Source organism: Gorilla gorilla, chromosome 16 (genome assembly GCF_029281585.2).
Source record: "Gorilla gorilla gorilla isolate KB3781 chromosome 16, NHGRI_mGorGor1-v2.1_pri, whole genome shotgun sequence".
In the NCBI taxonomy this organism is placed as follows: Eukaryota; Metazoa; Chordata; class Mammalia; order Primates; family Hominidae; genus Gorilla; species Gorilla gorilla.
Genome location: NC_073240.2, coordinates 81,243,351 through 81,359,557, shown reverse-complemented (window position 1 = coordinate 81,359,557; position 116,207 = coordinate 81,243,351). Strand labels below are relative to the sequence as shown.

The following is a 116,207-nucleotide window of genomic DNA, read 5'->3' as shown; positions in this document are numbered from 1 at the left end:
CATTTCAGAGCTCAGTTCAGAACTTGGTAAGAGTTCAACAATATTTTTGTTTAAAAAGAAATGGGGGCCAGGCACGGTGACTCACACCTGTAATCTCAGCACTTTGGGAGGCTGAGGCAGGTGGATCCCTTGAAGTCTGGAGTTCAAGACAAGCCTGGCCAATATAGTGAAACCCCGTCTCTACTAAAAATACAAAAATTAGCTGGGCGTGGTGGTGTGCACCTGTAATCCCATTTACTCAGAGAGCTGAGGCAGGAGAACTGCTTGAACCCAGAAGACAGAGATTGCAGTGAACCAAGATTGTGCCACTGCACTCCAGCCTGGGCGATAGAGTAAGACTCTGTCTCAACAACAAGAACAACAAAAACTACAACAACAAATGGGAATGAACATTAATTGGTTTTGATTATGTCATTTCATAGCAAATGAGGCTGGGGTGAGGCTGAACATCATGTTCTCAGTAATAGCATGTGCTGTGGTTTGCTCTAAAACTCATGTTCAAACTTAATCCTCAATGCAACAGTGTTGAGAGGCTGGGCCTTTAAGAGCTAATTCGATCATGAGGGCTCTGCCCTCACCAATGAATTAATCCATTTATGGATTAATAAATTAATGGGTTAATGGATTAATGGGTTATCATGGGAGGGGAACTGGTGGCTTTATAAGGAGAGGAAGAGAGACCTGAGCTAGCGTGCTCAGCCCTCTTGCCATGTGATACCCTGCACTGCCTTAGGATTCCACAGAGTCCCCACCAGCAAGAAGGCCCTCACCAGGGCCAGGCGCAGTGGCTCACTCCTGTAATCTCAGCACTTTGGGAGGCCGAGATGGGTGGATCATGAGGTCAGGAATTCAAGACCAGCCTGGCCAATATGGTGAAACCCTGTCTCTCTAAAAAAATATGTATATATACAAAAATTAGCCAGGCATGGTGGTGTGCACCTGTAGTCCCAGCTGCTCGGGAGGCTGAGGCAGGACAATCGCTTGAACCCAGGAGGTGGAGGTTGCAGTGAGACAAGATCGCGCCACTGCACCCCAGCCTGGGTGACAGAGTGGGACTCTGCCTCAAAAAAAAAAAAAAAAAAAAAAAAAGAAGGCCCTCACCAGATGCACCTCCTCAACCTTGGACTTCCTGACTTCCATAGCAGTACAAAAATACATTTCTTTCCTTTACAAATTACCCATTTCAGGTATTTCGTTATAAACAACAGAAAATAGACTAATGCAGCATGGGAGAGTGTAATGGCTGTTTAATGGTTGTTGTCCATCTGTGAAGAACTTTAGATACATAATTTTTAATCTTCATGATGACCCTCTGAAGTAGATATTTTCCGTATTTTACTGTTGAAGAAACAGGCTTAAAACCAGTAAGAAACGTGCCCAGTGTCACAGAGTTGGGGGCATCTGACCTCCCAGCAATCCTCACTGGGTCTCAGTCACTGGGCGTCCTCCTCCTACACCACTTCCTCCTGATCCCATGGGGCCACTCAGACCCTATGCTTCCTTCCCCATCCCTTTCACAGGCTGAAACTCTGCATGAAGGCCAACTGGGTGAAACTGGTTTCCCCACTGATGGTGAGGACCTTTGGTGGCCAGGTGGCCATCCCCATACTCCCTCTTTTTCACCTTCCACACTTTTACATGTGTCCTCCCAGTTGTATTGTCCCCAACTTAAACTGCTTGCCACTATTTTGGATCTGGACACGTTTTGCATAGTGTGCAAAGTTGCTCACAGGGAAACGTTGCTTGGTAACATCCCACAGACATGAAAATACAACAAATCCTTTATTTATAATTGGGAGCTCTGTGTGGTTATTTCTGCTTGAAGATGCTATTAGGATCCCATCACCAGGACAGGGCAACGCCAAATCGTTTTTCTACAGTTTGGGTTTTTGTAGATTCATCTGCCTTATGACTAGAGGCAGCATTTTCAAGACAGCTGACTGAGCCTAGGACTATGATTTATTGCCTTAAAAGCTAAGCCTGACCGGCTCATGTGAGATCCAAACCCATGACCCATGATTCCTTACACTGTTTTAAAGTAGGAAGTAGATGACTAGGCTATTTGAGCAACAGAAGAATGTATATATAGAGTTTAGTATTATAAACTCTTGCAACATAATTATTTTGACACAATCTCATTTCCATTGACCTTGCTTCCTATTTCACTGAGAACTTCTACATCCTGTCTCTGCCATATCTGCCTCCCCTGCTGCATCTAGACAGGTTAAATTTCCCTCCCTGCTATTATGGTGAATCAGTTATTCTAAGGCCAACCCCTACATTTGTGTGTTAGACCTTGTTTCTTATTTCCTCTGCAGGAGGAAACTATTCTGTATCATACAATTTCCTGTCTCTAATGGACCAGTCCTATTAGCACCTGAACTTGCTATAGTTTCTCCTATGGTAAAAGCAAACAAACAAAAAACCAAACACACAGTCTCTCAGTGACTACCCTATTTTTCGCTTCCCTTCATAGAAAAAATCCTCAAAAGAGCTGTCTATGATATGCTGTCTCCAATTCCTCTCCTCTCATTGTCTCTTGAACATGTATCAGTCAGACTCTCATCCCCACTACTAAGTTCAGGGATGAATTCTCAGCCCTCAACTTCCTTGATGTGACATTTGACACAGTGAATGACTTTCTACATATTTTAATTTGACTTCTGGGACACTGCTCTGTGCTGGTTCTCCTCCCATGTCGCTGATTACTCTGTTTCCCTTGATGAATCTTCCTCATCTCCCCAAGCTAAACTCTGTAACTCTAAATATTGGAGTGCCCTGGCTAGTTTTTGGCTTGCTTCTCTTCCTTACTTGCCTTCATGTGCTAGATATCTCTTTCAGTAGCATGGCTTTTAGGATCCACCATGTACTGATGACTCCCAAAATCATATCTCCAGCCAAGACCTCCCCCTTCAACTCCAGACTCAAATATCCAGTTGCTGACCTGATGTCTCTCTACTTGGATGTTTAACAAGCACTTCAGATTTACTGTCTAAATCTGAATATCTGAACCTCTAACCCCTGAATCCTTCACCATCTTAGTTAATGGCATTTTCATCTTTTTACCCACTTAGGGTGGAAATCTTCTGGACTCATTGACTCTTTTCTTTCTTTCACTATACACGTTCAATCCATCAGGCAAAACTGTGTGGTTCTTTCATCAAAATACATACAGGGCCAGGCATGGTGGGTCACACCTTTAATCCCAGCACTTTGGGAGGCCGAGGCAGGCGGATCACGATGTCAAGAGACCGAGATCATCCTGACCAACATGGTGAAACCCCATCTCTACTAAAAATACAAAAATTAGCTGGGTGTGGTGGCGCGTACCTGTAATCCCAGCTACTTGGGAGGCTGAGGCAGGAGAATCGCTTGAACCCGGGAGGTGGAGGTTGCAGTGAGCCAAGATCATGCCACTGCACTCCTGCCTGGGCAACAGAGTGAGACTCCATCTCAAAAAAAAAGTATATAAATTATATATATTATATATAAATTAACATATAAATTATATAATTTATATAAAAATTAATATATATAATTTCATATATATAAATTACTTATTAAACTACTGCTATCCTGACTCGAGCCACTTGAAGTCCCTTGTATAGATTTTGCAGTGACCTCCTAGCTGGTCGTCTGGCTTATTTCCTTGCTCCTCTACAATTTGTTCCCAACCTGCAGTCAGAAGAGTCCTTCAAAATGTAAGATCACTTGTGTTCCCTCTCCATTCACAACTCAGTGGTTTCCGCTGCACACAGAGAAATAGTCCAAGTTCTTAAAATGGGCTCCAAGGCCTTTCACAATTTACTTCCCTGTGAACAGCTTGACTTCATCTTTCCCTTGCTCAAGAAGCTTCCCTACAGTGTCAGCCACACTCCCTCTTCCCAATATCTGAAACCTCTTATGTTACTGAGTCTTTTTTTAGGATCTTGATCTCTGCCTTGGTAACATGGCTCCTGAGGCTTAAACAAAATTGGTGAAATGTCCACAGAGCTCTCTGGGGACTCAGAACCATAATGAACTTCACACCTAGTGTGGCATGTACAAGTGCTGGTGCTTTGAAAGTACAATCCTTGACGGAAATGCAGAGTATGAATACTACATTGTTGTTAACTCTCAACGATTTTGGAGCAAATGAGGAAAACTTTTCCCTCAAGGGAATCAAAGCTTTACCTAACTGGACAAGGGTGTTTTATTTTTAAAGGGTTCTGTCCAGGGTGCAGAATCATCAGAGTAGATATGAATACACAGGAAATCGATGCCTCCGGAATTCCGCGGGGGCACCTGACCCACAGCATTCTTCCTCCACAGTGCTGGGGTCGCCTCCGTCAGTAAGTCCTCAGGCAGCTCTGCCTGCCTCTTCAGCGTCCTTTTGCTTTCACCCTTGTTGATATCCAATCAGCTTCTCAACCAGAAACTTGGTTCCTGGCAGTCATTCTCAAACCTTCTTCCATTTCTTTTATTCAACTAAAAATGGACAAATGCTGCCAATTTTACTTGTTAAGTATCTCTTAATCTACCCACTTTTCTCATTCTTAACTTTTATGCCAACCACTGATAGAACCTTTTTTTTTTTTTTTTTTTTTTTTGAGGCGCTTTTGAGTCCCGCTCTGTCGCTCAGGCTGGAGTGCAGTGGCGCGATCTCAGCTCACTGTAGCCTCCGCTTCCCGGGTTCAAGCAATTCTCCTGCCTCAGCCTCCGGAGCAGCTGGGACTACAGACGCGCACTACCACACCTGGCTAATTTTTTTTTATATTTTTAGTAGAGACGGGGTTTCACCATGTTGGTCAAGCTGGTCTTGATCTCCTGACCTCGTGATCCACCTGCCTCGGCCTCCCAAAGTGCTGGGATTATAGGTGTGAGCCACCGCGCCCGGCCCCTTCCCTCCCCCAACCCCTCACCCCCACCCCCCGCCTTTTTTTTTGAGACAGAGTTTCGCTCTTGTTGCCAAGGCTGGAGTGCAATGGCATGATCTCGGCTCACCGCAACCTCCGCCTCCCGGGTTCAAGCGATTCTCCTGCCTCAGCCTCCCGAGTAGCTGGGATTACAGGCATGCGCCACCATGCCTGGCTAATTTTGTATTTTTAGTAGAGACGGGTTTTCTCCATGTTGGTCAGGCTGGTCTCGAATTCCTGACCTCAGGTGATCTGCCCGCCTCGGCCTCCCAAAGTGCTGGAGTGTGAGCCACCTCGCCCGGCCACAACCTTTTTTTTTTTTTGAGACGGAGTCGTCGCCCAGGCTGGAGTGCAGTGGCGCGATCTGGGCTCACTGCAAGCTCCGCCTCTCGGGTTTGGCCATTCTCCTGCCTCAGCCTCCCAAGTTGCTGGGACTACAGGCGCCTGCCACCACGCCCAGCTAATTTTTTTTGTATTTTTAGTACAGATGGGGTTTCACCATGTTAGCCAGGATGGTCTGGATCTCCTGACCTCGTGATCCACCCGCCTTGGCCTCCCAAAGTGCTGAGATTACAGGCGTGAGCCACTGCGACCGGCCCAGGCCACAACCTTTTTACTCATGTATCCATATCTACACCTGTCTCCATTTGGTACATTTGATACAGCCAGCGTATTAATCTTAAAAAGGAAATCTAATGTCACAATACTGCTTAAAAATCATTCAATTAATTCCAGCACTTTGGGAGGCCAAGGCAGGAGGATCACAGTTCAGGAGATTGAAACCATCCTGGGCAACATGGTGAAACCCCGTCTCTACTAAAAATACAAAAATTATCTGGGCCAGGTGATCAAGGTTAAGGTGATAAGTTGTGATGATAGCACACCTTGATATCATGTGATGAAAAGGCATTTAATCTTTGTGGTATTGTTTCCCCAAAACCCATAATCCCAGGAAAACATCAAACGTAAATTTGGGGACATTGTACAAAATACCTAACCAGTATTTCTCAAAACTGTCAAGGTCATCAAAAACAAAAAGTCTGAGGAAATTTTCACATTTAAGAGGAGCCTATAGGCCAGGCACGGTGGCTTACACCTGTAATCCCAGCACTTGAGGAGGCCAAGGTGGGCAGATCACAAGGTCAGGAGTTCAAGACTAGCCTGGCCAACATGGTGAAACCCTGTCTCTATTAAAAATACAAAAATTAGCCAGCGTGGTGGTACATGCCTGTAATCCCAGCTACTAGGAAGGCTTAGGCAGGAGAATCGCTTGAACCTGGGAGGTGGAGGTTGCATTGAGCCCAGATAGTGCCATTGCACTCCATTCTAGGCGACAGAGTGAGACTCCAACTAAAAAAAAAAAAAAAAAAGAGGAGCCTATAGAGACACAGTGTGGTACCCTGGACTGGATCCTAGAACAGAAAATAGATATCACTGATATCACTGGAAAAACCAGGAAAAAAAGTTTGGAGTCTATTTAATAGTAATATATCAGTGTTTCTTAGTTTTGTCAAATGTGCCATGGTAATGTAAGATCTTAACTTTGGGGGAACTGGATAAAGGATATGTGGGAACTGTTAGTATTATCTCTGCAACTTTTAGGTGAATTTCCAATTATTCCAAAATGTTCATTGAAAAACAAACAGATGGCTGGGCACGGTGGCTCACACCTGTAATCCCAGCACTTTGGGAGGTGGGGGCAGGCAGATCACGAGGTCAGGAGATAGAGACCATCCTGGCTAACTGGGTGGAACCTTGTCTCTACTAAAAAAAAAAAAAAATACCAAAAATTAGTGGGGCGTGGTGGCAGGCACCTGTAGTCCCAGCTACTTGGGAGGCTGAGGCAGGAGAATCGCTTGAACCCAGGAGGCAGAGGTTGCAGTGAGCCAAGATTGTGCCACTGCACTCCAGCCTGGGTGACAGAGTGAGACTCCATCTCAAAACAAAACAAACACAAACAAACAAACAGACACTGGCTGGATGAGGTGGCTCATGCCTGTAATTGCAGCACTTGGGGAGGCCGAGGCGGGTGGATCACCTGAGGTCAGGAGTTCGAGACCAGCCTGGCCAACATGGCAAAACCCTGTCACTACTAACAATACAAAAAATTAGTCAGGCATGGTGGCGGGAACCTGTAATCTCAGCTATTTGGGAGGCTGAGGCAGAAGAATTGCCTGAACCCGGAAGGCAAAGGTTGCAGTGAGCTGAGATCATGCCATTGCACTCCAGCCTGGGTGACAGAGCGAGACTCCGTCTCAAAAAAAAAAAAACAAAAAAAACAGACAAACAAAATACAAGCTCATGTCATCTGGACCCAGGTTCTTCAGCTTCATCTCGTGCCTCTCTCCTCTTGGCTGTTGGTTGATTAGCCATTGTGGCCACCTTTCAGTTCCTCTAAAATATCATGCCATGTTTCCCTTTAGAACCTTTGTATATACAGTTGTTTCTTCACGAAAAATTTTCCAGTTTTTCTCTCTTCCCTGTTCTCACTCTCTCACCTAAAGAATGCATACTTAGCCTTGTGATTTCAGCTGAAAAGTCATTTCCTTGGAGTGGGGGTGGGGGTGATGGTGGAACGGGGGAAGGAGGGGTCGCCAGCAACCTCCTGATCTATCTAAATGGAGAGAATGCTCTGTGCAGGCTGGCTGTATTATCGTTTGCGTGATAATTTTATTTCTTCCTGCAAATTGGCACTTGGTTTATACATTGATTAGTGGTAGTACTTCCCAAACACAACCAGTGAGACCGCATGGCACTTGGTTATTGGGTTTTCCCTGGTGACACTGTGGCTTTTCTTTTAAATTTCTACAATGACTACCTACCACCCTGAGCTGAGGGAGTCAGCCCCTTCTGAAAACTAGCTTGCCATACCACCCTTAAAGTGTGCTGCAGCGCTTCAGCTATAGCTCCATCAGCAAAGAGTACAATGGGGTTTCTTCTCTTGACCTGGACTTCCAACAGCAGCTGGGGATTTTATTAGCTTAATAAGTTGCTCTTCCCACCTCGTCGCATGACACAGCCTTCCCTCACTGACTCAGCAACTATCTGCCGAGCATCCGTTCCACACCAGGCCTGGTGCTGAGCAGTGAAGATACAGGTGACTATAGAACATGGGACGGTCTCATACTTCACAGGATGAACAAGAACAGAGCTACAGAGCTAATAAAACAGTGCTGTGACAGAGGAGGAGGTGCATTTTAGTGTCAGTTTTGGAGATCGTGGGTTAGAATCTGATAACCTTTATGTAGTACGTACGTGAGCTAGGGCAAGACACAGGATTTCCAAACCTGTTTCCTCTTCTATAAAAATACTGTAATAATATGTACTTTGTGGTTCATTTTGAGGAACATAAGAAATTTAACTTGGCACCTGGTATTTAGTAAACTCAAAAATGGTACCTATTATCACTGGCCTTATTGTAGTCCAGATGCCCGTTCTCCTCTCATCCTTCAGTGTTGTTTTTTTTTTTTTTTTTAGACGGAGTCTCGCTCTGTTGCCCAGGCTGGAGTGCAGTGGCATGATCTCGGCTCACTGCAAGCTCCGCCTCCCGGGTTCACGCCATTCTTCTGCCTCAGCCTCCCAAGTAGCTGGGACTACAGGCGCCCACCACCATGCCTGGCTAATTTTTTGTGTTTTTAGTAGAGACGGGGTTTCACCATGTTAGCCAGGATGGTCTCGATCTCCTGACCTCGTGATCCGCCCGCGGCGGCCTCCCAAAGTGCTGGGATTACAGGTGTGAGCCACCATGCCTGGCCTCATCCTCCAGTTTTTAAATTTTTCCCATACTAATCAGCCTTATGTTTACCCACAAGAATCCACTCACACGACTGTGCAATAAGGACCACTGAATATTTTGTCAGGGAGAGAGGTGAGAGGCCACATAAAATATAACTGAAAAAAAATTCCTCTTAGACATTTTTATTCTTCAAAGTTTCTCTTCCTGGCTGTGTTGTTTCTAGGGACTTTCCCCTTCTCTCCTCTCCCTCCAATGCAGGAGAAACTAGCCTTCTTATCCCCACAATCTTTTCTTTGTATTTGAGTGATTTCCCTCTACTCTTCCCTTTGGGAAGCAACTTTAAGTCCTGTAGTCATCTTATGTACAGTAGTTGAGGGATCATGTTTTTATCATTTTGGCTTCTAGCTCTCTACCCCAAGTGTCTTCCAGAAGTACTTCTTAAAAAAGAAGTCATACACATGGTACTTTCCTAGGAGGAGTTCTAGTGAATAAAACGCCTGTCACTCAGACTGGAGTGCAGTGGTGCTCACTGCAGCCTCAACCTCCTGGGTTCAAGTGGTCCTCCTGCTTCAGCCTCCCAAGTAGCTGGGATCACAGGTGTATGCCACCACAACTGGCTAATGTTAAATTTTTTTTTGTAGATATGGAGATCTTGCTTTGTTGTCCAGGCAAGTCGTGAACTCTTTAGCTCAAGTGATCCTCCCCTCTCAGCCTGCAAAAGCTTTGGGATTACTGGCATGAGACACTGTGCCCAGCTACATGTTTTTTGACTTAACACATAGGGTCAACCAAAATTTCCATGTTTTTCACAAGATGGTCTCTCCTATCACATGCTTTCACAATGTTTATTTAACAGTTAAAAATTTTTTTGAACTTTTATTTTGCACTAATTTTAGTTTTACAGAAAAGTTGCAAAAACAGTACACTTCATCTAGCTGCCACCAACATTAACATCTTATATAGTTGTAGTATGACTATCCAAACAAGGAAATTAACATTGATACAGTATGATTAACCAATCTACAAATCTTACTGGTATTCCCCAGTTTTCTCACTAATGTCCTTTTCCGGTCCAAAATCTAAAACAGATCATGCAGTTTAGTTGTCATGTCTCCTTAAAGCTATGACAATTCCTCAGTCTTTGTCTTTCATGACTTTGGGACTTCTGAAGATTACTAGTCTGGCATTTTATAGAATGTCCCTCAATTTGGGTTTGATGGTTTCTCATGATTAGATTGAGGTTATACATTTCTGGCAGGAATATAACAGAAAGCTGTGTCCTTTCCAGTGCATCATACTGGGGGGAACATATGTCATCTTATTAGTAATGCTAACATTGACTACTCAGTTAAGGTGGTGTCTGCTAGGTTTCTCCACTATTAAGTTTCTTGTGGGGATATATTTTTAAGATTATGGTGTTTTTGTGATTATGATGTTTCTCATCATTCTTCCACCCACTAAGTTTAGCATCCATCAACAGTTTTCATCTGCAACAATTATAACTGCAATGTTTGCTTAATGGTGATTTTCCATTTCCATTATTCCTTCCACATTTATTAACTGGGATTATGTGATAAGGAAGCATATCTCTTCTCTCCTAGTTATTTATTCATATCAGTGTGCACTATGGATATTTATTTTATGGGTTATGATGTAAGATTATCATTATTTTGTTGCTCAGATTGTCCAAGCATTAGCCATTGGGAACCCTGATTCAGCTCCTGGCTCCCTCTTGTCATGCTCCCTTCCTTTCAGAGCATGTCCTTGCTTTGCGGCTCCACAAGATACTCCAGTCTCGGCTCTGATTTTCACTGCCCCAACTCTAGAATCAGCCATTTCTCCAAGAAGCTCTTTTTTTTTTTTTAAATTGGAAAATGATATTAAGAAACCAAGATCTTGATGTTAGATTTCATTGCTACTGGTGTGTTATTGCTTCCAGGTCCTCTCACCAACAGAGCCAGTTAATAAAATATAGAAAAAAATGTAAACAAAGATATTTCTGTATATTTTGTATCTTTTTTTGTTTTTGTTTTGTTTTTTTTTACACAATATTTATTGAGTGCCTCCTCTCCCGAGTCCTTGCAGTCTCTAGGTCACTTTTTCTGCTTGTAGATTTTGTACGCAAGCCCCAGAAAGATGGCTGGGAGCAGGGGTGCTGCGTACTGTTCAGTGAGACCCATAGTGTGGCTGTAACCGTCTTCCTCATACTGCAAGAACACGGCCGGCAGATCCAGCTCCTCATACAGTGCCTTCACCTGGACTACCTTCTTGGCCTTCTTCTGTCCGTAATTTTCCTTCAGGATCTGGTACTGTTCCAGAGTGGATCGTTGCAGACACTGAACCACCAGCCAGCTGCATTTGTTGTCCTGGATGTCAGTGCCAACTTTGCGGGTCACAATGGGGTCCCCAAAGAGGTCAAGGTAACCATCTTGAATTTGAAAAAACTCTCGATCTCCAGTAGGATCTTCTAAGCATTGGCGTGCTGCTTCTCACCATCAATTCCTACCATGTACATGGCTGCAGCTACAGGAAGGTAGAAAAAGTAGAAAGCTGTCTTGTACTTGACAATAGATTTGTACCTCTTTTCAGTGAATCTGCCAAAATCCACATTGTCCTAGGGGGCTGTGATGAGGTCCAGGGTCTGCCCAATCTCAGGCTGATAGGAAATCTGCAGGAAGAGCTCGATCAGGTTCAGGTAATAGGGCTGTGCTTGGCAATAGAGCTTCAGCAGGTAGTAGATACATGCTTCCAGAAGGATAGCATAATTGATGGCATCCTACCCCATGCCCATCTTCTGATAACAGCAGATCTGTCCCCAGCAGGTGAGGGATGAATCCATGATGTCATCTGTCACCAGGAAGAAAGCTTGCAGCAGTTCCATACACCAGCCCACAGTCAGGGTCCTCTGGAGACTATCAGCATCCTGTTTCCTTGTCTCCACCAGCTGCTAGCACCATCAAACCCCGGTGATACTTGCCTCCAATGGCATTGTACTCCAGGACCTCCTTGAGCCGGGCAATAGCATCTCCTGTCTCTGAGTGCCCCATCTCATCCTCAGTCAGCACCCCAACGATCTGGGAGAAGTGCTGAAAGAAATCCTGCTTTTCTTGGGCATAAACATCTGATTTCTGGTCCCCATTCATTCTGAGGGAGGAGCAAAGGGCTCTGTTCCTGGATGCGGGTTCCTGCCATATCTATCTGTGTGTGTACACGAAAAACCATGTGTTCATACCTCGGATTGACACCTCTGATTCTAATCCAAAACAACAGGGGTCATTCTAGCCTTCCCCCTTTTCTTATTTGTAACTTGTTTTTCCAACAGGGAGAATCCTGATTGTCACTGGTCACAACAACTTTACTTATTTGTTCAATGATATACAGATACAGATAAGGTAGGTTCACAGTTGCTAATTTATACCCCTGTGAAAAACAAATGTACTAACCAGAGGACAATATTTGTATGAAGTTGTTTCTGTCTTTAGTCTTATGACACAGTCAAAATAAAAGTTTACTACATTACTTAAGTATTTTCTTCTCCACCCACTTTGTGGTGGTGATGTTAGTTATTTATAACACAGTTTTTTTTTTTCTGCTTGCATTCTATTTTGGCTTGCCTCCACACCCTGGTTGACTGGATGTATGTGTGTATGTGAAACATTACTGTGGTTCTGAGTCAGAACTATATACAAAGCTACAATCAGAGAAATGCTACTCTCTCCTCATCACTGCTACTCCGTTCCCATCCTCCCATTGTTTCCACCCAGCTCTCACCCTTTCCCTGTAGGTACCCAAAGTTTGTTTTCGGTTTATGTTTACTGCATTCCCCCTACAATGTATATTTTCTTTTATCTCTTTTATTTTAGGAAGATATAATTCACATAACATTAAACTCCCTTTTAAAATGTTCAATTCAGTGGTTTTTAGTATAGTCAAGACTTGTGCAACTATCACCACACTCTAACTTTAGAACATTTTCATCAACTCAAAAAGAAATCCTGTACCCCAGTTCCACCAGTTGCCCCAGGCAACCACTAATCTACCTTCTGTTTCTATGGGTTTGCCTGCTCTGGACATTTCATATAAACAGGATCATACAATACGTGGCCTTTTGTGTCTGATTTCTTTCACTTAGTATTCCTTTTTTTTTTGTTTTAAGACAAGGTCTTGCTCTGTCACCCATGCTGGAGTGCAGTGGCATAATCATGGCTCATTGCAGACTGCCTGGGCTCAAGCAATTCTCCTACCTCAGCTTCTCGAGTAACTGGGACGACAAGTGCGTGCCACCATGCTTGGCTAATATTTAAAAAATTATGATTTGTAGAGATGAGGTTTCGCTATGTTGCCTAGGCTGGTCTCAAACTCAAGGGCTCAAGTGATCCCCCCACCTCGGTCTCTGAAAGTGTTGGGATTACAGGCATGAGCCAGGCAGTATATCATTTTCAAAGTCCATCTGTGTCACAGTATATACGAGTACTTCATTCCTTTTTATAACTAATATTCTGAGGTATGAAAATTCTACATTTTGTTTAGACATTCATCAGTTGGTAGAAACTTGACAGAAATTTCCACTTTTTCATTATTGTGAATAGTGCTGCTATGAACACTCATAAGCAAGTTTTATGTGAACATGTTTTCTTAAGTATATATGTAGGAGTGAAATTACTGTGCCATATGACAACTCTGTATTTAACTTTTTGAGGAACTGCAAAACTGTTTTCCAAAGTGTCTGCAGCATTTTACATTCCCATGGGTATGAGTTTCAATTTCTCCACATCCTTGCTAATACTTGTTATTTCCTTTTTTTTTAAATTACAACCATGCTAGTGGGTGTGAAGTGGTATCTATTTGTGGTTTTGAAGTGCATTTCTCTAATGACTAATGATGTTGAACATCTTTCCATGTACTTAAAGGCTATTTATATATCTTGTCTGAAGAAATGTCTAGTCAAGTCCTTTGCCTATTTTAAAATTGGATTATCTGTCTTTTTATTGCTGAGTTGTAAGAGTTCTTTTTATATTCTGGATACAAATGCCTTATCAGATACATAATTTGCAAATATTTTCTCCTATTCTATAGGTCGTCTTTTCACTTTCTTGATGGTGTCCTTTGATGCACAAATATTTAAGTTTGATGAAGTCCAATTTACCTATTTTTTTCTTGTTACTTGTGTTTTTGGGGCCATAACTAAGAATCCACTTATGAACTTGATGATGTAAGTGATGAATAATTTATGCCTATTTTTCTTCTAAGTGTTTATTGTTTTAGCTCTTACATTCAGGACTTTGATCTTTTTTGAGTTAAATTTTGAATATGATGTTAGGCAGGGGTCCAACTACCTTCTTGTGCATGTGGACATTCAGTTGTCCCAGGACTGACAACTAGTGTTTTAGTTCTCCTTCTCCCTCTCATGTTTTTTGACTTATTACAAATTATTAAGGGCCTAATTAATCATAGATAAAGATGAGCATATTTCCCCAGCCATGCTTATTATCTTCCTAGTAATTATTCAAGGCATCCAAAAATTGAATGTGATAAGTTAAGCCTTGGTCCTAGCCCACAAGGTGGACAGAATGATGCCCTGGTGACAGAGCTGTTCTAATTCAAGGATGGAGGGAGTGGTAAAAGGTAAGAGGCCATCAGTTCAGCCTCACTGGCTGGCTCCTTATCCTGTAGCTTTCAATCCTAACCTCTAATGGGTAAAGCCCAAAGGTCAGCTCTTCTCTCCTATTCTGGCTTAAATTCAGTATTAATCAGCTGCTAACGAATTGTTGAGCTTCTATGGGTAGCTCAGGTTGATGCTGCACTCTTTCTAGTAATCTACCCAGGAGTCCAGTTGAACTGTACTTGTCTTTTGGAGACAAGTCTCGCTCTGTCGCCCATGCTAGAGTGCATTGGCGCGATCTCGGCTCACTGCAACCTCCGCCTCCTGGGTTCAAGCAATTCTTCTGCCTCAGCCTCCTGAGTAGCTGGGGTTACAGGTGTGCGCCACCACGCCCACCTAATTTTTGTATTTTTAGTAGAGACGGGGTTTCACCATGTTGGTCAGGCTGGTCTCAAATTCCTGACCTCTTGATCCACCTGCCTTGGCCTCCCAAAGTGCTGGGATTACAAGCGTGAGCCACTGCGCCCAGCGGAACTGTGCTTGTCTTTTAACTATTTTGCTTTGTCAACGATCTTGCTTTAACACCTCGGAATTGATCTAACAGGCGGATGTGGGGTAGGGTTGGAAAAAAGCACCCTTTCTTCTCATTATATAAGAAATTACATTATAGAAATTTGAGAAAAATAAAATGAAGAAAAAAAAATCACCTATATCACAATCCTCTGATATATTTTTTTCCAGTTTTTACTATGCTTTTATAAAATAAACTTGACATTATAATAGATATTTACTTTTATACTGTTTTTTCTCTTTCTTTCTTTCTTTCTCTTTCTTTCTTTCTTTCTTTCTTTCTTTCTTTCTTTCTTTCTTTCTTTCTTTCTTTCTTTCTTTCTTTCTTTCTTTCTTTTCTTGTGTCACCAAGGCTGGAGTGCAGTGGTGTGATCATAGCTCACTATAACCTCTTTGAACTTCTGGGCTCAGGGGGTTCTCCTGCCTCAGCCTCCTGAGTAGCTGGTACTATAGGTATGAGCCACCATGCCTGGATAATATTTTGAATATTTTTTGTAGAGACAGAGGCTCGCTATGTTGCCCAGGCTGGTCTCGAACTCCTGGCCTCAAGTGATCCTCCACCTCAACCTTGTTCTTTTCTTTTTTTTTTTTTGTTTTTTTGAGACGGAGTCGTGCTCTGTCACCCAGGCTGGGTGCAGTGGTGTGATCTCGGCTCACTGCAACCTCTGCCTCCTGGGTTCAAGCGATTCTCCTGCCTCAGCCTCCTGAGTAGCTGGGACTACAGGTGCGTGCCACCATGCTCGGCTAATTTTTTGTATTTTAGTAGAGATGGGGTTTCACCATGTTAGCCAGGATGGTCTCGATCTCCTGACCTCGTGATCCACCTGCCTTGGCCTCCCAAAGTGTTGGGATTACAGGCGTGAGCCACCTTGCCTGGCCGTTTTTTTCTTAACATTATAATATAACCATTCTTTCATTTAAAAATTCTTTTAAAACATTAATGAAAAGAGAGATGTGTCTAATTTCACAAGGTACAAATTTTTTACATGGAGATTGTTTTTAGTTTTTTACTATTATAAATATTTCCAAAATAAACATTTATGTACGTAAATATTTTTTCCAGATAATTACTTTTTTAGGTTAAATTACCAGATCTAGAATTATCTGACCTAAATCTATGAATATAGTTAAGCTCTTGGAGAATACTGCCATATTGTTTTTCAAAAAGCTTACTGTAGACCAGGCACGTGGCTCATGCCTGTAATCCCAGAACTTTGGGAGGCCAAGGAGGCGGACAACTTGAGGTCAGGAGTTCAAGACCAGCCTGGCCAACGTGGTGAAACCCTGTCTCTACTAAAAATACAAATAATTAGCCAGGCATCGTGGCGGGCACCTGTAGTCCTAACTACTCAGGGGGCTGAGGCAGGAGAATCGCTTGAACCTGGGAGGCGGAGGTTGCAGTGAGTCAAGGTGGTGCCATTGCACCATCTAGCATGGGTGACAGAGTGAGACTCTGTCTCAGCAACAACAACAACAAAAACCAAAGAGCTTGCTGTAATTTACACTTTCATTGACTGTCGTATGAGAGTGAGTGCCCTTTTTACCCCAAAACATTGTACCTTAAGACAGGGTAAGAAGCAATATGATGAAAAGGAGGAGGTAAATGGAAAAGAGAGATCAGGCGGTAAATGGAAAGGGGAGATCAGGCCATCACTTGAGAGAGAGTATTCATTTCTGAGTTCCCTCCTTCTCCATGAGTATGTGATGGGGCTATTTTGCCATTCTGATTTTCTTGGGGGCTTTTAGCCTTGCCTTATCATGCGTCTAGGGAAACAGAAGATCTTCAATCATAAGATGCTTTGGTGCTGCTGGCATTCAAACTTATCATTTGACAGGGAGGTGAAGGAAATTAAATCGCACAGTCTGGACACTTTGGAACATCCTCCCTCCCTCTGTCTTTTCTTCTCACCCTTCATATCTGATTGACAAATCCTGCCACTCTGCCTCCTCTCTGTCACCACCTCTCCATACCTATCACATTCTCTAGTTCAGGCTGTCATCATCCTTCACTTGAATAGAATGAACAAATTACCTATGTTCTATTTATCGAACAGTACGCGTACAGTAGTGAAAATCATTAACTAGGGCTAAATTTTTATTTTAAAATGCAGTTAGATTTGTTACTAGTTGGATGCATCTAAATTATCGAACTAAAATATCATGCCAAATTTGTCGTTTGCTTACAACTTTATCATGGGTTTTTGCTGATAAAACTTACTTGAGGTCTATAGCTATGTCTCTATATTGTATCTACATCTCCATATGAAACAGAGCATTTCAGCTCTTTCATACTCCATCATTGTGAATGAAATTAAATAGGAAATTTCAAGCTGGTAGGGAAGAAACCGATGGCAATGCTTGAGGAGGAGAGGGATCAAATGAAATGCTGAATTGTGAGGGAAATCCACCTTAATGTGATTCATGTCAAATTCAGAAATTTTAATATTTGTAGTAAACTCTCATGTCCACACTCTTCAGAGAAGGTCTGAGAGTTGAATATTGCTTAGAAGGCAAGGAAAATTGAGAGTAGAGAAATGCTGTGTTTCACCTCTGTTGCATGCACTTAAGAGGAAGAATTTATAAATGGCAGACTTGGGTTACTTTGCTATTCTATTTTAGCTCCTATTTTTTGTCATTTTTCTTGATGTTTTCTTCTCTTTTATTGTAGTATCTTTTTTTTTTTACACATGGTAACTATGGACAGCAGAATTTCTTACAAACTTATTTCCTGAAAGTAAAATGAGAGGAAGAATTTATAAATGGCAGGCTTGGGTTATTTTGCTATTCTATTTTAGCTCCTATTTTTTGTCATTTTTCTTGATGTTTTCTTCTCTTTTATTGTAGTATCTTTTTTTTTATACATGGTAACTATGGACAGCAGAATTTCTTACAAACTTATTTCCTGAAAGTAAAATGATATCCATTTTGGAGAATACTTGGAAATATCTTGTTAATTTGAAGATGTACATACTATGTAACCCAGAAATTGTATCTGTAGGCGTATACCCTAGTGAAACTCTTGCACATATGCACAAGGAGACATGTACAAGTATGTACTTGCCACATTGTTGGTTATGTCTTCTATTAATAGAAGAATGAACAAATTACCTATGGTCTATTTATTGAACAGTATACCATACAGCAGTGAAAATAATGAACTAGGGCTACATGTATCAACATGGTGAATCTTGAAAACATAATGCTGAGGGAAAAAGAAGATGGCATAAGAATACTGATAGTATAACAGCATTTGAAATAGTGTGGCATAGTCATGCAGATGTTCTGGTGTCAGGCTCACTTGGTTCAAGCCTGCTTCCGTTCTTTCCTAACAGTAAGACCTTGGCAATTCTCCAACCTTGATTGGCCTTCATTTTCTTATCTGTAAAGTGGGGATAATATTTTCCACATCTTATGGTTATTGTGAAAATTACAATGTTAGTACTAAAGTATTAAGAGGAATACATAGCAGGATTATATTTATGCAGTGCATATTCCATTTAAAATCATGCAAAACAATACTGTATTTGTATAAGAATGTGTATATGTTGGTAAAAGTACATACAGATAAATGAGTGAGAATGATAAACACAAATTTATGATAGTAGTTATCTCCTGGAGGAAGGGATATTTCTTGAGCTGTAGTGGGTACATGATTGTTTGTTGTTATACTTCTTATGCCTTTGTGTGTGACTGAACTATTTCATGATAAAATTTAAATCAAATGAATGAAATTTATTCTTAAAACTATAAATACAGTGTAACTAAATTTCTGAGAAATTGGAAACACGAGGAAAAACTCCAAATTATACCGTCTTACCTCACAATTTTTAAAAAATTAAGTAATTTCTCCAACAACTGAGTGAGATTGGTGAATGAGAATGTTATTTTTGTAGTTTTTTTTTGTTTTTTTGGAAAGAGTCTCACTCAGGCTGGAGTGCAGTGGTGTGATGTTGGCTCAGTGCAACCTCCGCCTCGCGGGTTCGAGTGATTCTCCTGCCTCAATCTCCTGAGCAGCTGGGATTACAGGCATGTGCCATTATGCCAGGCTAAGTTTTGTATTTTTAGTAGAAACAGGGTTTCTCCATGTTGGCCAGGCTGGTCTCGAACCCCTGACCTCAGGTGGTCCACCCACCTCAGCCTTCCAAAGTGGGATTACAGGCATGAGCCACTGTGCCTGGCCAGCAGCATTCTTCGTAATAGCCAAAACATGGACTCAAGCCAAATGGCCACCAACAGGAGAAGGGATAAACACAATGTGGTATATCCACACAATGGAATACAATTCAGCAATAAAAGAGGAATGAAATGCTGATATATACTACCACTTCAGTGAAATCCAAAATCATTATGCCCAGCAAAAAGAGCCAGACACAAAAGGCCACATATTGTATGACTCTATTTGTATGAAATGTCTAGAAAAGGCAAATCTGTAGTAGTACATTAGTGGTTGGCTGGGGCTGGGAAAGGAACAAGGAGTAACTGCAGATGAGCATGAAGGACCTGGGGGGGTGATGGAAATATTCTACAACTCAGTGGTTGTGATGATTGCAGAACTTTGTATAATTACTCAAACGAACTGCATTGTATACTTAAAAGGGTGAATATTGGCTGGGTGCGGTGGCTCACGCCTGCAGTCCCAGCCCTTTGGGAGGCCAAAGGGGTGGATCACAAGGTCAGGAGTTTGAGACCAGCCTGGCCAATATGGTGAAACACCATCTCTACTGAAAATACAAAAATTAGCCAGGTGTGGTGGCAGGCGCCTGTAGTCTCAGCTATCTGGGAGGCTGAGGCAGGAGAATCGCTTGAACCCAGGAGGTACAGGTTGCAGTGAGCTGAGATCACGCCACTGCACTCTAGCCTGTGTGACAGAGTGAGACTCCGTCTCAAAAAAAAAAAAAAAGGTGAATGTTATAGTATGTGTGTCAAGAAAGCTGTTTTAAAAAGCAGGCTTGGCTGGGCGTGGTGGCTCAGGCCTATAACCCCAGCATTTTGGGAGGCCAAGGTGGGTGGATCACTTGAGGCCAGGAGTTTGAGACTAGCCTGGGCAGCATGGTGAAACCCCATCTCTACAAAAATTCAAAAATTAGCCAGGCATGGTGGCAAGCATCCGTGGTCCCAGCTACTTGGGAGACTGTGGTGGAAGGATTGCTTGAGCCCCGTGGGGAAAAGAAAGAGAGATCAGATTGTTACTGTGTCTATGTACAAAAGGAAGACAAAAAAGCTCCATTTTGATCTGTACTAAGAAAAATTGTTTCTGCTTTGAGATGCTGTTAACCTGTAACTTTAGCCCCAACCCTGTGCTTACAGAAACATGTGCTGTAATGAATCAAAGTTTAATGAATTCAGGGCTGTACAGGATGTGCCTTGTTAACAATATGTTTGCAGGCAGTATGCTTGGTAAAAGTCATTGCCATTCTCCATTCTCTATTAACCAGGGACACGATGCACTGCAGAAAGCCGCAGGGACCTCTGCCCAAAAAAGCCTGGGTATTGTCCAACGTTTCCCTGCACTGAGACAGCCTGAGATATGGCCTCATGGGAAAAGAAAGACCTTACCATACCCCAGCCCGACACCCGTAAGGGGTCTGTGCTGAGGAGGGTTAGTGAAACAGGGAGGCCTCTTTGCAGTTGAGATTAAGAGGAAGGCTTCTGTCTCCTGCTCATCCCTGGGAATGGAATGTCTTGGTGTAAAGCTGACCATTCCCATTTGTTCTATTCTGAGACAGGAAAAAACCGCCCTGTGGCTGGAGGTGAGATATGCTGGCAGCAATACTGCTCTGTTACTCTTTGCTACACTGAGATGTTTGGGTAAAGAGAAACATAAATCTAGTCTATGTGCACATCTGGGCACAGTACCTTTCCTTGAACTTATTCATGATACAGATTCCTTTGCTCACATGTTTCCCTGCTGACCTTCTCCCCACTTGTTGCCCTGCTACACTCCCCTCACTAGGATAGTAAAAATAATGATCAATAAATACTGAGGGAACTCAGAGACGGGCACTGGTGCGGGTCCTCCGTATGCTGAGCGCCGGTTCCCTGGGCCCACTGTTCTTTCTCTGTAGTTTGTCTCTGTGTCTTATTTCTTTTCTCAGTCTCTCGTCCCGCCTGACAAGAAATACCCACAGGTGTGGAGGGGCTGGCCTCCTTCAGAGCCCAGGAGGCAGAGATTGCAGTGAGCCAAGATCACACCACTATACTCCAGCCTGGGTGACAGAACAAGACCTTGTCTCAAAATAAATAAATAAATAATAAAATTGCAATCCTGCCCCACCCCCTCCCTATTTTTCTCCATAGGACTATTTCTATGCCCTTCACTCTATGCCCTCCTTCTCCATTTGTTTACCATTTTTATTTATTTTGGGTTTATCTTCTCATCATAGCTTCTTACAAACATAAGTATGTATGTATATATTTTCATATCCCTTCCTGCTTCTTGTACTAAAGGTGCATACTATAAGCACCATTCTGAACCAGTTATCCTGGAGCTACATGATCTTCATCTCTTTCCTTTTCATTGATGCATAGTCCTCCATCACGTGGATGTATCATAGTTTTTAAAAACTAGTCCCACATTGATAATTTTGGGTTGCTCTCAGTCTTTTGCTATTGCAATAATACCATAATAAATATCTTTGTGCATAGGTCTTACACATCTTACCCCACAATTTTGAAAATTAAGTAATTTCTCCAACAACTGAGTGAGACTGGTGAATGAGAATGTTATTTTTGCAGCATTATTATTATTTTTGAGACAGTCTCGCTCTGTCGCCCAGGCTGAAGTGCAATGGCACGACCTCGGCTCACTGCAACCTCTGGGTTCAAGCAATTCTCCTGCCTCAGCCTCCCTAGTAGCTGGGATTACAGGCACCTGCCACCATGCCCAGCTAATTTTTCTATTTTTTAGTAGAGATGGGGTTTTACCATGTTGGCCAGGCTGGTCTTGAACTCCTGACCTCAAGTGATCCACCCACCACAGCCTTCCAAAGTGCTGGGATTACAGGCGTGAGCCACCATGGCTGGCCCAGGCTACACCTACTCTTAAAGGGGACCTTGTGTAACATGATGATGTAGCTCTGAATGCATCAAAGGTGAAGAGATAGAAAGGCATGTCTTTTATCTTGGCTGTTAGAGAGGTTGGGGAAATTCATTTTCTCTCATGTAGCCTGCAATCCCACCTTTGAAAGCAATACACACACTCCAGCTGTCCTACAGTATACACATACCTTCTCCCTGCCAGGATAAATACCTTTAATACCATGATCTGCCCTGCTGTTATTGCACAGCAGAATTTTGGTGGTTTGCTCATGAGTTGTCTATAAATGATACTATAACATGATTTGAGCCCAATATTCAAGTACTCAGTAAGCAGAGTTGCTAACTGATACCTGCATCTGACTCAAGGTGGACTAAATACCAGGCCATACCTCTTGATCAACTGACATCGGCTGCAAAAATAGGCAGTAGAAAAAGCTCAAACAATTTGGGAGGATTGTCGTGGTAGGGAAGAGGAAACAAGTCCTCTAATAATGTAGGTAGACAAACATGCCCACAGACAAAGCAGCTCTGTTGGTCACTACTTCATTTGTAGGTGCCCCATGTGAGGTAAACCATACCCACTGATAACAGGGAACCACCTGTGCCATACCCGACTATTCATCTCTAACCTGCCCTGCCCAACACCTTGCCCTCATTTCTCTAGAATAGAGTGAAGATGTGCGATGAAGGCTATCTGGTTTCTAGGAACCATGGGAAGATAGAATCTACACAATGGTGGACTCTTCTGCATTAGGGAGCTTTGCAGATTGGGCTCTAGTCGAGCAGATCTGGTTACCAACTGGTCTCAATGCTGGAAACTCACAACCCCGCCAAGGCACAGAATCCCTAACCCTTAAATGCAACTGTTTCTTCCAAATGCCCTGCTACAAAGGGCATGGAAACAAAGGTTGCAACTGCCTGCAACCACTTCCTTTTGGCATTCACAAAGACTCACCCTCTCATCTAGCATTGAACCCAGTGCGCCTGGCTTTCATTTGTTTCCCTGGCTCTTTACTTTTGCTTTCCGGATCTGCTTCTAATCTTATTTCAGGACCCGTTCAAATTTTTCTTCTCTGATGTATAGGCCCAGGACTGTTGCCAGTAAATTCTGACTCTCAAATCTTCTTGCTTTGTTGATTGTGGTGGTACTACTACCCTGGGTAAAAGACTCCTTCCGCTAACTTCTGCTCCCAAAAACTCCTACAGGCTGGGCTAGTTCACTAACCTTTGCAATGAGAAGCTCAGATGCTGAAGCTTTATTTTTATTTTTATTTTGAGATGGAGTCTCACTCTGTCGCCCAGGCTGGAATGCAGTAGCGGAATCTAGGCTCACTACAACCTCCACCTCCTGGGTTCAAGCAATTTTCCTGCCTCAGCTTCCCAAGTAGCTGGGACTACAGGCATGCACCACCACGCCTGGCTCATTTTTTTGTATTTTCAGTAGAGATGGGGTTTCAACATATTGGTCAGGCTGGTCTTGAACTCTTGACCTCAAATAATCTGCCTGCCTCGGCCTCCCAAAATTCTGGGATTACAGGCGTGAGCCACTGTGCCTGGACACTGAAACTTCAGTTTAGCAAACTGCTGACTGATGGGTCTCCCGGCTTTCCTACCTATCTCTCCAGTAGCTGGAGTACTGCCCAAATATACAGCCAACTTTCGAACAAGAGATCCAGGAACTGCCTTCCTCTCTAAGGAACTGATTCCTCCAGTGCTGGATTCCAGAGGTGCTGAGACATCAAAACTGGCAAACTTGCTCTTAGAGGAAGAAGATTGAGTTGTTGGATATCATAAAGGCAATGACCCTTAAGTTCTCAACCTTGTGCCTCAATCCCTATGCCAGAGGGTGGCTAACTAGGTATTAATACTTTCTTAAGTAAAAGAATGGAGAACTCATCATGTTCACGGGCCAAAGAAGATTGTGAGCGCAATTCTGAAGTCAGATCAGCTGGGTTCAAATTCAGCTCCACTACCTTCTGGCTATGGGACTGGAAATTATTTAACCTCTCTGTGTTTCAGTTTCTTCATTTGTAAAATGGAGATGATGATGGTAACAGCAGCTACCTCTAAAGACTATGGTGAGTTTTAAATGAATTATTACGTGTCATAAAAGTGGTCAATAGCTGTTACTATTATTACTGGGCCAGTTTGGAGACCTGGATATTTACAGAATTAAACTTCCAGGGCACATATAACTTTGTCTACGTAAGAAGGATGATGGACAGAAAGTAACTTTGTAGACATACTTGGTCAAATTGAATAGTTGATGATGTCCTTGTCTGTGTAATACTCCAGGGGTACCCAAAGACTCGGAAATGGAATTCGCTACAACTTCTTAGAAGGCTAATTATATAAGTATCTTAATGGCAGCTTAATTTACTTTTGCTTGATACAAGTTTCTATTTATAATCTACTCTCTCCATTGCATCTCCAAGTCAATACTCAGAATAATATATTTTAAATCCTAGGGCAGATTATTGAGACTTATCTTATTGATTTGGAGATTTGGATTATTCCCAGTATGTTTTCTTCCATCTTCGAATAGTAGTTTCTCTAGAACATCAAAGACATTCAGAAATGGTTCATATTCCACTTTTCCAACTTCACTGTCCTACTGATATACTAAAGAAAAAAAAAAGAAATAGTAGATGTTATTTAAGAATCTTATTTTTCCATCTCCTGCCAGAAAAACGGTGAAAGACAAGGTATTGTTTCACTTTGGGTAAGACAGCAGCTTCCTAACAGTTCAAGAACCTGTTCACCCTCTGCTCTGATCACAGACTTACCCACCCCTACATCTATATAATATATGCCCCCCAACAGTGTGGTAGGGGACCACCGTCTAGACAGAATCCCTCTAAGAAACTCCCCTTTCTTTTTGCCACCAAGCTTTCAATTCTTATATACCTAACCTTTAAGGTTCCTGGGATTCCTTTGTAAAATTGCATTGTGCCAAGACAGTGAAGAAGAGGCCCTTTGATAGACCAGAGGGAGGCACATCTGGAGGAAGGATGCTGGTAAGGAATAAATGAAAGAGGATAAATAGAAAATACCTGACCATGTGTACCCATAAAGATTAAATGAACAGACCGTCTAGTGAAATGATCTGTTATTTTAAAAAATGGATGGATTGGATAGCAAAGGTTTTGTCAAAGGAGTGAGCATTTTCTAAGGAAATGCAAATATTTCTATGTCTAGTAATTTCTAAATTACTTTTTAGCATGTGCTCAGACAGACAGACACACACACACACTTTGATTTAGGATTTTAGAATGGCTAAATAATCTTTAAGCCATTGAGTAACAGTTTTTCATTCTAAATGCTTTTAGTGGCTTGTAATATTTTCCACTTTGTCAGGAATTTTGCTAAGAGCTAACATGCATGTAGGAGCAAGTTATGAAAATGGCCACACCTGCTTAGAAAAGAAGACAGTCCCTCTTCCAGTAAGAAAGCAAGGCTATCATAAAAGACAACCCCTGAAAAGCTATTTGGGCTAACTGCGATGCATACTTCAGACACCTACTAGCTCTGTATCTATATAACAGTTCTTGTATCTACACAACAGTCACATTTACAGTGACTTAAAAAAAATGCTCTAAAGCTTCTGAGTCACCAGAGAGGACAGGGTATCATAGTTCACCAGAAAGAGGAAGATCCTGGCAAGGTTAAGGATAGAAAGGAAATATTCTTGTCCTCATACTCTCTCCTCAGCAACTCCTAAGGGCTGTTAGCTCTCAGGAGGTGGAGAGTGACCTAGTTTTAAGGATGACATATATAGTATGACATGTTGCTCTTTTGGAATGGGAAAATATAATTGTAAAAGTCAACCGGCCGGGTGTGGTGGCTCACGCCTGTAATCCCAGCACTTTGGGAGGCCGAGGTGGGTGGATCACGAGGTCAGGAGTTCAAGACCAGCCTGGCCGAGATGGTGAAACCCTGTCTCTACTAAAAACACAAAAATTAGCCGGGCATGGTGGTGGGCGCCTGTAATCCCAGCTGCAGGAGAATCACTTGAACCCGGGAAGCGGAGATTGCAGCGAGCTGAGACTGCACCACTGCACTCCAGCCGGAGCGACAAAGCGAGCGAGACTCCTTCTCAAAAAAAAAAAAAAAAAAAAAAGTCAACCATTCGGCTGGGCGCAGTGGCTCACTCCTGTAATCCCAACACTTTGGGAATTACAGGCAGGCAGATCACCTGAGGTCAGGAGTTTGAGACTAGCCTGGCCAACATGGTGAAACTCCGTCTCTATTAAAAATACAAAAATTACTCAGGTGTGGTGGTGGGCACCTGTAATCTCAGTTACTATGGAGGCTGAGGCAGGAGAATTGCTTGAACCCAGGAGGTGGAGGTTGCAGTGAGCCGAGATTGTGCCACTGCACTGCAGCCTGGGCGACAAGAGCAAAACTCTGATTCAAAATAAAAAAAAAAGTCAGCCATTCAAAATAATTGCAAATTTCCCCTTCAAGGACTTAAGATATAACCATATTATCTGAAATTCTCTTTTAGGAGGCTTCACTTAACCTAAATCCATTCACTCATTCAAAAAACATTTATTGAGCACTCAGCATGTACTAGGCACTGTTGTAGGCACTGGGAATGTAACTGAACTCCGTTCTCATGAAGTTCACATTCTGTTGAGAAGAGATGGGCAGGAAAGGGGAAGGAAGGAAGGAAGGAAGGAAGGAAGGAAAGAAGGATGGAATGAAGGAAGGAAAGAAGGAAGGAAGGAAGGAAAGAAAGATGTGTCTGAGGAAAAATGAAACAGAATTAAGAGGATGGGGGATAGGCATGCTATTTTATGGAGAATCATCATAATGAGGATAGTGAATTCAGGTGATATTTGAGCAGAGACCGGAATGAAGTGAGGGAGTCAGTCACATGACAATGTGGAGGAAGAACAGATGCTAAATAGATGGAAAAGCAAGTGCAAAGTTCCTAAAGTAGAAACACGCTTGGCTTGTTTGAAGAACATCGGGAGGGCCAGTGTGATACAGTGAGAAGGGGAAGGGTGGTTTAATGAGATACTTGCGGAAGTTGCCAAGTATCCAGAGCCTTATAGGCCGGGGAAAAGACTCTGAAATACGTTGGGAAGCAACTGGAGGATTCTGAGCAGGAGAGTGACCTGATGTGACTTACACAAAGGATCATCTGGTTGCCGTGTACACAAGATTCTGTAAGTAGCAAAGTGGAATAGCTCATTAAAACAGTACCACTGTAATCTAGACAAGAGAAGGTGGCGACTTGAATAGAGTCGCAGCAGTGGAGGTACTGGGAAGTAATCAGACATATTTTGAATGCAGAGCCAGCATGACTTGCTGAAAGAATGGATTTGGTAGGCCGGGTGCAGGGGCTCACGCCTGTAATCCCAGCACTTTGGGAGGCTGAGGCGGGCAGATCACGAGGTCAGGAGATTGAGACCATCCTGGCCAACATGGTGAAACCCCATCTCTACTAAAAATACAAAAATTAGCTGGGCATGGAGGTACGCGGGTGTAGTCCCAGCTACTAGGGAGGCTGAGGCAGGAGAATCACTTGAACCCTGGAGTCGGAGGTTGCAGTGAGCCGAGATCGGGCCACTGCACTCCAGCCTGGCGACAGAGCAAGACTTCATCTCAAAAAAAAAAAAAAAAAAGGGATTTGGTGGGTGAAAGAAAGTGAGGAGTGAGGAGTAGGGACTATCCTAGGGTTTTTGGTCTGAGCATCTATAAGAAAAGAGCTGCCATTTACTGGGACGGTGAAGACTACAGGACAAGCAGACGAGGGTGTGTGTGTATGTGTGGGTATGAGTTGAAAGTTGTCACCGGGCACGGTGGCTCATGCCTGTAATCCCAGCACTTCGGGAGGTCAAGGCAGGCAGATCATGAGGTCAGGAGATCGAGACCATCCTAGCCAAAATGGTGAAACCCTGTCTGTACTAAAAATACAAAAATTAGCTGGGCGGCGTGGTGGTGCGTGCCTGTAATCTCAGCTACTCGGGAGGCTGAGGCAGGAGAATAGCTTGAACCTGGAAGTTGGAGGTTGCAGTGAGCCAAGATCGCGTCACTGCACTCCAGCCTGGCAACAGAGCGAGATTCCGTCTCAAAAAAAAAAAAAGAACACGAAAGTTGTCTTGTACTTACACGGCCTATTAAACATCCAGATATCTAGATTGGTGCCTGCCATATAGTAGATGCTCAATATTTACTGAATGAAAAAGGTAAGATATTGAGTAAGGCAACTGAATTAAAAAATCCAAGTATATCTATCTACTATTAACTTTATATATTTAAGTATATTTACTCTTGTTTTGCAACCACGGGGACTCATCAGAATCCTTTACTTTTTGGTCCTGGAAGAGATATTGGAGATCCTCCAACTCACATATTCTAAATTAAGGATCAGAGATTAAGAGACAAGTGATCAGGGCAAGCACATTTATGCTACAGCTAGAACCCGACATCAGGCTTTATGATTCTTAATTCATTGTTCCACACTACAACAAGCTCTCCTTGCCCCAAACATTAGTGCTAACTTCCTATGTCCAGTGAACTACTCTTTTCAAGGAGTATATTGGAAGGGTTCTCCTTACAGACACTGACTAGTTGGAATCTATTTCACAAAGCATTAAACGCAAGTGAGAACTTCTATACGTGAAGTAGTCTTTTTTTTTTTTTTTCTTTTTTTTTGAGACGGAGTCTCGCTCTGTACCCATGCTGGGGTACAGTGGCGCAATCTCGGCTCACCATAACCTCTGTCTCTGGGGTTCAAGAGATTCTCCTGCCTCAGTCTGCCGAGTAGCTGGGACTAAAGGTGCATGCCACCATGCCCTGCTAATTTCTGTACTTTTAGTAGAGACGAGGTTTCACCATGTTGGCCAGGATGGTTTCTATCTACTGACCTCGTGATCCGCCCACCTCGGCCTCCCAAAGTGCTGGGATTACAGACAGGCGTGAGCCACCGCGCCCGGCCAGTAGTCATGATTTTCAACTCTCTGGCAACATGTTCAGACTGGTCCGAAACAGCAATGATATTTAGATGTGCATTATACAGATAACATATATTACTTGACAATTACGTTGGCAAACAAATACATTCTTTTGTGTCCGGAATTGGTGGGTTCTTGGTCTCACTGACTTCAAGAATGAAGCCGTGGACCCTAGCGGTGAGTGTTACAGTTCTTAAAGGCAGCAGTGTCCGGAGTTTGTTCCTTCTAACGTTCAGATGTGTTCGGAGTTTCTTCCTTCTGGTGGGTTCGTGGTCTCACTGGCTCAGGAGTGAAGCTGCAGACCTTTGCTGTGAGTGTTACAGCTCATAAAGGCAGTGTGGACCTAAAGAGTGAGCAGCAGCAAGATTTACTGCAAAGAGCAAAATAACAAAGTTTCCACAATCTGGAAAAGAACCCCAGCAGGTTGCCACTGCTGGCTCGGGCAGCCTGCTTTTATTCTCTTATCTGGCCCCACCCACATCCTGCTGATTGGTCCATTTTACAGAGAGCCCAGTGGTCTGTTTTGACAGGGTGCTGATTGGTACGTTTACAATCCCTGAGCTAGACACAAAGGTTCTCCACGTCCCCACTAGGTTAGTTAGATACAGAGTGTCCACACAAAGGTTCTCCAAGTACCCACCAGAGTAGCTAGATACAGAGTGTGGATTGGTGCATTCACAAACCCTGAGCTAGACAGAGTGCTGATTGGTGTGTTTACAAACCTTGAGCTAGATACAGAGTGCCGATTGGTGTGTTTACAATCCCTTAGCTAGACATAAAGGTTCTCCAAGTCCCCACCAGACTCAGGAGCCCAGCTGGCTTCCCCCAGTGGATCCCGCACCGGGTCTGCAGATGGAGCTGCCTGCCAGTCCCGCGCCGTGTGCCCGCACTTCTCAGCCCTTGGGTGGTTGATGGGACTGGGCGCTGTGGAGCAGGGGGTGGTGCTTGTCGGGGAGGCTCAGGCATGGCCGGCTGCAGGTCCCGAGCCTTGCCCCGCGGGGAGGCACCTAAGGCCCGGCAAGAAATGGAGCGCAGCGCCGGTGGGCTGGCACTACTGGGGGACCCAGCACACCCTCTGCAGCCGCTGGCCTGGGTGCTAAGCCCCTCATTGCCCGGGCCGGCCGGGCCGGCCAGGCACTCCGAGTGCGGGGCCCGCCAAGCCCACACCCACCCGGAACTCGCGCTGGCCTGCAAGCACTGCACACAGCCCTGGTTCCTGCTCGCGCCTCCCCCTCCACACCTCCCGGCAAGCTGAGGGAGCCGGCTCTGGCCTTGGCCAGCCCAGAAAGGGGCTCCCACAGTGCAGCGGTGGGCTGAAGGGCTCCTCAAGCCGGCCAAAGTGGGAGCCCAGGCAGAGGAGGCGCCGAGAGCGAGCGAGGGCTGTGAGGACTGCCAGCACGCTGTCACCTCTCACTTTGACTAGGTCTGTATAGTTAGGAAAATACTTGACTTACAGTTAGCCAGCAAACTTTTAACACAATACGTTTTTTTTGCTATGAATAAACATCTACCTGGTCTTTGGCCTATAAGAACTTACATTCTACTTAACTTTCAACAAACCAAGTATTGGGTGTCCACTGTGTCAGTGTACTAGACATGGTAAACAAAAACGGTGTCTTTAAATCAAGTAAATAGACAAAAACAAACAAAATAATTATTAGAAAATAATGCAATTTTTTAAAAACTGCAAACACCTATTTAAAACTGGCTCGGGTAATGCTAGAATACAAAGAATAATTAGATTTTTGTGGAATTTTTAGGAAGAGGTTTCCTGAATGAATGAGCGAGTAGGGGTTTTAAGAAAAGGAATCAGCTATGGCAGGCAGGATATTCTAGGCAAGGAAAGTAAGGCACTAGAAAAGCTAAAGGGTAGAAGCAAATCAGTCGTGGCATGAGTCCACACCCAGGTGTAATAGAACTGGATCACTGGCCAGGTGCGGTGGCTCACGCCTGTAATCCCAGCACTTTGGGAGGCTGAGGCGGGCGGATCACGAAGTCAGGAGATCGAGACCATCCTGGCTAACACGGTGAAACCCCGTCTCTACTAAAAACAAAAAATTAGCTGGGCGCGGTGGCGGGCGCCTGTTGTCCCAGCTACGCAGGAGGCTGAGGCAGGAGAATGGCATGAACTTGGGAGGCGGAGCTTGCAGTGAGCCGAGATCATGCCACTGCACTCCAGCCTGGACAAAGAGCGAGACTCCATCTAAAAAAAAAAAAAAAAAAAAGAACTGGATCACTTCCACTTGTGTTTAGTGTAGTGAGTGGCGTTAATAACTCCACTTGTGTTTGTGGCTGCAAACACAAGCCAAAGCAGTGCACAATTGACATCTGAAGCCCAATGAATGTGATCAAAACAAAGCACTTAAGTTTTGTTTGGATTTGCTGCTGCTAGTACACATCATAAAGGCAGATTTTCACACTCATACAATTTTCTGCATTCTTCAGTATCTGTCAGCGTGTTCAAATACTTTTAATACACAACTTAAAGTCAAGACACACTTTGGAAAACTTTTTCCGAAGAAAATGATCCAAAGAGCAGAATGTGAGTCAATAAACGGAGAAAGGCAAGCAGCGGTTTTCCATCTTCTGCGCCAGTGTGCTGTAAACTTTTAAGTCAGGAAAACTATGTTTTAACCTATGAGATAATGCCTTTCAAAGTGATTAGCACGACCGGGTGCGCGGTGGCTGACGCCAGTAATCCCAGCACTTTGAGTGGCTGAGGTGAGCGGATCACCCTGAGGTCAGGGTCGAGATCAGCCTGGCCAAAATGGCGAAACCCCGTCTCTACTAAAATACAAAAATCAGCGGGGCGTGGTGGCGCCCGCCTGTAATCCCAGTTACTCGGGAGGCTGAGGCAGGAGAATCGCTTTAAACCGGGAGGCGGAGGTTGCAGTGAGCCAAGATCGCGCCATTGCACTCCAGCCTCGGTGACAAAAAATAATAAAATAAAAAAGGGCTTAGCATAGTATCTGGCCAGTAGGGAGAAATTATGATTATTATTTTGACCTTAGACCTCTCTTAACTGTCTGAAATTCGGGTTTCTTAAAGGACACAGGCGGTCTCTGAGGCTCCCGCCAGCGGAGACAATCTCCCATTAAAATATACATCGGTTAAATATTTGCTGAACAAAGTAAACTATGTCTCCCCGAATCCCATTGAGCGCCTACTCGAGATCCGGACCGGAGCCGGGCAGGACGGGCCCGTCGGTCCCACACGCCGTATAAGTGGGTGGAGAATACCCCACACGCCCAGACCAATAGGCGGGGTGAACGAGGACCGTGTTCACCACCTCAGCCCGGCTCGCGGAATGCCTTCTGTTCGCCTCCGGGCTTGCAGTGGCTTTCCGTCGCAGGTCAGGCCGCGTTCCACTTCCGCCGGCAGTCCAGACACGCCCCTTCGGGTCCAATCCCCGCCCCTCACACACCTGGCCCCGCCCCGTCGGGAGCTCGGCGGTCCTCTCTGCGCGAGGTCTTCTTAGCGCCCGACGGGGCCACGCCCATCCCCGACGCTCTGAGGTCACCTACAGGGCCGACCCTCGGTGGGAGGAGGGACGGAGGGAAGATGGCTGCAGAGACCGGATATTGGCGCTGCCTCCCCGAATCCCGGACCGGCGCTGAGGAGGCGGTTCATCTGTGGCCAACGGCGCTTCGGAACTCGCGCTGGGGGAACCCTGGCGACGGGGCCTGGCCCTGCTATATGCGGGGGCCTCGGCTGGAGTGAGCGGCATGGACGCCTCTTTCCTCCGGCTCTTCCCTTGTTGCGAGAGCTAGAGGGCAGCGGGCGGCGGAGGCAGCGGGGCCGGCATGGAGGACGTTAATTCCAACGTGAACGCGGACCAGGAGGTGCGGAAGCTGCAGGAGCCGGTGAAGAAGCTGGGGAAGCAGCACGAACAGCTGAGGAGCCGCTCGCGCTGTGCTGGGCCCCGGCTCTATAGTCCCGGCAGGGCGGTTCGCCGGCTCCTCCACTCCCTCCTACGGCGTGGGGTCCCCTCGGGGCTTCCCCTTGGGTCTCAGCGCAAAGTCGGGCGGCGGGGCCGGATGGACCCGAGGCGGACGAATAACGAGGAGTTGCGGGACGCCACCTTCTTGCTGGCGGCGGGGGAGGGCGGCTTGCTGGACGACCTGGAGCGTCTGTCAGGCTAGGAGGACGGGGAGGAGAGCTGGTGAGCGCGGGGCGCTGGGCGGGGCTGGGCGGGGGCGGAGGACATCCCGGAGGATCCCTCTTGTTGGGCGCCTGGCTTCGTGTAGCCAGCCAGGTCCGCTCTCGGCGGGTACTCGTGGTCTTGCTCTGGCAGAGGGGAGGTCAGTTGGAGTTGGGGGTTCGAGGCTTGCGAGTACAGGGCTTGTAGCTCCTTCTCTGGATTGTGGACCCTCTGGGTGCTGGGTCCTATTGGGGTTGGTGGGTTGGTTGGATCCAGAAGGGCTGTTCGCCGTGGGGAGGAGTCGGAGGTGGGAAACTGCTTTGTAGGCAGGGATTCTGCTTTATATAAGAGACCAGCTTTCGGATGCTGGTCTGGGCATTTTGGATGTTGGGGAGGGGTTTGGCTTGATGAGGTATCACCAAGTTCGGGGGGTGCAGACCAAAGTCGGCGACGTCTATGCAGCGGTTGGTGTTTGGGATCAATTTCTAGCGTGGATGGGGAGACCATGTGGATCAGCACTCCCCTTTAGGTAGTGGGGTAAAGCTTGCTCTGTGTGAAGAGGTCAGAGGATGGTGCTGTTTTGTGTGAAGAATCAAGGGTGAAACAAGAGCCCTGGCTCTGATATTTTAAAACAAGAATTGAATCTGGCATTTTGCAGAGCTCTGAATTGACATTTATCACATCTATCCTTCATTTCCATGTCCTCCTATGGGCAGAGAAAGAGTCCTATTTTAATACCTAAACCAAAGCTGTATTGTCATAAGCCACTTCTTGATGAAATTGTGACCCACACCTTAATATCACTTTCATAAATAGGACATGGGAGGCTTTTCCCCTCCTTTTATTATAAAGATGTCTGTGGGAAATTCTCTTAATTCATCCTTTTTAAAATTTTACCTTTTAGCTAAAATGTTTCTGCTCTGTTGAAATTCAGACTTCTAACTTAGTGAAATCGAAATCATTCATAGACTGTAGTATTGCAGGGCTCGAACTGTGCAGTGTTCTGAGGTAGTTAAGAGCTTTGCTGGATTCAGGCCCTGGGTTTGCCCAGGCTTGTATGACCTTGAGCAAGTTATTCTGAGCTTCACTTTCTTCCTCTATGATGGAGAAAATAATGATAGCACTTACCTCTATAGAGTTATGAAAATTTAGTAAGATAATCCATGTATGCATTTAGCACTGTTGAGATCTTGGCTTACTGCAAGCTCCGCCTCCTGTGTTCACACCGTTCTCCTGCCTCAACCTCCCGAATAGTTGGGACTACAGGCACCGGCCACCACTCCCGGCTAATTTTTTGTTTTCGTATTTTTAGAAGAGACGGGTTTTACCGTGTTAGCCAGGATGGCCTCGATCTGACCTCGTGATCCTCCCGCCTCAGCCTTCCAAAGAGCTGGGATTACAGGCGTGAGCCACCGTGCCCAGCCTATTACTCTTAAGCCTAGTTATTTAAATCAAACATTTAGTGAGCTCTTACATGATGTTATAGGAGACTCTGAAGATTCTCAAGTGTTGATTCCTGTTCATAAGGCAGTTATAGTCTTGTTGAGAACTAAGTTTTATGCAGATAAATAAACTAGAAAGTGTATGGTGAATTGCCGAAAGAGAGAGAGAACAAAAGTACTGTCAGTGCGCAGTAACTGGGAAGAAAACAGTAGTCCAAAGTAGAGGGGCCAAACTTTGAGGAGGAGGCTTTGGAGTCTGGAAGTGAGGAAAGAGTGGGAAGGGCATTTTATGCTCTGACAGCTACAAGAGCAGAGTCAGAGATATTTGTAACTCCCAGTTAGGAGATTTGAATAACAGAAGTACTCTTGAGTATATGGTGACAAACCTTTATTTTTTATTTACTTTTTTTTTTTTTTGAGACGGAGTCTCGCTCTGTTGCCCTGGCTGGAGTGCAGTGGCGTGATCTCACCTCACTGCAACCTCCGCCTCCCGGGTTCAAGCAATTCTTCTGCCCCAGCCTCCCAAGTAGCTGGGACTGCAGGTGCCCACCCCCATGCCCAGCTAATTTTTGTGTTTTTAGTAGAGATGGAGTTTCACCATACTGGCCAGGCTGGTCTCGAACTCCAGACCTCGTGATCTGCCCGCCTTGGCCTCCCAAAGTGCTGCGTGAGCCACCGCACCCAGCCGACAAACCTTTATTACCAGGTGATATCAAATATTATTAGAGCTGACTGTGGTAGTGACAGTTTTTCATATAAATGTGAAATTGCATCCTCCCAAAGGAATCCTGAGTATGTATGCACTTTAAAAGAACCCAGAATCATCTAAATATTGTCACATGGCTCTTGCAAGTGATGATAATAGTGATGCTCATAATAATGAGGATTAGCTGCACTCATCAGCCTGTAGAAAGTAAAAAGTTTCCTTTTCGAAATTTCCTTTCTTGTTAAAGAATAAATCATAAGTGTTAGAAATAATAGTTTCTTTTAAAGACTAACTTCCTTCAAGCCTCCTCTGCTCTGTGCTAATAACTCTTCATTAAGCCCTATCCTATGTAGCTGTTAGATATAAGGGAATAAGTATATTCTATGTCCTTGTACTTTAATCAAGATATTTGTGCTGGACATGCTCACAGGCACGTTCCAGCTCGCAGCCTATGCCCCTTCCTTATTTGGAAATATTACTTTTCTAAGTCCTTTCGCAAGCAACTTCCTCATTTCCTTTGTTCTCTATTGCCTTTCCCTATTTAGGAAAGTTTTAAGTTATTAGCCAGTCAGGTTTAATTTAAATTGTGAGGTCCAGCTCCAGCCAATGGAGACAGGACACAGTAGCAGGGACAAGCTGCATAAGGGATAAAAATTGCTTCACTCCTTTGTTTGGGTGTGCTGTTGCCATTGTTTCATCTGTGAGGAGCACCCTTTCTGCAGAAAGTAAAATTGCCTTGCTGAAAACACTTTTTGTCTAAATGCTGATTTTTCCTTGCAGTACTGAGGAGCAAGCATTCTGTTTCTAAATAAACACTTTACTTATAACAAGCCCACTTTAAATTATGTATTATTAGAACACATTGAGTCCACTTGGAGAAGCCGATTAAGTCTTGGGCTGCTGTGGTTCCTGAGCATGAGCTTTGTTAAGCTTTGTCAAGTCTTCTAAATACTATGCCAGGAGTTTCTTTTGACCAGATGATTCCTGCTTATTGCTTTGATCCTGGCTTCATATCTAGATATTATAGATGTCCTACACTTTTTCTGAGAACATTTGTGTGAATTGAAAGTTGGATAAACATATGTAAAATGCATGAGGCATGTGTGTAGGGTAAAAGTTATAGGGGGTGGATATCAGTGGCAGGAAGATTCAAAGTTGAGATTTTTTTCTTTCTTAGCAAGCTAAGAATCTACCTTCTATAACTTCTAGCCATTGCATCTTCTTTTTCATCTAGAGGAATGTTTCCTCCAGAGTGTATATGCTGCAAAGTGGTAGTTCTGAAGATGTCAATAAATACCATGTAGGAAAAAAAGTGGGTGGGTTCTGGGGTTGAATAAATGTGGGAAAAAACTGGATTCAACAAAGATAAACAGGTTTCTTTAATGCTGGACTCTTGGAGATGCTAATGTGTACTGAACATAGTAAATCTCTAGGGAGTATGGTTTGTTCCTAAATCTAATGGAGCTCCCAAGGAACTAGTATCTTATGGAACACACATAGAAAATAGTGCTCTACAGTAGTCACTTTCACATTTTTTTCTTGGATCCAACTTCATGATAAGAAATACATTTTAACTCATAATCTATTCACATGTATATGAATAACTGAAACAGAAGTTTCACAAAATTATGATTATGTTTGCCACAAATGGTGTGCTCTAATATTTTCCTTCTGTTTCATCAGAAAAAAAATACTGGTTACTATCCAGCTAAGCTGATTTTGTGACCCATTAATGAGTTTCAATTCTCACTTTGAAAACACTGTTCTAGAATTACAGAAAGGTCTAGGGTTGAGAACTAACACTACTGTGCATCACAGTGTGTCAGTCTGTGCCAAGCAGCTTATAAATATTTTTTGCCTCTAATTTTTATACATTTATGAGGTAAGTATCATTTTCTAGGTAAGGATGCTAATCTGTCTCCAAGCCAAATAACACACAGTAAATGATGGCACCAGGATTTGAATCTGGGTCTTTATACATCATAGCCTATGCTGTTCTCACTGTATTTTGCTTTTTCCAAGTATAACCCCGTTTTCACACGAATGGCCCCTTCACATATTTGAAGACTACCGTCGTGTCCCTGCTGACCCTTTCTCCCTGCCACACATGGTGAGCATTCCCTTCTCTTCTTCAGAGTCAATAATCCCAGTTAGTTTAACCATTCCTTAGATAATGTAATTCTCTGATCCTTCAACCATGGTTATTTTTTCTTAATTAACCCTTAATTGCTCATTGTCATTATACATTGTGCCCAGCATTTTAGATGATATTTGACCAGACAGAGTGTGGTGGGTATGAGCCAAATGCTGGTTTTTTTTTTTTTAACCAAATATTTCATTAACAGTTTTAACTTCTGTTACTTATGCTTAATATGAACCAGAAGTGTCAACTTCTCTCTGAAATGTTTTATACATAAGATGTTAAACTGAGTCTCCCTAATCCTGTTTTTGTGTAGTGGATTTTTTTTTTTTAGCTTAAATATAAGGCTTTTATTTTTATTTTTTATTTTTTTAGGTGTGCTTAGATTAAATATAAGGCTTTTAAATTTCCTTTTGTTAGTTTTTATTTAGACATTTAATATTACACTTTCTATTTGGTCATCTTTATGTTTGGTAGGCATACCTACTATGTCTTCATTCAAATTGTTGATAAAAATATTGACAATAAATTACTCAGAAGTGTGCAAGTCAGCTAGACTCACTTTAGATTAACACCAGTCCATTAATCAGCACACATTATGGTTGTTCAGTAACAACTAGTTCTGTCTATTATTGTCAGGCCCATATGACATTTTATGTGGATATTAGGAAAGATTTTGTCAAATGCCGTACTGTAATTAAGCTATACTGTGCCTACAAGATTCTCACCTACAGCGAAGAATACTACATTACTAACCTTTGAAAATAACCATTGCAGTTGATTCGGTTGAACTTGTTCATGGTGAATCTTCTAGCTAGGATTCCATGTATTCACTTTTCCTTTCTTAACTTCCAAACATTCTTTTTAATCTAATTTTGAATTTTGCAAGGAATCAGTTTGGTCTGGACTTTCTAGACACCCTTATTTTTCTCATGAGAAATTCTCATATTTCCTTTTATCCAGACTTTTGATTCTACCAATGTTCACCATAATATTAGTAATAAGATTTCTGTTCCTTTCCATCATTGGGAGTGATATGCCTAAACCTATGTCAAGCTACATCCTGGCTCACTGGATACGTTTATGAAGATGCTTTAAACTCATACTGACTTCTCAAGAATAACCTTTGTTGATAAATGTCCCAATTCAGAGACAGGTAGCTCTGTGGTTTTTAGTCTTTTTTGTCACTTGTGGCTCTTCACTGCTGAGAGTTTATTTATTACACGACTTCTTTGTTCATGTATGCTTTTTGTAGAGGGCCATTGGTAAAATTTGCCTGTAATTTAATCTGATAAGCCTAAGTTAATAAAGCAATTTGTGTACTTATCACCACTTATCTGAGTAGTTTGGCAGTCATTCACTGATTAACATACTAACATCTTGGGAAGTTTTATGTTTTCTAGACTCTTCTGTACCAAGGAGATGTTACTTTAAAGTAATGTGGTTTCTTCGTGTGTGTGTGTTAGATTAATCAGCTGTTTTTTTTTTTTTTTAAGACAGAGTCTTGCTATGTTGCCCAGGCTGGTCTCAAACACCTAGGCTCAAGCAGTCTGCTCACCGTAGCCTCCCAAAGTGTTAGGATTACAGGCATGAGCCACCATGTCTGGCCCTCTATTCCCTTGTTTGCAGTGGTTTTCCAGTCATTCTAAAATTGCTTTAAAATTTTTTCTTTAATGGAACAAATTCTTAGAGTACCTGTGTGCAGCACAGTGTTGGGAATACTGAGAGACATGATAATGCAAGTTCTTTTTCTTTTTTTTTCGAGACGGAGTCTTGCTGTGTCGCCCAGGCTGGAGTGCAGTGGTGCGATCTCTGCTCACTGTAAGCTCTGCCTCCCGGGTTCACGCCATTCTCCTGCCTCAGCCTCCCAAGTAGCTGGGGCTACGGGCGCCCGCCACCACACCCGGCTAATTTTTCGTATTTTTAGTAGAGATGGGGTTTCACCATGTTGGCCAGGATGGGCTCGATCTCTTGACCTCGTGATCCACCCGTCTCGGCCTCCCAAAGTGCTGGGATTACAGGCGTGAGCCACCGCGCCTGGCCCCAGGTTCTTAGTTTCTTAAAAAATAGAATTTAGCCAAGCAAGGCCCCATAGTTGGTAACAGTCTATTACAGTCACTATTATGTGCCCATGTTTTATATGCTAAGTGTTGTGTAAGCAGCGGTCGTCAACCTTTTTGGCATCAGTGATTGGTTTTGTGGAAGACAATTTTTCCACGGACTGGGGGTGGCAGATGGGGGTTGATTTCGGGATGATTCAAATGCATTATATTTATTGTGCACTTTATTTCTGTTATTATTACAGTGTAATATATAATGAAATCATTATACAACTCAGCACAATGTAGAATCAGCGAGGGCCCTGAACTTGTTTTCCTGCAACCAGATGGTCCCTTCTGGGGTTGATGGGAGATTGTAACAGATCATCAGGCATTAGATTCCAATAAGGCGTGCCCAACCTAGATCCCTTGTGTGCACAGTTCACAATAGGGCTCATGTTGCTATGAGAATCTAATGCCACCGCTGACCTGAGGAGGTGGAACTCAGGCAGTAATGCAAGCAATAGGGACTCGCTGTAAATACAGATGAAGCTTTGTTTACTTGCCTAGCTACTCACCCTGCTATGTGGCCTGGTTCCTAACAGGCCGCTGACTGGTACTAGTCCATGGCCTGGGGGTTGGGGACACTTGGTGTAAGGCATTTTATTTATTTTTTTCGAGACACAGTCTTGCTCTGTCGCCCAGGCTGGAGTGCAGTGGTGTGATCTCGGCTCACTGCAACCTCCACCTCCCAAATTCAAGCGATTCTCCTGCCTCAGCCTCCTGAGTAGCTGGGATTACAGGCACACGCCGCCACGCCTGGCTAATTTTTTGTATTTTAGTAGAGATGGGGTTTCACTGTGTTGCCCAAGCTGGTGTTGAGCTCCTGAGCTCAGTCAACCCACCCACCTTAGCCTCCCAAAGTGCTAGGATTACAGGCGTGAGCCACCGCACCCGGCCACACTTTTTTTTTTTTGTTTAATTGAGGTAGAGACTCGCTCTGTTACCCAGGCTGGAGTGCAATGGTGGAATCCACAGCTCACTGCAGCTTTGACCTCCCAGGCTTGAGTGATTGTGTTACCTCAGCTTCTTGAGTAGCTAGGACCACAGGTGTGTTACACCATGCCTGGCTAATTTATTTTTTGTTTTGTAGAGACAAGGTCTCACTATGTTGCCCAGGCTGGTCTTGAACTCCTGGGCTCAAGTGATTCACCTGCTTCAGCCTCCCAAAGTGTTGGGATTACAGGCATGAGCCATTATGCCCAGCTCCTTTACACATGTTAAATCATTTAAAGCGTACAATTTTGTCATATTTACTATTCTTTTTTTATTGTAAAATGTACATAGCAAAATTTACCATGATAATCGTTTTTAAGTGTACAGTTCAGTGGCATTAAGTACATTCACATTGTTGTGCAGTCATCACCAGCATCCATCTCTAGAACTTTCATCTTCCTCGATTGAAACTGTGTACCCATTAAAGAACAATTGCCTGTTCCCATGGCCCCCAGCCCTTGGCAACTACCATTCTACTTTCTGTGTCTATGATTTTGACCATTCTAGGTACCTCACATAAATAGAATCATACAATATTTTTTTTTGTGTGTGTCTGGCTTATTTAGCATTATGTCTTCACAGTACATCCATGTGGTAGAATGTGTCATGTTATCCCCATTTTACAGTAAAAGAAGCTAAGCCCAAAGTCACATAGCTAATAAAGTGAAGTTGAGATTCACACCAAACCTAAAAGTCATGTCTAATGAAGAACGTTTGACCTTGTTTTATTTAGCCTATTTAGCTTGGGAAGAGAACTTTTTGAATATTTGAAGGACTATAATAAGGATTATTACTTATATAACTCCTCATCATTACACTAATAGGTGTAAATTAGAGGCAGGCAAATTTTGATTTAGTAGAAGGAAGGATTTTCTAATAGAGCTGTTTTTGGATGATATGGACTACTGGAAAAAATTGTTGGAAATAACCTTCAGAAGACTGCCAAATGTTCCTGTGGCAGGGGATGTTACAAATAAGTAAAAAAGTTGAGTTATCTGAATTCTAAGTGTTCTTTTAATTCTGTTGTGGTCTGTGTGGGAGCATAAGATAGCTTCAAGAGAAAGTGCTAAGCTTAAGTGTGGGAGAGATCTTTAGCAATGGAAGCATCATGGATTTTTTATTTTTAAGTCTGTGGCACATTTCTCTGAATATCCTCAGTAATGGCCAATTGTTTTCCTCTTGAGGGTAGGTTTGAATTTTGAAAACCATTAGAAGTCCTTATCATGCCTGGTGAATAAAAATGGATTAGCAAGATACTTAGAAGTCCTCAGCAGTCCAATGCCAATTTGCCTTTTTCCTAGATTTACTTGCTTTTCCCAGAACCTTTATGAACATTTATGTCCTTTGGCATTTGATGTTCATCCCTTTTTTCTCTTCCTCTTACCAAAATTTTCCTTATTCTTCAAGCACGATGCAGATTTTCTTTCCTTTGTGAAGTTCTGAACTTTTAACTTGGTTTACTTCCTCTTTAATGTCAACCTATTGAGAGGTGAAGCCAGCTGGACTTCCTGCCTCAAGTGGGGACTTGGAGAACTTTTTTGTCTAGCTAGAGGATTGTAAATGCACCAATCAATGCTCTGTGTCTAGCTAAAGGATTGTAAATGCACCAATCAGCACTCTGTAAAAACGCACCAATCAGCACTCTGTAAAATGGACCAATCAGCAGGATGTGGGCGGGGACAAATAAGGGAATAAAAGCTGGCCACCCCAACCATCAGAGGCAATTGGTTCGGGTCTCCTCCCACAGCTGTGGAACCCTTGTTCTTTTGCTCTTCACAATAAATCTTGCGGCTGCTAACTTTTTGGGTCTGTGCCACCTTTAAGAGCTGTAACATTCAGCGCAAAGGTCCAAAGCTTCATTGTTGAAGTCAGCGAGACCAGGAACCCACTGGAAGGAACCAACTCCGGACACACTATCACTGTTTATATATCCTTTCTTAGAGTATATTTAACACAACCACCTTGTACTTTGGTCTGTGTAGTCTAGATTGTGAGCCATCTAAGCAGGAGGACAGTACCATATTCATGTTTATGTTTCTGAACAGAACCACAGTATAGTAAGACTTCAGTTACACTAATTTAAATGAAATCAATCTATCAGTGATGTTAGGTTAAAATGAGGTGAAACTGTAAACTGAGACCAAATTTCTTACATGACCGTTATGCCAGTTACAGATGAGGAATTTCACACAGATTCTGAATAATGGCAGTATTGAATCTCCTTTCCCATGATGAATTAAAGAAGAAAATACTGTCTAGATCTAGTGTCTGATTTTAAAAGTCAGTTTTAGAATTAACCAAAATACTAGCATGGCTCTGTTTTGTAGGATTACAGAAGCACTTTGTTTTAAAGTTCTTTGTACTTTTTGTGATTTCCAAGTTTTCTTTCATGAATATGAATTGCTTTTATAATTTAAAAAATCCTACTGATAAAATTTGTCAGTTTCATTACCGTGTGGTCATGTAGGGATCATAATATAACCTGATACATTAAAAGCCATTGATGTTTTCCTTGTTACTTAGTGCTAGTAAGATTATACATCACAGATGGAGAAATTTTGGTTTCAATAAGTTTAAATAATGCATTTTTGATAGAATTGGAACCCAAGACAGCTGATATGATCTTATGATCTATTATACTTGTTTGTTTTAAATTTAACAATTTAATTGGACAAAAAAATTTCTTGAATTGGATAGCACCCACGACCAAAAGTGGTTTAGAATGCCTCTTGTTTTTAACTTTTCATTTATTTATTTATTTAGAGATGGAGTCTTGCTCTGTCGCTCAGACTGGAGTGCAGTGGCCTGATCTCGGCTTACTGCAACCTCCATCTCCCAGGTTCAAGTGATTCTGCTGCCTAAGCCTCCCGAGTAGCTGGGATTACAGGCGCCTGCCACCACATCCGGCTAATTTTTGTACTTTTACTAGAGACGGGGTTTCACCATGTTGGCCAGGCTGGTCTCTTAACTCCTGACCTCAGGTGATCCGTCCGCCTTGGCCTCCTAAAGCGCTGGGATTACAGGCGTGAGCCACTGCGTCCGGCCTAACTTTACATTGAGAAAATGAAATTGCTCAAGTGTAACTATTAAAATGTTTATCGTATCTACCTAAATAAACTATGTAGTCTGTTTTCATGAAAAACAACAGCAACTTTGTTTTTTAGGAATATCAGATAAGGAACCCAAAACAGTATTGCTCACATCCTGTGAACCTTCTGGATCGCTGATGTTGCTGCTGCTGCTCAGTCCCATCTTTGAGGCCACCCTGCATTCAAATCCCTGTGCCAAATTGCCCAGGGAACCTGGTCCTGATGCCCTGGTAGCCCAGAAGGGATACTTGCCTTCTCCTTCCACTTACCCAGACCCCTGCCTCCCTACCCTTCTGCTAGGAACATGTCTACAACTATGTAAATTCGTGTAATTTTGACATGATATTTGAAAAAGACAATTTGAGCAGTAAATAGCAGAATTAAGTAGTGTCTTAATGTAAATGGTTTGTGTTACCACAATACACTGTTCTAGCCAAAGCACACTGCATGTGACTTCTGTTGCACTAGTTTTTAGTAGCAAAAATGAACCTGTAAAATAACGTAGGTTTTAAGGCTTTGGTAATATAAGTTATTTCTTTCTTATTTATTTATTTATTTATTTCTAAGACAGTTTCATTCTGTCGGCCAGGCTGGAGTGCAATGGCGCGATCTCGGCTCACTGCAACCTCTGTCTCCCAGGTTCAGGTAAGTCTCCTGCCTCAGAGTCTGGAGTAGCTGGGAATACAGGTGGCTGCCACCACGCCTGGCTAATTTTTTTGGTGTTTATTTTTAGTAAAGATGGGGTTTCACCATGTTGGCCAGGCTAACATAATACTTCTTTGTAAAAAAAGTTTTTGTAAATGTTTTATGTAAAATGTTTTATATGAGCATACATATATGTACATGTATGTTTATGTATTTTATATATACATAAAAATCTTGCATACATATATTTACATGTGTATATGTAAAAACAGTACATGGTGGTAATTCTGCAACTTTTTTTATCCAAAGGTATTTAAAATAGTATTATTAAGAGTGCTATGTATATTCTTTTTTTTTTTTTATTATACTTTAAGTTTTAGGGTACATGTGCACATTGTGCAGGTTAGTTACATATGTATACATGTGCCATGCTGGTGCGCTGCACCCACTAACTCGTCATCTAGCATTAGGTATATCTCCCAATGCTATCCCTCCCCCCTCCCCCCACCCCACAACAGTCCCCAGAGTGTGATATTCCCCTTCCTGTGTCCATGTGATCTCATTGATCAATTCCCACCTATGAGTGAGAATATGCGGTGTTTGGTTTTTTGTTCTTGCGATAGTTTACTGAGAATGATGGTTTCCAATTTCATCCATGTCCCTACAAAGGACATGAACTCATCATTTTTTATGGCTGCATAGTATTCCATGGTGTATATGTGCCACATTTTCTTAATCCAGTCTATCATTGTTGGACATTTGGGTTGGTTCCAAGTCTTTGCTATTGTGAATAATGCCGCAATAAACATATGTGTGCATGTGTCTTTATAGCAGCATGATTTATAGTCCTTTGGGTATATACCCAGTAATGGGATGGCTGGGTCAAATGGTATTTCCAGTTCTAGATCCCTGAGGAATCGCCACACTGACTTCCACAATGGTTGAACTAGTTTACAGTCCCACCAACAGTGTAAAAGTGTTCCTATTTCTCCACATCCTCTCCAGCACCTGTTGTTTCCTGACTTTTTAATGATTGCCATTGTGACTGGTGTGAGATGATATCTCATAGTGGTTTTGATTTGCATTTCTCTGATGGCCAGTGATGATGAGCATTTTTTCATGTGTTTTTTGGCTGCATAAATGTCTTCTTTTGAGAAGTGTCTGTTCATGTCCTTTGCCCACTTTTTGATGGGGTTGTTTGTTTTTTTCTTGTAAATTTGTTGGAGTTCATTGTAGATTCTGGATATTAGCCCTTTGTCAGATGAGTAGGTTGCGAAAATTTTCTCCCATGTTGTAGGTTGCCTGTTCACTCTGATGGTAGTTTCTTTTGCTGTGCAGAAGCTCTTTAGTTTAATTAGATCCCATTTGTCAATTTTGTCTTTTGTTGCCATTGCTTTTGGTGTTTTGGACATGAAGTCCTTGCCCACGCCTATGTCCTGAATGGTAATGCCTAGGTTTTCTTCTAGGGTTTTTATGGTTTTAGGTCTAACGTTTAAATCTTTAATCCATCTTGAATTGATTTTTGTATAAGGTGTAAGGAAGGGATCCAGTTTCAGCTTTCTACATATGGCTAGCCAGTTTTCCCAGCACCATTTATTAAATAGGGAATACTTTCCCCATTGCTTGTTTTTGTCAGGTTTGTCAAAGATCAGATATTTGTAGGTATGCGGCGTTATTTCTGAAGGCTCTGTTCTGTTCCATTGATCTATATCTCTGTTTTGGTACCAGTACCATGCTGTGTTGGTTACTGTAGCCTTGTAGTATAGTTTGAAGTCAGGTAGCGTGATGCCTCCAGCTTTGTTCTTTTGGCTTAGGATTGACTTGGCGATGCGGGCTCTTTTTTGGTTCCATATGAACTTTAAAGTAGTTTTTTCCAATTCTGTGAAGAAAGTCATTGGTAGCTTGATGGGGATGGCATTGAATCTGTAAATGACCTTGGGCAGTATGGCCATTTTCACGATATTGATTCTTCCTATCCATGAGCATGGAATGTTCTTCCATTTGTTTGTATCCTGTTTTATTTCCTTGAGCAGTGGTTTGTAGTTCTCCTTGAAGAGGTCCTTCACATCCCTTGTAAGTTGGATTCCTAGGTATTTTATTCTCTTTGAAGCAATTGTGAATGGGAGTTCACTCATGATTTGGCTCTCTGTTTGTCTGTTGTTGGTGTATAAGAATGCTTGTGATTTTTGTACATTGATTTTGTATCCTGAGACTTTGCTGAAGTTGCTTATCAGCTTAAGGAGATTTTGGGCTGAGACAATGGGGTTTTCTAGATAAACAATCATGTCATCTGCAAACAGGGACAATTTGACTTCCTCTTTTCCTAATGGAATACCCTTTATTTCCTTCTCCTGCCTGATTGCCCTGGCCAGAACTTCCAACACTATGTTGAATAGGAGCGGTGAGAGAGGGCATCCCTGTCTTGTGCCAGTTTTCAAAGGGAATGCTTCCAGTTTTTGCCCATTCAGTATGATATTGGCTGTGGGTTTGTCATAGATAGCTCTTATTATTTTGAAATACGTCCCATCAATACCTAATTTATTGAGAGTTTTTAGCATGAAGGGTTGTTGAATTTTGTCAAAGGCTTTTTCTGCATCTATTGAGATAATCATGTGGTTTTTGTCTTTGGCTCTGTTTATATGCTGGATTACATTTATTGATTTGTGTATATTGAACCAGCCTTGCATCCCAGGGATGAAGCCCACTTGATCATGGTGGATAAGCTTTTTGATATGCTGCTGGATTCGGTTTGCCAGTATTTTATTGAGGATTTTTGCATCCATGTTCATCAAGGATATTGGTCTAAAATTCTCTTTTTTGGTTGTGTCTCTGCCCGGCTTTGGTATCAGAATGATGCTGGCCTCATAAAATGAGTTAGGGAGGATTCCCTCTTTTTCTATTGATTGGAATAGTTTCAGAAGGAATGGTACCAGTTCCTCCTTGTACCTCTGGTAGAATTTGGCTGTGAATCCATCTGGTCCTGGACTCTTTTTGGTTGGTAAACTATTGATTATTGCCACAATTTCAGCTCCTGTTATTGGTCTATTCAGAGATTCAACTTCTTCCTGGTTTAGTCTTGGGAGAGTGTATGTGTCGAGGAATTTATCCATTTCTTCTAGATTTTCTAGTTTATTTGCATAGAGGTGTTTGTAGTATTCTCTGATGGTAGTTTGTATTTCTGTGGGATCGGTGGTGATATCCCCTTTATCATTTTTTATTGTGTCTATTTGATTCTTCTCTCTTTTTTTCTTTATTAGTCTTGCTAGCGGTCTATCAATTTTGTTGATACTTTCAAAAAACCAGCTACTGGATTCATTGATTTTTTGAAGGGTTTTTTGTGTCTCTATTTCCTTCAGTTCTGCTCTGATTTTAGTTATTTCTTGCCTTCTGCTAGCTTTTGAATGTGTTTGCTCTTGCTTTTCTAGTTCTTTTAATTGTCATGTTAGGTTGTCAATTTTGGATCTTTCCTGCTTTCTCTTGTGGGCATTTAGTGCTATAAATTTCCGTCTACACACTGCTTTGAATGCATCCCAGAGATTCTGGTATGTTGTGTCTTTGTTCTCGTTGGTTTCAAAGAACATCTTTATTTCTGCCTTCATTTCGTTATGTACCCAGTAGTCATTCAGGAGCAGGTTGTTCAGTTTCCATGTAGTTGAGCGGCTTTGAGTGAGATTTTTAATCCTGAGTTCTAGTTTGATTGCACTGTGGTCTGAGAGATAGTTTGTTATAATTTCTGTTCTTTTACATTTACTGAGGAGAGCTTTACTTCCAACTATGTGGTCAATTTTGGAATAGGTGTGGTGTGGTGCTGAAAAAAATGTATATTCTGTTGATTTGGGGTGGAGAGTTCTCTAGATGTCTATTAGGTCTGCTTGGTGCAGAGCTGAGTTCAATTCCTGGGTATCCTTGTTGACTTTCTGTCTCGTTGATCTGTCTAATGTTGACAGTGGGGTGTTAAAGTCTCCCATTATTAATGTGTGGGAGTCTAAGTCTCTTTGTAGGTCACTCAGGACTTGCTTTATGAATCTGGGTGCTCCTGTATTGGGTGCATATATATTTAGGATAGTTAGCTCCTCTTGTTGAATTGATCCCTTTACCATTATGTAATGGTCTTCTTTGTCTCTTTTGATCTTTGTTGGTTTAAAGTCTGTTTTATCAGAGACTAGGATTGCAACCCCTGCCTTTTTTTGTTTTCCATTTGCTTGGTAGATCTTCCTCCATCCTTTTATTTTGAGCCTATGTGTGTCTCTGCATGTGAGATGGGTTTCCTGAATACAGCACACTGATGGGTCTTGACTCTTTATCCAACTTGCCAGTCTGTGTCTTTTAATTGGAGCATTTAGTCCATTTACATTTAAAGTTAATATTGTTATGTGTGAATTTGATCCTGTCATTATGATGTTACCTGGTGATTTTGCTCATTAGTTGATGCAGTTTCTTCCTAGTCTCGATGGTCTTTACATTTTGGCATGATTTTGCAGCGGCTGGTACCCGTTGTTCCTTTCCATGTTTAGTGCTTCCTTCAGGAGCTCTTTTAGGGCAGGCCTGGTGGTGACAAAATCTGTCAGCATTTGCTTGTCTGTAAAGTATTTTATTCCTCCTTCACTTATGAAGCTTAGTTTGGCTGGATATGAAATTCTGGGTTGAAAATTCTTTAAGAATGTTGAATATTGGCCCCCACTCTCTTCTGGCTTGTAGGGTTTCTGCCGAGAAATCCGCTGTTAGTCTGATGGGCTTCCCTTTGAGGGTAACCTGACCTTTCTCTCTGGATGCCCTTAACATTTTTTCCTTCATTTCAACTTTGGTGAATCTGACAGTTATGTGTCTTGGAGTTGCTCTTCTCTAGGAGTATCTTTGTGGCGTTCTCTGTATTTCCTGAATCTGAGTGTTGGCCTGCCTTGCTAGATTGGGGAAGTTCTCCTGGATAATATCCTGCAGAGTGTTTTCCAACTTGGTTCCATTCTCCGCATCACTTTCAGGTACACCAATCAGACATAGATTTGGTCTTTTCACATAGTCCCATATTTCTTGGAGGCTTTGCTCATTTCTTTTTATTCTTTTTTCTCTAGACTTCCCTTCTCGCTTCATTTCATTCGTTTCATCTTCCATTGCTGATACCCTTTCTTCCAGTTGATCGCATCGGCTCCTGAGGTGTCTGCATTCTTCACGTAGTTCTTGAGCCTTGGTTTTCAGCTCCATCAGCTCCTTTAAGCACTTCTCTGTATTGGTTATTCTAGTTATACATTCTTCTAAATTTTTTTCAAAGTTTTCAACTTCTTTGCCTTTGGTTTGAATGTCCTCCCGTAGCTCAGAGTAATTTGATCGTCTGAAGCCTTCTTCTCTCAGCTCGTCAAAGTCATTCTCCATCCAGCTTTGTTCCGTTGCTGGTGAGGAACTACGTTCCTTTGGAGGAGGAGAGGTGCTCTGCGTTTTAGAGTTTCCCGTTTTTCTGTTCTGTTTTTTCCCCATCTTTGTGGTTTTATCTACTTTTGGTCTTTGATGATGGTGATGTACAGATGGGTTTTTGGTGTGGATGTCCTTTCTGTTTGTTAGTTTTCCTTCTAACAGACAGGACCCTCAGCTGCAGGTCTGTTGGAATACCCTGCCGTGTGAGGTGTCAGTGTGCCCCTGCTGGGGGGTGCCTCCCAGTTAGGCTGCTCGGGGGTCAGGGGTCAGGGACCCACTTGAGGAGGCAGTCTGCCTGTTCTCAGATCTCCAGCTGCGTGCTGGGAGAACCACTGCTCTCTTCAAATCTGTCAGACAGGGACATTTAAGTCTGCAGAGGTTACTGCTGTCTTTTTGTTTGTCTGTGCCCTGCCCCCAGAGGTGGAGCCTACAGAGGCAGGCAGGCCTCCTTGAGCTGTGGTGGGCTCCACCCAGTTAGAGCTTCCTGGCTGCTTTGTTTACCTAAGCAAGCCTGGGCAATGGCGGGCGCCCCTCCCCCAGCCTCGCTGCCACCTTGCAGTTTGATCTCAGACTGCTGTGCTAGCAATCAGCAAGATTCCGTGGGCGTAGGACCCTCCGAGCCAGGTGTGGGATATAGTCTCGTGGTGCGCCGTTTTTTAAGCTGGTCTGAAAAGCGCAATATTCGGGTGGGAGTGACCCGATTTTCCAGGTGCATCCGTCACCCCTTTCTTTGACTCGGAAAGGGAACTCCCTGACCCCTTGCGCTTCCCAGGTGAGGCAATGCCTCGCCCTGCTTCGGCTCGCGCATGGTGCGCGCACCCACTGGCCTGCGCCCACTGTCTGGCACTTTCTAGTGAGATGAACCCGGTACCTCAGATGGAAATGCAGGAATCACCTGTCTTCTGCGTCGCTCACGCTGGGAGCTGTAGACGGGAGCTGTTCCTATTTGGCCATCTTGGCTCCTCCCCCCGAGTGCTATGTATATTCTGTTGTATGTAAATGCTGTAGAGTATCTGGCCATTTGTGGCTGATAGCTGTTGAGGTTATTTCAAGTTTGTTATCACACACAATGCTTTATTGAATGTCATTTTTCCTCATGCATGTGTGTAGTTTTCTAGGGTGGATGTTGGGTTGTAGATGCTGGGTCATGGTGTACGTACATTTTTTAATTTACTAGGTCCTTGTCTTCCAAAGTGGCTCCACCAAGTTACACTCCCATCAGCAGCTTGTTAGAGTATCCATGTCTCCCTACCCCAGCTGACTAATGTTACTCTGTAGCAATCTGTTATACTTTCCTTAATTTGTTGGGCTAAAAAACTACAGAGTTTATCTTGTTTTAATTCTTGTTTCCTTGATTCCCAGTAAGGTTAAATATTTTTCCATTTGAGCATCTTTTCATATATTAACTGATCATTTGTAAATCTTATGCAGGGAATTGCCTGTTTACATCCTTTGCCCATTTTCCTATTATTTGGTCTCTTATTGATTTGTAGGAATTCTTTGAATATTCTGGATACAAATTATTTTTATATATGTGGCAGTTATCTTTAGTTTGCTGATTATTAAGATTATTATTATTTTTTTGAGACGGAGTCACTCCGTCTCCCAGGCTGGAGTGCAGTGGTGCGATCTCAGCTCACTGCAAGCTCCGCCTCCTGGGTTTACACCATTCTCCTGCCTCTGCCTCCCGAGTAGCTGGGACTACAGGTGCCTGCCACCACGCCTGGTTAATTTTTTGTATTTTTGGTAGAGACGGGGTTTCACCGTGTTAGCCAGGATGGTCTCAATCTCCTGACCTTGTGATCCACCCGCCTCGGCCTCCCAAAGTGCTGGGATTACAGGCGTGAGCCACCGCGCCCGGCCTGCTGATTATTCTTTAAAGCTGACAATGTCTTCGGTCATTATAGCCGTTTAAATATTTGTTGCGATCAAATTTATTGATCTTTTACTTGATGTCTTTTTCATTTTGTTTAAGGCCTTCCTGCATGATAGAGCTTACTGAAGCTACTCCCCTTTGTTAGTCACCTTCTTTCTGGAACTTAGTTCTTTCTAACTGAACCTGACTGAGGCTGGGCGAAGCATGTGAAATGTTTTGTCATATTTTCTTCTGGTTGGCTGTGGGAGGCTATACTTGAGGACTGGTGGAAATTTCAGCTGCACTGTGTAGATTTCAGGTGAAGGCAAACGTTCTCTGGCACAGAGGACCACAGATGAGCCTGCAGAGAAATACTCTACTAGTTTGCAGGCTCTATGTGGGTTTGGATTGTATTTCCAATGCCTAGCTTAGTACTTGGAACACACAGACAGTGAATAAATATTACTTAAAAATTTAACTTCTCCACAATAAATTTTGTGAGCTTCTGGAACTCATTGTTAGCAAAGGCTGTGGAATCTTGTCTCTGAGAATTTCTAGTAGTACCCTCATCTTTCGAGGGTGGTACACTCATGTAAACATGAGTGTGGCCGGATGAACCTCTCCCGAGTGTAGATACAAATACACACATTGCCTGCACGTGCACACACTCAGCCTTTCTAAAGTTTCCAAGCTCTTTAAAAAAAAAAAACAAAAAACAAAAAACAGCTGAATAGTTCAGGTTGTAGACATGAAATAAATACTCTTGAAGATGTCATTTCAAAGCAATCTATGTGCTCCTTTTCCAGCTCAGATGAGGCATTGATCTTAAGGAAAGGAAAGGCAGTGCTTTTTTGGGTTAGTACAAACTGGCATGGAAAACTGTTACCTTCTTTTCATAGTGATGTTGACAAATCTGCTCAAATGAATGAATTTACTTTTGAATGATTCATTTCAGGGGAAATGGCACAATCACTTCCTTATGCTAGTAGTCAGTGGCCCACAAGAAGAGGTAAGAGTAGAGGAGGCACTCACAACTTTATCAAGATGTGAGCACTGGCTTTAACTTGCCTGAAAAAACTCTCAAGAAATCACTGATCATAAAACATACAATCTATAATTTTTTTTTTTTTTTTTTGAGACGGAGTCTCACTCTGTCGCCCAGGCTGGAGTGCAGTGGTGTGATCTCGGCTCACTGCAAGCTCCGCCTCCCAGGTTCCCGCCATTCTCCTGCCTCAGCCTCCCGAGTAGCTGGGACTACATACAGGCGCCCACCACCACGCCCGGCTAATTTTTTGGATTTTTAGTAGAGACGGGGTTTCACCGTGTTAGCCAGGATGGTCTCGATCTCCTGACCTCGTGATCCGCCTGCCTCGGCCTCCCAAAGTGCTAGGATTACAGGCGTGAGCCACCGCGCCTGGCCACAATCTGTAATTTAATTAAATTTTAAAAGTGCCCAGAGACTTTATGGAAACTTTGTATTAAGAATGCAGTATGTGAGTATAGCATAGCTATTTGGAGCACCAACTTGGAAGCAGACAGACCTGGCTTCATTTCTGGGCTCAAGTGCTTACTACCTGTGTGACTTATACAAGTTTCTTTCTTTCTTTCTTTCTTTTTTTTTTGAGATGGAGTCTCGCTCTGTTGCCCAGGCTGGAGTGCAGTGGTGCGATCTCTGCTCACTGCAAGCTCCGCCTCCTGGGTTCATGCTGTTCTGCCTCAGCCTCCCAAGTAGCTGGGACTACAGGCGCCTGCCACCGTGCTCGGCTAATTTTTATTTTATTTTTTTAATTTTTTTTTTTTATTTTTAGTAGAGATGGGGTTTCACTGTGTTAGCCAGGATGGTCTCAATCTCCAGACCTCGGACTTATACAAGTTTCTTAACTTCCCTAAGCCTTGGTTCCTCATCTGTAAAAACAGGAAAATATTGCAACCTATTTCCTGGGACTTGTATAAGGATTAAATCAGTTAATGTAAACAAAGCACTTGGAACAATTCCTGAAAATGAGTACTCAATACAAGTTTAGGGTTTTTGTTGTTAGTAGTATTACCTAGCTTCCATTGAGAGAATCTGACTATATTTAGTTTCCATAAATTATATGATCAAATACAGTTAGATACTAGTTACCATGTAAAACAGATCCCCTAATGGGAAGAAACGAGACTGGTCTATCAGTAATGGGACTCATAATCTCTTTCCTTATTCTCTTTCTCCTTTTTATCAGCTTGTCTTTCCTGCCTACCTGCCTTCCTGCCTTCTTTTGTTTGTGGCTTCTCATCTCTCTTTTTGTCCTCTTCCACATTTACCATGATTTCCTCCTGTCCGCTCTCCTAATTGGAAGTGCTGAGAGGATGTGCTCTCACCAGATCTGACAGGAGAGCTAGTGCCATTTGGCTGCCTCCAGCATTCATAAGGAAAGGATGGTTCTTAAAAACAATTAGTATGATCATGAGATGAAACTCGTGTCTCAGGCCGGGCGCGGTGGCTCACGCCTGTAATCCCAGCACTTTGGGAGGCCGAGGCGGACGGATCACGAGGTCAGGAGATCGAGACCACGGTGAAACCCCGTCTCTACTAAAAATACAAAAAAAAAAAAATTAGCCGGGCGTAGTGGCGGGCGCCTGTAGTTCCAGCTACTCGGGAGGCTGAGGCAGCAGAATGGCGTGAACCCGGGAGGCGGAGCTTGCAGTGAGCCGAGATTGCGCCACTGCACTCCAGCCTGGGTGACAGAGCGAGACACCATCTCAAAAAAAAAAAGAAAAAAAAAAAAAAAAGAAACTCGTGTCTCTTCCCTTGGGATCACCCTTCCTTTTGAACCAGGTGGATCTTCTTACTTCCTCCCCCTTCAATGAAGCATTCTCCTCTGCATATGCTGGGGGAGTAGAAAGAATGCTTGGCACTCAGCTCCACATGGGAGAAATCATATCTATTTAATGCATCACTGTGTACCTCATGCCTAGGACCTGTTGCATAGAAGGTAACAAATATTTGCTGAGGGAATGATTTAGTGAAGCCACACTGAAACTGGAGATTTGAACTCTGGTTTTCTTACTCACTAGAGGTATAACCTTGGGTAAGTTACTGAGGTACTCTGAGACTCAGATTCCTTATATAATGTATATAATAATATATGACATGATAATTTATTATATATAATATTTAGTGAAAATGATATGATATTATTTTATATAATATTTAATGAAAATGATGACATGATTATTATATATAATATTTAATGAAAACAATAATACCTACCTTTAATGGAAAGTTAAAGGATTATAAAACTTTTTTTTAAAAGTGCTTTGCAAACTGTCAAATACTGTGCAACTATGAGAGTCATGTGGGAAATTCCAGGAAGTTTAGATAGGTAATTCTTTGCCCTTCTGAAAGTAGGATGTACAGTCAGAGTTGGTGCTTTCCAAGTAACCACCATTTTAAAGCTTGGGTCATAGAGTTAGGCCAAGAGGTCTTTCTTTTCTTTGTCATCCTCTTACCCTAAATAATAGTCTGGTTAATTTGAGGCCAAATAAATGGGCACACAGAGACATACAGATGATTGACTAAGCATTCAGTTTGGCAAAGGCGTTTCCAAAACATATAAACATCTAGCAGCGAGGTGCTATGATCTCAAGTATTCATATATATCCTTTTATTAAATACGTTTTGGGGCAAAATTTTTCTGTTTCTTTTGAATTTTTACTTGAGATTTTAAAATCATTTAGTGAAAAATAAAAGACCCTCAAGACAGGCAGAAATGCATAATACTGACACAGGAGTTAGAGAAAAGCACCTCTCCCGAGGGGCCCCTCAGTCAAGCTCTCTTAAGTGCTAGTTCTCTAACCTTGGGAGTCAGCCTGGACTCCTGTCTCTCATAGCCCACATCCATCCATCAGCAAATCCCCTTGGCTGCCCCTTTGAAATGCTGTAAGCACTTGACTCTGTCAGTAGCCTCCTGCCAGACTCCATGGTTCCATCCTTTATCTGCTATAATTTGTTTTCCACATAGTACCCACAGTGATATGTTACAAACTTGAATTAGATCTGATCTTGGCCTAATCAGAACTCTCCAAAATGCCCCTTCACCCTGGGAACAAAAGCACAACATCCTGAGTATGAAGTTACCCAAAGCCCTTTATGACCTGGCCTCTACCTGCCTCTCAAATCTCATTTTCTACGAATCCCTTCCTGTTCTCATAGCTCCAGTCTCCTTAGATAAACTAAGCACACTCCATCCTCCAGTCTTTGCAGTTGCTGTTGCCCCTGCCTGGAATAATTTTCTGCCATAAGTTCGCCTGCCTTCCCTCTTCTTTTCGCCCAGGTATCCCTTCCAAGTAATTCTTCTCCTCAGAGAAGTCTTCCTTGATCACCCCATCTAAGAAAGTACCACTGTCACTCTGTCTCCCTACCCAACTTTATTGCCTTCATAATAGTTTTCATGACTGGACATCCCATTGCATATTTATTTGCTTATCTGTTTATTGTCTGTGTCTGCCATGAGAATGTGAGCTTAGTGAGGACACGGATCCTGTATGCTTTGTTCACCACTGTGTTTCCAGTACTTTAACTGATACCGGCATGTGGCCAATGCTCAGTGAATATTTCCTGAGTGAACAAAGGAATAGTCTTTAGAGAAGTGAGAAAGCATGATACTTGCCTGTGTCTTTTTTTTTTTTTTTTTTTCCCATACAAAGTCTTGCACTGCCACCCAGGCTGGAGTACAGCGGTGTGATCATGGCCCACTGCAGCCTTGACTTACCAGGCTCAAACAATTCTACCAACCCAGCCTCCCAAAGTGCTAGGATTACAGGCATGAGCCACTGTGCCTGGCTGCCTGTATCTTTAAAAATTCTGAGGTTCTGATTTTCTTTAGATTACTGATACTGTATATTATTTTATGCTTTAGGTTTTGTTGAAACCAAGGTAGCTGAATTTAACAAACTATCACTGTTCCCAGAAATAATAAGGCCTGAACAATTCTTATTTACTACTACATTACTGATAGGATATTGAATCCTTATTTGTATATTTATTTTTATATAATGGTCTTAAGATACAAATAGCATCATTAAAGAAAATATATTTGAAAATAACATTTTTGAAAGGAAGAAAAGTCACTCCCATCACCCTAACATATCCACATGCAGACATTGTATGCAATTATAATTAGGGTGTACATAAGAGTTTTTTGGTGTGACATACAAATATTTTCAACACTGTCTCACATACTCCATGTTAACATTAGGCATTAATTTCTAATGTCTACAGAATAGTTCATTAATTTGCCATATCATAATTTACTTAACCAATTCCCAATTGTTAGACAATTTGGTTTTGATTTTCCCCCTTTTATTTATTTATTTATTTTTTGAGACAGAGTCTCACTCTGTCATCCAGGCTGTAGTGCAATGGCTTGATCTTGGCTCACTGCAACCTTCACCTCCCAGGTTCAAGCAATTCTCCTGCCTCAGCCTCCTCAGTAGCTGGGATTACAGGCATGTACCACCACACCCAGCTAATTTTTGTATTTTTAGTAGAGACAGAGTTTCACCACATTGGCCAGGCTGGTCTCGAACTCCTGACCTCAAGTGATCTCCCCACCTCAGCCTCCCAAAGTGCTGGGATTATAGTTCTGAGCCACTTCGCCCAGCCTAGTTTTCCCCTTTTAGATATAATGCTTCAGTAGTGAAGCATAGGTATGCTTTTCTGGTGCCCCTTACCTTCCAATATTTTAGAAGACTGCCTCATGATAAATTTCTAACAGTGGAGTAACTGGTTCATATAAGTTGTGTGTATAATTACGATATTCTAGCATACTGGAAAACATATTTTCTTTTCAAAAGTATTATATCAATAGAACAATATCATAGCAACCTTATCAGTGTGGGTGGTACTATTAATAATTTTGAGGGTTTAATAGGCATCAAATAAAGCCACTTTAATAGGTCTAAAAAACAATAAGACTTTGTTAAAATGTACATTTCTTTAACTGCTATTAATGTTTTTCTCATATACTTGTGAATGATTTATATTTCTCTCTTTAATGGTTTCTCCTTTTTAAACTATTAAGGGCCTGAGAATTTTCTCTCACATTTGAATGAACACTTTCATGGTATATGTAAATATTTTCCTAGTTTATTGTTCTTTTTAGTTTTTCATAGTTAAAAAAATTTTTAATCTTCATCTGGCTGAATTTATCAATATTTTCTTTGTTTACTGTCCTTTCTTTAGACGTTGATGTATATGACATGTTAACTGATCAATGATAATAGACAATGATTATCGTTATAATAAAAGTCATTTCAGAGGGTCTCATCATACTTGCGAAATATGGTTTTTAGGAAGGGGCATAATGAAGTGGATACCTCCCTAGAGTGTAATCTGTGAGTATGTACTGGCAGAAGGGAAAGAGGAAGAAGAGGGGCAGTTTCCTTCCTCTGTCAAGGCATGACAGCATGTCTCAGAGCACGACGCACACTTACGTAGGCAGAAAATGGCTTTCTTAGGCAATCTTTCAAATGAAATCCCCCTGGCTGGTGGTATTCATCTGCTTTGCCAGTGATGTTCATAAAATGATTCCAAGGCACCGCAGAGCTCTCGAATCTCTCCCAGCTATCAAAGGGTTATGCTTGGTTTACGTTTCAATATTAGTTACACTTTGCTCTGAGCTACTTGCAGGCATTTGTAACCCCAGGTTCTGGAACCTGTAAGATGCAGCCACAAATGTTTGCTAGATGAACATTCGAAAAAAATTATTTTAACAATTTTTGAATATTTTGGCACTTGTTTGGAAATTTATGGAGTGGAAAGAAGTAGGGTATTTGCATTCTAATCCAGGTCCAGGCACCAAGGGTTTGGTTAATCTTAGATAACTGATTTTTTTTTGTGGGCCTCACTTTCCTCATTTGTTAAGAGAGAGCATTAGGCTAGATCATCTCAGAGGTACTTTTCAGTGGGGATTCTATGATTATAGATTGTAAATTAAATAAAATGTCCAGTTAATTGGGTTATCCTACATTTTTAAAACTATGTCCGATCACAAAGAGAGTAGATTATAAAAGAAACCATCATCCTTTTCATAGCTTCAAAGGTATTGGTTTAATTTGGATTTACTGTGAGTTCTCATGAGTTTCAATACAATGCAGTTTACAGTATAATAGAATTCATATTACAAATATAAGTGCATTGAAATCAATGTTGGACAATTGAACAAGAAGAAGAACAAAAAGACTTTTTATCCTCTAGAGCTGTGCTTGCTGTTCACTATGGTAGTAAAATGTGGCTAGTCTGAATTAAGATACGCTGTAAGTACTAAATACTCATGAGATTTTGAAGGTTTGTTATGAAAAAAACTATCTCAGTGATTTGACATTGATTACATACAGAAATCATTATCACTAAATATATCTTAAAAATTAATTTTTCCTATTTTTGTACTTTTTAAAATGTGGCTACCAAAAATTAAAATTACAGATGTAGGCCACACTGTGTTTCTGTTACACAATGCTCCTTTAGAGGGATAGAAGATTATTTGCATTATTTAAATGAAAATATTTTTGCTTTTTATTCCAGCATACTTAATCTCCAATGATTTTTAAAATGTTAAATTTATTCTCTCATAGGAAAATGGCTTTGTAAAGAAGCTTGAGCCTAAATCTGGCTGGATGACTTTTCTAGAAGTTACAGGAAAGATCTGTGAAATGCTCTTCTGTCCTGAAGCAATACTGTTGACCAGAAAGGACACTCCATATTGTGAAACTGGCCTAATTTTTCTGACTCTTATGAAAACGATTGCCAACACATACTTCTACTTTTAAATAAACAACTTTGATGATGTAACTTGACCTTCCAGAGTTACAGAAATTTTGTCCCTATTTAATGAATAAATTGTATGTATTTTTCTCTATATGCCATTTTTGTCTTCATTTTTGGAGTCTGGCTGGAAATTCAGCCAAAGGGTAAAGCTCAACACAGGAGCCAGGCAATTAATTATAGGATGATGACCAGGAAGGCGGTGTCTTTTCTGCCCCAGGCAGACTTTTAAGGTGTGCCATTACCCCAAAAGTCCTTTTCTGTGTCACTAGGCTCGACTGAGAATCGGACTCAGGCTAGAAGCAGACTCAGGTCGGCTTCCCTCTTCCCTCCTTCCTTCCCATGCTTTCTGCAGTTTCCAATGCCCCTGGCTGCTTAAGAGTTTCCATTGATGCCTCCTCCCCAGCCTTCTCTCTCTGGCTTGCCATGTGGGGTTGATAGATATGGCAACCTGATATGCAGGATACTCTGGGATATTCTGAACAAAGAAAATTGGTAAATGATTCAACGTGGAGCTAGTGTTAATTTTTATTTTTATTTTTTGGTAAAAATGAACAGATTAGAAAATTACGTAGTTTGTTAGACCTCGTGTTCTAACTTTTAGGTCAGCAAATCTAATTGCACTATGTATACACTGTACCTGCCTGGCCTTCCCTTTTTCTTACAACACAGTCCCCCGGGACTTGCATTAGCTTTCCCTGGAAGCTGTTGATAGATTCCATAAAGAAGCCAGAACTCCCCTCTCAAGCCATGTGCATTCTCACCGGGCACTTAATGCTTTACCTAGGAGGTGTGATTCTTAACGGTGGGGATTAAGACACTGGGGCGGTCAGTAGGGACGTATTTTTGGCAGAGACAGCTCTGGTTTTCTTAGGAAGTCACATCTGAGAGGCAACCATCTATGCCATCTGAGGCGCCTGTCTACTGGGAGCAGTTTAAGACTTAACAGTTTATTTTACCTCTTCCTGCAAGTGCCTCACCCACCCCCCAACTGCTTTTAGTTTTAATTCATTTTTGTGTTTTAATCAGAGCTGAGTGGTGGGAATGAACAGTCACTGATGGTTATAACAGGAAGTACCTATGTGGGCACTATTACCTGGAATACATTCACACTAGAAACCCACAAAATTTGGCTTTTACACTACAGTTATTGCTTTAGCAGTGTTCCCGATTATGTATCATCTATACATTCATCACATAAAGACATTTCCATCAACCACTGTGGTCCCTTAAGATTATAATGGAGCTGAAAAATTCCTAATACTACTGATGTGGCAGCCAACCAACACATTATCTTTTCTGTGTTTAGATACACAAGTATCACGGTGCTTACAATTGCCTACAGTATTCGGTACAAAATACGCTGTACAGGTGTGTAGCAACTTTGTGTAACTACACTCTGATGTTTGCACAAGAAGGAAATCGGGGCATCTGTCAGACATATCCCTGTAGTTAAGCGACTCGTGACGATTTCGCTACATGTCCTGCCTTGCCCTTCTTTTCTGGCCCCTTAAGTCCCACTACTGAACAGTACAAGAGATGCCAGGCACCGTGGGTACTGCCGGCCATCTTTACCATCCCCGCCAGTGGCGCTGCCTCCTCCGCGGTCCCGGTGAGGGCCCAGGCTCAGGGAGGTCAGGCGGCAGGGCAGTGACGGCGCCTCGCCACCGCTCCCCTAACCGGGGAGGGCGAGCTGGACCACGGGGACCGCACGAGGGCTGGGTCCCAAGGGCCAGAGGCGAGGTAAGCGCGCGGCGCGCCGCGGGCCCGCGTCCCGGAAGCGGGGTAGGGGGGCGCTTCCCCGAGCCCCGACCCGCCCCTAGGCCGCGGATCCACCTGGGAGCGGCCAGGGGCGGAGACCGAACCCGAGGGCGCCCAGGGCGCCGAGGGCGGGACTGGACTCGGCTTGGGCGTGAGATGGCGGCGGCAGCGGTGAGCAGCGCCAAGCGGAGCCTGCGGGGAGAGCTGAAGCAGCGTCTGCGGGCGATGAGTGCCGAGGAGCGGCTACGCCAGTCCCGCGTACTGAGCCAGAAGGTGCGAGGCCGCCCGTAGCGGACGCCGCGGCGGCCAGACCCTCCGAAGGCCTGGCGGCCAGCGCTTGCTGATCTGTGCATGGTCCGTGCTGGCGCTGGGCTAGGCCCCCCCACCGGCGCGCGCACGTTTCCCCTCTCGGCGCGCGCACGCCCCCTAGTCGTGGTCTGGACGCTCTTGGCACTACGTCCGGGAGAGGGCCCGGTAATGAAAATTGTAGGGCTAAAGAGCGAGAGGACGGCAGGGGTTGACAGATTTATCTCTGGGAGGGGAGTTCGTTTGCATGGGTGGCTCCTTTGGTGCTCGAAAACTCCTCCGTGGGGATGACGGTGCTGTGGTGAGAGCAGGGTGAGAACAGAAAGTTGTGGTAGAGGAGATGGGTGAACACCTGAGTGCCCAGGTTCCCTCAGTGAGGCCTAAAGTTAATGAGCTACGAGTAAGACTCCGTTTATATTAGTAAAATGGCCAGAGAAAGATGCAGGTGCTTTAGACGAGGGAACACCAAAAAAGGTGTGGAGATGCCAAAGGGCAGAACTCAGAGGTTGACTGGACTTCACTAAGCATATGGAGGGCTAAGGCTGTGTCTCAGTAGCTCCAGGACCTAGGCTTTTTCTGTCTCAGAGTTGGTCAACATTAAATGCTTTTTCTTGAGTGAACGAAAGGAATACTTGGCTATCATATCCAGGCTTCCCAAGAACGTAGGAAGCAGAAGAGAGAAATGAGAGGAATAAGTGAGGGTCCGTGTTTGTTGGTTAGCCGACCTCTGTTTCATTACTTTCACCAACTGCACTGCTATGTATTTTTAGTCTGTCTATGTAATGTCAGTTTTCTTATCAATAAAATGGCAGTCATATCCTGTTGTGAAGGCATGTTCTAAAGAGTTTTTGGGGACTCATTTTTGTTAGACACCAGAGGAAGAAAAATTTAATGTCCCCTGAATAAGTACGTATTTGTAATTCTGTTGTAAGTCAAACTGATGATCTGTTTTCCCAGCATCATGCTTCAGAGACACCAGATATTTGGAAACTTGATGTTCCTTGGAATTAGTTATACCATCAGGCTTTCTTAATTACCCTTCACTATTCTATTATCCGTTATTTACTCAAATTCAAGGTGCCTGTGGGTTAAAGCAGTAAAGCATATATGCTCATTTCACCCCTCTCTTCATCTAGGTAGGTGTGCATGAGGGAATCTATACAGATGTTAATTCGTTCGTTCAAACAGAATTATTTTAGCTATTACGAGGAAGCATTGCTGGGTGTTTTAGTAGATGTAAAGGATATAGACTCTTGTCCTTACTATCTAGTTGTTTAATTTTTAGCTAATTCATTCACATATGTTGAACACCTATGTAGTGCACACTTGGCTATATACTGGGTTGTGGAGATGAAAAAGATATGATTGTTGCTCTAAAGGAGCAGAGAGCCTAGAAGAGGAAACAGACATGAATAAAGAATTGCATAGAAGCCAGATATATGATAAAGGTAAACACCAATGTTGCGGAAACGTAGCCTTGGGGAGGGGTAATTGGAAAGCTTTCTATTGGAAAATGTTTGAGATGAGTTTCGGAGAACAAGATGAATTCTTTCAGGTGAAGGGAAAGATGGGATAGGGGAGTGTGAGTAGGGATATTTAGGCAAGAGATGACAGGATACAGTTTAGCATGGGCTTTGGAACTGCACAGATCTGGGCTGAATCTGGCGCCGTTGTTTTTTAACTGTATATCCTTGGACAGGTCTCATAATCTCTCAGAACCTTTGGTTCCTTGTCTATAAAATGGATAATATCACTCTTGTAGGTCGATTGTGAGAGTTAAAGAAGTGTGTAAAGGGATGTATTCAGAGCTTTGCCTATTTTTTGTTATGTCCTTTAGGAAGAGTATAATGGCAGCATTTGGATAATGGGTTGGGGAGGGAAGAAAGAAAAAAAAAATATGGAGACCAGTAAGGGGCTGTTGTGCCAATTCAAGTGAAAGATGAAAAATATGCAAACCAGAGCATGGGCAGTGAAGATGAGGGGAAAGGAGGCAAATAGGAGACTGTTAAGTGAGAAACATCAGGACTTGGCAACTGATTGGAAGAGGTTAGAGAATACTGGAAGGGGAGGAGTCACCAGTGATTCCAAAATTTAGAGCTTGGTATAATGGTGTTTAACCTTGGGCATAAAGAATGTAGGAATTGGAACAAATTTTGGAGGGGCATGGGGAAAATAAAGATGAATTCAGTTTCTAATCTTCTACGTTGTCTTTGTCCGTAGAAGATTAGAATTCATAAACTATAGATGGAAATAGTGGCTACATAGATACAGAGTCACTGACAGCAATAGAATGACGACTGAGAGCTGGCATTAAAGGAGGAGAGAGAAAAATTAAAAAGCAGACCCATGACCCTCAGTAATAAATACATTTTACTCTGTACAAACAAATATACACATACAAGGAACATTTTACAGCTCTTAACCACATACAATGAAATTTAATATTTTCTTTTTTTTTTTCAAGACAGAGTCTTGCTCTGTCGCCCAGGCTGGAGTGCGGTGGCGTGATCTCGGCTCACTGCAACCTCCGCCTCCCACGTTCAAGTGATTCTCCTGCCTCAGCCTCCCAAGTAGCTGGGATTACAGGCACGTGCCGCCATGCTCAGCTAATTTTTCTATTTTTAGTAGAGACGGGGTTTCACCATGTTGGCCAGGGTGGTCTCGAACTCGACCTCGTGATCTTCCCGCCTCTGCCTCCCAAAGTGCTGGGATTACAGGCGTGAGCCACCGTGCCTGGCTTGAACTTTAATATTTTCTATTCTATTTCATTTAAAAATTGTAGCCCACTATTGATTCCATGACTAACCAATGGATCATCACTGGAAACGTCAGTGTACTGTGTAGTGTTTTGCCATAGTGAATGCTCAATAAAGGTGTTAAATGATATCTTTCATTTAGAAAAGCATATTTATTCTTATTGGCACTGTACCTTTTTATAACTTAGAAATTTATCAGAGAAGTAATTTAAATGGTAAAGAAATTCAGCTTTATGTCATATCTTGATTCCCTAACTAAGATGAGGAAATTAGTGCCCCTTTACTCACTATGTTTTCTACTCCCTCTGTCAGTTTCTGACATTTATATTGTTATATTTATGTTGTCAAGTTTTGTAATTTTTCTTTTTCTTTTTCTTTTTTTTTTTTTTTGAGAGGGAGTCTCGCTCTGTTGCCTAGGCTGGAATGCAGTGGCGTGATCTCGGCTTACTGCAAGCTCCGCCTCCCGGGTTCATGCCATTCTCCTGTCTCAGCTTCACAAGTAGCTGGGACTACAGGCGCCCGCCACCACGCCCGAGTAATTTTTTGTATTTTTAGTAGAGATGGGGTTTCACCGTGTTAGCCAGGATGGTCTCCATCTCCTGACCTCGTGATCCACCTGCCTCGGCCTCCCAAAGTACTGGGATTACAGGCGTGAGCCACCGCACCTAGCCAGTTTTTCATTTTTTGAGACAGAGTCTCGCTTTGTTGCCCAGGCTGGAGTGCAGTGGCGCAATCTTGGCTCACTGCAACTTCCGCCTCCCAGGTTCAAGGAGTTCTGTGCCTCAGCCTCCCGAGTAGCTGGGATTACAGGTGCCTGCCACCACGCCTGACTAATTTTTGTATTTTTAGTAGAGACAGGGTTTCATCATCTTGGCCAGGCTGATGTTGAACTCCTGACCTCATGATCCACCTGCCTTGGCCTGCCAAAGTGCTGGGATTACAGGCATGAGCCACCACGCCCGGCCAGGTTTTGTAATATTTAAACTTTGTTCTGTAACTATAATGAGTCTACTGAGCAGTATTTGTGACCGATTTCCAAACTTGAGATTTCAGTAAATTGTATTTACAGTAAACAGTATTTACAAAAATATGTAAAGCACTGAATACATACCTTGTATTTATTTTTTTAATTTTTTTTTTAGATGGAGTCTCGCTCTGTTGCCAGGCTGGAGTGCAGTGGCCCAATCTCAGCTCACTGCAACCTCCGTCTCCCGGGTTCAAGCGATTCTCCTGGCTCAGCCTCCCGAGTAGCTGGGACTACAGGTGCATGCCACTATGCCCAGCTAGTTTTTGTATTTTTAGTAGAGACGGGGTTTCACCACGTTGGCCAGGATGGTCTCGACCTCTTGACCTCATGATCCACCCACCTTGGCCTCCCAAAGTGCCGGGATTACAGGTGTGAGCCACCACGCCCAGCCATATTTTTGTTCTATAGATGGTATTCATTGTAGAATCAAGTTGTATGATTGAATATGTAAGAAAAGACATAACTTTATGTCACTAGATATATGTAGCTAGGAAGGTAATGTTTCAAGTGTCAGTACCAAAGCTTTTCTCTTTTCCCCCATAATTGCTCAAAATCATTCTCTTTTTTACTTTGTTCCCATTTGGAGCATATTTCTAATTTAGTTCTGTATTTTTCCAGGAGCTTCTGATTGCCTTTATTTTTCCTTTTTTGACAAATCAAGAATATGCGTTTATCTTATCAATAGATTCTTTTTCATCGTCTGTTAAAATAAATCCACTCTCTTTTTGAAAACGCTCCAGCCCCTTGCTTCCTCTGGTCTGGTTGCCTCCGGCCCATTGCACTGCCATTGCCCTGGGGTTCCTCCTTATTCCACTTCTGAGTTAGGGCTTCTTTTTGATTCTAATATCTTTGTCTTTCTTGGATTCTTTTCCCTTCATCTTATTAGAGTATATTTTCAGATAATTTTTTTTGAGAAAGTATCTTTGGGGGTGGTAAACTTTTAAATATACATTAGGAAATGTTTTACCTTCATACTTGATTGATAGTTTGAATTTCAAATTTAAAATTATTTTCCTTGTTCTGCCCAGCACCCATGGCCCCCATTCAATATGGAGACTCGTGTTTTTCTTTTTCTTTCTCTCTTTTTTTTTTTTTTTTTTTTGAGATGGAGTTTCATTCTTCTTGCCAAGGCTTGAGTGCAATGGCATGATCTTGGCTCATCCTCTGCCTCCTGGGTTCAAGTGATCCTTCTGCCTCAGCCTCTCAAGTAGCTGGGACTACAGGCATGCGCCACCACGCCTGGCTAATTCTTATATATTTAGTAGAGACGGGGTTTTACCATGTTGGTCAGGCTGGCCTCGAACTCCTGACCTCAGATGATCTACCCGCCTCCACCTCCCAAAGTGCCAGGATTACAGGTGTGAGCCAAGTATATCTTCTTTGATTATTTATTTTCCTTTGTGCCTTTTTGGAACTCTTGTTAATCAGATAATAAAAATCACAGATTGATCTTCTCTATTTCTTAACATTTTTTTCATTTTTCCTATTTTTGCCTTTTCCCCTACTCCAAGGCTTTCTCCTAAGTTGTTTTAATTTTGCTAATCACAATTTTAGTTTCCATTGATTATTTCATAATTCCCTGATTGCTTCCTCCCCATATGCTGTCTATTGTTATTTTAGAAATGCAATTATCTTCTTGAGTTTGTCTGAGAAAACTAATTAGAATTTCAAAAAATTATCTGTCCTGTTTGTCCATTTTTTTCTCCCCTTCTTATTTTTTTCCCCATCCTTCTATTTTGTATTTTGACTTTTCAAAAATGTTTGATGATCCTTTGTTATCTGTACATATTTGTGAATGAAGATGTCTTAGCTAATGGGGATTTCCTCTGCCTTTTATGGTTGCTTTGGGATTTCAAGGGAGGAGTGGATTCTGCCTGACCTGCACCCTTATTCTCTGAGTGTTGTGATCTGCTGCTGTTTTGTCAGTAAAATACTGTCCCATCCACTCTTTGTCTTACAGAAATTAGGTCTCTGTTCTCTTATTCTCAGTACTCTAATGGATTTTCTTTTTTTGTGCTTCTTTACCATCATATAAATAGGATTTGAGGAAGGAAGATAAAGATGCATGCACAGTCTCACATTGAGTGTTAACTGATGTTTATTACTGCTTATTCAACTCTCGATCTTCTATATTCTGCTGTAAAGAGAGCAAAAAGGATACTTAACTTTCTAATATAGTAGTTGGATGCCAGAAGCCCCAGGCCTGCCCAGGTCTAGGTTTCACATTTCCTTTCTTTGCCCATTTCAGGCCTCAAAACAATTTTGTAATTTTTCAGAATGTGAGAGTTAACTTTCTTCCTTAGACTGGTTTGATGTGCTTTATCTACTTAATTTCTGTGTTTCCTTTTTTATTAGTAATAACCTGAGTTACTGTTCCTGTATCTTTCTGCCAGTCGTATTTATAAGCTACTTTCATGGCTTACAATTATATAATAATAACAGAAGTATTAAAAAGTCTTATAAAGAATAAAAAAAGTATTCTTTTCTTTTTAGTTTGGAGAATAGGGAGGAACAGAAAAGGAAGGGAAAAAAAGAGAGCTGGCCAGGTGCAGTGCCTCACACCTGTAATCCCAGCACTTTGGGAGGTCCAGGTGGGTGGATCAGTTGAGCTCAGGAGTTTGAGACCAGCCTGAGCAACATGGTGAAACCCTGTCTCCACAAAAAATACGAAAAATCAGCCGGACATGGTGGTTTGCACCTGTGGTCCCAGCTACTCTGGAGGCTGAGGCGGGAGGACTGCCTGAGCCTAAGAGGCAGTGATTGCAGATTGAGGCAGTGGTTGCAGATTGCACCACTGCACTCCAGCCTGGGAAACAGAGGGAGACCCTGTCTCAAAAAAAAAAAAAAAAAAAAAAAAAAAAAAAAGGAAAAAAGAGAGCAAAGGGCTAACTTCTGAGTGTGGATAAGTTCCTGAGATTGTTGACATTTCTGTGATGAGCAAAGCTCATTTACCTTCTCCTGCCTGTTGGATGATTCAATTGAATATGGTTTCTTTCATCAGGATCTGCCCCCACCCCATAATTGTGAATATTTTAATATTCATTTGAACAGATGGATTTTAGGAAATGGGATGGGGATGGTAGAGGCATGTTCTCTGCCTCAGAGAACTCAGTTCATGGACCGGTTAGGGATACCACATTTAGGGCACATGAAACAATTAGTGACCCACTCATGACAGTACATCATTAAGTTATATATTAACTCTAAATGTAGTAAGGGTTCGGCAGAAGTTAGGAAAAGTTAGGGCTTGCGTTGGGCTTTAAATGGGTAGAATTTGGGAGGAGAGAGAAGCCTGATGATCCAAGGAGTGGAGAAGCTTGTGGGAGCCAAGATACAGAGATAAAATAAAGTAGACTCTAGGGAAAGCATGTGAAATGACCGAAGACTACTAAAATGGATAGGTGGGGATCAAGCCTGGAATTCTCTGGATAGACAGCTTGTCTCCACAGTGACCTTTTAATGAGTTTTCACACCTACCAGAGTGGGTGTACCAGGAAGGGATAAAAGGAGCAGGTAAGTGCTCGGTCCCAAACTAAAAGTCAGGCTTCATGATGCAACACTGTCTGACCCACTGTATCACTCTGGTCCCCCCCCTTTTTTTTCTTTTTAATATTTAAAGAAATTGGAGAAGGCTGAGAGAGAAAGGAGGAATTGTTAAGAGGAGTTGCTAAATATAGTCTTGGAAAATATAATTGCCATAATTTCCCATTTAGGTGATTGCCCACAGTGAGTATCAAAAGTCCAAAAGAATTTCCATCTTTCTGAGCATGCAAGATGAAATAGAGACAGAAGAGATCATCAAGGACATTTTCCAGCGAGGCAAAATCTGCTTCATCCCTCGGTACCAGTTCCAGAACAATCACATGGATATGGTGAGAGTAGAATCACCAGAGGAAATTTCTTTACTTCCCAAAACATCCTGGAATATCCCTCAGCCTGGTGAGGGTGATGTTCGGGAGGAGGCCTTGTCCACAGGTGAGTATTATGGTGTTAGGATGTTGTTAGATTATGACCAGTTGTTAGATCTCAGATCCATGTGTTATGTGTGGGTCAGTGGGAGTTGCTTTTCCTGTAAGGGATTAATTTGTATTTTGCCTACGTTCCAAGACACCTGTATTACCTGGTTTAGGATGTGATGCCTTTTGAAAACTGTAAAGTGTAAATGAATAATATTGTTGACTTCTCACATATTGTTGCCCTACCTTGTGGGTTGAATTATATATTTTTCCTGAATAATTATTTCCTGTGGTTTCAGTTATGGTCTGCTTGCTAATGAGCATATTATTATTAATGTTAATGAGCAGTTATATCTTCTCAACTTCGACTACCTACCATGTGTTTATCTCAGTACATGGCACCACCAGCTACCCAGCTGGCCATGCCAGAAATCTCCAGGTCATCCTTGACTCCCCTCTTTCTCTTATGCCCCACCTGTGGTCTATTGTTAAGTCCTGATGATTTTACCTACTGAATATTTACTGAATCTGTCCATTTCTCTCCAACCCACTGCTACTACTGCAGTCTAAGCTGACATCTCCTCTTGCCTGCATTCCTGGAAAGGCCTTTTAACTGTTCTTTCTCTCCATGTCTTGCATCCTCTCCTTCCTTTTTATTGGTTATTTAAAAGTAATTGAAACAAGATTTCGAAAACACAAATCTGCCACTTCTCTCCCCTCCTTAAAATCTTTCTGTGACTTACTATTACCTTTAGATTGAAGTAAACCCTCCTTAACGAGGTTCTTCCTAATTTTGGCCCTGCTATCTTTCTATTTTCACATCTTTCTACTCCCCACTTCATAGTCTGAGTTCCAGCCACTCTGAGTATCTCTGTTTCCCAACTCCACTTTGCCTTCTCTACTGCTGGGTCTTAATACATGCTGTTCTCTGGCCAACAGCTGCTTGGGAAGTTTTATCATTATGAAACAGGTAAAGAGCTGAAAGCAAAACAAGCTAAGGGTATTATTTTTTAGTATAATGCCTGAGACCCATGTTAGAGGTGTATATTTTTGACTAAGACTTAAATGGTTGCAAAGAAGCCCTAGCACAACTTTATGCAGTCTTCGCTCAGTTTCTGCCCCTTCCAATATAACACCATAGCCTATAAAGTCAGTATGATGGAGTCAGAGGGGAGAGGGTCAAGGACTGGTAACAGTAGAGGGATTATGTATTTTGCTAGTTTAACTTTCCCTGTATTGTCCAATCTTGGGCTTTGCTAGATGTTTAGGCACCAAAAATACATTCAGATCTACCTCCTTCATGTCCTGCATCAATAGGCGAGATGAATGTCAGCATTTTAAAACTCTTTCATATTTTCAAGGGGAAAGATTGCAAGCATTTTAAGGCAATGAGATAATAAGGGAATACAGAGTATCTTGGAGAGCAGCCTAGGTTTATAGATAAGAAAAGACAGGAAATTATAGCTACTGACTTTGCTCAAACTTAATGCAGCTACTCCAGACTCACAGGCTGAATGGTGGAACCCAGGATACTGTCCCAATTCCAGTTGACTCTGTTAACAGCTCCTTCAATGCTTGTATCATCTCTATAATGTGCCTGCTAATTGAAATTTTACTTGGTTTCCTCCAGTAACTAATTCCTCTAGAGGCAGCTCATTCCTTTTAGAACAGCTGTGCTCCTTCTAGAACATCTTCTTTGGGTTGAGCTAAAGTGTGTCACTTTGAACTTTTGTGCATTTGTTCTGGTTCTATTCAAGTACAGTGGTGAAAAGAGTAAGGAAGAAGCATTATTTTTCCTTTTAACTTATATTTACACTTCTTGGTTAGGATAATCTCAATCCAAATAAGTGAGTCAATCATTTATGCATATTTTTTTTCTTTTTTTTTTTTGAGACAGAGTTTCACTCTGTCAGCCGGGCTGGAGTGCAATGGTGCTATCTCGGCTCACTGCAACTTCCACTGCCCGGATTCAAGTGATTCTGCTGCCTCAGTAGCTAGAATTACAGGTGTGCGCCACCGTGGCTGGCTAATTTTGTATTTTTAATAGAGATGGGGTTTCACCATGTTGATCAGGCTGATCTCGAACTCCTGACCTCAGATGATCCACCTGCCCCGGCCTCCCAAAGTGCTGGGATTACAGGCCACCGCGCCGGGCCTATGTATGGTTTTTAGCATGTCATTTGTCACATAGGAGCTATCGAATAAATGGTAATTTATTAATTTTAAGCAAGGAAGTCAGAATTATTCATTATAAGATAAACTCATTACTAGCCAAGTAGTTAACATTTCGGTAATTTTCAGCAGATATTTTCACCCATCTACTTTGTGTCAGACACTATTTTAGGTCTGGAAAGATAAGGCCCTGATTTGAAGGGACTCCCACTATAGCTGATGAGACAGAAAATGAACATAAACAGAATATCCTAACCTGTATTATATGTCAAATATAAGTGTCAAATGAAAAGATACTGAATATTAAAAACATAGAAATTTAGAATATGGTTCTGAATAGAAAAAAGTCCACCAAAAAAACCCCACAACTGGTTGTTCATTTTTTTTTCTCCTCTATAGTATTTATTTATGCTGTATTTGTAGTACCAGTGGCTTTTTCCCCCCATGCATTTTTCTTTGCAGATACTTGCAATCTGGATTGTAAAGGGATAGAGGATTATACCCACAGTTTCTCGAAACTGCAGTCTGGGGTCAAAGCTCGCTGCTGCTGTTTTTAGAAATGTTTGAGTAGGCAGCCTCAGCTGTTTGTTATCTCCTAACATCACACTCTGTACTGTGGATTTCTACTTGCATCAGCAACTTAAAATGTGACAACTTCAGTGCTTAAGCATACATCTAGCTTTACAGTGTTTGGGACAAGCTGATCAGAGCTCAGGCTGTCCTTGGTGTAGCTTTTGTTGTCTGTTTATCTTTCTTGTTTGCTCACATTATCAGAGCTTAGAAAAGAGTGAGCTTTTGTGTCCTCAGTTGCAATTATAAGTTCCTAAGCAAAAATTTCCCATGGGCTATTCTTATATTATATATGTAGCAAAAGAGATAGATTGCTAAATGAAATCGAGGGTCGGATTCTTTCCCAAGTTTATCCTCAAGGTAAGGGCTGCTTGGGCAATTAGATTAGAGCAGGAATTTTTCCAATGCAAGTATATAGTCTGATTCAACCTGGCTTAAGTAAAAATGAGATTTTATTGGCCCAGAGACTGAAAAGTTCACAGAAGGGCTGGCTGGATCAGTGGCATTAGGAGCCAGTCTGTCTCTGCCTTTTGGCTTTGCTTCCGTCTATATCAGTTTCATTTACTGGTGCCACATGGTGGCCCATAGCAGCTCTAGGTTCCATGGCATCCTTACTGCTGGCAATAAAGAACAAGTTTGTTTTCTAACAGTCCAACAAAGTCCTGGACCTAACTCTTCTTGACTCAAATGGGCATCTTGAAATTAATCACTATGGCCAGAGATATGGAATCGGCTGACTGGCTTAGGCCTGGGTCTTATGTGCCTGTCCCTGACCCATTCTTTGTGACCAGGAAGAAAAGAAGTGCTGATTGACTTAGACTAGGTCGTATGCCCAGCTCGGCAGCCCTACCCAAACCACTGAGCTGAGGGTAGGGTGAGAGTGTTTGTTGTGTTTCCAGAACAAGGGGGAATGGATACTGGAGAGTCAAAACTAAACTCAGCAATGCTGTCAATCATTTCTGAAATTCTGCAGAATATAATAGGCTCTTTGCAGTCATAGCTTCGTCAGTGCTGATTTTTAACTTATGATCTTCTTGGAGGCTTTTTGGGAATTAATATCTATGTGTAGGTACCTGAGCCATAACTTAATGATCACAATGAAGACTTTCTAGTCCTCAAATAAAACATTTTAAAGTAATTGAGTGGGGCATCATCAAGGACAGAGTCTTTGAACAACCCTTCTAGGTTGTTCATGATCAGTACTTTTGGGAGGGTTATGATTGGTTCACTGTGAGTAGCTCACATTGACTTCATTTCTTTCTTTGTTAGGGTTGCATGGCATCTGCAAGAATATAATAAAAGATAGTGGGTATGGATTTCATCAAGGCATATTTGATGGAGTCATGATATCCTCAGGAGGCTGGAGAAATTTGGATTGACTCATAATACTTTATTCAGAAAAGAGGTGTAGAGCACTGCTCTGTGGGAGGTGTGATGGGAATATAGCAGGGAACAGCATGGACCTGGTTCCCAGTGTTGTGGAGTTAACTAGCCTGTTGTCCTCATAGAAGCAGGTTTGTGCTGGCATGTCACAGGGCTCTCTCCTTTGTGCTATCCTGTTCAACTTTTTATTGAACTTTTAGCTTTTTTCACCTTTTGTTGAACATTTAGATGTCTCACTGTTCCTTATTTTCATCATGTCTAAATTCATTCTTATCATTCTTTTTTGTTTTTCATATTTCTGTTAGCAGCCCCTTTGTAGACATGGAATTATCCTTGCCTCCTTCCCACCATCCAGTTATTACCAGGTTTTTCTTTGTAATGTTTTTATCACCTGTCTTTCTCTAATTCCAGTTTTGGGGGAATTCTTAGCCTACAATTTTCATTCTTCATATCTGTTCCACTGGAGTAAACTTTAAATTGGTTTCCTGGCCATATTAATTTTCCCAAAGTACCTTTCTGTACCGGTCATCTACCCTATTCAAGCCTTCTCTGTACGCTGAATAGATCTGTGTACCTGAGCAAACAATGGTTCCTGCTGGTTGTTGTCAAAAGAAGGGACATTGGATGAAATCCAAACATTCAGGCCACTTTCTGGGTCTGACCTCCCTTTCTACCTTAATACTTGTGCCTCCTTGGTACAGCTCCTTATTTCAGCCAAAGTGGTCTGCTGGAAGACAGTATTTCCTAGTAATGGAAAATATGGATTTGAGAATGACACCAACCTGGATTTGAATTCTAGTTTTGCTCCTTTCTAATTGTGTTACCTTGGGAAGATCACTAAACTTCTTAGAGTTTCGGTCTTCTTACCTGTAAGTGGACTCAGACCTACCTTACATATCTGTTATGGAGTTTAAATGAGATAATGTCTGACTAGTGTTTGGCACATAGTAGGTGCTCAGTAAAAATGCCATTGTTGCTGCTGTGGCTGCTGTTGTTTTTGCTGATGTTGAGTGGTCAAGCATAGGGTAATGTTATGTGCTTTGCTGTGAAAGTGATTTTGTTTATACCATTTTCCAGTCTAGAATATATTATGTGTTTCTTCAGGATAGTCTCTTCTAGTCTGGTGCTTAAGATCACTAGCTTTGGAGTCAGACTGATCTGAGTTTGAATCTGGCCTTTACCACTTGGGCAGAATTACTTAACATCTCAAAGTCCAAATTTCCCCATCTGAAAATTGGAGATAATTACAGTACTGACTAATTGTGTTGTTGAGAGGATAAAGTAAGGTGATATATGTAAAGTGCCTAGTACAGTTCGCCATGTAGTCAGAGATCAATACATGGCAGTTATTAACAGTAAGCAGAAATTATTTCCCCCAAACCTTCCATGGCTGCCCACAATGTACTAGTCCTTTTCTTCCGTAATTCTTATGTACTTGGCACTTTACGTATATTACCACGTTTTATTAATTCTTTTTGGAAGTATATCCCTTTTCTTTGCTGATAGACTTAGACTCTTTCGGAGCAGAAACCTTCTTCTAAATCATTTGTATCCCTGGTACCTAGTCATATGGTTTATGTTGCAGACTTTCAGTAAAAGTTTCTTGAGGTGAAGCTAACAGTTTTGAATTCAAAGCATGCCTGTATAAATGAATAGATTATCAACACTTTATAGCTATGAAAGAAAATCTGGATTTAAAAAACTGTGTGCATGTACACAGGGACACATTAAAAAGTATACTAGAGTCAGTTGTTTTATAAGGCGCTGTAACTTGTTGTTTTTAGAGACAAGGTCTCACTCTCTCGCCCAGACTGGAGTGCAGGGGTGTAATCATAGCTAACTGTAACCTTGAACTCCTGGGCTCAAGTGATCCTCCAGCCTCAGCCTCCTGAGTAGCCAGGACTACAGGTACACACTACCATGCCTGACTAATTTTTAAATTTTTTGTAGAGACAGGTCTACTCTGTTGCCCAGGCTGATCTTGAACTCCTGGCCTCAAGCAATCCTCCTGGCTTGGCCTCCCAGAGTGCTGGGATTATAGGCGTGAGCCACTGCACCCAACCAACATTTTTTATATTTGTGAGTAAAGAGTTAACATCGGTCCCGGACTAAGCTGGGCCTGCCTGGGGGAATAACCTTGAAACTTATCTTCTCTCAGCACTAGTTTTGGGGAAGCCATAGAGTTGTGATAATGTGGGATGTACCTGTACCTGCCTGTTACTGTGTGCTACTACACCTGAATTGGGAGCTGTGAGTTGGCATGGAAGCCTTGGGTCTGTGGAACTAGATCTGTATAAAAGATGGGCAGGAAATGGGAGTTGCAGCTTCTCTGTGTGAAGGTGACCTATGTGCCCCTTGGCTCTTGCTGCACCCTGTGTGAGTGAGGAGGCAAAAGAAGCAGTGTACTGAGGTAGCTGCTGGGCCCTGGATGAGGTAAAGATGCTGAACCTGCCATATCTCCTTTTCTGTGTTCTTCTGTAAGGCTAAGTACATGGAGTAATACTTAGATTGGTTCCTGAGCCCGAGTGCTGTAACAGCTGCTGGGTCAATACGGTATTCTCAATCCAGTCTCTGGGTTTGTTTTTTATTTTTTGTTGGGGGCCGGCAGTGCAGCTTAAATAACAGACATTTATTTTCTGACAGTCTGGGTATTTTTAGTAATATTCTGTGGAGACTCTAACACCACTGGTCCCACCAGTGACTGTCAGCATGTCTATGAGAATGTTTAATTTTTACTAAGCCAAGAAATAAGTAGTTATAAGATCCTACATGGTATGATATTTTGATATGAGTTACAGCTTATCTTCTCATTGACAGTGTTTCTAAACTTTTAACATGTGTTTCTTTAGCTTAACAAAAATCGTCCTCACTAATTGTATTTGAACTTTTGAAATAAGTTATGACTAAAAGTAAATGAAAGCAATTGTAATTTTGGAATGTGCTTTTGCACATCGCACATGCCATTGTAGGCATTTTGGGTGACCTCCCTCTCTGGACAATTGAGAACATTGCCTCCTGAGTTAGGCACTGTGGGAGGGAGAGTGAACCCTTACTGTCCTTGCTTCATCTTCTTTGTTTTCAGATAGGATAACTGCAACCCAGGGAGGCTGTCACTTCCCCAAGGACACACAGGCAGTTAATGATAATGTGAGGTCACCCAGTTCTGGTTTCCACTCCAGTGCCCTTTGAAGTGCCATTTTTCTTCACACTTCATTCATTAATATTGCTTTACTACCTAGATTTTCTCTCTCTTGACAGCATACTGCATTAAAACCGTTATTCATGGAACAGGTACCCTTGGTAACTGTATGCATGGGAACGTTGTCATATTTTCCCAAGGAAGAACTTGGACTGAGTCACATTTATCTAAAAGTACTCTGGTCTCAAAGTTAAGCTTTTTTTTTTTTTCAGTCATTTTGTATTCAACTAAATACATAGGAAGAACCAGCTACAGCTTTGATTTATAACAGGGCCTTTCATTTGGATGAGAAGTGCACCCATGATAGGCTTCCTTGCACCTGTTCCAGAATTGTCTGTTTTATCTTTTGCAGTGGCTTTAGAATATATCCTCATTTCAGAGAATGGTAATTTACTTCTTGTTAACTCCCAGCCCATTAAGATTAAAAGACAGTTCCTTAGGGGTTATGGCCTGTTATTCTTGCCAAGATGGGCTAGGCTGCTAAATGTTCTACTCAAGCATAATGATTCATTGAATGTACTATTGAACACTTAACTGTCTTTAAAAGGACTAACCCAGGTGACTTAAACCTCGCTACATATAGAACTTCAGGTGTTTAAACTGCTTTTCCAATTCAATTTTTATTTTATCACCTTAATTGAGACATTAAAATGTCTATTAGGTTTATATGTTTTTCTGTATACATTTAATTCAGAGGAAGGGCAGAATTTTTAAGAGGAGTGAAGTTGGAATTAGAAAAAATAAATTCTTTTTTTAGTTTATTCCTCTGAACCTTAAATTTCAAGCTAGGGTAGTAAAGAACTGTGTGTAAATGAATGCCCAGCTTAAATGCTGCCTCCTCCAAAAGTCTTCTTAGATTTTTTAGTCATATTTAAACACTTCTTCCCTTGTTTTCTCCCTGTATTTTGACACCTCAGCATACCTTTTGTCATTGGATTTGCTTTATTATATTCTATATATGTAATTTAAAAGTTTTTTTTTTTGCTTTACTACTTGCAGGGGTTAGGAGTCCACTATTTAATAGAGAATCCCATTTCATTTACCCCACTTTATAAAAGGTTAGAAAAGTACTCTCCATATTAAGCTTATGGCTTCATGTAACTTTCACCTGATGGTCCTTTAGAGAAACATATAAATAGTCTTCAAACATTTTTTTTTTTTGGTGTGTTTGGGCTTAGGACAGTGCCCTGATGAATCTGAAGTACCATCTCTTTCTTCAGTAACTTAAATATCCTTTTTAAAGTACAGCTGAGAATTGTATATTGAGTGAATGACTGATAGTACTGCAAAGAAATGCAGATATAATAGCACATGATCCATCAGTGTTTATCTTTTATGCTAATCATCATCTACAAAACCAGATTTGTATTGATTATTATCCATAAATAAACAAGCAGAGGCCGGGCACGGTGGCTCACACCTGTAATCCCAGCACTTCGGGAGGCTGAGGCAGGCAGATCATGAGGTCAGGAGATCAAGACCATCCTGGCTAACATGGTGAAACCCCGTCTTTACTAAAAAATACAAAAAAAGAAAAAGAATTAGCCAGGTGTGGTGGTGGGTGCCTGTAGTCCCAGCTACTCAGGAGGCTGAGGCAGGAGAATGGTGTGAACCCAGGAGGCAGAGCTTGCAGTGAGCTGAGATCGTGCCACTGCACTCCAGCCTGGGCGACAGAGCGAGACTCTGTCTTAAAAAGAAAAGAACAAAAGCAGAATAAGCTAATTTACTGTTGGATGAAGTAGGCAGCAAATCATGAGATGGAAATTGAACAGAAACAAAAAATATCTTCCTAACTGCCCATGTCATTACTTTGGGTTAAAGCAGTCAAATCCACTGTAAAAATTTAAATGTTCTTTCGGTGTAGTGACACAGGGAACCAGAATCACTTGTAAGAAGTCCTGTGATTAATTAAAAAACAAGAAAGAGCTAGGAAAGAAATTTTGATTTTAGTCAGAGTTTTGTGTGTATATATATGTGCATGTGTGTGTGTATATGCATGTGCTGTGTATACAATGGGTCATGATGTTTTTCTTACTGAGTTTCTAAAATGTTTGAAAGCCACTGATTTAGGCCTCTGCTTCTCAAGAAGGCATGCATCTATTACAGGCCTTATTGGGTAAATTTTCTTCAACTATTAATTTTACTTCAACATTTTAGCAGAAACAAACCAGAAAAACAAACATATAAACATACAAACCACACATTAGTTTTATAACAAATACAATCACAAAGGTAGCATATAGAAGATAAATAAAATTCACAAATTTTAAGGAAAAAAATTAGCTGGGCATGCTGGTGGGTGCCTGTAATCCCAGCTACTCAGGAGGCTGAGGCAGGAGAATTGCTTGAACCCAGGAGGCAGAAGTTGCAGTGAGCCAAGATCGCACCATTGGACTCCAGCCTGGGGGACAGAGTGAGACTATGACTCAAAAAAAAAAAAAAAAAAAAAAAAAAAAGGGATAACGATTTAAAGGTAAAACACAAAATATTAAAGCAAAAACTTTGCCTCTGTGGGCAGGCCTGCAGGCAGACCCTCCAGGGATTTTAACTTTCTCTGCCGTTACCTTAGTGAAAAATTTGGGAAGTACTGCTCATTTAGTAGAATTTCAAAATTCCACTAATGGATGATACAAATGAAAAGCATGATACAAATGAAAATGAAAATTTTTTGTGTTAAATTTTTTTTGATGTGCTGTTTTAGTTCCTCTGTTGATTTTTAAGCTATGTATTAAATTGTTTTTGCAGTTTCTGGAGGGATTACATCTTTTATTTAGTACAGTCTGTTTCAGATTAGTATTCACCTGACTCCAGTAAAATACAGCAACTTTGCTCTTATATAATTCCATTCTTCCTTCCCATTTATGTTATTATTGTCATATTGAGGCAGGAAATTAAAGAAAGAAGAAAAATAAAATAAAAAAAAAGAAATAAGCTTTCCTGTACTAGGCTGACTTGTCCCAGAGGCAGGAACGAGCACAGCCCAAACCCAGGAAAAGTCTTGATAATACTATCTAAGAAGCCAGGACACAGAAGAATGTGCTCTGGAGACTCTCCCACCACTCCCTCCACATAGGGAGAAGAAAAACAAATTTCCCTTTGTTTTACAGTATGAGTTTATAGATTCCTGTTCCCTGTAACTAGTGACTTCTAGTATTCTGTTTTATCTAAGCAGTGGAGTGATGGTCATAAAGCAACTGAGCAGGCCTGAGATACGGCCACCTGGGCACCATAGTGAAGGCCATGGAATAAGCCTTGCTAGGCACTACGGCAAACTAGATAATGGCCATCTGAGTTGCATAGCAATGGTCATGTGTAATCCTGAGTTATGAACCGTTACAATTTGATTAACTGTCTTGTCTTGCCTCTGTATCCTTGCTTTTGCTTTGCGCCAGTGTAAGCTTGACTCAAGTTAGCCCATCCCCTTTTAGAAGTATGTATAAGAGTCAAGTGCTGTCTTTGTTCTTGGCCCAGTTTTTGGATGTTGAGTCTGCTGGGTCTGAGTGCACTCAGAAAAGATCCTCCTGGTTTACCCTGAGGTCTCTCTTGTCCTCCTAATTCACACAACAATATAAGTTACATCTATATGTACTATAAATCTAACAAATAGTATTATAATTATTGCTTTAAGAACTCTTATGTTTTAAAAAGGAATAGAAGAAAAGAGAAAAAACCAATCTTTTGTGTTTACCTTCCTACTTACTGTTTCCAGTGTTCTTCATTCTTTCCTGTGAATTCGAGTTACCATCCAGTGTAATTTCCTTTTGGCCCAAAGGACTTTCTTTAGTCTTTCTCAGACAGCTCTGCCAGTAATTAATTCTCTCAGTTTTTGTTTATCTAGGAATGTCTTATTCTGCCTCTATTTTTGAAAGGGTTTTGCTGAATATGAAATTCTTAGTTGACATATATATTTTTTTCCTTTCAGCATGTTCAATGTTATTCTTCTGCCTTGTGGCCTCCATTGTTTCTGATGAGAAGTCATCATTCATTCTATTTTTGTATTTCCCTTTTTATAATAAGTTATTTTTCTCTTTCAGCAGTTTGACTCTGATGTGTAAAAATGTAGATTTCTTTTCTTTTTTTTTTTTGAGATAGAGTCTCACTCTGTCACCAGGCTGAAGTGCAGTGGCACGATCTTGGCTCACTGCAGCCTCTGCCTCCCGGGTTCAAGCAGTTCTCCTGCCTCAGCCTCCCAAGTGGCTGGGACTACAGGTGCGCACTGCTACGCTTGGCTAATTTTTTTGTATTTTTAGTAGAGATGGGGTTTCACCATGTGGGCTAGGATGGTCTTGATTTCCTGACCTTGTGATCCACCCGCCGTGGCTTCCCAAAGTGCTGGGATTACAGGCATGAGCCACTGTGCCTGGCATATGTAGATTTCTTTAGTTTTATCCTACATGGGATTTATTGAGCTTCTTGGGTCTGTAGATTAATTTTTTCATCAACTATAGAAGGTTCTCAGCCATTATTTTTCAAAAAAAAATTTTTTCCTGCCACATTGTCTCTCTTCTCCTTCTAGGACTCTTATTCCATGTGTAGTATATTGGTATTCTTGATATTGTCCCACAAGTCACTTAGGCTGTGTTCATTTTTCTTCAGTCTTTTTTTTCTTTTTTCATGTTGGATAATTTCTGTAGATCTGTCTTTAAGTACACTGCCTTTTTTCTTCCATCATCTCAAACCCATTGTTGAATCCATGTAGTGCATTTTTTATTTCAGTAGTTGTACTTTTTTTTTTTTTTAAATGGAGTTTCACTGTTGTTGCCCAGGCTGGAGTGCAATGGTGCAATCTCAGCTCACTGCAACCTCTGGTCCCCAGGTTCAAGTGATTCTTCTGCCTCAGCCTCTTGAGTAGCTGGGACTACAGGCACGTGCCACCACACCCAGCTAATTTTTGTATTTTTAGTAGAGATGGAGTTTCACCATGTTGGCCAGGATGGTCTCAATCTCTTGACCTCGTGATCCACCTGCCTTGGCTTCCTAAAGTACTGGGATTATAGGCATGAGTCACTGTGCCCTGCCAGTAGTTGAACTTTTCAACTGTAGAGTTTGATACTTATTTAAAGTTTCAGTTTCTTCATTTATATTCTTTATTTGTTGAGTCATTGGTGTCATATATTCATTTAATTCTAGGAACATTTGTTTCATTTACTTTTTTTTTTTTTTGGGATGGAGTCTCACACTGTCACCTAGGCTGGAGTGCAGTGGCGCAGTCTTGGCTCACTGCAAGCTCTGCCTTCTGGGTTCACACCATTCTCCTGCCTCAGCCTCCTGAGTAGCTGGGACTATAGATGCCTGCCACCACGCCCGGCTAATTTTTTTTTGTATTTTTAGTGGAGACCGGGTTTCACCATGTTAGCCAGGATGGTCTCGATCTCCTGACCTTGTGATCCGCCTGCCTCGGCCTCCCAAAGTGCTGGGATTACAGGCATGAGCCATTGCGCCTGGCCTACTTTAGTTTTTTTGAACAGAATTTTCTTTAATTCTTGGCTCATATTCATAATGGCTGCTTTGATGTCTTTGCTAAATTGAATATCTTGGCCCACTTAGACTTCATTTTCCGTGACTGATTTCCCCACCTTGATTATAGGTACTTTCTTGTTTCTTTGCATGTCGTATATTTTTTTTGTTGTTGAAATCTTTTTGATAATATCTTGTAGTATCTCTGGATTCTGATTTACTTTTTAAAGTGTTTGTTTGTTTGTTTTTTGGTAATTAGCTTGCTCTTAGTTAGCATGTATCTCCCTATGATATGTGTCTATAGATATCTCTGCTCAATTTTTGTGTGCTTATTTATTTTTTGGCCTGGCTTCCTAGGTGCTGCTCCTATGTCCATATAGCTTAGTGGTGACCCAATGATTGTTTCTTCAAATATTCAAATCTTTTGCCCAATTTTAATTGCGTTGCCTTTTTACTGTTGTGTTATCTAAGTTTTTTATGTGTTCTGGATAATAAGTTCCTTGTCAGATATGTGATTTGCAAATATTTCTCCCATTGTGTTTTTTCACTCTCTTGATGGTGAACTTTGAAGCAAAGTTTTTGATTTTGATGGCGTCCTATGTAATAATTTTTTGTTACTTGTGTGTGCTTTTGGTATCATAGCTAAGAAACCATTGCCTAATCCAAGGTCATGAAGATTTATGCCTCCGTTTTTTTCTAAGAGTTTTATTGTTTTAGCTCTTACATTTAGGTCTTTGATGTATTTTGAGTGAATTGTTGTAAATGGTGTACGTTGGGGCCAACTTATTCTTTTGTATATGGATATTTGGTTGTCCCAGCACTGTCTTTAAAAAGATGATTCTTTCCGTATTGCATTGTCTTGGCATCGTGTCTTCTCTGTTTTTGAAGGACAGCTTTGCTGGAGATAGAATTCTTGGCTGGCAGTGTTTTTCATTCAGCACTTTGAATGTGTTATTTTCACTGTCTTCTGGTCTCCAGGTTGCCATTGACAATTCAGCTGTTAATCTTACGAGGATCTGAGGATCTCTAGTGATTCATGTTTTTTTTTTTTTTTTGTCGCTTTTGTTGCGGGAAGTCAGGGACCCCGAACGGAGGGACCGGCTGAAGCCATGGCAGAAGAACATAAATTGTGAAGATTTCATAGACATTTATTAGTTCTCGAAATTAATACTTTTATAATTTCTTACACCTGTCTTTACTGCAGTCTCTGAACATAAACTGTGAAGATTTCATGGACATTTGTCACTTCCCCAATCAATACTCTTATGATTTCCTATGCCTGTCTTTATTTTAATCTCTTAATCCCATCATCTTTGTAAGCTGGGGATGTATGTCGCCTCAGGACCCTGTGATGATTGCGTTAACTGCACAAATTGTTCGTAAAGCATGTGTGTTTAAACAATATGAAATCTGGGCACCTTGAAAAAAGAACAGGATAACAGCGATGTTCAGGGAACAAGGGAGATGACCGTCAGGTCTGACTGCCTGAGAGTCGGGCAGAACAGAGCCATATTTCTCTTCTTACAAAAGCAAATAGGAGAAATATCGCTGAATTCTTTTTCTCAGCAAGGAACAGCCCTGAGATAGCCTTCTAGATTCCCTGGAATATGTTGGAGCTTTTCAAAGGCTCCTCAGGACATCTTCTTCCCCAGTTTTTCCTTTTAAGTTTTTTGGTCAGCCTCTTGTTAGCACTAACTGGATTCCTGCCCCAGACAGCTGTGATATTAAACAATTGCCATTGATTTTTAAAATAAATGTCCTAGGGCTAGGGCTTTTTGCATGGAGAGAGCTATGAGTCAGATCAAGTAAAGATAAGACCTGACAATGCACCTTTTCAGGGAACTGCCAGACTAATTAGTGACAGTTTTCTGGGATGGAGCTTTTGTTGAGCTCCAGACCTGTTCTGCCCCTCCATTGGCTGCCAGGCTGTTGGTGGTTGTCACAGCTACTTTAGTTGTAAGGCTGTTGATTTTCAAGTCTACCATGAAGCTGGGGAGAGGGGGATGGGAATGGGGCAAGTTGAAAAGGCACAAAGCTCACTGTTCTTACAGAGAATAAACATTTGGATTGTTGTAAGCCTTTGACTAATTTCTAGAGTTTTGAAAAGTTGATTTTGACCATTTTTCCCAATGTTCTTGCTGGTTTTATTAAGGAGCAGATTTTTAGTTTTCTACTCTGCCATTCTAGAAGTGATTCTGAGCCAGTGATTTAGATAGTAGTTGTTTTCAAACACTGGAATGCTTGAGGTTTCCACCCTCCACTGATTGATCTGTCTGTGAGTTGCAGAGTGCATTCAAGTTTTAGTACTTCTCTAGTTGTCCTTGGCTGTTACTCTCTGCCAAGCTCTCTCAGATCTTCCCTGCATATCCCTATAGTTTGTAGTCAGCCAGGTATATAGGAAGAGTTTATCTCAGCCCTTCTATGGACCTCTTATTTTAGTATAGCCACATTAAATTCCCATTATGCTCTTACACCAACTGGGGTTACAACCTTGGCAAGTAAAGCTGTAATTTTTTCTGTATATTTCCTATGTTTAGCTCACAAAGCCCCCTACCACAAGTTAAGTCTGCCCCTTCTGGCAGCAGAGCTGCTGTTTTTTCCAGCCAGCCCCATATTGGTAAAACTACCATTCTTGAGGACTGAGCTGGGGGCCTGGGAACCTCACCAGGTAAGAGGACCAGAGACTTCTGCTGTTCCTACTCAGTCTTTGGTCAGCTTCCAAATCCCTGAAATGGCTGGCTTTGGATGATTTTGTTTGATATACAGTATTTTTTTTTTCAGAGAGGATTTTCACTGATTTCTTACCATCATTGCGAAAGGAAATGTTCAGGAGAGGAAATTTCTGATTTTTCAGGGGTGTGGTATGTGGGAGAGATGCATAATATAATAATAATAGTCCAAATTTCTTGAGTACTTACTACCTGCCAGGAACTGTGCTAAGCAATTATTTTGCATTGCTTCATTTGATTCTTTCCATACCCTGCAGAGGCATGGGTGCTATTAATATCCTGCTCCTCTATTTTATAGATCAGAAAAAAGGCTCAGATGAAGTACCTTATCGATGGTCACACAACTCATGAGTGGCAGAAATAATATTAAGACCCAGGTCCCTTTGGCTGTAAGACCCCAGCCCTAAACCACTACATCATATATGTATAGCTGGAGCCTGGCACCAGGAGGCATCACAATGGGATTGAGATAGGGAAACAGAAAGAAGGATGGGGACTGAAAGGTGAAGGGTCCTGAAGCCCTGAGCTGCCTCTTTTGCTGTTCTCACTCTGTTTCCTGGAGGTTTTACTGAGTGCCCTGCGGTGTTGACTGCGTCCTACTTGCAAGCCCTGTGGTCTGCCTAATGGTCAGCTAGGCTGGGCCTCTAAGGTCTTTCAGAAGTGCACAGCCCTATGGTGAAAAGGCATCCTTTCTCATGAGGTAACAGACCAGCAGGACTTGCTTTTTGGTCACAACACTGCTGACCAAAACAGGATGTGGTCCAGACAGGATAAAATGGAGAAACTGGCAGAAACCAGCAGACGGCGACAAAAGTGATCCCTGGCTGCTGTCATTGCTCATTGGCATAAGAAACTCCCACCAGCACCATGACGATTTACAAATGCCATGGCAATGACCTGGAAGTTACTACCCCTTTCCATGGCAACAACCTGGAAATTATGATCCTTTTGTAGAAAGTTCTAAATAACCTCAATTTGCATTGACCTGCCCCTTAATTTACATATAGCCAAATGTGGGTTTACCTGAATGTTAAATACAGTTGCCAGGAGCCCCTGCCTTGCTGACTCTGGGCTACTGCCTGAGAGCTAGCCCTACTCTGCAAGGAGCAGTACTGTTCAGTCAAAGGCTCACTCCTGAATTCTTTCCCGGCAACGCCAAAAACTCTCCTGGGCATAACCCCAGTTTTGAGGCTCACCTGTCCTGCATCACTCACATGACGTTTCCCTATTTAAACACCCATGATCCCTGAGCCCTACAAGACCAGAAGGTCATAGGGCTCCACATGTTACCTGGTAATGTTACAGAATTAGATCAGAGAAAATGGGATTTCTTCATTGTAGTGTGCTTAATGATCTCTGTAAAGAGTATAACATAAAAAAGCTTCATTAGTTTGAAGACTTACTTTGATTGAACTGCAGGATTTCTGTTTGGGACTCGTGTATTCTATTAAAATGAAATAAAGTAGCTATACTTAATTTTTTTTTTTTTTTTTGAGACGGAGTCTTGCTCTGTCGCCAGGCTGGAGTGCAGTGGTGTCATCTCAGCTCACTGCAACCTCCACCTCCTGGATTCAAGCGATTCTCCTGCCTCAGCACCCCTAGTAGCTGGGATTACAGGTGGCCACCACCGTGCCCGGCTAATTTTTGTATTTTTTTCGGTAGAGATGGGGTTTCACCATCTTGGCCAGGATGGTCTCAATCTCCCGACCTCATGATCCATGCCTCGGCCTCCCAAAGTGCTGAGATTACAGGCATTAGCCACCGCGCCCGGCCTATTTAAAAAATTTTAAATTTAATAGCATTTGAAGTCAGCATTTAATTTTCTTCTTTTCTTTTTGTTTAAGCATTTCAAATTGTCACTTCAAACATTATACAGAGTTTCCTTGGTAGTACTTAAAAGTACTATTTTTCTAGTAATCACCTTTAAGTTTGGCATTAATTTTTTTTGTCTGAGAATACTTGTATAATTTTTTTATTCAGCAAAACTGCAAATGAATCGTTAATTATAAAAGAGGTAATGAAAGAAGATAAAGTGGAAATTGAACACTAAAAAAAAAAAAATCCCTTTGTCTTGAATTCTCCCCTCATCAATTTTCTGTGGGGCATCCCTCTGTAAATAGCTTATGATTGAATTTTTGATATTTGTACCCAACTGGTAGTCTTTTAGTTAGGCTGTTCAGTCTGTCCTCTTTTTTTGGGAATAATGCGTGTGTCTGGCCTTCTTTCTGTTACCTTTGTCATCATGTTTTTGGGAGACAATTTTTTTTGTCATTTCCTTTTCTTTGTGTCCTTTTTTCCCTCTAGTATTTCATAATTATGCATTCATTTCTACTATTGGTTACATTAAAATATTTTTAGCCTCAAATTCTCACTAGCATTATAAATATAGTATTTATTGACCCTACCCCTGTGAAAGACAAGAAATTAAATGTGCCTTTTCTTTTCTTTTTTTTTTTGAGACGGAGTCTCATTCTGTTGCCTAGGCTGGAGTCGAATGGAGCAATCTTGGCTCACTGCAACTTCCACCTCCCAGGTTCAAGTAATTCTCCTGCTTCAGCCTCCCCAGTAGCTAGGATTACAGTCATGTGCCACTACGCCCAGCTAATTTTTTGTATTTTTAGTAGAGACAGCTTTCACCATGTTGACCAGGCTGGTCTCGACCTCCTCAGTTCAGGTGATCCGCCTGCTTCGGCCTCCCAAAGTGCTGGGAATACAAGCGTAAGCCACCATGCCCGGCCAATGTGCTTTTTCTTTCTAGCTTTTGTCAGCATAAACTGGTGTTTAAAATTAATAGTAGTTTAAAGATGTGTATATTCTTTAAGGAATTTTTTTCATTGACATTCGATTATTTTCTTACTATATTGTAGAGTATAGAGAAGAGTCATTTAAACTGAACTGTAAATTTTCCTGGGTTCATGGTTCCTTGTTCCTGCTGTTATAGCATATCTTCTTTATTCTTGATTTATGTATTTTGATTAATTTCTTGGTCAGATGGAATATTCCTTTAAGTAGTTTTTTTCAGCATGGTCCATGAGTGGTATGTTTTCAGAATGCTTTTATTTTTGAGGCTGTCTTTGTACACATCAGTGAATTCTTGAATAGGATAGAATTCTAGGGTCACAGTTTTTTGTTTTTGTTTCTTTTGTCCACCCAGAATTCTAGCCCAGGATTTGGCAATTATTTTCTGTCAAGTGCTAGGTAGTAAATATTTTAGGCTTTTCAGGCCATGGAATCTTTGACAGCAACTCGATTGTGCCACTGCAATATGAAAGAAACCATAGACAGTACCAAAACAGACAGTGTTCCAATACAACTCTATTTACAAAAACAGGCAACAGACCAGATTTAGTCTTAGGGCTATAGTTTGTGACCTGTGTTCTACACAACTAGTCTGTTGTCTTGTGGTGATTAGTATTGTAGGTGATGTCTGATGTCATTCATTTTTTCATTTGTAAGAAACTTGTTTTCTCATTGCTTGGCTTCTTTTAGGAATTTTTATTCTTTTTGATTTCCAAATTTAATATTAATTAATTTTGTGAATTAATTGGTATTTAGTCATCTCTTTCATCCTAAAGTTTCATGTCCTTTTTAACTCCAGGGAACTATTTTCAACTATCTTTTTTGATAATCCCTTCTTTCCTCTGTTTTGGAAATTATTATTATAGTTACTTTGGTTCTTCTGGATCTGTAATATATTTCTCTCATCTTTTTATCCCCATCACTTTCAAAATCATTTGGATTTATAACCGAAGTTCCCTATCTTGTCTATTTTATTGATTTGGGTTTTTCTTCTGTCTATCCTGTTATTCCTTTGCCATCATTAAAATTTTAAAATTATTAATCTTTTAAAAAAATCTCTTAAGTGAGCCAGGCATGGTGGCTCATGCCTGTTATCCCAGCACTTTTGGAGGCCGAGGTGGGAGGATCATTTGAGCCCAGGAATTCAAGACTAGCCTGGGAAACGTAATGAGACCCCATCTTTACAAAATATTTAAAATTAGCTGGCTGTGTTGGCATACGACTGTAGTCTTAGCTGCTTAGGAGGCTGAGGTGAGAGGATTGCCCGAGCCCAGGAGGTCCAGGTTGCAGAGAGCTATGCTTGCACTCCCACCTGGGCAACAGAGCAAGACTCTGTCTCAAAAAAATAAAACAAAAACCTCTAAGCAATTGTTACAAATCTCAGATTATTCTTTTGTATGACTGTGTTTTCTAATTTTATATTATAGATGCAGCATATTCTCAAATATCATTGTTAAAAGCTTTGTCCTGAAATATGTCTATTTTAATGGGAAATATTTGCACTGATTCTTCAGACTGGTTCTTCTCCCCATCTTTATTGTGAGAGATATAGAATTTAACTTTTAAAATAGTAATTAAATACCACAACAAAGTAAGGATACTTGTGGAGTTGTTTTCTCTTTAAGTAAGTACAATGACTAAAAATACTTCATTTGCCAAGAGTCTGCTTTCGTTCCTTTTGTATATTTTATTAAATGCTGATGGCATAAATACGTATTTACTTTTATTCCTTATGACCTGACGTAGTCACAGTACCCCAAAGTACCGTATGTATTATCAAATAAGCTACCAACACTCACTGTTTTTTCATTTTTCATGAAAAGGTTTACATTAAAAAAAAAATGCACCTAGTGTATAGTCAGAGTTCTCAGAACCAATAAGTTTTATGTTTGTGTGTGTGTGTGTGTGTGTGTGTATACATCTATATCTACATCTATATCTATACTTTTAGGAGCTTTATTATAATGAATTTGCTCACGTGATTGTGGAGGCCTAGAAGTCTCAAAGTCTGCTGTCTGTAAGCTAGAGACCCAGGAAAGGTGGTGGTGTTTACTCAAAGTCCGAAGGACTGAGAACCAGGGGAGCCTATGGTGTAAATTCTAGTCCTTGTGCAGGAAATGTGATGAGATGGCCTAGCTCATGCAGTTAGGCAAGAAAGAAGGGACAAATTCCTTCTTCTGCCTTTTATTCTATTCAGGCCACCCTGCACTGAGATGGGCTGTCCACTTTACTGAGTCCACTCATTCAATTGTTAATCTCATCCTGAAACACTCTCATAGACACACATAGAAATAATATTTGGTCTGGGCACCTGTTTGCCCAATTAAGTTGATGCATAAAATTAACCATCACACCAAGAAATACCTCTCCTTTCCCCAAACCCTTCATAGTACGTGCTATATTTCTCTTTGAATCTAAGAAGATTATCTTCTATGAGGAAATAATCTGCTCCACACACAAACCTGATACAGAGCTCTTTCAATAATGACTCATTCTCAACATCATGAAATTATATTCGAAGTTGCAGAAAAATCACTATTGTATATTGAATGCTACATTGAAATTGGAAAGAAAAAGTTGATATAAAATAAAAGCTATTACATATTTTGTGCTTCTCCCTAATCTGCTTTATTCATTGGAAATTCCTACTTAAGTTTAGTCTGCTTAAAACAAGCTAGATACTTGATTTTGCATGCAACACCTTGGCTATTACTTTTACTGTCTCCTAGCACTGTGCTACAGACTGCAAAATATTTAGAGAAAATTCAGACCTCGCTCAAAATAAAAAATAAAAAATGCTAGCATGGTCTATACCAACGTTGGATTGCTGGGCTCACTCTCACATGTGTGTGATCTCTCTCATTCTCTCGCTCTTGCTGTCTCTCACACACACACACCCCACTCAAAGCTATAGTGTGCATTCTTCTATGATCCCAGTAGATTGTAGGTCTCTGTATTGACTGGAGATACTCTTCCAAGTTGAAGATTTAAAAAAGAACTTTAGATTTTTAGTGCTGATTCTTCATCTTTATATTTAGAAAATTGTCATTTTTAGATTCCTGATAGAAACTTTCTCTAAAACATTATCTTGATACATTAATTAGAAATTTATGTCCCACATATACTAGCTCTAGTAATTTACTGGTGACTAAGGCATTGTTAAGAAATGTGTTTGGAAAACTTCTGTTGGTTTTTTTTTTATGACCATCATTACATTCTTTTCTATTTTTTCATTTTAAAAATATTTTTCATTTTTCCAAACATTTTAAAATATTTGGAAATATTTCAGAATTTGATAGTTATAACAAGCTACAAGAGAATAAAGATTTAGCTGGATTACAAGAAAAATATCTATTTAGTAATAAGTGAAAATGAGATAAATTTGTCATATGTGACATATGGTAATATACATACAGAGGCCTGAAGAAAACTTCAATGTCCCCCTTTTTTTTTTTTTTTGCTACGTAATCTTATTTCCTTAGAGCATATTGATTTTACTCCATTGAGAGTTTGGCTTTCTAAAATCACCTGAACAGTTAATTGATGGTGATAATCAACCAAGAATTGTTCTTCATTTATATAATTTGCTAACTTTCAAGTTCCCATTGAGTTGAGAAAGATAGTGATGATAGCTCTGACAATATACCTGAATCAGTTTGAATAGGAATGTATAAAAGATATATTAGGCTATTTTTATCCTGTAGAAACTATAGTTCATAGGAGTGGTGAGTTAGGGGAGGCTGGAGAGTGGGGGAAAATGGAAAGTAAGATAAATTGTTGGTGTATGTGGTTTTGCAGATTTGCTTTTTTGGCCCTAAAAGAGTATTTTTTTTTTTTTTTAATCTCAAGCAGGTGTTTTTTGAGACAGAGTCTCACTCTGCTGTCCAGGCTGGAGTGCAGTGGCATGTCCAGGCTGGAGTGCAATGGCACGATCTCGGCTCACTGCAGCCTCTGCCTCCCGGATTCAAGTGATTCTCCTGTCTCAGCCTCCCAACTAACTGGGACTACAGGTGCCTGCCACCACCACGCTCAGCTAACTTTTTTGTGTTTTTAGTAGAGGCGGGGTTTCATCATGTTGGTCAGTCTGGTCTGGAACTCCTGACCTCAGGTGATCCACCCACCTTGGCCTCCGAAAGTGCTGGGATTACAGGTGTAAGCCTCCGTGCCTGGCCAATCACTAGCAGTTCTTAAGAAAAAAATGTTTTGGAAGGTTGTGTCTTTGCCCTGGTGTTCTGTGTATGCACGTGCACTGAATAGGAGGCAGTCCCAGGGTCTCGCCTGCTGAAGAGATCCTGCACACCTACTGTCTGCTTGGCTGTCATCCTACTGTATTGTAGAAGCATCCACATCAGCTCCCTTTTTATTTGGGGGTTGTGCCCAGATCCTAACTCTCAACAAGATGTTTTTCATTATGCTTTATCCAGGACACTCTTTCTCACTGCTGTTTTCAAATGCCTTTGGGTTACTTCTGGGAAGCATAGATTCAAACTCTTCCATCAGGTAACTGTTTTCACCAAATAATGTACAGGTAAATATTTGGAAGACATAAGAGAAAATCAAGGGGAAAACTTAGGAAAAAGGAAACCGTTGAACTCAAATAGTTATCTTCTGTACCCATGATCAGGTCCTCTGAGGGAAAAAACACAGATCCTTTTATTCATGAGGACTGGACATATTCCTGCTGCTGGATTTGTTCTTAGCCATTAGCCTCTCGAATGCCACCATCGCTGTCACAGAGACAAAAAAAAAAGCTGCTCCTGTTCCTCCTCCTTAAAAAAAAAAAAAAACTTATAAAATTTCAAACTGCAGTGACTGTTTTCCCTCTTCCCTCACCTTAAAGAGGTTTGGGTTTGCCTGCTATTGGTAGTTCTGATGGGCTCTGTTAGAGATTGTATGATTGGTGTTCAGGCCCAGATGAAGAAAGAAGGGAATAGTTTAAATTTGCTACATTTTGTTTTGCTTGAGAAAGATGCAGTAAACTGAGGGGAGAAGGGAATAAGCGATTATTGTAGGCACCTGCTGGAGGGAGCTTTGCCACTGTATGAAGGATTTGTTTTCTCCATGGTTGTTTGTTGTCAGCATAGCCCAGTATTTGCAGGGGCAGAAGATCCAAACATGGAGCCTTTGTTAGGAGTCATGGCCATACCCACATTTTGCCTAGTACACTGCTGAGGGTAAGCAGAGATGAGGGCTGAGGTGGTCTTCCTCATTAAATCAGCTTTGCACTAGGTGTCTGAGACCCAAGAAGGGTCAAGATTTGCTTTTTAGCAACTTGCTGCCCAGAGACCCATCATTACAATACGTATAGCTGCTCCTCCTGGCTGGGGGCTTGACTGCAGTTCCACACTGGTTTCCTTCCGGCTCTTCCCAAGGCAGACTTTTCTTTAACATGTATTTCATTATCAAAGTCCCTTTTTCCTAAATTATATCTTGCAGAAATACCTCTAAGTTTCCGACTTAGATATGGCATTCTTTCCTGGTTTCTAATCATAATAGACATTTTTCCCAAGTTTGTTTTCCTTTGTTCATTTCACTGGAAATGAAAGTAGAAAGTCAAATATTTGTGCTAAGGTCTTTATCTTGAATTTTAAGACATATTTAAATAATGACAGTTTTACAAGTTCAGGTACATTTCCACTTCGTCTTCTTATAATAGAAATTGTGTATCTTTATGGATCAAGGTTGTCTTTGTAAAAACAGTGGGAGTTACACTATTGATAACATTTTGAATTTAACCTTTTGAATCTGCAAAAGGTTGCTGTAATATTTTGTTTCATTGTGAACCTCTCCCCTGAAACAAACAGAAAACACATCACAATATTTGGAAGTTTGCCTGGAGTGAACGTTTATTTTTTGGGGTGTTTTTCTTTTTGACTTTTTAAAAAACAGTTTTTGTTGTTTAAAAAACTGCAAATGCCAGCCATAAAAATATTCTCTATTCCATCTGCCTAAGGCCAAAAAGAAATCAGAATTAGGCAAATGAAAATCAGGAGCTGAGCCCAGTGATCAATTATGTACACTCTGCCTTTTTCTTTTCCTTTCTTAAGTGTTGTATTTGTTCACTCACTTGTGTAATAAATATTCTGAGAGTCCTACTGTGTGTGACACTGTGCCAAGCATGGGGGTACTAACTTGTCATCAGCCTGGACCCTGCTTATGAGTCAAGTGTCTTACACTATATTGAAGTAAGCACCAGAAAGTGTGTACAGGTCTATGAAAGCTCAGTTTCTGGACATTTACTCTCAAGGACTTTTTTTTTTTTTTTTTTTTTTTTTGTTGAGACAGAGTCTCACTTTGTTGCCCAAGCTGGAGTGCAGTGGTGCAATCTAGGCTCAGTGCAACCTCCACCTCCCGGGTTCAAGCGATTCTCCTGCCTCAGCCTCCTGAGTAGCTGGGACTATGGGCGCGTACCACCACACTTGGCTAATTTTTGTATTTTTAGTAGATATGGGGTTTCACCATGTTGGCCAGGCTGGTCTCAAATTCCTGACCTCTGATATTTCGCCCACCTCAGCCTCCCAGAGTGCTGGGATTACAGGTATGAGCCACTGTACCTGGCCCCAAGGTCTTTTTGTACAGAGACAGTGACATGGGTAAATTATTAGTAGCTACCCTTTGTCTACTAAGTGCTAAGCCTTATGCTAAGTGCTCTTACATATGTAAGCTTATTACTCATCATGACTATATTATTATCTCATTTTCACAGTTGCAGAAAGTAAGTCTCAGAGCATTATTTATGGGCATGCCACAGTCAAAAGGCAGAGCCAGGTCGTCCTGCCAGGTCTGCTTTCCCTGAAGGCATGCTGTTTGTGGGATGGCACACGGTGTCTTTCCTTACTGCCGTCATGTGCTGTGGAGGTGGGTAAAAGGAGGGCATGCTCAGGTTATCAGTTAGAATCAGATTTGGCTGCATGTAGCAGAAAACTCCAAAGTATCAGTGAAAACTTCAAAATATCGGTGAGATGCTTGGAAAAGAAGTCTGGGAGTTGTATTTATAGTCTGTGGCTGTTGTACAGGCCCCACAGTCATCAGGGACAGATCCTGCTGCATATGCCATATGGTCCTGCCTGGTATCTCAAGCTTCAGCTATCAACTCTGAATTGTAGTCAGCAGGAGGAAAGAGAGGGTGATGGGGGAAAAAGAGCATCCTTCACCTTGAAAGTCCCATTTGTCAGAACTTAGGCACAAGGTCATACATAACTACCAGGGAAGGTGAGAAATGTGGTGTTGCGGTGGGATTCATGGCCTCCTGAATAAAGTTCTTTTTCTGCTACTAAGGAGAAAGAGAGAATGATGTCCAGATGGGCAACCAGCAGCCTGTGCTGCATTCAGCTCAAGGCAGGTTGTGATTTCAGTTGGTGTCATGGCCTGAGCTGAGGCTGGAGGCCCACGTTGTGAAGGGTATTGTATGTCACACATCTGGGATTTGAATTTTATTCTGTAGGTGCTGGGAGTTAGTTATTGAAAGACTTTAATCATAGGAGTGACATGACTAGTTCTATGTTTGGGAAAGGTTGTTCTGCCAGAAATAAGGAGGACAGGCTGTCCCAAGGGACAGCCAAAGAAACTGGGAGTGGACCATCCCTTGGGAATCTGATGGATTTGAATGGATGAGAAATGATGACCACTTTTAGAAATGGAGAGGATGGAACAAGTTCTGACATATGCAGCATGTAGAGTCTCTAGGCCACTTGAGGCTGTTGAGGGACAGTCTGGCTTTGCCATCTGCCTGTCATGTTCTTAACCTAGGCAAATAATGCAGAAGAGAGAGGAGATGTGGGGGGTTGGGGGACACACAGTGAATCCTGTTTGAGGTGGCTCCGGGACCTCCCAGAAATGCTGGTAGATGGCTAGTTGGATATATAGCTCTGGAGGTCAGGACATAGGAGATATTGATTCAGGACTTGCCAGAGTATGGTCTTGGGGTGTGCCCTGATATTACAAACGGGGATCTTAGTGGCTAGGGGATGAGGCCATGGCAAATGTAGATGGACCAAGATCAATTTGCCTTTCTAGATGAGGTTTTCTAGGTGAAATGTTTTTGAAACTATTTTGTAGCCTAGTATAATTTATAAAAGTAGAGAGAAACTATAAATATAAATTTGGAAGGGGTTAGCTAAAAGGAGAAAACAGCAGAATCTTCAAATGTATAGAAATGGATATTAATTTGCTAGAATTAAGAGACTACAGGTAAAGATAGTTTTTTTTATACCTCTTTTTGCTGTAGAAAGGGCAGGACAAAATGATAAAGGGATGCTGGAATGAGGAATGGTAACTTTAGGCAAGATAGTCTTCTGTGAGGGCTGATATGATCAATGAGAGTAAGACATTAGAAATACAAGAATTGTCGTGCTGCTCACCCATCAGCATTTTCAATTTCTCCTTGCAAAAGTAGTAATTAACTTTGTACTTTGAGCTGTATGTTCAGTTAGTGATAAACCATAGATAAAAAGCAGATTTGATTGGCTGACCCCAGGTAAGACTTGCCTCTCTCATGTACCCTTTGAAGGTTTAACAAATAAAATTTGAGGGAAAGGTTGATGTTACTTATAGGGTGTGTTAGTTAGTTTTTTGGGGGTGGGAAGGGGGCATATCTGTGCACAAGCTGCCAGATATTTAAGATAAGGACGTAGTCTTTGAATGAAAAACAGGGATATGAGAGGATTGATTCAGTTAGCCGTCTTGGCCAACCCAAGTTAACTGTACTTTATCTTAGTCTGTGTTGCTGTTAGAAACAACAAAAAGGAAAAAAAAAGCCAAACAGTAGAGCAACAATTCATTCATTCCTAAAAGTAATTACATGCCATCTAACTAATCACATGGTAAATAATTTAAATGGTTTAGAAGGGTATGAAAGAAAACGTCCCACCCCTCTTCTTCCCAGCCTATTCCCCAGATGTGACCACTGTTAATATACTTGTGTATCCTTCTAGATGTATCTATTTGTATCCTTTTGAAAAATTTATACAGATAGGATCGGAGTTCACATCTTGTTTTGCATCCTACTTTTTCACTTGTTGATAAACCATAGAATTCTTTTCATAGCAACACATATAGATTTAGCATAGTGTTTTAAATGGTTACATAGCATTGATGTGCTCTAAGTTATTTAACCAGTCTTCTGTTGATAGCTATTTGGGTTGCTTCTGTTGATAGCTATTTGGGTTGCTTCTGTTTTTTAGGTATTACAAATAAAAATAAAAAAGAACATCCTGATAGATATTTTTCTGCATAGTTATGCAAGTAAGTCCATGGGATCAACATCTATCCATGAAATGGCTATGAATTCTAAATTTTTATAGGTGTTTCTGTATTGCTTACTAAAAAAGGTTATGCCACTTTACGTACTCATCACCAACACGAGAGTATGTTGACCTCTCCCTGAGTGAATGAATGGCCGAAATAACAAATGAACGTGCACTAATGACTACCAGTTGTGTGGTAGCCTCCATGTGATGCCCTGGAAACAAAAAGATAAATAAGGGGCAGTGGCGTCTGGCCATAGGAGTTCACATTCTGTTGGGGAAGACAGGTGTATGGAGGGGGACGATGGATAAGGAGTGGTTAGGATCAAGGTTTTGGTCTCAGGTGGAGTTGAGTCTAGTTACTGACTGCTGCATACTAGCTGAGTGGACATGAGTAAACCCCTTCACCTAAGCCTCTGATCATTTGAAAATGAGGGTAATAATATCTGCTTCACTAGATTGTTTTGAAGATTAAATAGGAAATTTACATAAAGCTTTTAGTACAATGCCAGTGCATATAAGTGCTTGATGATGATGATGACGACGATGACTCTTCCACATGAACTAGTGATTTCAGTCCTGGTGCTAAGGATCCCATTGGGATGTGCCCAGAGTGCTCTGGGAACACAAGATGGAGATTTCTCTTTGCCTAAAGTGCGTGAGAAGGCTTCAGAAGGGAAGTTGTAATTAAATCTTTAACTTTGAATAGTGGTTTGACATGAGGTTGTATCAGAAGGAAACATACCCCTTTTAATAAGTCTCTCAAGAAAGTACACAGTAACCAGAAACCTCATTAATATATTGAAAAAATTATTCTCAGAAGAAATTCATTGTGGGCATCTGTGTGAATTTTCAACCTTGGAAGTAACTTAATTTTGGCTTATCAGTATTTCTGGTTTTGTTTTGAAGTACTAATCAAAAAAAAAAAATCCTTAAATTTTAATTTCTCCTTGCTTCTTTGAAAAGTTATAATGGTTAAAATACACTCCTTTTGAAAATTTCAAAATATATACTAAGCTTTCTAAAATGTTTTTTAACCTTTCTAATTCATCTTTTGTAAAGTGCTGTTCTTTGCCCCATTTCTTTCCGGGAATTTATCTTTCTCTTGGTATTCATTTATTTTCTTCCAGGTTGGTAACAATTCTTTATATATTAAAAGATTAACCATTAGCCTGTCATGTATGCTGCAAATAATTTGTATCCATTTTTTTTTTTTTTTTTTGAGATGGAGTCTCGCTCTGTTGCCCAGACTGGAGTGCAGTGGTGCGATCTCTGCTCACTGCAAGCTCTGCCTCCTGGGTTCACGCCATTCTCCTGCCTCAGCCTCCCGAGTAGCTGAGACTACAGGCACCCGACACCACACCCGGCTAATTTTTTGTATTTTTAGTAGAGGCGGGGTTTCACCATGTTAGCCAGGATGGTCTCCATCTCCTGACCTCGTGATCTGCTCACCTCGGCCTCCCAAAGTGCTAGGATTACAGGCGTGAGCCACCGCGCCTGGCCAATTTGTATTCATTTTTAAACCTTTTTCTTAACTTTTTGTATTTTAGGGGGGAGGATACAGATGTTTTAAAATGTTATTAGTAAAGTTTATTAATGTTTTCTTTTAGGATTTTTGCCTTTGGCTTTATTTTTAGGAGGTCTTACTTCACTTGAGTTTATATAAATCATCATCATTTTATCTTAGTATTTTGTGTTTTTAAATATTAAAGTCTTAATCCTTTTTGAATTTTTATTTGAATCCCTATGTATACAGGGAGAGAATATAAGGTTTTTTTTTTTTTTTTTTTGACATGTATTCTCTCTCTGTCTTCCAGCCTGGAGTGCAGTGGCACAATCTTGGCTCACTGCAACCTCTGCCTCTCGGGTTCAAGCAGTTCTCCTGCCTCAGTCTCCCGAGTAGCTGGGATTACAGGCTCCCGCCATTATGCCTGGCTAATTTTTGTATTTTTAGAAGAGACGGGCCTTCACCATGTTGGCCAAGCTTGTCTCGAACTTCTGACCTCAGGTGATCTGCCCGCCTCGGCCTCCCAAAGTGCTGGGGTTACAGGCATGAGCCATCGCCCCCGGCTGAGAATATGTTTTATAAAGAAATGTTAGCCAGGTGTCCGAACACATTTAATGAGTAATCTACCCTTTCCCTACCTTTTCATGAACAAAATTCTTATATATGTTTGGGTGTGTATCTGGATGTTTTTGTCTTTTCCAAACTATCTGTGGAATCTGCCTATTTTGGCACTGGTGCCATAGTATTTTGATGAATATAGATGTATAATGGCTGTTCAATGGATTTTAATACCTGGTAGGATGAGTCCTGCCCCATTATTTCTACTTTGAAAAATTTAGCTGACTATTCTAAATTTATTTTTTAAGATTAACTTTAAAAGAATTTTGTTAGTTTCTTTTCCAAAATCCCCTTGAGAGCTTGATTGGAATTGTGTTGAATTTGTAGATTAATTTGGGGGAAATGGATTTCTGTGCAATATTCAGTCTTCTTCAGGAATATGGTGTGCCTCCCCATTTATTCCAGGACTTTGCTGTGTTCCTTTGTAAATGCTTTTGCTTCTAGTCATGTTGTTACTGCACTGATCCTGTTAAGTATATTGTTAAGTGTATTCCAGATCAGTTTATATTTGTTCTTACAAATAGAAATTTGTCCATTGTGTTGTTAAGCTGGTTATTTTTGTCATATAGGAAAGCATAGGAGCATAGGCCCAAATTTCCAAATGGAAACAGATGTTTCTGAAGTAATTTTAAAGTTATTTTCTTCACAATTTTCTTAAGTTTGATAAAATAAAATATTAGAAGATATAATTTCATAAGAAACTTGCATCTTTGATAACATGTTTTCAAAACAAAGTATTCAAGACTAGGTTTTTAAAGGCTATTTATGAGATGGATTGAGTAGTTTTCTTAATTTCCAGCAGATGTCAGTGTTTTACAAATTTATTGTTAGTCCACAGAGACAGATTTGTCTTCAGTCTCCCAATTTCTGTATCCTTTAGTTATTTAATTGGCACATAGGGGATTATCTGGATTGGAAGGGATTTGAAGATCATCTAAGTCAGTTTTTCATTTTGTAGATAAGAGAACAGGCCTAGGTGGGAAATGACTTGTCCGAAGTCACACAAACAGAGGTGGGCTAAAACCCAGGTGTTCTTGTTTCCAAAAGACTTTTCCTTTCTAAAAGACTCATCCTTTCATGGTTGATACAATAGGCCACCTCCCTAGTGAGGTTTTCCTGTGTTTAACTCCCTTCTCAAGGGAATACAACTTCCTTCCTTTGTACCTATTACCTTGGAACTTACATTATTCTACCCGTTATTACTGTTATTTAATTATCTCTTTACAGACAACTGATTAGATGCATTTTTAGCTGACCAGGTTGTTAGGTCCTAGAGGGCATGGATAGTAACTTATCTCTGTGTTATCTATAGTTCCTTGGGCAGGGCCTTCCATAAAGTGAGTCATTAGTAATGACTATTTATTGATTTGAATCCATTAAATTTTGATTGAAACTTTTTTCTGCTCTTTTCCTGTAAAGCTGTTTTAGAAGGTTTTAGAGAGGATTATGTTTTGTTTTTTGTTTTTTTTTTTTTTTGAGATGGAGTCTCGCTCCATCACCCAGGCTGGAGTGCAGTGGCGCAATCTTGGCCCACTGCAACCTCTGCCTCCTGGGTTCAAGCAATTCTCCTGTCTCAGCCTCTTGAGTAACTGGGATTACAGGCACGCGCCATCATGTCCAGCTAATTTTTGTATCTTTAGTAGAGACGGGGGTTTCACCGTGTTGGTCAGACTGGTCTCGAACTCCTGACCTCGTGATCTGCCTTGGCCTCCCAAAGTGCTGGGATTACAGGCGTGAGCCACTGTGCCCAGCTGGATTTTGGGTTTTAAGAGCAAGTTTCTCCCCCACCAGAAGAGGACTTATTGAAGCAGATAACAAGGCTAGTTGCAGTGAAAAGGCACTTGGAACTCACTGGAAAAGGACATTATATAAAATCCATGTACTATTATTTCAAAGTAATAGGTTACTTTATCATAGACTTGCTGTAATAGAATTTGTTCTAGATGGCACAAGGCTCATATTAGCTGGGCTATGAGTCCTCTTAGGCATGCAAGAAGAGAGCAAGCTGAAGAAATATAATGTACTATGTAATTTTATTTTAGTTAAATATACTGAACCAGAGAGGTTGCAGGACTTTCAAGTGCTCATTTAACAGTTCAGTAAAAAAATGGTGAAAGACAGGAAGAAGTTTCCATTTTACTAAACTCTTAAGGCTTGGAAATCATACTGTGCAATAATTAATTAAGAATAGTGGGCCAGGCACGGTGGCTCATGCCTGTAATCACAGCACTTTGGGAGGCCGAGGTGAGTGGATCACCTGAGGATCAGGAGTTCAAGACCAGCCTGGCCAACATGACGAAACCCCATCTCTACTAAAAAAATATAAAAATTAGCTGGGCATGGTGGTGCATGCCTGTAATCCCAGATACTTGGGAGGCTGAGGCAGGAGAATGGCTTGAACCCGGGAGGCGGAGGTTGCAGTGAGCCGAGATCATGCTACTGCACTCCAGCCTGGGCAACAAGAGCGAAACTCTGTCTCAAAAAAAAAAAGTGACTTTGCGAGCTCATCTTCTAAAAACTGAGAAAAATAGAAATAGCTCCAAAACACCGTTGTATTTCTGTATCTGAAGAAATTGTTCTTCACTGCTTTTAAGAGTAAGCTAGACTTTTCTTTCTTGAGTACACCCTCACATGAATGTGAGCATAGGATGGACTGCCCTCTAGACTCTTCCCTAAATGCCTAATTTCTTTCTTTCTTTCTTTTTTTATTGTGGTAAGGAAACACATAACAAAATTTACCATCTTAACCATTTTAAAGGTACAGTTCAGGAGTGTTAAGTATATTCACATTGCTGTGCAACAGATCTCCAGAATTTTTCATATTGCGTGTCTGAAACTCTATACCCATTAAACAGTTCTTCTTGCCCCCCTTTCTTCAGCCTCTGGTAACCACCATTCTACTTTCTGATTCTATGGGTTTGACTGCTTTCAAGACTTCATTTAAGTAGGATCATATAATGTTTGTTTTTTTTTTGTGACTGACTTAATTTATTTCTTGATTGAATCACACAGATAAACAAGGTATTGTCCTTAAATTCTCAGAGTCACTAAGCTTTGATTCTAAAGAGATCTGAGATATTGAATCTATAAATAACTTAAACAAATTTATAGGAAGAAAACAAACACATTAAAAAAGTAGGCAAAGACATGTGCAGATACTTTTCGAAAGAAGACATATACATGGCCAAGAAGCATATGAAAAAATGCTGAAATTTTTTCATCATAAGAGAAATACAAGTCAAAACCACAGCGAGCTACCATCTCATACCAGTCAGAATGGCTATTGGTAAAAAGTCAAAAAATAACAAATGCTGGTGAGATTGTGGAGAAAAGGGAACGCTTATGCATTGCTGGTGGAAGTGTAAATTAGTTCAGCCATTGTGGGAAGCAACGTGACGATCCCACAAAGAACTAAAGACAGAATTACCATTCGACCCAGCAATCCCAGTATTGAGTCTATACTCAAAGGAATATAAATCGTTCAATCATAAAGACACATACTCACATATGTTCATTGCAGCACTATTCATAATAGCAAAGACATGGAATCAGCCTAAATGCCCATCAATAGTGGACTGAATAAAGAAAATATGGTACATAATATACTATAGAATATTATGCAGTTATAAAAAAGAGTGAGATCATGTCCTTTGCGGCAACATGGATGGAGCTGGAGGCTATTATCCTAAGCAAACCAACAGAAGAACAGAAAACCAAATACTGCGTGTTCTCACTTATAAGTGGGAGCTAAATGATGAGAACACATGGAACAAAGAGGGGAACAGCAGACACTGAGGCCTCCTTGAGGATGGGGAGTGGGAGAAGGGAAAGGATCAGAAAAAGTACCTATTGGGTACTATACTTAGTACCTGGGTGATGAAATAATCTGTACACCAAACCCCTGTGACATGAGTTTACTTGTATAACAAACCTAGCACATGTACCCCTGAACCTAAAATGAAAGTTAATAAAAAAGTTATTGAAAAGTTCCATCCACCCATTTTACAGATGAGTAAAATCAGAGAAGCAGAGGTTGCCTACAGTTAGTGAAAAATAATAGGAAGTTCTAATGTCTTCTCTGTTTCATTTTTAGGTCCATCTGATTATCAACAACTCAGATGCCAAATAAATTTAATATTTAGAAATGCCATTTATATTAATCTACTGCTGATGTGGATCCTATTTTCTGCAGAGCATTTTTACATATCTGCAGTAAAGAGAGTTTAAATTATATTTTTTCCAGTAAGATTTATTTTTGTCAGTATCTGCTAAGATAGGATAAGCTGATGTATAGATTTTTTTTTTTGTTAAAAACCTTATGGCAGAAGCTGTAAAGTAGGGATTGGCAGGGTGCTTTTTCTGCAGAGGGCCAGATAGTAAATATCTGGGGCTTTGTAGTCCATACAGTGTCTGTTGCAGTGATTCAATTCTGCTGTTTTAGTGTGAAGACAGAGCATGGCTGTGTCCTATTGAAACTTTATTTACAAAGTCATACAGTGGACCAGATTTGACTTGCAGGCTATAGTTTGCAAACCCCAGTGGTAAAGTATTGGGACACCATTCCCACTTTTCAGTCTGCAGCAACCTAGCTTGCTTCTTTCATATACAATTGTAGTTGTTTATGGTGATGGTGATGATGATGTTGACTAAGAAAATAATGTAAATCAAATTACTATTATCTGTTGACATGATTTTAGAGTTATTTTCTAGACAACGTAGTAGGCTTAAGATATAAAAAACATACTTAAGAAAATAGCATGTTTGAAGTACCTCTTCAAAAAGAAGACTGGAAATTTTTCTGCGTATTGATAAAAATATTTTTTTCTAAAGGAAAATAGCTTTGTTCTTATAAAGATAAGACATAAAGAATAAATAAAAAATAAGCCCAAATCTCCAAGCCAGGAGTAACCACTGATAATAACCATATTTTGGTCTTTTGCTAGGTGATTTTGGTTGGCCGCCTCTAGATCCACTGTCTATCTTTTCTACTTGCTTAGTGGCAAGGAAGACCAGCCTCTGTGGACTACATCAGCAGGCAGCAACGAAGACCAGAGGCTGCAGGTTGTTACCCCTCGCCCCCAGTGCACATCCACACTCCAGTCAGGCAGCCTTCTCATCGCAGCTATGCGGGTTCTTATAACCATGCCCTCCCCAGCCCTGCCCCTTGCACCTTCAGGCCAAGTTGTTGGTACAGTCAGCTACCCCAGGGACTGTACCATCTCTCTTGCTTTCTCTAAGCATCTCCATCTCTTTATTAATCTTTTCTAGTTTCCCTAGTTTGAGTGTGCCATCTGTCCCTCACCATGGCCCTGACCTGACTGGTACAGACGCTGCATCCAGTTTGACTGATTCCACCACCAAGGCAAATAAGCAGCGCTCTCCCTGTCTGCTTTAATTTCGTAGGGAAAGAACAAAGAGCTTCCACACTTCACTAGAGCTACACTACCATTCACATTCCCAGGCCTGCATTTCCTAGCTGTATGACTTTGGGCAAATTACATCATCTTGGTTTTCCAATTTGAAAATGGGATAGCAATATATACCTCACAGAACTGTTGGGAAGATTAAATTAAGTCATGTTTGCAAAGAGCTTAGCACAGTGTCTAGCACACAGCTGAATGTGCTGAAAGAAATTATAAAAGAGCAACTTCATTTTTCTTGGTTTGTAAACAGATACATCTCAAAGGAGCCTTTTAAAGAGAAAGGCTATTTCTAACAGAGGAATGCTTTCCTATCACACGTGTTTCGGAGACTGTATTTCAGTGAGCCATCACGGCTCCTCCTCTGCCTAAGGCTTGAGCAGTTTCTTACGGACCGCTCTCACCTGCATGTTTCTAGCTGACAGGAGGTGGCAGTAGAGAGCTAGGCCCACCCTTGCACATGGTTTGGGCTGATAGGAAATCTGCGTGATAGCTCTTGTAGTGTTAGTATTATGACTCAAGAAATAACTTTCAGAGTCAACAGAAAGAGGATAGGCATTATTCATATCCCCAAGTATAATACGGCTAGAATTTATTGAACACTTACTAGAGTTTTACCTCCTTTATTTAGTCCCTCTAAAATAGATAGCATTATTTTTATCTGAAGGAGAAGAAATTGGGTTTCAAAGAGAATTTCAGTAACTTTACTAATGTTTCTTAGCTAATAATGGTTGTTATGGGATTCAAACCCAGGCAGTCTCTGTAAAAGCCTGCACAGATAACTGCTGTGCAGGACTGCCTCCAAGGCTCTTGTCCTTGATGTTTGTGTTTAAAAAATATAAGGATGATATTTTTTAAAATTTGGTTCCATATGCGCATGATAAAAATGTAAACCATATAGAAGAGTACTATGAAAGTGTAAAATAGTCTTCTCATCCAAGTCTCCTGTTCTTTAATACTTTGTTTCAGAGGTAGCCACTCTTCTTTCGTATCCTTCCTGAGATATCCTTATAGGGGTGAACCTGTATTATGGGTAGAAGGATTGGTTTCTATAACCCATTTTATCTTGACTTCTGGCCTCTTGTCCTTGATATTTTTCTAGGCTCTTTGGATTAGGTAGGAGGAAAGTGCTGCTGTGAGATCTTCAGCAGCCAAGTCACTAAATATTATCCACATTTCTTATTTGCTTTTTCAGCTTTACTTAGAAGAGTCTAAATTCCTGTCACCTCCTGCTTCCTTCATTTAAACACATAGTGTTCATAAGATTGAGTGAAAGCCTTGAACCCATAATACACTTAGGTTTTAAATATAAGATGCACACAGATTGTCTTATATTCTGAATACCTCATTAACTGATTAGCAGAATGACCCGTGTCACCCAGGGATACTAGGAGAAGGGCCTCCTTACGTGGTGTTGGTACTTATTTCTAATGCTTTTGTGACAAATACGGTCGCTATATTCTGGTGCCTATGTTAGTATCTGTGTTAAAAGAAAGAATTTTATAGTAAGAATGCAGAAGTGATCAATTATGGTGATCATGTCTTTAATAGATGATTCTTACTACAGTGTGTTTGATTCAGTGTGAATATTCCCAGATGGCCAAAATAGGTTGTGACCATTCATAGCAGAAAGAGTGAAGGTATGTTTACAATGTAATTTTTAAAAATTAACAGTCTATAATAATAGGTGGCTCAGTTAACTCCTCCTCAAGTATGTTATAGATTTGCAGGGAACCATGTTTTTTAAAAACCCAATTTTTGTATATAATCAGAAGTTGAATATATTTTATTACTGCAGTCATGTAAATGGTTTTATTGCCTTGTATGTGCTGTACTGTTTTATATGAAGAGTGATTCAAGGAGGTTGTGCTTCAGTCTGTTCTTTCTAAGGCAATCATAATGAGTTCAAAACATATGGTATTGATTTTTGACAGTTCTGCCTCAAGAGCTATCATGAATTATTGGTTCTGTATTTTATTTTAGGATTTCGGCTTCTTCATGTTTTAGAAGCATGTTTGATGGAAGTGCCTGTGTCTCTCTGTAATCAGCCACGTGGTCTGAGGAGTAGGCATGCAGCAGTTGATTAAGTTGACATTTGGTATTAATAGCTTAGAGACTCTTTACATCATAATATGCTTATCCATTCTAGATTTTAGGTGAAGGTAATTTTGATGATGTTTCATAGCTACTAAGTGGTAGTGCTGGATTCAGACCCAGGCAGCCTGTCTAGAATCCTACACACTTAACCCCTCTCCTGTACTACCTCTAAGATGCTTGGCCTTGTTGTGTTTCCTCCATACCTTTACTTAATCTCATTTGTATCTTTTGGTAATAGGACCACGTATATTATCCATCTGGAACAGCAAGCCCTCAGCTTCACCTCTTATGAGCTGAGTCTCTTATGAGTTGAATGACTTTAGGGAGTAATTTGACCTCTCTGAGCATCAGTTTATTCTTTTGTGAAATGGGGATAATAGTTCCCACCCTCCTGCCTCCCTAGGTAGATGTACTGACCAGCTGGTTTTATTCATCCTTCTCTTTCCAGGATATGGCATCTTGCCTGACACATCATAGGCGCTTTACAAATGTTAGTTTCTGTGCTCTCCTTCTCTTCTAGAAGCAGGACTTTGGTTAAGAGTTAGGTATCTCATAGGATAATCTGAACAAGTCACTCCTTGGATATAGTCAGGAAGCTAAAATAAATACAGCAAGGGGACTACTCATTATATCCCTTATATCCTTCACTGTCATTCTTTTTTTCACGGTAAACAGAAATGAGCTCAAATTCTCTGGGGAAAGACAAAAGCTCTGTTCCTAGAAGGAAGGGAGAAGGATTCCTACTACTTAATGGACCACAGGCATTCTTACAGTATAGGATAAGAGGTGGTCACACCAAACTGCATGGACTGGGAGGACTCAATGGAAGTTTAAGATTTGTGATATTATGATTGTTATGATAAATAAGGTAACAAAAAGAGTAGAAAACCCTTACAGGAATGAAAAACAGTGTCGCAGGAGCAAAGGTGTGCAAATAGGAAGGTGCCCACATACCTCTTGGGCTCTAACACTTATTTTCAGCCTTCTTTTCAGTATTACAGTAAAGACAGTCCACTAGCTGAACTGATTATATTCTGAAAAGCTCAGGACAGGGAGTCTGAGTTCAGGACATCTTAGGAAGTGTCAGGGGCCCAGGCTACCTCGCTGCCAGAATTAATAAGAATGTTTTGTACGGTGAACTGAATCCTCAGAGCCTAATACTTCTGTCTCAGGAAGTAGAGGCATTTATAGAATCTTACTTCTTCATTTTTTTTCAAGGCCTACTACCTAGGCTTTTTTTCTGGTCAACGAAGATTCTGCAGCTCAGCATCTGTCCCCATCTCTCCACTTATATTATCCTTGACGCGGTGATTTCCTAGTTGCCAAATCTAATAGATATTTTTGTGTCCTTACCTTACTTGTCCATTCTGCCACATTTGACACTGCGTCTACTTCTCTCTCCCTGAAACTCTCTTTCCTTATGTTCTGTGATGGGGGTTATCACATTGCAGCCCCACAGGCCAAATCTGGCCCTCCACCTGTTTTTGTAAATAACATTTTATCAGGACACAGCCACACTCATTCATTTACATTTGTCTTTGGCTGCTTTCATACTATACAGCAGAGTTATGTTCTAACAGAGACCCTAAGGCCTGCAAAGCCTAAATTATTTACTCTCTGGTCTTTTGTAGGAAAAATATGCTAATCTGCGTTCTATAACCTCATTCTCCCCTGGTTTTCTTCCTCTTTTTTTGGCTCTGTTGAACCCTTTTGCTGAGAGAACATGTAAGAGCCAGTTCTAAGGTAAGATTGTAAAAGCTCTGGTCAAAAAATACTTGAAATATTGGAGAAACTGTACCCCTTTCCCTGCTACCTGGTTCAAGAAATAGTGCCTGAGATTTCTTTTTTTAAAAAAAGAAAGTTATCCTAATACATATAATTGTTGTGAACAGATATGTTGCATTATCTAATACAGTTTTCATGACCAACTTCATTTTACAGATGAGAAAACAAATGAAAGCACAGAGATTGCAGTAGCTTTCCTATGATCACACAGCTAAGAAATAGCCTGAGGGCCCATGCCCCTAATCACTACATCAGACTGCCTCCAGAGGGCACTGCTGTTTCAGAGCCAGCACCAAATGAAAAGACAGAAGATGTTTTTGAGCAAATAAATGCAGTATGTGGGGTTGGGTGAGTTTTCCAAAGGTTAGCTTTGCAGTTTTGGAATGCAAGATCACATTGGAAAGCTAGCGAAGCCTGGAGAAAAACACTCAACAAACCATGACTCTGCAGAACAATCTTATGACATCTAGAGAGCTCTGTGCCCACTAGCACAGAATGTGAAGCAAGTGCACACAGGATTAAAATCAGAGCAGGTTGGCTCTTGCACATTGCACTGTCAGTGGACGCTATTAATGAGCCTTTGGTGATTTGAAAACAGAGCAATGCCAGAGGCATATGAAGAACTGTGCACGGACTAAGGTTTTTCTTCTGTCTCCCCTATTGAATTCTGACCTTGTGGTGTGTGAAGGTGTCTCTGGTGTCTACCTCTATTAGTGGGACCAGTGTGTGTGAGGGAAGCTTGTTGAGCCTCTGCATGATTTTTAAGCCCCACTGAGCTGTCACCTTTGAGGAGGAAAAACACCCAGCATAGTGTTCCCAAAGTGTGAGGAGCCCCAGGGGTGTGTGTGGGGTGGGTGATGCATGTGGGGATGGTGGTAAGGCACAGGAAGAGCTTCAAGGATGACAACAAATAAAGTCAAGCAAAGAATACATGATGTGTTTCAGGGAAAACACTTGGATTTAACAAGTAGCAGAAGTGGGAGCAGACTAGGAAGTATATCTTAAGGACCTGAGGCCAGGAGCAACCTGTGATCCCCATGGTTGAAGGGAGCAGCAGGAACAGTTCTGTGGGCAGGGCTACAACAACAACACCGCATGTACGATGTAAGGACCTCCACCTAGGAAGGGTTGTTTCCGAGCCTTAGTTACCTGGGAATCCAAAACCATTCTCGTCTTGCTTCTCAAGTGTAAAACTCATTTTGAAAAAGCAGCCATACAAAGTTGTATTTTTATTATTTTATTTTATTTTTTTGCCTCTTTGAGCCAAATTTATGTACTTCGGAATTATTAAAATAGAGGATGTCATGCTAGGATTGATGCATTCTGCAGGTAAAATATTCATTTTTCAGGGTTTCTTTGGCCTAAAATTCTATTAAAATCCAAGGATGAAAGAGGAATTGGAAAAATTATGGCCCTCAAAGAAATTTTCTGTCCGGTGAGGGAGACAGAGATGTGTACCATCAACTGTGGTACAAGGTAGACTTCAGTGAGAGCTGTGATCAAAGTACAGGGAGTAACAAGAAAAGAGGGAGTAGATTAACTCTTGCTCAAGGGATTTGAGAACATTGTTTTCTTATCTCTGTTTCATTTCTTCATTCTTTTCCTCCAACTGCCTAAATGTGGATGTTCCAAAATTCTGCCTTTTCTTTCTTGTGTATTGTATCTGGTGGGAATCCTGACTATTCTCCTGGCTTCTCTTTTGGTCTCTTTGCTTTTTTAAATTTTTTATTGTGGTAAATAACATATAATGTGAGATCTACCCTCCTAAAAGTTGTAAGTGTCTGGGAAAGTATTGTTAACTGTAAGCACAGTTGTACAGCAGATATCTAGAACTTTTTCATCTTCCATGAATGAAACTCTGTATCCATTGAATGGCAACTCTCTGTCTCCCCCTTTCTCCTGCACCTGGTAACCGTCATTCTACTTACTGTTTCTAAGATTTTGACTACTCTAGATACCACATGTAAGTGGCATCATAAAGTATTTGTCTTTTTGTGGCTGACTTATTTCACTTTGTATAATATCTTCCAGGCTTATCCATGGGTTGCATATTGCAGAATTTCCTTCTTTGATATGGCTGAATAATATTCATCGAATGTATGTACCACATTTGGTTCGTTCATCCATCGATGCCTACTTGTTTCCGTATCTTGGCACTTGGGAATAATGGTGCAATGAACGTGGGAGTGCAAATATCTCTTTAAGACCCTGACTTCAATCCTTTTGGATAAATACCCAGAAGTGGGATTGCTGGGCCATATGGTAGTTCTACTTTTAATTTGTTGAGGAACCCATATACTCTTTTCTTTAATGGCTGCATTATTTTACACCCCCACCAGCAGTGTACAGGGGTTCTAATTTCTCCACATCCTTGCCAACATTTGTGGTTTTCTATTTTTTGGATATTGGACATCCTCATGAATGTGGGGTGGTATTTCATTGAAGTTTTGATTTGTATTTCCCTGATGATCAGTGATGTTGAGTATATTTTCATATGCCTGTTGGCCATTTGTATGTCTTCTTTGGACAAATGTCTGTTTAAGTCTTTTTGTTTTTTTTGAGACGGAGTCTCACTCTGTCGCCCAGGCTGGAGTGCAGTGGCGCAATAGCTCCGCCTCCCGGGTTCACACCATTCTCCTGTCTCAGCCTCCCGAGTAGCTGGGACTACAGGTGCCCTCCACCATGCCTGGCTAATATTTTGTGTTTTTAGTAGAGACGGGATTTCAACGTGTTAGCCAGGATGATCTCTATTTCCTGACCTCACGATCCGCCCGCCTCTGCCTCCCAAAGCGCTGGGATTGCAAGCATGAGCCACCGTGCCCATCCTGTTTAAGTCTTTTGCCCAGTTTTTAATTGGGTTATTTGGTTTTTTGCTGTTGTGTTCTGGGGGGTCTCTGTGCCTTTGACCCCAAATCTCCATGCCTGTACCTGGTGAACTCTACAGTCATGTCTTCTGCTACTCCTCAGTTTGATCCTTCTGTCCAAGCAGGTAAACTGCTCCCCGCTCCCTACTCCCTCACTCAGCTCTTGCCACCCTTCTTTTGGTTTCTGAAAGATACTTAGACCCAACTCTGACACATCTTAAAAATCCAGGTCATGTTGAGTTTTCCATGAATTCTTCCCTGACCACCCAGCGTTTGCTCTCCCCCTGCTGGGATCTCTAGTATTTGTCCCTGTTGCTTTTGGGGCATTTGGCAGAGACTGCTGCCATGCATTGGAATGGATATTACATGCGGTTATATTTTGTACTAACTGAACTGCCATTTCATGAAGGGAAGAGACTGTGTGTCCTCCAGAGGACCTTACAGAGCACCTTGCCATACTGTAAAGAGGCAGGAATCCTTAGAAAGGTTTGTGCATTGTGTGTTCTAGGTATAGAAGACAGAACTGAACTTCAAGCCTGATGGTGCTCTGGCAACAGAAAGAGGACACGAGGGAGTAAAGTCCAAATTCACAGTCCACTGTCAATCCCAAGAGGGACAAATGAGCTGGACAGGGACAGGGAGGAAAGACAGAGGTCAGTGACCAGGACCTTTTTAGCAAGTTGGGATTGGAGTAGACAAGCAGGTTTACAGGGGAAGGTCATTACTGTAATCTGAGGCATGCTTTGCTGGATTTTGGCAGGCAGGGGTGACCAGGTGTATGCTGGGAGCCAGAGAGAAGCTGAGTTCACCTCACAGTTCTGCAGGTAGTCAGAATATCTGCTGATAGTGGGGGCTAGCCATGTTGGCAGTCTGATCTTCTCTACTCTGAACACGCCGTTCTGGAGAATTCATGGCTTCCAACCCTGGTATATCTTGCCAGCAAATGCTATATGAATGGTTAGTCCACAACTAAGCTATAGGTCACCCAGAAGCCCCCAGGACAGCTGTCAGGAGGCCAAGACTCAGTATAAGGAGGCTACAGGGCAGACTACTGGGTTTGACATGTAATGCGGCTCTTATGCTGACACTGTTACCCCATGTTTCTTGCCAGAGGCTGGAGTACCATTCCCTCATGGAGGTCCTTCACCTAGTGACCTTCATTGCCATCTTCATGGGAATCCCCACACACCCTTACTACAGTTGGGTTTTTATAGCCTCCAGGACCCTGCCTCCCACCCTGAGCTCCAGCATTCTGTCCTGATAATGTCATAGCCAGTTCTGGTCTTCGTGTTACTTGAGAGGGTTCTAGCCAGAGGACTAGTTGTGGGTCCCCATCTTGTACCTTTCCCTGAGTAGGTCAAAGCCTGCTCTCACATGAGTCTGGGGAAGCCCGGCAGCCTGGCCTTGCCTTCTCCAATGGGAGGGGAAATGAGGAGGGAGTAGGCTGTCTGAACTGCTTGGTATGCCTGACAGTGGACTCTCTTTCTGCTCACTGACCCTGAGAAACAGCTTTGTCCTTTATGGCTCCTCCTTGACTGTCTCCCGCCCTCCAACTGTCATTATCCTGGGGCATTGATTTCCAAACCTGACAGGTATGGAGAATCACCAGGATGCTAGAAAAAAGAGGGCCCTATCTCTGGAGATTCTCTTTATTTAACTAGTTATGAATGAGGCCTGGGAATCTGGCACTTTTGTACAGATATATGTAAAAGATCTGTTGAGGATGAATAAGAGACTTAACTAAGTTGCTGAGTAAGTTTTATTTCCTTTTTTGTCCAACTCTGTGCTTTTTGGATATTAATGGTCACACATTGTTTTTAGAAATCAGAGAAAGAATTGATGTCATTACAAAACAAAAAACACATCCTGAAATGATCTTTCAGAAACAATTAATCCTCTTAAATTTGTTCCTCTTTTCCGCAGGGGGACTTGATCTCATCTTCATGCCAGGCCTTGGGTTTGACAAACATGGCAACCGACTGGGGAGGGGCAAGGGCTACTATGATGCCTATCTGAAGCGCTGTTTGCAGCATCAGGAAGTGAAGCCCTACACCCTGGCGTTGGCTTTCAAAGAACAGATTTGCCTCCAGGTCCCAGTGAATGAAAACGACATGAAGGTAGATGAAGTCCTTTACGAAGACTCGTCAGCATCTTAAATCTGGATTACTACAGCCAAATAATCAGTGTTTTATATGAGAGTAAAGCAAAGTATGTGTATTTTTGCCTTGTCAAAAATTAGTTGAAATTGTTCATTAATGTGAATACAGACTGCATTTTAAAATTGTAATTATGAAATACCTTATATAAAACCATCTTTAAAAACCAATAGAAGTGTGAATAGTAGAATATTAATTAAAATGGAGGCTATCAGCCTGTGATTTTCAGCTTAACTTCCTGGTGTTAATGTGACAAGTTGATCTGTCTACTTTGCAATTTAAGTTAAATATTTATGAGGAACTGTGCTCCGACTGAGTGCGAGAGGAAGGTAAACTTGCAGGAGTGGGCACTGTATTTCATTATGCCTGTCATGACCTGGTCTGTCCTGGCAGGCACATGGAGACTTGGGGACTATTAATTTATTTGTTGGTATTTGCTTTGGATACAGAATTCCCTAAGAATATTATCTCACTTCATCATGACTTCCTTTACCCACTCTAGAATTTTATGTTGGACACTTTGTAGCTTTTGGTGGTTAGTGGAGGGAAACCTTTTATGATTTAAATACTTTCACTCCACTGATTGGTTACCATCACTGCATGTATCAGCCCTTGATGAGTTTAAGATCTAGTATCTTATAAGTTAGAAATTATTTCTGTTTACTCATGGTTTCTGCTTTGGAAATGAAATTTGCTGTGGGTTGAAAGTTGGCAGATGGCAACACAGCTAGGGAGCAATAATTTTGTTGTAGGGAGGATTTGGTCATCTCCAGAAACCCAGGAGTCTTAATAGACGTGGCTCTCTTACTCACACGCCATGCCCATCCTGTCACCAGGTCTTGTTGATTTTGCCTCTGAAATGCCTCTTAAATCTATTCTCTCATTTCAATTTTCCTGTCACTCCTTTTGTCCAGCCTTTTAGCATTTCTAAGCTGGACTAGGTGAGAGTGTCACACCTGCTTCCCTTGGCTTCCATCTTGCCTCTTCCAGTTTATTTCTCAAGCTGCATTCAAACTGATCTTAGAAAACACGAATCTAATCATGCAGCACCCCTGACTAAGGTCTTCCAGTGGCTGTTCAGAGCCTCTTGGGTAGCAAACAGATGGCTTCTGTTGTATACAAAGCCCCTTAAGAGAGGTCTCCTCATCTACTTTTTCTAGCCTCTTCTCTTCCAACTCTTGTATTCTCCTGTAACACTGACTGAGCGCTGCAGGCTTCTGCCATTTGCACATAGTAAGCATGCATTTCTCTCTGTCTGAAATGCTCTTTCTTTTGTTCATCTAGAAGACTGTTTTCCCTTGAAGACTCAGCCCTAGCATCACCTCTTCTGTGAAGTCCTCTGCTACTTTCCCAAGCAGAGTGAGTGTTCCTTCCCTTGTCTGAGTGGCCTTGGCCATTGATCTGCTTATCATGTTGTCTTATGTATCAAATTATTTGTTGTCATATCTGTCCCCTTCACCATACTGTGAGCTCCAAAGAAAAGAAGTGATCTTTATACTTCTTATGCTTAGTAGACAACTAGACATATAGTGTGTGTGTGAGAGAGATAATTTTTTAATGAAATAATTGAATACATTGCAAGTGTTTCATTCAAAATACTCATCCATTATTCTTTGGATAGTAGCATAAATTTGATGTTTTATGTACAAAAGTAAAAACATTTGAAAAATATCAGGCTGAATATGGATTTGTACAATATAATATGTATGATGAGGAAAGGGAAGGAAACTGAATTCTCAGAAGCTATGAAGTCACATTATTGTACTGGTTAAAAATATTGTTAAGTATTATTTCGACTATAAGGTTAAAGTGAATGTTAATGTAGCTGACATGACTGTTGGTCTGAAATGGTAGAGCAGTAAAATTCCTGACCTGCTGCAGGTCTGGAAAGTTTGGCATTGTTGAATTTAGTCTGTTATTCTTCTATTAAATGAGAGCATTTAAAAACCACTCTACCAGCTCCTCAAGTGCAGACAGAATGCCGAGTTAACTGGCCAGAAAATGCAGGGTGCTGAGATTCAGGAAAGTCAGAGGGCCACTGAGAAGCACTCCCTAGTGATCAGTAATGCACAGTAGTCTTTGTGCAGAGGATATTGGAAGGGAGAAAATGCCCCTATGACGTAGGTGATTACAACACTGTAACTCTGATTAGGGCATACACAGAGGCTGAAGACAAGGCCTTAGACTCAGGAGGCAAGCACTTCAGTACAGGCTAACATGAAGCAAGAATGACGAGCGTCTCAGATGAGGGGACAGTCTGAGTAGAAGAGAAATAGCAACTAGATCTGAACAAAAACAATTTCAAATATTGGGAAATTGGAAATATATCAGGGCCCCAACATAGGTCTGTGTTTGCTGTATGTACTATAGAACTGTGCTTAATTTAATTAGAAAGTAAACTATATAAAGTTCTAGTCAAGAGCATTATACACTTAATCACAAAGTCTTACTAACTAGGAGATTGATAAATGTGTCTAGGCGTGAGTGTCTTGCTGCAGACAGTTCCTGGTCCCAATTTTTTTTTTTTTTTTCCTGCAGAGATCATTGAAATTCAGTTGATCACACTGCTCTTTAGTCATATGTTTACATGCTTAATTTCTCCACTACTCTACGATCTCCTCAAAGGCAAATTCTCTGCCAAGTTCACAGTTTATTCCAGTACCTACCACAGACACACAAAATAAAGAGCCAATAAATTCTTTTTTTAATTGTTCCAGCAACATTTATTGAATATGTAACTTTATGTCTGTTATAGATTAAGTTCTCCAGTATGTGTGAATCTGTTTGCTGGCTTACTTCATTGTCCCTTTGTTATGTTTTTCTGTCTCAGCACCAGCCCCACATTGCTTTAGTTCTCATAGTTTTAAGTCTTGATGGCTATGAGGGTAAGCCTCCTTCCTAATTCTTCTTCAGGAATGCCTAAGAGCCAATAAATTCTTGATGAAGGAATGAACCTGTTTGAATATTGCCCTGCCTGTCCTGTGCACTTGCTCATTTTTATGTTGGTTGCTGTTTGCTGCTGAGATTCTGTCCCCTTAGCATTGTCTCAGGCTTGGATTATGCCAGAACAAGTTTTCTATTACTGCATTGCGTTGTGTTGGGCAGTCCATGTGTGTGTCTCACATTGTCTTTCTGTGCTACTTTTCCTTCTTAGTGCTCTCTTGTTTGCTTTTTAGGGTTGTCGTCTTCCCTATTCCTGGATGATTGTAGACCTCCTGCCCTTTAATGGTAGTTGCCAATCCCTGTAAGCACCTACCCCCAAATATGT

The 116,207-nt window shown here is 41.4% G+C and overlaps 1 protein-coding gene and 2 pseudogenes across 7 annotated transcripts; 1 reads left to right on the top strand and 2 right to left on the bottom strand.

Annotated features, from left to right (window-relative positions):
- Nucleotides 1–10,724: 10,724 nt before the first annotated feature.
- On the bottom strand, nucleotides 10,725–11,810 carry LOC101154171 (farnesyl pyrophosphate synthase-like; annotated as a pseudogene).
- A 17,049-nt stretch (nucleotides 11,811–28,859) lies between these two features.
- On the bottom strand, nucleotides 28,860–33,454 carry LOC109023368 (proline-rich protein 2-like; annotated as a pseudogene).
- Nucleotides 32,854–114,842, top strand: MTHFS (methenyltetrahydrofolate synthetase). 7 transcript variants are annotated; one of them, XM_063698761.1, is made up of 4 exons: nucleotides 32,854–32,968; nucleotides 43,987–44,064; nucleotides 68,696–68,957; nucleotides 112,707–114,842. In XM_063698761.1, exons 2-4 carry the CDS (start codon nucleotides 44,020–44,022, stop codon nucleotides 112,937–112,939), a joined length of 540 nt encoding a protein of 179 aa, XP_063554831.1. In that variant the 5' UTR covers nucleotides 32,854–32,968; nucleotides 43,987–44,019; the 3' UTR covers nucleotides 112,940–114,842. The 7 variants fall into 7 exon arrangements, with proteins under 7 accessions (XP_063554831.1, XP_018866749.3, XP_055219610.2 ...); XM_019011204.4 differs by lacking the exons at nucleotides 32,854–32,968; nucleotides 43,987–44,064 and adding exons at nucleotides 60,605–60,875; nucleotides 103,561–103,678; XM_055363634.2 differs by lacking the exons at nucleotides 32,854–32,968; nucleotides 43,987–44,064 and adding exons at nucleotides 60,910–61,166; nucleotides 103,561–103,678.
- Nucleotides 114,843–116,207: the final 1,365 nt, after the last annotated feature.

Excerpts from the sequence above, each read along its gene's own strand:
- MTHFS (XM_004056628.5), top strand. The coding sequence starts at position 60,672 with ATGCCAGGCACCGTGGGTACTGCCGGCCATCTTTACCATCCCCGCCAG. Across the intron at positions 60,876-68,695 it reads TCCCAAGGGCCAGAGGCGAG|GTGATTGCCCACAGTGAGTA; the intron begins GTAAGCGCGCGG and ends TTTCCCATTTAG. Across the intron at positions 68,958-112,706 it reads GGAGGAGGCCTTGTCCACAG|GGGGACTTGATCTCATCTTC; the intron begins GTGAGTATTATG and ends TCTTTTCCGCAG.